Genomic DNA, 144,179 nt, shown 5'->3' on the forward strand with positions numbered 1-144,179 from the left:
CTCCTTAGTATTTTGAATTTTCAATTCAGCTATTTTTGTTCCATTTCAAAATATTTTCCATTTTCTCATATTTTCTTTCGAGCTATTAAACTAGTATCTCTATGAGCAATTTTTTGCTTTCATATACAGTACTATGAAATAAAAACTAATTGTTCAACACTTATGTACCACTTAAGATTGTTTCATTTTTGATAATCGGTATCATACTGGTGAATATAACTATCATTACTTTGGATCATTGCTTTCTAAGAAATGAAGTGAAACAAAATCTTTTCGGGTAATTTTATGATTTTGTGTGTCTTGGACTCAAATTTTCATAATTAAGTCCAGTTCGTTCAATGACTACACTTAAAATATAAATTCATCAGAAATTTGTTATCTCTAGAGCATGATCCAAAAATTAACATGAATGCTTTCCTCATCTGCACTCAACTGTATTGTTACCTTTTTTGCTCCCATGTTTGTTCACTAGTTCATTCATGTGTTAATTGCTTTGTCCATTCACCCACAAATAAGTATCATACAAAATAAAGTCAAGTTTTTTCCCCTCCAGGAGTTGCATGCTCAAGTTGGAAAACCACGGTGTTGAAATCAGGAACAGGTGCTTCTCATAGAAAAAGTGGTAGGGAATCGAAACAGAGCAAGAAACATCAGAATATGCTGGCAACAAGCTGAATTCTGAAAGGCAAGTAGGAATGAGTTAGGTAGGAGGGCTACCCAGTTTGGTGGATTTTCTACTGTATATCAATGTATACAAAGATATATATATCTTTATATATCAATATACCATTTTATATATCAATATACCATTGATATACAAATAGATATAGCAACTTGGCCCTTTTTGGGACTCTTAACCAGAGAAATAAGTAAATGGCAGTTCAAGAGGAGCCTAGGTGATATGGCTGAGCTTGAACTTTACCCATTGAGAAATCTCAAGTAGGGGAATAAAAATGACCAGGCTTGAAATTTTAATAAGGTCACTTAGGCAGTAATGTGGAAGATATATTGGAGGAGGCATGGAGCAACTGAAACAAGGAAATATTAAGAGCCTACTGCAATAATCTGGGCTTGAACTTAAGAGGGCCTAAGAGGGCAGGTAGTTGACAATTTACAATCTTGTGACACTCAAAATGGTCTTGATTACCAGCATGAGCACATTTGAGAAGCCTGTCTGAAATACACAATCTGGTGCCATATTCCTTACCTTCAGAATCAGTGTTTTAACAAGTTCAAGTAATCTGGTGGCTCAAATGGTAAAGAATATGCCTGCAATGCAGGACACCCTGGTTCAATCCCTGGGTCGGGAAGATCCCCTGGAGAAGGGAGTGGCTACCCACTCCAGCATTGTTGCCTGGAGAATCCCAGAGGAGGCTGGTGGGCTGCAGTCCGAGAGGTTGCAGAGAGTCGGACACGACTGAGCAACTAACACTTTCAGGTAATCTGTATGTCTGGGAGAATCATTCAGACAGAAGAGAAACACAGTATGGGCAGTTACTAGAGGAAAAAAAAAATCACTCTTAGGTGTGATCAGTTTGAGGTGTTTATGGAACATTCAAGGAAGCTGATCCATAGCAGTTGAGTATATGGATCCTGAGGCTGGGCTGGAGATGCAGTTTACCATTTATCAATTTGTTAGTATTTGAAGCCATCGTCCGACCCAAGTTTCCTGGAATCTGCCCAGGAAATCATATCATTAGGCAGAGGGCCCAGAGGGAGCACTAAGAAACATCATTATTTAAAGTTCCATATAGCGAAAGGTATCCGCAAGAAACAGAAGGAGGTTCCAGTGGGAGGTCTAAACAACGTGAGAAGTAGGAAGAGTTCCAAGCGGCAGGATGGTCAACATTCTCATTTTCCAGCAGAGCTCACGTAAGAACAGACAAAAGTCCATGGATTTGGCAATCTTGATGTCAGAGTAAAGCTATGGATGGAGATTATTTCCCATTAGTTCGTTCTTGACCTTAGTATGTGGGGATGCAATTTAGTTTCTGCTTTCAAAGTTCAGATGAGTAGAGTATGTGAGAGGAGCTTGGTACGGAGCCACTTTGCAAATGTTCTCTCTTCCAGTAAGATGGTAAATTCTTTGAGGAATAAGGAAGGCACATAAAGATGAGTAAGACCCAGTCCTAACCCTCAGCGTTATAACAAATAAGAAATAAGGTATCCATAGTACAAGATGGGACATATATTATAAAATATAGGGATTCAAAAGAGGCATATACTACATCCAAACAATCAGAAGAGGCTGCTTACTTCTCCTAAATTGTTAGTACAGAGATGTGCTTACTTAACATTTACATACTTAACACTTAAACTATATTAATTGCTGACTTTTCTCTCAACAAATCTGATGAATTATTAATAAAGTCCCATTTATTCCAAAATCCAAGGAAACTTCAAACTCATTCATGAGATATTTATTAAAATAACACATTTAGGGAAAAAAATCAATACAATGTATACATCATTACTGAAAACTGTATACCATCATACAAAAAAGGATTTTATTTTGGGAAATCGATTCCTAATTTATGGCAAGTTTTACTTTAGAAATAAAACCACAAAACAACACAATCTAATTCAATCTTAAAGGCTGGCATGCTGAGCAAGGAATGTTCTTATTCTTTGTAGGAGTTCCTTCTTTACACTGTCAGGTACCAGGGCTGAAATATAAAAATAAAAACATAAGAGTAAGATGATTCCAATTAATATTTATCAATTTGAGATCTGGTATTTTATTCAGGATTACCAAGTGAAATTTCATAAGTAACCCTCACGCTTCAATAAAAAAAAAATAAAGACATCTGAGATAATAAAGTATATTTGAAATTTATTGTTTGAAAGAACTATCCAATACCTAAAAATATAATTCACATGTGAAAATTCTTTACACTAGGAATAGAAAAGGCCTTTCTGAAAGAGAGGCTGTAAAAGATTGCTAAATCTGATTCAAATGCAATTTAATAAGCCTGGTTAAAATCAAACAAAAAAACAGAGAAAGCACTCTTACAAAAACAGGGTAATCTCTCTACTATACAATTTCTTCAACTTGATAGGAAAAAGATCAGCAGGCTCACAGAAAAATGATGAAAGGAGAAGCACACAGTTCTTGAATGTCAAAAGAATTTAACCTCACAACAGAAATGAAAATTAAAACTACCATTCAGATAGCATGTTTTACCAATCAGATTGGCTAAAATCCAAAGGTCACTAATATATGCATTGGCAAGACTGAGGGAAAACTGGCCCTGTTACATTGGCTGGTGGGAGAATAAATTGATACAGCATATTTGGGGAGATAATCTGGTGATTCTGTATTGAAATAAATGCATATAATTCTCTTGAATCAACAAAGATGCAAGAGCTTCAACAATAGTTGTTTCTGTCATATGTTCATGTTTCAAATCTTGAATCGTGACTGACTATATTATCTACTCTGAATATTAAACCAAAAATGGGGAAATGGGAGTTCCCTGGTGGCCTAGTGGTTAGGATTGCAGGCTTCACCGCCATTTGGCCCAGGTCCGTTCCCTTGCTGGGGAACTGAGATCCCAGAGGCTGCAAGGCACAGCTGAAAAAAAAAGGTGGGGGGAGCCCTGATCCTTGAAACTTAATATTAAATGTCAGTTATCAAATCTACACTATTTCCCTCCCTTTTGGCTACTAATAAATAAGGACAAGAAGGCATTAACTTTAACTTCTAATGTTATTTGCTTGAATCCAGAGGAAATGAAATCTTCAGATATAGTTCAATATTTCTACAAAAAATTCCACAAATGACAGAAATCAAGTAAGACAAATACTCCTCTTTATAAATTTAGTATAAACCTGCTGAGAAATAAGGACTACATAATTAAGTCCACTGGAAATGTGATCAATATGTATATTAAATACACTTTTACTCAAAATTATGATGACTGAGAACAGATCAGCTGCCTTGGGGTTACAGATGAGGTGTGACTAGAAAGGAATAGCTTGAGGGAGTCTTTTACTACGAATCTATACATGTGTACAAAGTTCACAGAACTGACACTAAAAAAGGGTCAATTTTACCATATGTTAATTTAAAAAATACTTTCTTATCAATGAAAAGAAAAGATTTATTTTTACTTTTCTTTTTTGCTAATTCTCTAGCAGGGGAGCTATAAGGGATTGAAATATCCAACACACAAGCACTGAAGGAAATGCAGAGATAATTTCTACCCTGTTAACAGATTTACTTCCTAAATGTTAACAGATTAAGCAAAAATTACAGAAGAAAAGTCGAAACAAAACACAGAAATTTATTTAAAAATATAAATCCATGGGGAGGGCAATAAATACTGCCCCACCCCAAAATATGATTGACTGACAAAGTTATGTTTTAAAAGATGGCTGGAAAGGACCGTGGGATACTGTAGCTCTTTCCAGGTGGTAGCAATTCAGGGGCCTAGTATTCTCTGGTAATAATTTTAAAGTGATTTACTTTTCACACTTTAATTCTTTTTACTTCTTCTGTGTGAGGAAACAACTAATGGGTTATCTAATTTACCTGCTTCCACTTATAACTACAACCACCCGCTACCGCCTTCCTCAAAATAAATGAAAATAATCTAGTTACACCTAATTATTACATATAGACTTAACATTATTTCCTCTGTTTCTTTTGATTTCTCTTAACAAGGCATTAAAGGGAGAAATTTAGAAGGCAGCTGAAGTGAGTCTTAAACATGAATTACTCAATCATGAAGTTACGGAGCTACCAGATTCTTAATTAGACACCCAAGAAGACAACTTTGTTTATTTTTAATAAGGAAAGCGAGCAATGACTCAGGGACTGCTGTAAAACACTGAATTATTACACATAAGGCTAAACTTTACAAATCCTAGCTTCCGGTAATATTTGCCTCTATAAAAAATCCAAAATTTAAGAAATTATCTGTTTTAACAACCATATCAACTAACATGTGTATATTGTTATAAGAGTACAAAACATTTTACACCTCGTTTGTTACTCAAAACTGCAAGAAAGTTGGCGAGGCAACTATAACTCTTCCCAAAGAGAAGATGCAAGTATACCCACATAATTTTAGAAAGAGTGCTTTTCCCTGTTAAAAAGAAAAGAAAACCTGAACCAGCAAGAGAGAAAACAAATCATGTCTTAGCCTACATTTCCTTTCACACATTTGTATTCCTTACCTCTGCCTTTTGGTGTGATTTCAGCCACCAAGTCATCAACAGTAACGTGTTCTAGTCCCTTTTCTTTAATTACCTCTTATGCAAAAGCAAAAAACAAATCATATCATTTAAAATCATTATCTGTAAGAAAGATTTTCATAGAGGAAGGGTTAAGATCATGTTTTTAGAGTCCAGACTGGTCTTTAAAAAAAAAAAAAAAGAGGACACTTCTTTTTTTCTTTCTAATGAAGATTTAGTTCAACCTTAAACACAGCATGTATTCACTAGATTCAAAACATAAGACAAATAGTTGTAACAAGTAGAATGAATTTGAACTGTAAATTCAAATTGTCCAAAATTAAAATATGGAACAACTCATTTGTTCTCTTCTCTATGTTGGACCAAGAGGAGGAGGAGGAGGAAAGGAGTTAACACTTACTGGACCCCTATTATGTGCTGGGTGCTTTGCAATATTTAATATTCATGATTATCTAATGGCCTGGGCATTTTCCCCACTTTGAAAGTGAGGCAAGTGATGCTTAAAAATTAAATAACTCATTCAAACACGACTTGAAATCCAGCTCCAGTCTTACACCGAAGGTCTATTTGACCTTGAAGTCTATGCTTTTGTTAATTTGGCACATTGCCTTCTTTGGATTAATGATATAAAGCCTCTATTATCATTATCATTTGTAGAAACCATTACAATGAGAATTCATTATAAATATCCAGAATTCCAACATGCCAAAAGCTGAGCCAGAAAGGAAGGAGGCTCACCTTAGTGACTTGTGGAATCTAGCTAATGGCATCATCATCAATACCCAGTAATTTAACAAGCTTCCATTTTATAATTTAAAAAATATAAGTAATTTTCTAAGAGCTTTTATAGATGATTTTTTTCAAAAATAACACTGTTAAAGACAGGAGATAATATTTCTATCAGTCTGCCAGCCATAACATGCTCAACATATTATTAAGAAAAACTGACTAGGAATCACTAATGTTTCACTTCCAGTAGGCACACTGAGAAAGGTGGGATATTTCATGCCAGAGGAAATCTTGCCTCAATTGTTTTAAGAGAAACAAAAAGAAACATTTCTAAAATTTAAGCAACAGATCTACATATGATCACTCAGTGCAAGTAGTCTATACCACATGATTCAATTTTCTATTTGTGTAAAACTATGCTTGAGCAAGCAATATATCTTAAAACACTGATTATAATTTTTTCTAGTGAATTTCAGACCCACACAGTTGAGAGCAATGGAATTAGCTTATCTTCTAAATGAAACTGATTACCTTTACAGTGTGCCTTCAACTGATCCTTCCAGCCACATTCAATTAATTTAGCTCTCAGCAACTCTTTGAGGCTGTTGAAAAAGAAGTGTTTCCTAATTAAACTACAGCAGCGTACAGTATCTTACACAGGAATGTTTGAAGCAAAGCTTCACTGTTCAATGAAAAATCCCCTGCCTTCTGGTTACAAAACTTTTAATTTAACCATGGCCTAATCTTGGTTCTATCACTAAAAAGTTCTTTGATCTTATGTGAGTCAATTTAAATGCTGAGCCTCATTTTCATCATCAATAAAATTCAGTCAAGTGGATGGGACACAATACTTCTTAAGAAACCCTAGTTGGCCCTTCTTACACACTTTCTACTTCCCTCCACCAACAGGAATATTGTGGGTTTTGTACAACTTCAAAAGGGTATTAGTTGAGTTTGAAGCAGCTATACTTTTGAAAGCTTTCAAACCCCAGAATCCATTCTTTAACTACAAATTCTTAACCATTAACTATCTTACTGCCCCATTATATCTCAACCTTATAGACTTCCCCTTCCCTTTTTCTCATTACCCTTCTAAATTATACATTAGTTATATGTTAGTAGCTCAGTCATGTCATGTCGGACTCTCTGTGACCCCATGGACTGTAGCCTGCCAGGCTCCTCTGTCCATGGAATTCTCCAGGCAAGAATACTGGAGTGGATAGCCTTTTCTTTCTCCAGGGGATCTTCCCAACCCAGGGATTGAACCCACGTCTTCTGCATTGCAGGCAGATTCTTTACCGTCTGAACCACCAGGGAAAAACTTTAGTTACTACATTAACTATGGTATTTCATTAATTCTAAGACTGTACTTTCCCACATTTTAACAATTCAGTCATTGGCCTGCCTATCATAATTTAATTGGCAGTATTTTCTTTTCTTAATGGTTAAAAAAATAATGGTATGTATTACAACTGATGACATCATGGGTGCAAAAAAATATTTTATCTTCTGCAAAACCTACTGTTACAAAGCCTCAATCTTCAACCCAAACCATCTCATTTCTCAGCTTAAACATGTCGAGTCACAAGCCAAACTGCTTCTTTTTCAATACTCCTAACATCTACTACGTGACATTTCCATCTTGATGTTTAATTAAGTCATTTAATCTTAATAGGGCCAAAACCCAACTCTTGCTTCTCTTCCACCTCAAGCTGTTCTTACCAGAAAGGCAACTCCATTCGTCTTGGTGCTCAGGCTAAAAACCTTGGCAGCCTCCTTCACTCAGTAATTTTGATAACACTAATATCCAATCTATAAGCACATCCTACTGGTTCCAGTTTTTAAACATATACCTGAAATTCAAATGCTTTTCACCACCTCTGCCATTACTAGCTAGTTCAAGCCACCATCTTCTTCTGACTGGACTGCTGCCAAAGCCTCTGACTTGTTCCCTGCCACTTTCCCTCTGCACTTCCTTCTCCTCTCCCTGCTCAAAACCCTCCAGGGATCTCCCAGCTTACTCCGAATGCAATTTCCAGTCTTTACTATAGCCTAAGAGACCCTGCATGGTTTGCCCCCTCCCCAGCGATGTCTCTGACTTTACTGTTTCTCTCTTCCCAACTGACTCAGTCTCAGTGGCTTCCATGGGTTCCTCAAAAGGCCAGGCAAGGGAATGTCCTGGCAGTGCAGTGATTAGGACTCGGTGCTTTCATTGTAGGGCCCTGGGTTCCATCCCTGATGAGGGACTAAGGTCCCACAAGGCGTGTGAAACATGGCCAAAGAAAAAAAAGCCAGGCATACTGTCTCAGGACCATGGCTCTTGAGTCTCCCCACTCCCTCAAATCTTTCTGATCTCTTTATCAGTGAGGTCTACTTGTTTTCCTTTCTATAACACACCTGATTATTCTCTGCTTTATTTTTCCTCTAGAACTCCTCACCATCTGACACACTGCACATGTATTTTCTGTCTCCTTCCATTAGAATGTAAGCAGTATAAAAGAACAGACTTCATTTTGTTCACTGTTGTATCTTCAGACCTTAACAGGACATGGCAAATGGTAGAAACTCAGTAACTTAAAGCTATGTGAATGAAGACAAATGAAAAACAATACATAATCCCCTATAGCCACTACTGGCCATACTATCCTCTTGGTTTCCCAAGGCACTGTTCTAGAGGCTTTCTTCCTCCTCATTCCTCATATCAAGGGTTGTTGATATTACTTAAAAAAAAAAAAAAACTAACAAACTGTAAGTTCTTTCCTTTTTTGCTCTTTTACTTTTCTCCTGATACTATCTTCACAATCTATCTTTAGTCCTTCAAATCTCCTTCACACTGCCAAAATAACATTCCTAAAGTGCAACACGATCTAGTCAGCCTCTTAAAATTTTTTAATGCCTCCCACCATCCAAGGATAAGTCAACAAATGTTTTTGCAAACCTACCACCTATTTTTCTGCCATTTCTTTGACAGTAAATACACTCTACAACTCCAGTGTGAGAAATCTGGGTAGGGGCTCTAGCAATGGAAATGTGAGCTAGGCAAGGTGGATCATGAATGGCCTATTACTGAACAAGGATGTAACCAAGTTAAGTACATTGCTAAAACGACTAGGAGAAAGGTAGTCTTAGCTGGAGATGTAAATTTTGAGTTCCTAATTCCTGCCACTTTGTGCGTAGTGCCTTCTGGAAAATAAAGCCAACAGAGGAAAGCAGATATGAGATAGGAAAATAAAGACATATTTTTGCTGACAATTTTTGAGAGACTGGACCCAGTGGTGCCTGAAGTACCTTCAAACCCTAGACTTTTAGTAACACAATATTATACATTTCCATTAGTTGAGCTAGTTTCTCATCCTTTTTAATGGAAAGATTTCTGATTATACAAAAACCACATTTCTCCTGTCTACTGTCTTTCACATTTTAATTGCACAGTTCCCCCAGAATATTATCATATTAGAACAAATTTCTTTGACTTTGCATATTTGTTTCCATCTGCCCAGACTGTCCTTTCTCTTTTACTGTGCTGGGGAACCACTAATTCTTCTCTCCCAGGTGAAGTAACACTTCCACCATTCTGGGAGACTTCACTGATCATTTTAATCTCCAGGTAGAAGCTGAAAGTTCCCTCTTAGGTTTCTCTCATACAATTTATCACCCTGCTCCTGGAAGCCTTTTTTTGATTCTTTAGCCTCTCCTCTGCACGTGGAAACCTGTTCATTCTTCAGATGTTTACTTGGCCAATTATATGCTAGGTATGATGCTGGGTATACAGTTTCTGCTGTGGAGAAACTCTACTTATACAAACTAGCAAAGTAGGCCAGTATAATACAAAGTAATTAAATGCTATGACAGAACAAGGTATTTGGGAATTAACAGATTCCTGGAAGAGATGATATTTAAATTAAAACCTGATAATGAGCTCGAATTACTTAAAGATGGGGGGAAAGAATATTTCAGAGAGTAAGAACAGCAAATGCACTCTGAGGATATGAGACCTTGGTAACTGAAACTGGTTCCATTATGTTGACTCTCTCTTAAAACTAGGCAACATTTTATCTCCAACAGCAGTTATTTGGGTATGTATTTTTCTTCTCCTTTAGTTACACATTTTTTGAGAGTCATTTCCTGTTCATCTTTGTACATGATTCACTTCCCTCCAAGTCTTGCCATATTGAACAGACCTAAGCATTTTTTTTTAAATTGATGTTAGGAATTGAAGTTTTGAATAATCTCAATTTTCTGTAATTATTTCTACTAACATCAGTATTGTTACTTGATAACTAGATTCTTGTAATAAAACAAAGTTATAATTTAAAGATGTTAAATGTAATTTATTAATACAATCTATTACTTACCGTTCTCTTTCTCCAGTTTCTATCAACTTTTGGTTAATCGCTGCTCTCATCTGCGCATCTTTGTTCATCTTGCTAACCTGAACATCAACATGTATTTTCAGATATAGAACACTTACAAAGCATTGTCTTCTAAATCCTCTAGGCTAGCACCTCAACAGACTTAACATTCTATCAACTGAAGGGGTGATAAATTTCAACATTGTGTTGATAATGTCATTACTCTAATATTATTTACTGTTTCCCAAGAAGTCATAATGATGAACTTTACAATTTCCCCCCCACCATGTACCCTTCATTAACAAGTCTTTGGATAATAACAATTACTGTACATTTGTTAAATGCATATGTGCCTGGCACTGAGCTAATCTGTTTTTATCTCATTTAATTCCCAGATCTTATTCTTTTATGTAAGTAGTATTAACACAGTTTATATTTTACAGGTGAGGAAACTGAGGAACCAAGATAGAAAAGTGAACTCAGATACTGTGACCCCAGAAGCCCCCAAATACTTTACAAGCACATAACAACTGACTGTTAAATTAAATGCATTCAAAATTTGGGGGAAGCTATATAACCTGAATATCAATAAAAGATTAAGTACAGTTGGTGACAAAATTTCCAGGTAAGGCTCTTAAGCACTTTACTTTTCACTAGGATGTACAGAATTACAACCGCCAAACTAGCTGTGTGTGGGTGTGTATGTTCTTTATCAAAACTTGCAGGTTGGCATAAAGAAAAAAGAAACCTCAAATAAATTCCTAACTTAGAAAATTCTCAATTTTCAGTAAAAACAGACAACCAAAGCGGTGTAGAAATAAGAGGAAGGTTAAGTTGTAAAACTTGGAATAAGCCAACGTTACCCTACTTATCTGTCACTACCTTGAGAACTTTTGTTGTCTCCCAACTCGCCGCCTTTAAGAAAACTGAGAGTGGCGGTGAGTTTTCAGAGTTGTGTTTTTTCTTTAATGCAACAGGAAAAAGGAGAGGTTGAGAAAGAACTAGGATATGTTTGCCTTTGCAGTTGGAGGCTAACATTTTCAAAATAACACTAAGATCTATAGTCAGGACCTTCCCTAGAATACTGAACTCGATCCTGCCTTCGGCCCGACACTACGGATAGTGACCTTGGACAAGTCAATTCTTAAAAGGCCTCAGTTTTCTCACTGGTAAAACAAGGGCGCTAGGGGATCCCTCCCAGTTCAGACATTCTTACGGAAAATAGAATAGGGCGGAGACAGCGGGAGAGGCGGGAGGGGAGGAGCCAGAAAACAAAGCGAGGACTGGCTTCAGGCCAACTCCGGTAGCACGCCCTGTCGGAGAGCCCTACAGGCCCGCGAGCGCGGGTCGGGGAAGCTAACGAAAGACAGCACATCGAAAGGAGCCTGGGCTGGGCCCGGGTCCCGGCCCTGAGGACCACGGGCATAGCTCACCACCATCACCGCGGGCGAGGGCCGTCCCTTCCCAGCGACGAAATGACCCTTGCGCTGACGACCGTTACCTACCACACTCTTCGGCTGCCCGGACCTAGACCCTCAGTAGCTCGGGCACCTAAGCACACAGAAAGCTAGCACACGCATTTCCGGGGCGGGGTCTCGCTACCCTGCCTATAAAGTGAGAATTTAATCAGCGCGGGCCGCCTCTTGGTCGCTCAGCCTTCTGGGTAAGAGAGTCCAGATCCTGCTGTCGCATGGGCATTGAGTTCACGAAAGACTACATATCCCAGCATGCAACAGAGGCAACTTTCTCGCGGGCACTACATTTCCCAGAAGGCACGCTGCGCCGCAGTGTTTTCTGGGATGAGAACCACGCCGCCTCCAAGCCACAGTACTCCCAGGGAAGCGCGGACCTTTCAACGAGAGCTTTACTAATTCTCACGCTGGGCCCCTGGAAGGCGATGGAGGTGGCCGCTAATTGCTCCCTGCGGGTGAAGAGACCACTGCTGGATCCCCGCTTCGAGAGTTACAAGCTCTCCCTCGAACCTCTGCCTTCTTACCAGCTGGAACTTGACGCAGGTGGGAAGCGGCGGCACCCTCTCGCCCTCTGTTCCGTTCACCTTTCGGTTTCCTTCGGCGCGACCCATTCTTCATTTTCTTCTTTTTTGACTTCGGCTAGCCAGGCGACTGTGACTTTCCTCACGGTCAAGCCGGGCTGGGGTTTACCATGGCTTTCTCTGGAGAATGACTCCCTTCCCCGACCCCCTAGGGAGCCGCTTTCCAGTGGCTCTGGCGTAGCAGGACCGTGGGTTCCGCCCTCGGCTCTGCTGCCCGGGCTCCGAGAGCCTGCCCGAGGTACTGCCTAGGCCCGGCCCGCCTGTCGGTCCTGGTCTGATTTCCTGCTGCAGAGAGTGCTCAGGACAGGCTTTGCTCTTGGAGCATCCCCTGTGTGCGTTGAGAAGCCACACCTCTTTGGAAGACCTTCTGCTCCTGTCCTCTGGCTGAGACCCAATTCTTAGAAGAGAAACTCCGTTGCATTTATAGGCTGTCAGATTGAGGACTCTGTCGTAGGACTTTTCTCTACATCTCGAGAAAAAATTGGAGACGAGTTGGTTTAGTATCCACACTTCTACTTATTTTATCTGTCGGTGGCGGGAATAATCATCCATGTTTTTACAATGTAACGAGTGGCATTTTAGTTGACGATAAAGAGCCCAGAGATTGCATTTTTGATACACAATCCTGCTGATTCTGATTCATGTCAGTGGATCACACTTTGAGCGATAATCTAGAGTTAATAGGTTTTATAGTATCAAGTAAGGGTTTATTCGTTTAATGTATAAATTATAGAAACTCAGCAACCTCTCTTGAGAGCCTGTTTTATGTACATGCTGATACAATAAAGATGAATATGACACAGTAATGTAAAGTTGCTATTGTCTAGCTAGGAAGAAAAGTGTAAGCTGATAGTTACAGGAGGATGTGGTAAGGCAGTGATCAGGATATGTACAAAACATAGTGATGGTGTTTCCATGTTTCTCAAACCGGCCAGAGACATCTAGGAAAGCTTCTAGATGAGGGAGTTGATATCTCAGTTGCGCTGTAAAGAGTAGGTAGGAGTTGATCAGGATAAGAAAAAATAAGCTTGCTGTTTCTTTTCATTCCCTTTTTCCCACCTTACATAAATAAATAATAACTCCATGTTATTTAGCCTTGCATTAAAAAACCACCTCAAAACTCAGTGGCTCAAAACAGTAAGCAGTTATTAGTGCTTATAAGTCTACAGGTTAGCTAGGCGGCTCTAGTCATAACTCAGCTTTCTCATACATTTGGTGTTCTCTGGCTATAGGCTGCTGTAAGATGGTTTCAGATGCTCCCTTCTTGGTTTTCCTCCATATGGTCTCATCCAGCAGGCTGCCACAGGCTTATTCCAAGAGACAAGCAGTGCACAAGAGTTTTTTCAGGCTCTGCTCGCAGTAAGTTTGCTGCTGTTCCACTGGCCAAAGCAAGTAGTATAATCAAGCGCAGAGTGGGTATGTATGGGAAGACTTCTAACGCAGGTCGACATAGTCGTTTGTGCTTTATCTTTGGTGTATTTCTTGTTTTTTTAACCTCTGTAGGGAAGGAGCAAATTAGCAGTGATCAGACTCTCACCACACGGCCTCTCGCTCTTGCCCACGTTTTGTGAATACGTAGTTACATAACAGCTGAGACCATTTATTGTACTGTGCACGTTCAGTGCCCTGTATAAGCACCACCTGAGAAGCCGTTGCTGCTGCGTTATAGCTGTGTCCGCTAGGTGAACCATGAGAAGAGAAAATAGTGTGTCTGTTTCTACGGCTGCTGTGCCAGTCAGGAGACAGTAAATGTGTCTGCCGTTCCTGCAACTCCTTGAGTTTTCTTCCCTTATCCCTGCTCATGCCTTGCCTACCATGGTTCAACAGTGTGCACAGTGAGGGACAGCGAGATAATCTCCTATTCAGTTTCTCAGCAAAGCCTGTCAACTCAAAATCTTGTCTTCTCCATGCCTCTACCCTGGTCCAAATCATTGATATCTCTCGCCTGAACTATAGTACCTTCCTGACGAGTCTTTCGATTTGGGGCACCTTCATTCCATTCTCTTTAAGGCAGTACTTGTTATAGTTTTTAATTCTTTGTTTATTTGATATCTGTTTCCTGCACTAGACTGTGAGTTCCATGGAGCTCACTGTGGTGTTTCTCTTTTGCTCAGTGCTCACTCTGTAGAGACAGTGGTTGGCATAGTCGATACTCAGTACATAGACTGAATGAAGGAGAGAAGTTGTTGAGGTCATTCCATTCCTGGGAAAGCCTGAGCAAAGGGGAAACAATTAGACTCTGTGCAGGGCACTACTGCACTGCTGTTTTGCAAGAGCAAACAAATCTACTGGGAGAGTGAGAAGATTTAGATAGGTGAAGGCACTTTTTAATCTTTGGCTTTTTTTTATCCTGTGAGTCAGTGTTTCCTAGACTTTTCCATGGGCAATTACAAAGTAAAGCTCAGCTGTCATAGATTTACCAGCTTTTTAATTTCCTTAGTGGAGCTGTTTCTTAAAAACTGTCATGTCCTCACCCACCTTTTCATAATCAGAAGGATATTTTGACACCAAAAAAGCAGGAAGCAAACTGTCACAATAAATATTCCTCTTGAGTACACTGTGAAAAAACTAAGATATTCTTTTTCTCCCTCATTTCACCAGTATTGGTCTTAGATTATTGTTTGGGATGCACAGGTGGAGATGATGAGATGTCATTTACATTAGGGTCTTAAGTAGAGAAGGGAAATTACTAAATTGGGGATTGAAGAGTTCACTCTTCGGGGCTTCCCCAGTGGCTCGGAGGTAAAGAATCTGCCTGCCAATGCAGGAGACATGGGTTCGATCCCTGGGTCAGGAAGATCCCCTGAAGGAGGAAACGATAACCGACTCTAGTATTCTTGCCTGGGAAATCACATGGACAGAGGCGCCTGGCAGGCTACAGTCCATGGGGTTGCAAAAGAATCGGATACATCTTAGCAACTAAACCACAGCAAGTTCACTCCTAGGCTCTGGGAGATTGAGTTTGGAGGATGAAGGGAGTGGAGACGGGGAGACCAGTTGGGAGGCTTTGCAGTAGTTCACATGAGGAGCTTTCATTAAGAATTACTTGAGGATGATGAAGAAGAGGTTAATTCTTTTAAAAACTGCCATTTCTAGAGAGTGTGAGATGATTGAGCTGCTCCTCCTGATGGTTTGATTTCTTTTATAACCAGCCCAGGGGGTTCTTATTAATTCAACAAACTGTTGGCAGGCACCTGTGCTGTGTGAAGCTCTGCAGTTGGGATGTGAGAATGAAGGTGGGGTGTCTGGACTCGAAGAGCTCAGAGCATTGAGTTTTGTTCTCTTGTCTTATGTGTTGTTAAATTGTTCTAAAACCCGCTTTGCTACCCCCTGTGACACTGCATAAACAGTAAATGTCACTTTGTCTTTTTCTATCCCAAAGAACTAAGCAATAAAAATCTTTTGTATAAAATGTTACTGCCCTTTGACCTAGCAATTCCATTTCTGGGCCTTTCTCTTATATTTTTTTTCCCCTAGACTCCACTCAGTAAATGTATATATTTTCACTTAGCTAATTCATACTCCATTTTTTCATCTTGGTTTACAAGAAAGTCAGATTCCTTTCTTGACTATTAGAACCTATGCTATAAAATCTCTACAAATTAGAATATGTACTTTTCCATAGACCTGATTCTTCATAGACTTTATCAAATTTCTCAGCATTTAGTGTCTGTTTTCTCTGCTAAGACTATATTCTGTGTTGAGAGTCCTGTATCCATCTTTTTCTTTCAGTGTTTCATCTCTGGGGCTGAAGCATGACTGATTAGTAATAGATGATTTTATATCACACACAACAAACAGCTTTTGTTGTTCAGTCACTCAGTTGTGTCTGACTCTTTGCGACCCCATGGACTACAACACGCCAGGCTTCCCTGTCTTTCACTATCTCCCGGAGTTTGCTCAAATTCATGTCCATTGAGTCAGTGATGCTGTCTAACCATCTCATCCTCTGTCTTCCACTTGTCCTCCTGCCCTCAGTCTTTCCCAGCATCAGGATCTATTCCAGTGAGTTGGCTCTTCACCTTTGCTGGACAAAGTATTGGAGTTTCAGCATCAGTCCTTCCAATGAATATTTGGGGTTAATTTCCTTTAGGATTGACTGATTCGATCTCCTTGCTGTCCAAGGGACTCACAAGATTCTTCTCCAGCACTGTAATTTGAAAGCATTAGTTCTTTGGCACTCAGCCTTCTTTAAGGTCCAACTCTCACTTCAGTACATGACTGCTGGAAAAACCATAGCTTTGACTAGATGGACCTTTGTTGGCAAAGTGATGCTTTTTGCTTTTTAAATATGCTGTCTAGGTTTGTTATAGCTTTTCTCCCAAGGAGCAAGTGTCTTAATTTCATGACTGCAGTAACTGTCCACAGTGATTTTGGAGCCCAAGAAGACATAGTCTGTCACTGTTTCTATTGTTTCCCCGTCTATTTGCCATGAAGTGATGGGACCGGATGCCATGATCTTAGTTTTGAATGTTGAGTTTTAAGCCAGCTTTTTCACACTCCTCATTCACCTTCATCAAGAGGCTCTTTAGTTTCTCTTCACCTTCTGCCATAAGGGTGGTGTCATCTGCATATCTGAGGTTATTGATATTTCTCCCAGCAGTCTTGATTCCAGCTTGTACTTCATCCAGCCTGGCGTTTCTCATGATGTACTCTGCATATAAGTTAAATAAGCAGGGTCACAGTTCACAGCCTTGACGTACTCCTTTCCCAATTCTAAACTTGTCCGTTGTTCCATGTCTGGTTCTAACTGTTGCTTCTTGATGTGCATACAGGTTTCTCAGGAGGCGGGTAAGGTACTCTGGTATTTGCATCTCTTTAAGAATTTTCCTCAGTTTGTAGTGATACACACAGTCAAAGGCTTTATCGTAGACAATGAAGCAGAAATAGATGTTCTTCTGGAATTCTCTTGCTTTTTTCTGTGATCCAGCGGATGTTGGCAATTTGATCTCTGGATCATGTACCTTATGTTGGCAATTTGATCTCTGGATCATGTACCTTTTCTGAATCCAGCTTGTACATGTGGAAGTTCTTGGTACATGTATTGTTGAAGCCTAACTTGAAGGATTTTGAACATTACCTTGCTACATGTGGGGCTTCCCTTGTGGCTCAGCTGGTAAAGAATCTGTCTGCAATGTGGGAGACCTGGGTTCAATCCCTGGGTTGGGAAGATACCCTGGAGAAGGGAAAGGCTACCCACTCCAATATTCTGGCCTGGAGAATTCCATGGACTGTATAGTTCATGGGCTCACAAAGAGTTGGACACGACTGAGCAACTTTCAGTTTCACATGTGAAATGAGCACAATTGTGTGGTAGTTTCAATTCTTTGACATTGCCTTTCTTTGGAATTGGAATGTGGCCAGTCCTGTGGCTACTGTTGAGTTTTCCCAATTTGCTGGCATATTAATTGCAGCACTTTAACAGCTTTACTGAGATATAAATGACAATAATCTACAGATATTTAACTGTATAGTTAGTTTTGATGAGTGTCTGTATACACTTAGGAAGTCGTTACCACAATCAAGAAATTAAACTTAGCCATCATCCCCAGAATTTCCCTTGTTCCTTTCTGTATCTGGCCCAGAGTTAGTTAGGAGGGAACAGGGAGGAAGAAAAAGGCAGAAGTGATCTCCCCTTGTAGCCCACCAGGCTCCTCTGTCAATGGGATTTCCCAGGCAAGAATACTAGAGTGGGTTTCCATTACCTTCTCCAGGGAATCTTTGCAACCCAGGGATCGAACCCAGGTCTTCTGCACTGGCTGGCAGATTTTTTTTTTTTTTTTTAAACCACTGAGCTACCAGGCACGCCCCTAAGGTTTATAATGTACATCTCTAAATTATTACATGATACATTCAAATGATATTTTATTATTTCATGTATAGTTTGAGAACCAAAAGTATACTTCCATTTCTCTCCTTTATGATATTGTCATGCGTTTTACTTTTACATATTACCATAAACTTATGTTGTTGTTCAGTCTCTTAAGTTGTGTCCGACTCTTTGGGACCTCATGGATTTCAGCACACCAGGCTTCCCTGTCCTTCACTATCTCCTGGAGTTTGCTCAAACTCATGTCCATTGAGTTGTTGATGCCATCCAACCATCTTAGCTTCTGTTACCCCCTTCTCCTCCTGCTCTCACTCTTTCCCAACATCAGGGTCTTTTCCACTGAGTTGGTTGTTCACATCAGGTGGCCAAAGCATTGGAGCTTCAGCATCAGTCCTTCCAGTGAATATTCAGGGTTGATATCCTGTAGGATTGACTGTTTTGATCTCCTTGCTTTCCAAGGGACTCTCAAGAATCTTCTCTAGCACCACAATTTGAAAGGATCAGTTCTTAGGCACTCAACATTTTGTTTAAATAGTTAATTACCTCTTCAGTTCAGTTCAGTTCAGTCGCTCAGTCGTTTCCAACTGTTTGGGACCCCATGAATCGAAGCACGCCAGGCCTCCCTGTCAATCACCAACTCCCAGAGTTCACTCAAACTCACATCCATCGAGTCAGTGATGCCATCCAGCCATCTCATCCTCTGTTGTCCCCTTCTCCTCCTTCCCCCAATCCCTCCCAGCATCAGAGTCTTTTCCAATGAGTCGACTCTTCGCATGAAGTGGCCAAAGTACTGGAGTTTCAGCTTTAGCGTCATTCCTTCCAAAGAACACCCAGGACTGACCTCCTTCAGAATGGACTGGTTGGATCTCCTTGTAGTCCAAGGGATTCTCAAGAGTCTTTAACACCACAGTTCAAAAGCATCAATTCTTCAGCACTCAGCTTTCTTCACAGTCCAACTCTCACATCCATACATGACCACTGGAAAAACCATAGCCTTGACTAGATGGACCTTTGTTGGCAAAGTAATGTCTCTGCTTTTGAATATGCTATCTAGGTTGGTCATGACTTTGCTTCCAAGGAGTAAGCATCTTTTAATTTCATGGCTGCAGTCACCATCTTCAGTGATTTTGGAGCCCCAGAGAATAAAGTCTGACACCGTTTCCCCATCCATTTCCCATGAAGTGATGGGACCAGATGCCATGATCTTCGTTTTCTGAATGTTGAGCTTTAAGCCAACTTTTTCACTCTCCTCTTTCACTTTCATCAAGAGGCTTTTTTTTTATGGCGCTTTCTGCCATAAGTGTGGTGTCATCTGCATTTCTGAGGTTATTGATATTTCTCCTGGCAAAGAGATGTAAAAGTAGAGGGAAAAATCTTAACGTATTTACTTCTATAGTTGCCATTTCTGGTGCCCTTCGTTCCTTTATGTTGATCCATAGTGTTATCTGTATAATTTTCCTCTGCCTGAAGGACTTCTAATATTTCTTATAGTGTGGGTCTTCTGGTGATGAAATATTTCAGCTTTTGTGTGTCTAAAAACAGTTTGCCTTGATTTTCAAAAGATATTTTTTGCCATGTACAGAATTCTAGGATGACGGTTTTTTTTCCTTCACTACTTTAAAGATTTTACCCCTGTGTCTATTACTTTTATTGTCTCTCATGAGAAATCATGTTATCCTTTGTTCTTTTATGCGTGATATCTCTTTTTCCTCTGGCTGTTTTAAAGATTTTTCTCTTTCATCCTGACTTAGAGTGGTTTGATTATATTGTGTGTTGATGTGGTTTTCCTCATAATTCTTGTACTTGGGGTTTGCCAAACTTCCTAGATCCCTGAATTTATAGTTTTCATCAGTTTTGGCAAGTTTTCAGCCATTATTTCTTCTACTGGTTTTTTTTTTTTCCCTTCTTTGTTTTCTCCTTTAAGGAATCTTAAAGGTCGGGAAGATCCAGGGATCGAACCCAGGTGTCCCGCATTGTAGACAGACACTTCGCCGTCTGAGCCACCAGGGAAGTCTTTTAAGGAATCTAGATATCCATTATTTATTTATTATTCCTTTTTGGCTGTGCTGGGTCTTCGTCGTCGTCTCCATTCTTTCTCTAGTTGCGGAGCACAGGCTGTAGGTACGTGGGCATCAGCAGTTGCAGCCCATGGGCTCAAGAGTTGCAGCTCACAGCTCTAGAGCTCATCCTCAGCAGTTGTGGCGCGTGGGCTTCGCGGCCTTGCAGCATGTGGGATCCTCTCGAATGAGAGATTAAACCATTGTCCCCTGCATTGGCAGGTGGATTCTTAACCACTGGACCTGCTGGGAAGTCCTCGTTAACCCATTTTTAGATCATGAGAAGTTAAACGCTAGCTCATCAATGCTCTTTTTATTTTTTCTGTTTTGTTTTTTGTTGCTTTTTGGGTATGCTGCGTGGCATGCAGGATCTTATTTTCCAACCAGGCAACCTGTGCCCTCTAAAGTGGAAGCACAGAGTCTTAAACACTGGACCTTCAGAGAGGTTTCTTAAGTCTGTTTTATTTTGGGTAGTTTCTGTTTTCATGCCTTTAATTTCACTCTTCTTTTTCAATGTCTATTCTGTCATTAATTCCATCCAGTGTATTTTTCATCTAGTTTTCATCTCTAGAAGTTTGATTTAAATGATTTTAATATCCTTCATATCTCTAGTTATGAACATTTGGAATCTACTTTAATCAATACTTAACGTTTTATCCTGCTAATTATAACTTCTGTGACCATTATCTGTTGGCATCTGTTGAATGATTGTTCTCTTCATTGTGGGTTTTGTTTTCTTTCCTCTTTGTAAACCTGGTAATCTTTGGATGAAAAAAGTTGTGAATTTTACCCTATTGTATCCTTATAAATCTTCTTGAACTTTGTTCTGTGATGCAGTTGAGTTACTTGAATTTATTACATTAACTTCACTGGGTCTTCTTAAATTTTTTTTTAGCTTAGTCTGGAGCAGTGCTGAGTCTGTGGCTGATTATTCCTCACCTCTGAGACAGGACCATTCTGTGTATTTTGCCTATGAATTAGGAGTTCGCTGTGGTCTACCTAATGGGAACGATCACAGCTCCCAGCCTGTGTGAGTTCCCATCGCTGTTCCCTCAGTTGGTCCTTGCCCTGGCCTGGAGTGGTTTCCTCAAACATGTGCCATTTGTCGTCTGCTGAGTATTTGAGAGAGGCCTCTGCAGATCTGTGGAGTGCTCTCTCTGCGGCTCTCTTCTCTGGTACTCTGCCTGATGAACCGTAGCTGCCTTGGTCTCCCCAGACTTTTCAGTTCAGATTCCTCCACCCAGGGAGTCGGCCACATTCTACTTCACTCGCCCCTCTTTGTGCTGTGGGCTGGACCCTCAGTCAGGGCACCAAGCTGGGCACGGTAGGGCTGACCTCATTTGTGTCTCATCTCTTAAGGATCACTGTCCTTTGTTGCCTGTTGTCTCATGTCTTGAAAATCACTGTTTTATATAATTTTGTCTGATTTATTTTGTCTTACTGGTTGTTTCCGAGGGAAGGCTAAATCTGGCCACTATTATTCCATCTTGGCTGCTCAATACATGTTTTTAAGTGAGAGAGTAATTTCTGTAGAATATTAGAGCTGGAAACAAAATTGAAATGGATTCAGGAGCATAATGAGAAAATGGGAGTGTAGACTGTTTATTTAGAGAAGTTTGAGAAATACAGGGCGGAAGAAAGCTCTGCTTTGAGTGCAGAGCAAAGGAATCCTTTCTCATGTGTTTTGTGAGTGGGGGAATTTTCGACATATTTAAGTGAAGGAGAAGGGGCCAGTGAAAAGGAGATAACCAACCTGCGGAAGGGCCCAGAAGAGGCAGAAGAGAAGGAAATCATCAACAGCTATGTGAGAATTAGCCTTGGAAGGGAGAATAGGAACAGAGAAATTAACACTCTTCTCAGGCATCATATAGCAAATTCTTCACATGTTTTTTAATATAAGCCTGTCAATAACTTATAGGGTAAGTATTGTTCACTTTTATGACAGGTGAGAAATCAGGGTAGACATTTAGGTAACTTACCCTTTAAGCTGCTCATCAGTGGTTAACCTGACCCAAAAGCACACACTCTTCCTGGTCCCTGGGCTGTTTCTTCAAGGCAAGGAGAATAAAAGCTGGTTAAAAAAATTCAGGCAATAATTAAAATAAAGAGAGAGAAAAGCCGTGTAACTATTGTTTTGTGTAAGTTTACTGTAAAATTCATGCCTGCTCTTCTGGAGGAAAATTTGGGGAAAAGCAGATCTAAGTATGATGGTACAGAAGCTTATATAGAAGAGTTTAGGCGGGGCAGTGCTGCTAAATCTAGTCTTGCCCTGTTCTATGCATTTGCTTCAGAACTAGCTCTACAAACTTGTACTCTGGCTTCTTCACATCTTTATATGCAAAGAGCAGCAAACTCAACAACTAGGTGGAAAGAAGATAAATGGTCTACGAAGTGACCTTTGTAAAGTAATTCAATTTAATTGTATGTTCTAAAAGGACACGAAGCTGTAATTGTGGCCATTGTTAGCATCCTTTGGCCAGGAACCCTGTCTGTTTTATATACCAGTATTTGCTCAATGCCAAACACCATGTCTGGCACATAATAGACATTCAATAAATCAATTTGTGAATGAAAATCTATAGATTTTTGAGGTCCCATGCATGTTATTTAAGAAAGTTAGGTAAAGATTAAGGGAGACTCCCCTCTTGTTAGGCCCCAGGTGCTTTTTAAAAGAATAAGGGAAAAGGCTTTTCCAGTAGGGCTCTTGTAGTATGTTTCCAATAATAAAATAGTTTACTACACTGACTTCTTAGCTCTTTATTAAAGAGATCACTGATCTTCAGTCAACTCACAGAGCCAAGCTAGCTTGGAGACTCCCGGCCATCGTCTTCTCCTGTAGACTCCGCAGAAGAGCCCTGCCAGTGGTTAAGCTCTGTCACATTCTGGATGTTGCTTTTCTCCTTTCATTTCCTCTATCTGCCTTTTTATACTTGAGATGATTGACATGATAAATGCAGTAACTTTAAGTATGTAATGTGCCCTTTTCTTGTGTCCTAATAAATTATATAAAATAATCTTGTCAGAATGCAGCAAGACAGACTGTTTCATGGTTTCCTAACACGGTTTTCCAGATCCGTACATTCACAGTCGAGTACGCATTTGTACTAAGGCAAAGGGCTAAGAAGTTTCTGGCTTGTTCAGCATTGCCCAGGTCTTTGGCACGCGTATGAAGAAAATGTATTTGTTGTATCATTGCCTCGTGTTACTGCTTTGCGCCATTATGTTAGAGTGTATACTTCCTGCAGTATCGCGTTTAATCCACACAGTGGTGCTAGAAAACCAGGAATTGATTGTTTCTAATCTGTGTGTATGTATTTTTAGCTTCCAGATAAAATAAACACTCCCTCGAGTTATGTAATAACAGTTTCCTCAGCCTCTATCAAATCCATCATAAAGTTACAATGGTTTTACCTCTGGAGGTCTCTAAACTTCAGCCATTCTTACCTGGATGACTGCAGTAGCATCCTGGTGGGTCTTCCAGGGTTTCCTTTGCTCTGCTCTGTTTTCCATATTTAGTTATAAGTAAACCTTCTGTACAGAGAAGGCAATGGCACCCCACTCCAGTACTCTTGCCTAGAAAATCCCATGGACGGAAGAGCCTGGTAGGCTGCAGTCCATGGGGTCGCTAGAGTCAGACACGACTGAGCGACTTCACTTTCACTTTTCACTTCCATGCATTGGAGAAGGAAATGGCAACCCACTCCAGTGTTCTTGCCTGGAGAATCCCAGGGACGGGAAGCCTAGTGGGCTGCCGTCTATGGGGTCGCACAGAGTCGGACACGACTGAAGCGACTTACCAGTAGCAGCAAACCTTCTGTAAATTTGAATCTAGACCTTACTCTCCTACTTAAAAGCTCGTAAATGAATTATTACATTGAGTTTATCAGCAAAGATGAATATAGCAGGGCCTTTTGTGATCCACCTTCTGCCCAGTTCTCTAGTTTCATATGTCTATAGCCTTTCCTCGTGCAGTTCTCCTTGTGATAAGTTGGGTGGGAGGGTGGGTGTTTTTGTGTGTGTGCTCAGTTAAGTTGGACTCTCTGACTTGTTTTTTTGAAATCAAGTTTTTCCTTCTACTTTTGCCTGTTGTCCTTTGCCAGTGATAAGTAGGGGTGTGTGTGTGTGTGGTGTGTGTGTGTAGGGGTGTGTGTGGGTGTGTGTGTGTAAAGGTGTGTGTGTGTGTGTAGGCATATTTAAGTTAACTCTACCTTATCCTTTGTGTGTGTGTGTGTATGTGTGTGTGTGTGTGCTTGCGCTCAGTCAAGTCAGACTCTTTGCAACCCCATGGACTGTAGCCCGCCAGGCTCCTCTATCCATGGGATTTCCCAGGCAAGAATATTGGAGCGGGTTGCCATTTCCTGCTCCAGGGGATCTTCCCAATCCAGGGATTCAACCTGTGTCCCTTTGGCTCAAACTTTTGAAAGCCTTCATTAATTTCCCCAAGTAGATCAGCTTCCAGTGTTAGTGGTTCTCAGTCTCCAGTAATTTTTCTCTGTACAATTTATTGCAGTTTAATTATATATTTATTTGATTAATTATATACATATTTACATTTATATGGGTCTTCCCTTGTGACTCAGCTGGTAAAGAATCCACCTGCTATGCGGGAGACCTGGGTTTGATCCCTGGGTTGGGAAGATCTCTTGGAGAAGGTAACGGCTACCCACTCCAGTATTCTGGTCTGGAGAATTGCATGGACTGTATAGTCCATGGGGTCGAAAAGAGTCAAACATGACTGAGCGACTTTCACTTCACTTCACTTACATTTATATATAATGTATTTATTTATTTGCCTAATGTCCATTTCCCCACTGGATCACAAGTGTTAAGAAAATAGATTCTGTGATTTTATGCCTATTAAAATATTTGCTGAATAAATGAATGAATAAATGTAAGTCAGCCAGTACTCAAGACAGGTATTAAAAGTAGGGACAGGTGAGCATTTGGGGAAAAAAGACGAAAATACTTGCAATCAGAATATAGTAAGGTGAGTTTCATAATTAAGTAAAGTACTGGCTAAGCATAGTCTACTTATGTATTTCCTTTTGGAACAGAAATTAATTCTAGGTCATGAGCAGCCCTGAACTATAAGGGTTTCTATCTACATAGATGAGAAGGAGGAGTGGGAGGCAGATTTAAAATTGTTGAAGCAGCTAAGAAAGTAGATCTTATAAGTTCTTATAATAAGAACAGTTGTAACTATGTGAGTTGATGGATGTATGTGTTAAACTTATTTGGTAATCATTTCTCAATACATACATATATCATTATGTTGTACACCTTAAACTTATACAGTGCTGTATATCAATTATATCTCAATAAAGCTTGAAAAAAGTAAATTATGGAAGTCTCTAATGCCCTAGTGGAAAAGAAGCACTGTTGTTTGAGTAGGAAACCTTGTTTCTGTTCCAGATATGATACTGTTTTGTTCTGTACTCTTGGGAAAGATGTGGTATAACATTAGTAGTCACCATTTACACTTTGTTTCCATCGTTATATAATGAGATAATAAAAACATTCTCTTTTTTTCTTAACATGTAGTAAAAGTGAATGAGTTAATAGACAGGAAAGGATTTTTAAAAGTACAAAAACACTTTATAATGTAGTTTACTTAATATTTGCCCAGAAGACAGGGAATCTTTCAATTTTAGAATTTCTCTGTTCTTTATATTCGTAATTATAAGGAAGAGGTACCTGAAAGAAAAGAGTGTGAAAAGCTCTATCTCCCGCAGCACTATACTATAACTTCTGTAAGCGAACGGCCTCGTCAGTTTGATTCACCGTTTACCCTTTGCACACAGTGCCTAGTTGGTGCCCAGAAATTGTTTTTGAATGAATAATACAAGTAAATTGTCCCAAAGGCCTTGGTAATTAGTGTTCTGTTTTTTTTTTTTTTTTTTAACTTTATTGGCATTCTGCAGAAAAGAACAATCTGAGGAAAGCTCTTCGTGTTTATGTTTATTTTTCTTATATTTCAGCTGTGGCAGAAGTAAAACTTCGAGATGATCAATATACACTGGAACACATGCATGCTTTTGGAATGTATAATTACCTACACTGTGATCCATGGTATCAAGACAGTGTCTACTACATTGATAACCTTGGAAGAATTATGAATTTAACAGTGATGCTGGTAAGAAAAAGATCTATAATATTAGAATTTTTCCAATAAATTTGATCCTTAATTTTCACTTTTCATCTGATGGCCACAGAATTGAGGTACCCATACCTTTAATATATGGAGTCGTATCATCAGTTTGTATAAGGCTTCATTTTCTTTAATTCAACTTTAATTTTTCCCTTCATTCCTGTTACTTTAACTTATTCTCCTCTACTCTTACCAATAGGCAATTACTTAATGTATTTTATATCTCAATATTGATGTAACTGTTCATGTCTGCTTTTTCTATGTGAGTTGTTAGCCCTGACTATGACAGTGGATTTATCTGTGGTTCCCTTTTGGTTAACATTTGCTTAGTGTATTTTTAAGTATGTTAATTGGGAATAGATCTCTTAGGATTGTTTTGTCTGCTGTGGATCAGTCCTTTTAGCGTTATAAAATATCCCTGTTTATCTCTGGGCTTTGGGAATAATTTCTGTCTTGAAATCTTCTGATATTTAATATAGCTGTCCTGGCTTTTTGTTTGTTTAATTAGTATTTGTCTTTTTCTGTTCTTTTTCTTTGAGTTTGTAAGTGTTAGTATTTTTAAAATGGCCCTTGTAAAGAGCATGTAGTTAGGTCTTGTTTTTTAATCCAGAATGACAATCTGTGTCCTTTAATTGGCTTAATTCATTTATATTTAATTACTGTTACGGTTGGGTTTACCAACCATAATGGGTTGGTAATGGGTTGGGTAATGTTATGTTACCATTTTGTTAATTTTTCTTGTTTTGAACCATCAGTTTTTTTGTTCCTTTGTGTCCCTCTTTAAAAATGTCCCTCTTTTTCTAAAAAAAATTTTTTTAATTAAAATTCCACTTAATTTTCTCTTTTGGCTTCTTATTTAAACCTGCTTGTGTTATTGACTATGAGGATTACTCCATTTCTTCTAAAGGATTCTGGCCCACAGTAGTAGATATAATGGTCATTGAATTAAATTCACCCATTCTGGTCCATTTGAATTCAATGATTCCTAAAATGTGGATGTTCACTCTTGCCATCTCCTGTTTGATCACTTCTGATTTACCTTGATTCATGGACGTAACATTCCGGATTCCTATGCAGTATTGTTCTTTATAGCATCAGACTTTACTTTCACCACCAGACACATCCACAACTGGGCGTTGTTTCCGCTTTGACCCAGCCTCTTCATTCTTTCGGAGCTATTTCTCCACTCTTCTGCAGTAGCATATTGGGCACCTACCAACGTGGAGAGTCCATCTTTCAGTTTCATGTCCTTTTGCCTTCTCATACTGTTCGTGAGGTTCTCAGACAAGAACACTGAAGTGGTTTGCCATTGCCTTCTCCAGTGGACCATGTTTTGTCAGAACTCTCCCCCGTGACCCGTCCGTCCTGGGTGGCCCTATAAAAGGTTGTTGTTGAACCATGAAAAGACTCCGGGATTCTTGGCCTCCGGAGGAGAAGAATTCAATCCAGGGCCAGAGACGAGGCTTGATCACTCAGAGCTTTGTGTAATAAACTTTTATTAAAGTATAAAAGACATAGAGAAAGCTTCTGACATAGGCATGAGGAGGGGCCAGAAAGAGAACCCCCATGCTACTGTTAGCAATGGAGTTATATATTCTCTAATTAGTTATTCAGTTCAGTCGCTCAGTTGTGTCCGACTCTTTGCGACCTCATGAAATGCAGCATGCCAGGCCTCCCTGTCCATCACCAACTCCCGGACTTCACTAAACTCATGTCCATCGAGTCAGTGATGCCATCCAGCCGTCTCATCCTCTGTTGTCCCCTTCTCCTCCTGCCCCCAATCCCTCCCAGCATCAGAGTCTTTTCCAGTGAGTCAACTCTTCGCCTGAGGTGGCCAAAGTACTGGAGTTTCAGCTTTAGCATCATTCCTTCCAAAGAAATCCCAGGGCTGATCTCCTTCAGAATGGACTGGTTGGATCTCCTTGCAGTCCAAGGGACTCTCAAGAGTCTTCTCTAGTTCAAAAGCATCAATTCTTCAGCACTCAGCTTTCTTCACAGTCCAACTCTCACATCCATACATGACCACAGGAAAAACCATAGCCTTGACAAGACAGACCTTTGTTGGCAAAGTAATATCTCTGCTTTTCAATATGCTATCTAGGTTGGTCATAACATTCCTTCCAAGGAGTAAGCATCTTTTAATTTCATGGCTGCAGTCACCATCTGCAGTGATTTTGGAGCCCAAAAAAATAAAGTCTGACACTGTTTCCACTGTTTCCCCATCTATTTCCCATGAAGTGATGGGACCAGATGCCATGATCTTCGTTTTCTGAATGTTGAGCTTTAAGCCAACTTTTTCACTCTCCTCTTTCACTTTCATCAAGAGGCTTTTTAGTTCCTCTTCACTTTCTGCCATAAGGGTGGTCTCATCTGAATATCTGAGGTTATTGATACTTCTCCCAGCAATCTTGATTCCAGCTTATGCTTCTTCCAGTCCAGCGTTTCTCATGATGTACTCTGCATATAAGTTGAATAAGCAGGGTGACAATATACAGCCTTGACGTACTCCTTTGCTGATTTGGAACCAGTCTGTTGTTCCATGTACAGTTCTAACTGTTGCTTCTTGCCTGCATACAGGTTTCTCAGGAGGCAGGTCAGGTGGTTTGTTGTGGTCCACACAGTCAAAGGGGTTGGCGTAGTTAATAAAGTAGAAGTAGATATATTTCTGGAACTCTCTTGGTTTTTCAATAATCCATTGGATGTTGGCAATTTGATCTCTGGTTCCTCTGCCTTTTCTAAATCCAGCTTGAACATCTGGAAGTTCATGATTCACATATTGCTGAAGCCTGGCTTGGGCAATTTTGAGCATTACTTTACTAGCGTGTGAGATGAGTGCAATTGTGTGGTAGTTTGAGCATTCTTTGGCATTGCCTTTCTTTGGGATTGGAATGAAAACTGACCTTTTCCAGTCATGTGGCCACTGCTGAGTTTTCCAAATTTGCTGGCATATTGAGTGTAACACTTTCACAGCATCATCTTTCAGGATTTGAAATAGCTCAGTTGGAATTCCATCACCTCCAGTAGCTTTGTTCTTAGTGATGCTTTCTAAGGCCCACTTGACTTCACATTCCAGGATGTCTGGCTCTAGGTGAGTGATCACACCATCATAGTTATCTGAGTCATGAAAGGCCTTGCTCAGTAAATCTTTAATCCAATTTTCTGCTGATGGGTGGGGCTGTGTTCCCTCCCTGTAGTTTGGCCTGAGGCCAAACTATGGTAGGGGTAATGGCAGCAATGGGAACCTCCTTCAAAAAGACTTATGCTGTCACACTCAGGACTGTTGGAGTCAACTCCTAGGTGAGTCAGTGCCCCTGACCCCGCGGCAGGCCACTATTGACCCACGCCTCTGCCAGAGACTCGGGCAAGTCTGGCTCAGTCTCTTGTGGGGTCACTGCTCTTTTCTCCTGGGTCCTGGTGCACAAAAGGTTTCCTTGTGGTATTTTTAATTGTTAGTGTAGACATTGTAGTACTCATCCTTAACTTATCCTAGTTTTCTTTTAATTAATGTTATTCCAGTTAAAAAACAATGTAAAACCCTACAGTAATATAACTCCTTTACTTCCTTTTCCATCCTTTGAGCTATTGTCATACTTTTTGCTTCTTAATATGTTGTAAACTTCATAATACATTGTTAATGTGCTTGCTTTAAGTAATCAGTGGTCTGTTAATAGTTTCCTGACTGCTCTTTGCTCTTTCCAGCTTTCCTCTATATTTCATCTACAGAATCTAATTTGTTTGCTCTTAACACCTCTCATTTAAAGTCCTTAAATATTTCCTTTATGGCAAGGAACACACTTTTTAACATGTAATTTTAGAATAGGTAATGCATTCATGTGATTTAAAAAACAAATTTAAAAAGATATTTAGTAAAGTCTTTCTGACCCCAGTTTTATCTGTCCTTTCCCTCTATTATTTCTTTTTTACTAGTTTCTTGATATATTCTTCCAGAGGTGGATTTGTGTGTATGTGTTTGATTTTTATTTTTCTGGCCAGTATAAGCATAAAGTGATATATTTGTTTAAAAAATACAAACTCTTCACCTTGGCAACTGTAGCCTATTATGCCCTTTTCTCCAGCTTTGTCTTTCACCACTTTGTACACTGCATTCTAACAGTACCATGTAACTAAAACCTGCCCTGTATCCCTCTGCCTCCAGCCCTTTCTTTACCTTCTCTCTGATTTCTGTCTCGGGCTGCCTCACAGTCTTCACTTAAGTTTCAGCTAACTGTTTCATCTAGGAAGCTTACCTGAGGTCCTCTATTTCCTCCTCCAGGATATTCAAACCATTAGTCTCAGATCTGCATGGACTGTGAGTTTTTCTGCATAGGGCTAGATAGTAAATGTTGCAGGGTTTATGGACCAGACTGTCTTAAGTCACAGCTGCTCAGTCTTGCTATAGTAGTTGTGAAAATGGCAATTCACAATATGTAAACAGTGAGTGTGGCTGCATTCCAATAAAACTTTATTTACAAAGACAACAGGCTAATTTTTAGGCTTACGGGGTATAACTTGCCAACCCTTGATCTAGGCTGTGTGTCATATTTTTATAATCCTAGCAGCCAACAGAAGGCTTAATCAGTATGTTTATAAAATGGATAACAGTTCCTTAAAGCTTGCTGGCTTTACACTTTTGATATTATCTATTATTTCTTCTTCAGGTAAAAGTGTGAGTCTCGTTTGTTGAGATAGTATTACTGAATAAGAAATATTTGTTTCTCTTCAACAAACATTTATTGAATTACTGCTACCTGTTACCATGGAAGTGAGGATAAGATGTAGAAATAGTACGGAGGAGGAAATAGTTTACTACTATGCATGGTCAGGCTGAGCGACTTCACTTTCACTTTTCACTTTCATGCATTGGAGAAGGAAATGGCAACCCATTCCAGTGTTCTTGCCTGGAGAATCCCAGGGACAGGGGAGCCTGGTGGGCTGCCGTCTATGGGGTCGCACAGAGTCGGACACGACTGAAGCGACTTAGCAACAGCAGCAGCACCAGTGGTACAGAATACCGCACTAATATTTTTTTGATCAGCAACAAAGGAAATCAGCTTGCTCTTTGAATTATATTGGGAGCAGGTGGAAGTATTGGCTGCTGTGGTTATACATTGGCTTTTTTTTTTTTAAGCGAAACAGTTCTTACATAACTTTTATTGTCCAATTTTTTTTTTTTTTAGTCAAAGGCACACATGCACAAATCTCAAGGAGGTTTTTATTTGCGGCTGATTTACAAAAATGACCATCCTTGTTAATTTGGGCTAAACATTATTGTGGTCACAGTGAATGAAGGCTGTAGGGCCTAAGAAAGGAAATCCACAAGTTGTTTAACCTTTAGATTTTGTCAGGAGCCACCAGGTGGCAGCAGGGCAACACAGGTTTATAGAGGTATTGTATTGATAAGGTCCGAATCAGCTTAATTTGTGAGGTGTATGTGTTCAGTCGCACAGTCGTGTCAAACTCCAGCCTGCCAGGCTCCTCTGTCCATGGATTCTCCAGGCAAGAATACTGGAGTGGGTTGCCATTTCCTTCTCCAGGGGATCTTCCCAACCTGAGGATCGAACCTGCTTCTCCTGCGTCTCCTGCATTGGCAGGCGGATTCTTTACCACTGAGCCACCTGGGAATCTCAGCCACAAGCCACTGAGCCAACTTGTGGTTTACAGTCCTTAATTTCAGAAAAATGTCAGTTGAAAGGAAGTTCACTTAGGAAGTAGAAAAATTCCAGTTCCTTAGAAAAGCAAAAAAAAAAAAAGAACAGTGTTTAAAATTTGATTCTTTATTATATTGTCATTTTATCATATCAGGGCTTATTTTAAAGTACTGTGTTCTGTTTCTTAATATTTAGGGGATTAATTCTGTCCTAATGTCTTTTATCTGAAAAACTCATGTTTTTGCTAATAAAGAACATCATCTTGTGATGCCTCTTTAAATTGCATGTAAAGATCCAGAGGAGAGTTACTGGTTCCATCTGAAGCATGCACTTGTGAGGCTGTGTCTCGGAGTTACTGGTTACAGCTGCTTGCTAGTCCAGCTCAGTTATTTACCAGTATATTTTTATCTAGACCTGAGTCCAGCTTATGTTCTACAATTGAGTTTACTAGCAGGGAGCCGGTGATTTATCTGGTTAAAAAAAAATGAGAGGTGGAGTTCTTGGAACTGTGTGTGCTTAATACATTATTGAAAGCTTTGTGGTACATAAAGACATTACTTAATCAAATTACAATTAATTTAAAACACCTTTCCTTGAAATTCTAGCTAAAAAGTGGGGGAAAGATGAAGGATATAGGAAGACTTTTTTTCCTTCCAAATAGTTATTAGTGATAAAAGTCTTTCTCCAGAAAAAGATCACTCCCTTTTAAAAGGGCAAGTTTTTAAATATCAGTGTCTAATAGTAAATGGCATCTTTGTTTAGTTGGACTTTTTTTTTTTTTTAACTTCAGTAGTGTTTTCTGTAAATGTACATGTATTAGAAAAAAGCTCTGTTAGTTCAGAGCTTGTCTTCTTGTAGCTGTAATTAAGATCTGCAACTGTTTTAAGATGTTTTTATAAATATGTAGTTCATGTATTAGTACTAATTTGCCGTTTTTTAGAGTGTCATTTGTACACAATATGTGGACAGTGATATTTTTGTAATATGTTTTATTGACTCAGGAATCTAATTAAAATACTGTATAATGTATTAGCCTAAAAGAAAAACTGAATATAGAAGTTTCGTTCATAGTAGAGGGTTTTTTTTTGTGGGGGGAGGTGTTACTTTATAAATTGCATTCACTTCTGACGTATCATTTGTTTAGAAAAACTTGAGAATTGATTTCTTCTCCACAGGAAGTGTGGAATATAGGAAAGACCAATTTTTGGAGTGCAGTCAACCAAGATTTGAATATTGGCCCTGCCATTTCTAGCAGTGGAGTTATAGGCAAATTATTTAATTTTTTTGAGCAGGGCTTTTTATCTTTTTCAAGTGGGATAATTTCAACTTCATAAGATTTGGAAATAATTAAATGAGATGGCAAAAGTCAAAGCACTTATTTAATACAATACTGTACATTATTATCATTCAAGAAGTACTTCATTTATCATTGAAATTTTAATTCTTTCACAATTCAGCTGTGTAATGTTATCTCAGAATGATTGTCAACAGCTTTAAATATAGTAATGTTAACTTTTTTTTGACTAGAAGAAGAAAATGATTGGTTGGGACCAGGACATTATAGATGCTAATTACATAAAGCTTTATTATTAAGACACTGTAAAACTGTTAATGGAGGATATTCAGAAATAATTTAGTACTCTAATTTGATTTATTAATGCAGAAGAAAATATTTTGTTGCCTACAGTCCATTTAAAATTAAAATGTATTCTGAAAACTAGGTTTCAAAAATCAGGAACATTTTAGGTTCTTTCACATAAACGATCATTTAGCTTCAAGATAACTGTGTGTTTTCTTTTGCATTTTTAATTCAATTATTTTTGGCTTCACATTTATATACTTGAATATCTTAATCATTCTATTGGATGTTGCACTCATTTATCTGGTAATCATAGTCCGTGGGGTTGCAGAGAGTTGGACACGACTGAGTGACTTTGACATTCACATACGATAATCAGTTGCCTAGCAGTCTCAGTTATATGAAGCCTTGTATTTAAAAGAAAATGGCTTAAAGCCATCTTTAGGATGGATTATGAAATGAAGAATAATCGCTTCCTAACAATGGTTCCCTAGCTTAGATGTTGTGAAGGGCATGTAGTGGGGGAGACCACTAGAAACTTTGCTTTGAAACAACTGTTTTGAGGAAAAAGTTGCACTTTATTTTAACTTATTCATATCTTTTAATTATGTATATCACATGTAAATTATTCAGTGTTTTTAAAAAAAGTCAAGCAATGTATTGAAGCAGTAATGGAAATTTCCCCTTGACCACCAGTCTCCTTTACCACCAGGTCTCATTTTCTTCTAATGGTAAACACTGGAATAGCCCAGTCTGTCTGTAGCTTACTCTGTGCTGTCATATCACACTGTTTGTTCCAACATATATGGATTTATATGTTTTCTGCATCTGCATTTTTTTTTTCAGTCATTATCTTGGAGATCTTTTTAATGTGTTATAAATCTACTTCAGGGGACTTGGTGGTCTGGTAGTTAAGACTCTGCCTTCCAGTGAAGCGGGTGCAGGTTTTCAATCCCTCGTCAGGGAGCCAAGATCCCACATGCCTCACAGACAAAAAACATAAAACAGAAGCAATAGTATAACAAATTCAACAAAGACTTTAAAAATGGTCCACATTAAAAAATATTTAAAGAATTAAATCTACTTTAGTATAACTAAGTTATTTGGTATTCCAAAGGATAGTTATGCCAGTTAACCATTCATCTGCCTGTGCTCTCCAGACAGAGATGCCAGGTACACGTTTATATTTGAGCACATTGGATTTATTTGTGAAGCAGAGGAGGGATGTGTATAACGGGGAACCACAGGATGTCTCAGTAAGAGGATGGTAGAAAGGACATTGTAGGATTAGGCTTGTATTAGATGGTTTGGGGAGAGGATTTTAGAAACTGGGGCTTTGCTCTGGGTTGGCTACTGTTAGGAAACTGGATAATTCCATGATGGATTTCTTAGTATTGTCCAAAAGGAGGGAAGACTGGACCAAGGCTTAAGCTGTGATAAGTAATATTGGCATGGATTAGGATCCTATTTGTGGCTTTGAGAACATTCATATTTTATATGTATTAAGTTACCATTATGGCGTGATGCTATTTTTCTCTTGTTTGGTCATAATGACAGAGGTCACACAGTGTCCTTGTCTGATGTTGATGTTCTGTGAAATTGTTTGTTTATCAGGAGAATATGGCTGTTAGTGTCACTAGCTCATAGCAAAGCCAAGTCCTCGCTGATACTACCAGCCTAGCATTGGGCTGTCGGGTGCTGCTATTCTCTTCCTCACGATTGATAAACGACTAGATTGTATCTTAGTTTTTATTAGCACATTTTGTCATTTGCATCATTAAAATAAACATTCTTGTTATGTGGATCTTACTGTACACGTGCAAGTATTCTAGAAGTGGAATTGTATTTGTTGTGTGTAGTCACTAAGTCATGTCCGACTCATTTGCAACCCCATGGACTGTAGCCTGCCAGGCTCCTCTGTCTATGGGATTCTCCAGGCAAGAATACTGGAGTGGGTAGCCAGTCTCTTCTCTGGAGATCTTCCCAGCCCAGGGATAGGTAGATCTTCCCAACCCACGTCTCCTCCATGGGCAGGCAGATTCTTCACTGCTGAGCCACCTGGGAGGCCCACTAAAGGGTCTATAACACATCATAAAACGTGATTTATAATCAGTGCGAAAGTCCTATACTTCTGTTCCTGCCAACAGGGCACCTTAGCCAAGAACAGACATTAACGGTCTAAGATTTTTTTTTTCCCCGTGGCTAATGGAGGTATCATTATTTTAATCATATTTTTTTTTTACTAGTGAGTTTGAATATTTTGGCCTTTTTTTTTTTAAACCATAGTTTTCCTGTTCATATTTTTTTACTATGAAAAAAAATGATAACCTTGTCATTCTTGTTGAGTTGTAAAGGTATTTTGTATGTTATTAGTACTGTGTTGGAGAAGGCAATGGCCACCCACTCCAGTACTCTTGCCTGGAAAATCCCATGGACAGAGGAGCCTGGTGGGCTGCAGTCCATGGGGTCGCAAAGAGTCAGACACGACTGAGCGACTTTACTTTCACTTTTCCCTTTCATGCATTGGAGAAGGAAATGGCAACCCACTCCAGTGTTCTTGCCTGGAGAATCCCAGGGATGGCGGAGCCTGATGGGCTACCGTCTGTGGGGTCGCACAGAGTCCGACACGACTGAAGTGACTTAGCAGCAGCAGCAGTACTGTGTTATATTTGTGGCAACTATTTGTCTTCTTACCTCCTGTATGTCTTTTATTTACTCATAAGAAGGCTTTCTCCACCCTGAGATTATTAAAACAATCTTCTAACAAAGTTACTTTACTTTTCTATTAAAACATTGAGATTATTGATATATCTGGAATAAAGAATGTTTTGTATGTTTTTTTTTCCCTAAAATTCCCTAATGTTCCACTATTATTTGTTGACTAGTCCATTTCTTTCACAATAATGGGAAATTCAACCTCATGTTCTAAATGCCTACACAGGCATTATCTTGCAGTAAAATTTCTCTTCTTTCACTTAACTGACTGGATTGACTGATAGTCTCTGTTCTCTTTTAATAACATACTGACTGAAGACCATGGTAAGCTTGATATGTATTGCTTATAGGCTGCTCAGGTCTCTACTGTTATAATTCTGTTTCTGCTAGCTGAGTTTTACATCAGTAATAATCAGATTTTCTCATTCTAAAAACTTGTCAACTGTGTTTGTTGATGCATTTTCATTATTTAATGCAGTATTATATAAATCAGTAAAATATGACTACAAAAAGAAGGAAAGGTGCCCTTTTAAAGAAAAAAAAATTGCATACTTTAGAAAGAAACAATGGGTCACGAAAGAACTTGAGGCTAATAAGGACATAGCTTAATTAATTAAATCTTTTTTAGTGTCAGTTCAGTTGCTCAGTCGTGTCCAACTCTTTGTGACCCCATGAATCGCAGCACGCCAGGCCTCCCTGTCCATCACCAACTCCCAGGGTTCACTCAGACTCACGTCCATCGAGTCAGTGATGCCATCCAGCCATCTCATCCACTGTCGTCCCCTTCTCCTCCTGCCCCCAATCCCTCCCAGCATCAGAGTCTTTTCCAATGAGTCAACTCTTCGCATGAGGTGGCCAAAGACTGGAGTTTCAGCTTCAGCATCATTCCCTCCAAAGAAATCCCAGGGCTGATCTCCTTCAGAATGGACTGGTTGGATCTCCTTGCAGTCCAAGGGACTCTCAAGAGTCTTCTCCAACACCACAGTTCAAAAGCATCAATTCTTCAGTGCTCAGCCTTCTTCACAGTCCAACTCTCACATCCATACATGACCACTGGAAAAACCATAGCCTTGACTAGACGGACCTTTTTGGCAAAGTAATGTCTCTGCTTTTGAATATGCTGTCTAGGTTGGTCATAACTTTCCTTCCAAGGAGTAAGCGTCTTTTAATTTCATGGCTGCAGTCACCATCTGCAGTGATTTTGGAGCCCAAAAAAATAAAGTCTGACACTGTTTCCACTGTTTCCCCATCTATTTCCCATAAAGTGATGGGACCAGATGCCATGATCTTCGTTTTCTGAATGTTGAGCTTTAAGCCAACTTTTTCACTCTCCACTTTCACTTTCATCAAGAGGTTTTTGAGTTCCTCTTCACTTTCTGCCATAAGGGTGGTGTCATCTGCATATCTGAGGTTATTGATATTTCTCCCGGCAATCTTGAATCCAGCTTGTGTTTCTTCCAATCCAGCATTTCTTATGATGTACTCTGCATATAAGTTAAATAAGCAGGGTGACAATATACAGCCTTGATGTACTCCTTTTCCTATTTGGAACCAGTCTGTTGTTCCATGTCCTGTTCTAACTGTTGCTTCCTGACCTGCATACAGATTTCTCAAGAGGCAGGTCAGGTGGTCTGGTATTCCCATCTCTTTCAGAATTTTCCACAGTTTATTGTGATCCACACATTCAAAGGCTTTGGCATAGTAAATAAAGCAGAAATAGATGTTTTTCTGGAACTCTCTTGCTTTTTCCATGATCCAGCGGATATTGGCAATTTGATCTCTGGTTCCTCTGCCTTTTTTAAAACCAGCTTGAACATCAGGAAGTTCATGGTTCACATATTGCTGAAGCCTGGCTTGGAGAATTTTGAGCGTTACTTTACTAGCATGTGAGATGAGTGCAATTGTGCAGTAGTTTGAACATTCTTTGGCATTGCCTTTCTTTGGGATTGGAATGAAAACTGACCTTTTCCAGTCGTGTGGCCACTGCTGAGTTTTCTAAATTTGCTGGCATATTAAGTGCAGCACTTTAACAGCATCATCTTTCAGGATTTGAAATAGCTCAACTGGAATTCCATCACCTCCACTAGCTTTGTTCGTAGTGATGCTTCCTAAGGCCCACTTGACTTCACATTCCAGGATGTCTGGCTCTAGGTGAGTGATCACACCATCGTGCTTATCTGAGTTGTGAAGATCTTTTTTGTACAGTTCTTCTGTGTATTCTTTCCAATCCCAAAGAAAGGCAGTTTTCTTTTGGGAGCTTTTGGGAGCTTAAAGCTCAACATTCAGAAAACGAAGATCATGGCATCCAGTCCCACTACTTCATGGGAAATAGATGGGGAAACAGTGGAAACAGTGTCAGACTTTATTTTTCTGGGCTCCAAAATCACTGCAGATGGTGACTGCATCCATGAAATTAAAAGACACTTACTCCTTGGAAGGAAAGTTATGACCAACCTAGATAGCATATTCAAAAGCAAAGACAGTACTTTGCCAACAAAGGTCCGTCTAGTCAAGGCTGTGGTTTTTCCAGTGGTCATGTATGGATGTGAGAGTTGGACTGTGAAGAAGGCTGAGCACTGAAGAATTGATGCTTTTGAACTGTGGTGTTGGAGAAGACTCTTGAGAGTCCCTTGGACTGCAAGGAGATCCAACCAGTCCATTCTGAAGGAGATCAGCCCTGGGATTTCTTTGGAGGGAATGATGCTAAAGCTGAAACTCCAGTCTTTGGCCACCTCATGCGAAGAGTTGACTCATTGGAAAAGACTCTGATGCTGGGAGGGATTGGGGGCAGGAGGAGAAGGGGACGACAGAGGATGAAATGGCTGGGTGGCATCACTGACTCGATGGACTTGAGTCTGAGTGAACTCCGGGAGTTGGTGATGGACAGGGAGGCCTGGCATGCTGCGATTCATGGGGTCGCAAAGAGTCGGACACGACTGAGTGACTGATCTGATGATCTGTGTATTCTTGCCATGTCTTCTTAATATCTTCTGCTTCTGTTATGTCCATACCATTTCTGTCCTTTATCGAGCCCATCTTTGCATGAAATGTCCCCTTGGTATCTCTAATTTTCTTGAAGAGATCTCTAGTCTTTCCCATTCTCTTGTTTTCCTCTATTTCTTTGCATTGTTCACTGAGGAAGGCTTTCTTATCTCTTCTTGCTATTCTTTGGAACTGTGCATTCAGATGCTTTTATCTTTCCTCTTCTCCTTTGCTTTTTGCTTCTCTTCTTTTTACAGCTATTTGTAAGCCCTCCCCAGACAGCCATTTTGCTCTTTTGCATTTCTTTTCCATGGGGATGGTCTTGATCCCTGTGTCCTGTACAGTGTCACGAACCTCATTGCATAGTTCATCAGGCACTTTGTCTATCAGATCTAGGCCCTTAAATCTATTTCTCACTTCCACTGTATAATCATAAGGGATATGATGTAGGTCATACCTGAATGGTGTAGTGGTTTTTCCTACTTTCTTCTATTTAAGTCTGGATTTGGTAATAAGGAGTTCATGATCTGAGCCACAGTCAGCTCCTGGTCTTGTTTTTGCTGACTGTATAGAGCTTCTCCATCTTTGGCTGCAAAGAATACAATCAGTCTGATTTCAGTGTTGACCATCTGGTGATGTCCATGTGTAGAGTCTTCTCTTGTGTTGTTGGAAGAGGGTGTTTGCTATGACCAGTGCATTTTCTTGGCAAAACTCTATTAGACTTTGCCCTGCTTCATTCCGTATTCCAAGGCCAAATTTGCTTGTTACTCCAGGTGTTTCTTGACTATCTACTTTTGCATTCCAGTCCCCTATAATGAAAAGGACATCTTTTTTGGGTGTTCTAAAAAGTCTTGTAGGTCTTCATAGAACCATTCAACTTCAGCTTCTTCAGTGTTACTGGTTGGGGCATAGGCTTGGATTACTGTGATATTGAATGGTTTGCCTTGGAAACGAACAGAGATCATTCTGTCGTTTTTGAGATTGCATCCAAGTACTGCATTTCAGACTTTTGTTGACCATGACGGCCACTCCATTTCTTCTGAGGGATTCCTGCCCACAGTAGTAGATATAATGGTCATCTGAGTTAAATTCACCCATTCCAGTCCATTTCAGTTCACTGATTCCTAGAATGTTGACATTCACTCTTGTCATCTCTTGTTTGACCACTTCCAATTTGCCTTGATTCATGGACCTGACATTCCAGGTTCTTATGCAATATTGCTCTTTACAGTATCGGACCTTGCTTCTATCACCAGTCACATCCACAGCTGGGTATTGTTTTTGCTTTGTCTCCATCCCTTCATTCTTTCTGGAGTTATTTCTCCACTGATCTCCAGTAGCATATTGGGCACCTACTGACCTGGGGAGTTCCTCTTTCAGTATCCTATCATTTTGCCTTTTCATACAGTTCATGGGGTTCTCAAGGCAAGAATACTGAAGTGGCTTGCCATTCCCTTCTCCAGTGGACCACATTCTGTCAGTTCTCTCCACCATGAGCTGCCCATCTTGGGTTGCCCCACGGGCATGGCTTAGTTTCATTGAGTTAGACAAGGCTGTGGTCCTAGTGTGATTAGATTGACTAGTTTTCTGTGAGTATGGTTTCAGTGTGTCTGCCCTCTGATGCCCTGTTGCAACACTACCATCTTACTTGGGTTTCTCTTACCTTGGGCGTGGGGTATCTCTTCATGGCTGCTCCAGCAAAGCGCAGCCACTGCTCCTTACCTTGGACAAGGGGTATCTCCTCACTGCTGTCCTTCGTGACCTTCAACGTGGGATAGCTCCTCTAGGCCCTCCTGCGCCCGCGCAACCACTGCTCCTTGGACGTGGGGTTGGTCCTCCGGGCCGCCACCCCTGGCCTCGGGCGCTGGGGCGTGGGGCAGCTCCTTCCGGCCGCCGCCCCTGATCTCTTTCACGGGGTATCTCCTCTCAGCCGCCGCCCCTGACCTCGGACGCGGGGTAGCTTCTCTCGGCCGCTGCCCCCGACCTCGGACTTGGGTAGCTCTTCTTGGCCGTTCCTGCGCCGTTGCAGCCTGGCACTCTCGGCCGCTGCCCCGACCTCGGATGTGGGGTCACTCCTCTTGGCTGCCACCCTTCGGGTTTGGGGTCCTCCCGGCTTCTGCCCCTGACCTCGGACGTGGGGTAGCTCCTCTTGGCTGCGCTTAGTGCGCCGGTCGCAGCCGCTGCCGCGTTTAGTGTACGTATATATATATTAATCTATGCAGTTCTAGGAGCAGGGAATGAAATACATGAAAAGTGAAAGTTGCTCAGTCATGTCCAACTTTTTGTGATCCTATGGACTATACAGTCCATGGAATTCTCCAGGCTGGAATACTGGAGTGGGTAGCCTTTCCTTTGTCCAGGGGATCTTCCCAACCCAGGGATTGAATACAGGTCTCCCACATTGCAGGCAGATTCTTTACCGACTGAGCCACCAGACAAGCCCTGAACTATATCAATCAAGGATTATTTCTGTACTGCAGGTAAACCTGTTAACTAAAAACTAAAACAACAATAAAAATTGAATTGAATACAGTTCGGTGTATGAGGGGAAGTTTATTTTCTGAGTTGTAGCCCTTTTTTATATATTTTCTTGTAAAACATTTTAATAATGTAATCCATCTTACTACTTTATATTACGGGCTTCCAGATGGTTCAGTAGTAAAGAATCCACCTGCCAATGCAGGAAATATGCAAGAGACACAGATTGGATCTCTGGGTCGGGAAGATCACTTGGAGGAGGAAATAGCAAGCTACTCCAGTATTCTTGCCTGAGAAAATCCCATGGAGAGAGGAGCCTGGAGGGCCACAATCCCGTGGGGTCACAGAGAGTCGGACACGACTGAGCATGAAGCATGAGACACTATATTTATAAGGATATATGTATATACAAAAAAAATATGTTAACAAAAATGCAAGTTGTTAATAGCATAACATAGCATTTTCATACCACAGAGATGTCTGTGTAGGAATTTAGAGCATGATGTGGTTTTCCAATTGGTTAAAAATACTGATCGTTAATTTTAAACTTAAGAATGAAGACTAGATTACTGCATTGCATTAGTTATCAATTGCTGTGTAATAAAGTACTTCAGAACTTAGTAACTTGAAACAGTCAACATTTGTCATCTCACAGTTTCGGTGAGAAATCAGAATGGCTTAGCTAGGTAGTTCCCTCTCAAGATTTCTCAAGAGAATGTAGCCAAGATGTCAGCCACAACTGCAGTGGTCCGAAAGCCTGACTAGAGCTGAAGGGTACACTTCCGAACTTCACTCACAGGCTGCTGGTGGTTGTCAGGAGCCCTGAGTGCCTCCTCACATGGGTCTGTCACGTGCAGTTGAAGAGAAAGAGCAAGATACAAGATGCACAGTCTTGTGTGACCTAACCTAAGAAGTCACTTACCGTCACTTCTGTGTCAGCCAGTGGGATAGCTTATACTCAAGCAGGGGACTTGGGGAAGAGGAGAGTAACCAGTGCACTGCTGATGTTTTTATTCTGTGTGTGTTTGTGTCAAGGAGAGGGAGGGATTCATTCATAATGTTCGGCTTCTGTTTAGGATACTGCCTTAGGAAAACCACGAGAGGTGTTTCGACTTCCTACAGATTTGACAGCATGTGACAATCGCCTTTGTGCATCCATCCATTTCACGTCTTCTACCTGGGTTACCTTGTCAGATGGGACTGGAAGACTGTATCTCATTGGAACAGGTGAACGTGGAAATAGTGTTTCTGAAAAATGGGAGGTGAGTTTTTTTTTCTTGAGACTTAATGCTGAGTCTGGAAAGTATATGCAAATTAGATCTTAATGATTTTGAAATAACACCTTTTTAGGGATGGTTTACATGTGACCTCTTGATTTTTATAATATATAGTGTTTTGGATATCTTTTAAATAAAATGTTTACCTTTTATGAAACTGATATATTAGCTATTCTTGTTTTGATCTGGGGTGAGTGCAGTTGTCAAGAATTGCATTTGTTTTTCAGCAAATACCAATTGAGTTCTTTTCAAGTGTAAAGCAGTACCTTAAGCATTGACCTTGCTACCTTCTTTTTTGTAAAGAGTTGGCCAGAGAATTACATTGTCATGTCTTTTCTCCTTTCCTCATGTTTTATTCTCAAATATATTTATGAGCCTAGCATGCTTCTACTGCACCACTTGGCTGTCTGATATGTTTAAACTAGTCAAATAGTAACTTAACCAGAATATTCCCTATTTAGAAAAATATACCATAGCATCAGTTCAGTCTCTCAGTCGTGTCTGACTGCGACCCCACGGACTGCAGCACGCCAGGCTTCTCTGTCCATTACCAACTCCGGAGCTTACTCAAACTCATGTCCAAAGAGTCAGTGATGCCATCCAGCCATCTCATCCTCTGTCGTGCCCATCTCCTCCTGCCTTCAGTCTTTCCCAGCATCAGGGTCTTTTCAGGGAGTCGGTGCTTTGTGTCAGGTGGCCAAAGTATTGGAGTTTTAGCTTCAGCATCAGTCCTTCCAGTGAATATTCGGGACTGATTTCCTTTAGGATGTACTGCTTGGATCTCCTTGCAGTCCAAGGGACTCTCAGGAGTCTTCTCCAACACCACAGTTCAAAAGCATCGATTCTTTGGCACTCAGCTTTCTTTATAGTCCAACTCTCACATCCATACATGACTACTGGAAAAACCATAGCTTTGACCAGACGGACCTTTGTTGGCAAAGTAATGTCTCTGCTTTTTACTATGATGTCTAGGTTGGCCATAGCTTTTCTTCCAAGGAACAAGCGTCTTTTAATTTCATGGCTGCAGTCACCATCTGCAGTGATTTTGAAGCCCCCAAAAGTAAAGTCTCTCACTGTTTCCATTGTTTCCCCGTCTTTTTGCCATGAAGTGATGGGACCAGTTGCCATGATCTTAGTTTTCTCAACGTTGAGTTTTACGCCAACTTTTTCACGCTCCCCTTTCACTTTCATCAAGAGGCTCTTTAGTTCTTCTTGACTTTCTGCCATAAGGGTGGTGTCATCTGCATATGTGTGGTTATTGATATTTCTCCCGGCAATTTTGATTCCAGCTTCTGCTTCATAGAGCCTGGCATTTCTCGTGATGTATAATGCATAAAAGTGAAATAAGCAGGCTGACAATATACAGCCTTGACGTACTGCTTTCCTGATTTGGAACCAGTCTGTTGTTCCATGTCCAGTTCTAACTGTTGCATTTTGACCTGCATACAGCTTTCTCAGGAGGCAGGTCATGTGGTCTGGTATTCCCGTCTCTTGAATTTTCCACAGTTTGTTGTGATCCACACAGTCAAAGGCTTTGGCATAGTCAATAAACCAGAAGTAGATGTTTTTCTGGTATTCTCTTGCTTTTTCAATGATCCAGCAGATGTTGGCAATTTGATCTCTGGTTCCTCTGCCTTTTCTAAAACCAGCTTGAATATCTGACAGTTCACGGTTCACATATTGCTAAAGCCTGGCTTGGAGAATTTTGAGCATTACTAGCGTGTGAGATGAGTGCAATTGTGTGGTAGTTTGAGCATTGTTTGGCACTGCCTTTCTTTGGGATTGGAATGAAAACTGACCTTTTCCAGTCCTGTGGCCACTGCTGAGGTTTCCAAATTTGCTGGCATATTGAGTGCAGCACTTTCACAGCATCATCTTTTAGGATTTGAAATAGCTCAACTGGAATTCCATCACCTCCACTAGCTTTGTTCGTAGTGATGCTTCCTAAGGCCCACTTGACTTCACATTCCAGGATGTCTGGCTCTAGGTGAGTGATCACACCATCGTGGTTATCTGGGTCATGAAGATCGTTTTTGTATACTTCTTCTGTGTATTCTTGCCATCTCTTCTTAATATCTTCTGCTTCTGTTAGGTCCATACCATTTCTGTCCTTTTTTGTGCCTATCTTTGCATGAAATGTTCCCTTGGTATCTCTAATTTTCTTGAAGAGATCTCTAGTCTTTCCCATTCTATTGTTTTCCTCTATTTTTTTGCACTGATCACTGAAGAAGGCTTTCTTATCTCTCCTTGCTATTCTTTGGAACTCTGCATTCAAATGGTTATATCTTTCCTTTTCTCCTTTGCCTTTAGCTTCTCTTCTTTTCTCAGCTATTTGTAAGGCCTCCCCAGACAATCATTTTCTTTTTTGCATTTCTTTTTCTTGGGGATGATCTTGATCCCTGTCTCCCGTACAGTGTCACGAACCTCTGTCCATAGTTCTTTAGGCACTCTGTCTGTCAGATCTAGTCCCTTAAATCTATTTGTCACTTCCACTGTATAATCATAAGGGATTTGATTTATAACTGTAATTATCTACCAATCTCCAAGATGCCATTTTTATTTCAGTTTTTTTTAAACAATGTCACAGACTTAAATCTGAGGGGCAGGTTTGCATTTTAGTAATAATAAATATGAAATTAGTTTCTCCAGAGCCACAGGTTTTGAAAGTAGACAAAGTGACACTGAGTTGTGGTAATAAAGTACAACGTGATATTGCTGCCTTCTAAATTTCAGCAGGTGGCCTTTAGTTCTTGGTAGCTAAAGGGATAGAATTTAATATTTTACATCTTATAAAACATTTTTATCAGACCAACAGGTGCCTGTAAACACTGGGCTTTAATTATTTGAGAAAAACAACAAGGCCTTAGTGGTTTACCTTTCTTATTGTTAACCAAATGCTGCTCTACCTAATTGCAGTGTGTTTGAAAAGTTAAACAAAAAACACAATGAAATACCAGAACAACAGCCTGTTTATAGGAGACCTTTGCAGTCAGTCACAGTTTTAAATATTAATTGGACATTGTGACATATTCTGTTCCTGCCTCCAATAATTTTTTCTTTTCTTTTTTTTTACTGAGGATATGTTGTATATAGCACCCAGCTACCTGAAACAGTTGAAAAGAATTTGGAGAATGATGGACAGGAGAGATATAAATGAGAATGGATCTGTTATCAAGCTATGGGGATTCTGTTGGTATAAGAAACACAATGACCCTCTTCACCTTCGGATTAAAAATAATACCACGTAGTCCATCAGAAGAAAATTCATATGGGTTTATAATTCATTTGGTTTTTGCTATGTATATCTCCTTGGCCCATATAAGTCCTTCAGTAAGATTTTTTTTAATAAATTAAAAATTTAAATTTACTTCATATCATCTTCAGTATATATACTATCATAATGAAGTCAGTCCTCTCTGGGGGTATAGGGACAGTGGGGAAATTATGGGACCAGGCATTAATTGAAGTGGAAGGGATACTGTGGGATAGTGGTCACTTTGAGAGAAATAACTGAGTTTTGGGATTTTGAGGGAATTGGTGTAAGAGAGGAGGCTAAAGGTGGAAGTGATGGGGGCATGGTAGGGCATAAGGGGCCCAGCAAGCGTGGTGGTGATGACTGAAATGTAGAAAGAGAAATGAAAGAAGGCAGGGGATGTTTGGCCTCTAACATGATGGGAGTGCTATATATCAACAGTTTCACAGTTGATTTTCCAGGCTTGTTCAGGGGACTGGAAACGTCAACCTAAGAATTTTTAAAAGTCCTGACATGGTCTCCTCTGGTCTCCCTCACATGAGAGAGAAAGAGGGGGAGGAAACAGTAATCTGGCTACTTGTACTTGGCAAAACTTACCTTTTTTTCTTCCTACCCTTTTATTTCTTCTTGTCCCCAAACAAAAGCAAAACCCACTTAACCAAAAATGTGTCTATTGTTTTCTGAGTTTTTTCCTGTTTTGTCAATAAGTTAATTTGTATCATATTGTAGATTTCACATATAAGTGATATTGTGTGATATTTGTCTTTCTCTGTCTGACTTATTTCACTGAAGTTGGATAATCTCTAGGTCTGTCCGTGTTGCTGCAGATGGCATTATTTATTCTTTTTTTACGGCCGAATAGTATTCCTTAGTGTGTATACCACATCTTTATTCATTCATCTGTCCATAGACATTTAGATTACTTCCATGTCTTTGCTCTTTTAAGTACTGCTGCTGTGAGCATTGGGGAAAAGCACCCTTTTTTTAATAAGGCTTTCAGGTAGCAGCCCACAGGAGGGGATTCCAGATATAGGTTTAAAAAGAAAAAAAGAGCGAATTCTTGTGTTTCAGTTAGATTTGTATTCAAACTATTTATTTTTCCATTTATTTGAAAAACTCGTTTAGAAATCAGTCTGAAAACCTTTCCTGTTCGATATTTAACAAAGATACAGTAGTCTTTTAGATTATGTGTTGTAAGAAGAATTTGATAAGATTTTGTACATCTTTCCATGATGCTTTGATTTGCCTTTTTTTTTTTTTTAGAAGAAATTTCAATATTTAACAGTTAGTGGAATTATCTTTTTAGATGAAATGAGATCTTTTGTTTTTGAACAGTAAGAAAGTTTTCATGATTTGTTCTCCAGTTCCTTTGACTCTTACCTTTGTAAATTTCCAGAAAACAAACAAAACAAAGCAAACAAAAAACTATAGAAAAGAAAGATACACACACATATACAAACAGTATTCAGAAACTAGGAAGAAGAAGGCAGAAATAAATTAGAGATATGATTAATATATTAATATATATTATTTTATATATAATATAATATAAATGACTATATTATAAATGGATGATTATAATATTATACAATATATTAATATATCTCAATAATTTAGATACGATATCTAATAAATTAGATATGAGACATGGGAAGAGATGAAGTAAGGGAATATTGACCTCATTTCCTCTGTACGGAGCACTCTTTCACTTGGCAACTTTCTACAGGATTGCTTTTAATTCCCTTTCTCTTTAGATGCCATTTGGAGGCCCTTTTGTTTTCTGTGTGTACTGATCAGTTTTCTCTGTTAAACAAATAGATGTTTTCTAAAAGTTATTTCTCTAAGCAGTATTTTAAACTTTATTTAACAGTATTTTAAGTTTTATTTCAGGGCTTGTTTGTTCTTGTGTCCTTGCAGTAAACAGTATCCAAATTACTTGTTGGATTGTCAGAATTCTGTGTATTTCCTCTGTGCTCTATGATTTCATGTAATACGTTTTTCTGAGTGCCATCTTTTTTTCTTTTTTGTAGATTGTATTTAATGAAGAGCTTGGGAATCCTTTTATCATAATTCACAGCATCTCATTGCTGAAAGCTGAAGAACATTCAATAGCTACTCTCCTCCTTCGAATAGAGAAAGAGGAATTGTCTATGAAAGGAAGTGGTTTCTATGTTTCCTTGGAGTGGGTCACTATCAGTAAGAAATATGAAGGTAAAACAACAAAATTCTGATCTCTCTGAGGTGGTTGCCATAATTCAGGAGGTTTTGAAATGCAAAGCTGTTCCTGTAAATGCTGTTTGCTTTTTCTTAAGCATTGTGTTGTGATTCTAGTACCTGCCACCCAATGGAATGAATATTTATAGGTAGTTTCTCTTTAGGTATGGATTATAAAAAAAAAATAATTATGTGCTTCCACAGTTGAATGAATATACCTTTTGTGTAAAAGAAGACACTACTACATATTTTGGAAGAATTTAAAGTATATGTTTTTAATATATACAAAATATATGTTAATATGTAACATTAAGCACAAGATTTGTTCTTTGAAATATTTAGTGTAATTTATTCTTCCTCCGGTGTTGTAGTTTTATCTCTGGAGGAACACAGTAACTTAAATCATTTGATTAGATATTGGAAACTTTGTAAGGGCTAGATGGTAACCATATGACCTATCACAGTTCTTCAACTAGGATCTTGTGCTGCAAAAGCGGCTATAGGTGAAGGCATAAATGAATGAGTATAGCTGTATTCCAGCTGTATTCCATTTACAAAGGCATAAATGAATTAGTATAGCTGTTTATTTATTAACACTGACTTTTGAATTTTATATAATTTGACATGTATTTAAATATTCTTTTGATTTTTTTTTGAACTATTTAAAAATGTAAAATTTATTCTTCAGCTCACAGGTCATAGTTTGCAGATCCCTGCTTTGGATAAATAAAAGCTTTGTTTTTTAAATTAAGGTACATAACATAGGAGAAATCACCATGGGTGTTTTTCCTTCTCTAAGACTCTTGGTTCCATGACAGCTTTAGCTCAGTCCACAGTGGCGCTCTGCTGCAGCTCCATGGCTTCTGTTCTCTTCATCTTTGTTCCCTTCATTCAGCTGGACAGTTATATTTAGACTCACCTTTCTTTTTTTTCTCTCCAACCGATTTTAATTATTGTAATTGTAGAAACATTCTTTCTGTTGTTGACTTTAGCTTTCTTTTCTGGATGTTTCAGTTCCTTTATTCCCTGAATTGCTAATATAATTCTGTTACTTTTTATTTTCTAATGAATATAACAGAGCAGTGTTGTATTTCTAGACTGTTGAGTGGAATATTTGATAAATTATATTTTGTGGTCAAGTAAGTTTGAAAATGTAGGCATACAATAGCCACATTTCACATTAAGGATAGTCAAGTTTCTAAAAATCTTGAGTGAAAAAAGAAAATGTAATTTTGATCCAGCCCTTCCCAACCCATGTAGCCATGGAATTCCCTTGAGACCTACTGTTTTCTACCCCCCGTGTTGGGAAAAACCATCGTCTAAAATACAGAGTCTAAGGCTGGGTCTTGGGAGCCAGGCAGGACTCGGCCTTGCATGTGCCTATGGAAGAAAAATCGTTGTTTTTACTTCACGAAATGAAAAGTCTATTCTTAAATATATATGACATGAATGTGTGATTATAGGTGAGGGTTTAGAGAGAAAAAGGACATATTTTAGAATGGGTTGTATTACTATGTGTGTATGTATTATTATGGGAAGGATTGAGGCAGAAGGAGAAGAGGTCATCAGAGGATGAGATGGCTGGATGACATCACTGAGAGATAAATTTGGACAAACTTAGGGAGATGGTGAGGGACAGGGAGGCCTGGCATGCTGCAGTTCGTGGGGTCGCAAAGAGTTGGACACTACTGGGCCACTGAACAACAACCACATATGTATTATTATGCATAACTCATGATGTTGAGTTATGATTTTTTGATTACTGAGTGTGAAGCTAATAACTACTACCCACTGTAAAAAAACTTTGTTATAAAAAGTAACAATGTTAAGTAAAGGTATGGACTCAAATGTTTGAATACTTCTAAAGCAAAAAAAAAAGAAAAAACCCTTATTTTCATAGAATAAATTCAGTTAGTTTACCAGAGAATTTCAGAACACAGTTAATTGTTCCTATCTTTAAAATTCAAAGTACAGTTATTTATATTTTATGGCAAATAGATCTATATGTGAATGTGTATAAAAAAATATTTCTACCATAAAAGTTATTTCATTTTAAGAAAACCTGCTAATGGGCAGAAAATAGTCCACACCACACTTTTTCCATTACCATCAATTTGTGACCCTTGTCAGAAGACACCTATCATATACTGGCTGAGAAAGTAGACAGGCTATAGTCAAGGAATGGGTAGATTTTTCAGAGGTTGATATTCAGGTAAGTAAATCACTTTTACAATTTAGAGCCCTGCTGTCCAACAGAAATTTTTCCAAAATGGACGTGTTTATATGTGAGCCACTCAGTGTGATAGCAGCTACGTATGTGTGGCTTTTGAACACTTAAAGTGTGGCTGGAGAAATGAATGTCCAATTTTACTTAATTAAACAGCTACCATGGCCAGTGGCTACCACATTAGGCATCACAACCTAGAACAAATTTCATCAGACCCATTTTTTTAAAGAGATTTTATTTACAGAATATTAGGTTGTAAATTTTTTTAGCCTTTTATAAAAAGGTACCTAATAGTCTGCTTTTTAATGGTACATTTAAAATATTTAATTTAAATTAGAATTATACTTGAATATTTTCAGATATTTTTATTATAGTTTTTTGGTTGTAATTTTCTTGTTCTAAAATGCTTTATTTTCTCACAGATAATAAAAAATATGAAGTGGCTAAGCGTAATACTCTCCGTGGGAAGTCCGTGCCACATTATGCTGCTATTGAACCTGATGGGAACGGTCTGATGATTATCTCCTACAAGCCCTTTACATTTGTTCAAGCTGGTCAGGGTCTTGAAGAAAGTAAGGATGAAAACATGTCCGAGGAAATTAAAGGTGATTTTACTTTGAACCATAGAGCTCCTGTGTAAAATAGATCTGACTTGTCCTCCTAGCTAGGTTGTAGGTTTTACCAGGTCAAGATTGGCACTGAATTTTTCTTTGTTTTCCTTTATATTTCTCAGAATAGCCTTTCATAAAATATACCACCTAGGTAGTGTGAACTGGTTAAATTTAATACTTTTCCTAATTACAAAAAATGTTTTTTAAAATCTATATATTATTTTACCTGATTAGATATTTAACAAATACTTAATGAATAAACAAATACTGATGTCTATTTGTTGTTGTTATTTGAAAGTCCAGCATATTAGTATCATAGATAATAATTTAAAAAAATAAGCTAACCTCTCTTCATATGAAAGTGAAAGTGGCTTAGTCATGTTCGACTCTTTACGACCCCATGGACTATACAGTCCACAGAATTTTCCAGGCCACAGTACAGGAGTGGGTAGCCTTTCCCTTCTCCAGGGGATCTTCCCAACCCAGGAATCAAACTGGGGTCTCCTGCATTGCAGGCAGATTCTTTATCAACTGAGCCATCAGGGAAGCCTCTACAGATAGGTAGGAAGAGTGTTATAGATATCAGTTCAGTTTAGTTCAGTTGCTCAGTCGTGTCCGAATCTTTGTCACCACATGAATCGCAGCACGCCAGGCCTCCCAGTCCATCACCAACTCCCGGAGTTTACCCAAACTCATGTCCATCAAGTCGGTGATACCATCCAGCCATCTCCATCCTCTGTCATCCCCTTCTCTTCCTGCCCCCAATCCCTCCCAGCATCAGAGTCTTTTCCAATGAGTCAGCTCTTCCCATGAGGTGGCCAAAGTATTGGAGTTTCAGCTTCAGCATCAGTCCTTCCAAGGAACACCCAGGACTGATCTCTTTTAGGATGGACTGGTTGGATCTCCTTGCAGTTCAAGGGAGACTCTCCAATCTCAAGAGTCTTCTCCAACACCACAGTTCAAAAGCATCAATTCTTTGGCGCTCAGCTGTCTTCACAGTCCAACTCTCACATCCATACATGATCACTGGAAAAACCATAGCCTTAACTAGACGGACCTTTGTTGGCAAAGTAATGTCTCTGCTTTTTAATATGCTGTCCAGGTTGGTCATAACTTTCCTTTCAAGGAGTAAGCATCTTTTAATTTCATGGCTGCAGTCACCATCTGCAGTGATTCTGGAGCCCAAAAAAGTAGTCTGACATTGTTTCCACTGTTTTCCCATCTATTTGCCATGAACTGATGGGACCAGATGCCATGATCTTCGTTTTCTGAACGTTGAGCTTTAAGCCAACTTTTTCACTCTCCTCTTTCACTTTGATCAAGAGGCTTTTGAGTTCCTCTTCACTTTCTGCCATAAGGGTGGTGTCATCTGCATATCTGAGCTTATTGATATTTCTCCTGGCAATCTTGATTCCAGCTTGTGCTTCTTCCAGCTCAGTGTTTCTCATGATGTACTCTGCATAGAAGTTAAATAAGCAGGGTAACAATATACAGCCTTGAGGTACTCCTTTTCTGTATACATCTCTTCATATAGGTATGCTAATTACGTGTTCTTCCCTTTCATGCTGAACTGAAAGAAAGTTCCTAGGGGATAGAATCACTTAACGTTTTCTCAGTCTTGAATGAATGAATGAAGGTAATGTTTTAGAATGAAAAGAATAAAAAGGTCTTTCAGAAGAAGTTTATATTTGTATGCAAAGAATTCATATTCTTCTAAAAAAATATTCAGGAGACCATTTCTCTAGAATCATTGCTGTTCATATTTCTGATATTTATAGTCAGAGAATAGTATATTTTACTTAACAGATTTGCACAGTATTTAACAATCATATGTATTACTCTTTGAAGCTACCCTTTTTATTACTTTAACAACTTAAATTATTTAAAATAAAAATGGGTTTCAGTATTTTTATGTACTTACATAGCTCTTGAGGGTTTCCCTGATAACTCAGTTGGTAAAGAATCCACCTGCAATGTGGGAGACCTGGGTTTGATTCCTGGGTTGTGAAGAACCCCTGGAGAAGAGAAAGGCTACCCACTCCAATATTCTGGCCTGGAGAATTCCGTGGACCATATAGGCCATGGGTTTGCAAAGAATCAGAAATGACTGAGCAACTTTCATTTTCACATAGCTTTTAAAAAATTTGTTGAAAAACCTTGAAAATACTTTTATAATAAATATATGAATATTTCCTCCAGGTTTATAAATATGAACACCTGAATATAAGAGTTGCGCATGGTGGCCTTTTACTTCACCTCTTAATAGCTTAGTTTTCTCACAAGTGATTTTTTTCACAAGATCCCTTTCTGAGTAAACTACTGTTCTGTCTTAGTTATAATGTTAAACTCTCCTGGAGCTTAGCCAGAGCAGCTATTTGTATTACTAGACCACAAGCCCTTTAGAACTCCTTTGGTGAGTGCTTGAGGAAGAATGATGGACTGCCTTCATCCTTGGAACCAGTCTGCCTAGTAGCTAGGCCCATGTGCTTCCAAGACAGATTTGCAGCCTAGTTGGAACACATCATGTTTTTAAATCACTAGCCACTAGTTGACATCTCACGTTATGTTTGAATTCCTCCTGAATTTGTTCTACTCTTTTAGTGTAAACCACTTCCATTTAGTGTAAACCCTTCAGTTTTTCTGTTTTCCTTCTAACGGCCCTAACTTAACTTCTTGTACCCATTTGCTCTTGGGAAATTTCTTCTGTATTTATTTTAATATCATCAGACTTTCACAATAAGAAAGGAAAATGGTTGTAACAAAAATTATGGATAGTTTGTTAATTAGCATGCTTTCTTTTAAGCTCTCCTGAGTATATATTCTGGTTTCATTTTCTGTAAACTTCAGTTAGACTGATATTACCTATTACCTGGGCTTCCCAGGTGACTCAGTGGTAAAGAACCTATCTGTCAGTGCAGGAGACACAGATTCAATCTCTGGTTCAGGAAGATCCCCTGGAGAAGGAAATGGCAACCCACTCCAGTATTCTTGCCTGGGAAATCCCATGGACAGAGGAGCCTGGTGGGTCACAAAGGAGTCAGACATGACTTAGTGACTAAACAACACCAATGTTATATTTCTTTCTGATGAGTGAGTGGACAGATTAATGTTTATGGATGCTATTAAGCAAATATTTGTCCATTTTACATTTAAGCCCTGCTTTCTTACTTCATGGTTATAGTGTTAAGGGCCTAAAAGTGTTTCTTAGGTAGATAGCTTTTTAGGAGCCAAGCAGAGGGGATAGTGAAGGAGTTGAAAAGAGGATTTTTTTTTACTGGGAACTTAGACTAAATATACTGACAGCCCTTGAATTTGTTATGAAATTGCTTTCATGTTGTGGAGTAAAATAGCCAATACTTTTATAAGGAAAATATATCTTTTATTTTTGTGTGGATGTCTGTCCCACCAAATAGTCGTAGTCTCCTGTATCACAGTTACTAAATTGCCCCAACAGTGGCAAATCAAGGTCGTGATGAAAGTTTCAGGCAGGGTTTGTGACATATTTGGTATTCTTTTAACTTGGAATCCTGTATATGTGTGTGTGCGTGCATGCACGCATGCTTGGAATCCTGTGTCTGTGTGTGTAAGAGAAGAGGGAGAAGCAGGGTACTGGGAGGTAGGGAATAAAGAGTTGCTATGATTTGTATTTTATGAGTGTATATCTTCTAGGGCATTAGGTAAGACTGGAACAGGGAAATGTCAAGTGTGATTGCTACAACACTTTGAGTGAAAATTCCCCAAGGAGATCTCTGCATATTTGTTCATAATTACTTTTTTGTGAGAAGATCACTAGAAAAGATGCTAGATAGGTGTTCTGTATGTTCTGGTTTCTGATTTTGTATGTTATGTTGTAGTCTCTGTTTTTTTTTTATTACATAATACATTTTTCTTTCCCAAAGAACCTCTGTATTACTGGCAACAGACTGAAGATGATTTGACAGTAACAATACAGCTTCCAGAAGACTGTACTAAGGAAGACATTCAAGTACAGTTTTTGCCTGATTCTGTCAACATTGTACTGAAGGGTCAGAGGTTTTTGGAAGGCAATCTCTTTTCATCTATTGATCATGAAAGCAGTACATGGATAATTAAAGAAAATAATAGGTATTTTTTTTAGTTTTATTTATATTTGAAATTTTACCTTTTATTATTTTACTTTTTTCTTCTTTTTATCCTTTCTGCAGTGGTTACATCAAAGGGGAATACTACGATAGGCTCATCAATACTGCTGATTATTTTTCTTAGGATAGATTAAAAATGGAATTACTGTAGTAGTTAAGGTTAAAGTTACTAGCTTAGTTATTGTTTGCATTATATTGTCATGCTTTTCGTTACCAGCTCTGGATACAATAAGAGAGTAATAATAATAATAAATGGTTGAAAACAGCTATTTATTTGAATTTTCACAATTTAAACTTTTTAATGGAAATAATTTGTTTCTACTAACTTTTAATTTGCTAACTAGATGATGTATTCCTGTGCTTTCTTGTTCATTGTTCAGTTGCTCAGTCTTATCCACCTCTTTGCAACCCCATGGACTCCAGCAGACCAGGCTTCCCTGTCCTTGGCCATCTCCCAGAGTTTGCTCATACTCATGTCCATTGAATCGGTGATGCCATCCAACCATCTCATCCTCTGTCATCCTCCTGCCTTCTGTCTTTCCCAGCATCAGGGTCTTTCTTAAGGAGTCAACTCTTCGCTTCAGGTGGCCAAAGTATTGGAGCTTCAGCATCAGTCCTTTCAAGGAATATTCAGGGTTGAGTTCCTTTAGAATTGCCTGGTTTGATATCCTTGCAGTCCAAAGGACTCTCAAGAGTCTTCTCTAACACCACAGTTTGAGAGTATCAGTTCTTTGGTGCTCAGCCTTCTTTATGGTTCAACTCTCGCATTCGTACATGACTACTGGAAAAACCATAGCTTTGACTAGATGGACCTTTGTCGGCAAAGTCACATCTCCACTTTTTAATACACTGTCTGGGTTTGTCATAGCTTTTCTTCCAAGGAGCAAGCATCTTTTAATTTCATGGCTGCAGTCACCATCTGCAGTGATTTTGGAGCCCAAGAAAATAGTCTGTCACTGTTTCTGTTGTTTCCGCATCTATTTGCTATGATGGGATCAGATGCCATGATTTCAGTTTTTTGATTGTTGAGTTTTAACACAGCTTTTTCACTCCCCTTTCACTTTCATCAAGAGGCTTTTTAGTTTCTCTTCGCTTTCTGCCAATAAGGGTGGTGTCATCTGTCTATCTGAGGTTATTGATATTTCTCTTGGCAGTCTTGATTCCAGCTTGTGCTTCATCCAGCCTGACATTTCGCATCATGTACTCTGCATTTAAGTTAAATAAACAGGTGACAATGTACATCCTGTCTTACTCCTTTCCCAGTTTTGAACCAGTCAGTTATTCTATGTCTGGTTCTAACTGTTGCTTCTTGACCCACAAACAGGTTTCTCAGAAGACAGGTAAGGTGGTCTGGTATTCACATTTCTTTAAGAATTTTCCACAGTTTGTTGTGATCCACACAGTCATAGGCTTTAGTGTAGTCAGTGAAATCAAGTGAGTCTTGATATGAATCTAAATGCCTAGAGTCTAAGAACTGTATATCTAATTCACAAAGTTTTTTAGGCTTTAAATTGAACAGATATCTTGAAATCATTTTATTAATGGAGAAATTTGGTGACTTGGTTATATTTTTTATATATGTTTAAAAAACTCTATATCCAAAAGGTTCTTTTAAAAATATTTTATATTTCCATATATTCTATTTAAATATATCTTACTAGTGTGTGCAATTTGAGGATAGCATTTTTAAATTGGCAAACCAGCTGGAACATACTGTTAAATATAAGTCATCAAGCAGTAACTCAGCCAAGATTTAGGAGAAGAGCTGGACTATATGCAAAAATAGATTCAACATTTAACACATGAACATAGACCAGTATTGTTTTTCCATGAAATTTGAGGTGCTTAATTACTATTTAATGTTACAAAAGGTAATTACAATGATGTGTGTGTGGTATCATTGGTTTAAAACACATGATATTTTTATATTATTCATCTCATTTTTAATAGTTAATGTTCTGACTTTGAAAGGATTTGTTAACTAACCTGTATTATGTATGGAGCTATGTATTCCTATTTGCTTGGATGGTAGGATATGATTCTAGTTTTAAAATGTAGAAATGCATTTATGCTAAAAGAGTAACTGACTGAATATGCCAATTTACTGATGGTTCATAAATTCTTTATAAACCAAGACTGTATGAACTTGTTAACTTCTTTAGGTAGCAACTGACTAAGAACAGTATTTATACGTTCTGGTCACTAGGTACAAGTTCTTTAATAGTTATTTACATATATTTTTTCAGAGAGGCAGAATAGTGCAATAGTGAAGAACATGGACTTGGAGCCAGACTGCTTTACTAGCTTATGACCTTGGCAAGTTACTTAACTTCTCAGTGCTTTTTTTGTTATTTGTAAAGTGGAGATGCTAATAGTATTTACTTTCTTTGTGGTGAGCCATAAATGAGTTAAAATATGTAAAATGCTTAAAATAGCACCTAGCATGTGGTAAGCATTAGGTAAGTATAAGCTGCTGTCATTGTTTTTATTATCATCATTAATCATCCTCATTTTTGAGATGAGCTTTCTCCTTAGAAAATATAACTATCTGGGCATTATTAATTGTGGTGGTAATTTTTAATGCTAATGATAGAAACTCATTATGTCAGGAAGATATATTGTATAGTCTCTTTAAAAGTAGTTTTAGAAAATTTTAAAGTGCTGTAGTTAATTCATAAGGTGATGATAATAGCCTTGAAAATAACTGATGTTAGTATGTTCTATTTGATAATTATGATAATAGTTGTTATTGTGTTCAGACAATTGTTTCCTTGCAAATTGAGTTGCAGGGCATGGGTTAGTATGACCCATATGTACCAGAGATGGCATGTGGAAAAGGTTGCTTTGCTGTGGAACAGGTGCCACCACCCACTTTTCTCTGTATTACCACAGCAGCCAGCTTAACTGGATTCCCTTTCCTAGTCAGGAGGCACATGGGCAATTCCCTGTCCCATGTCCACAGTCTGCCCTGACTCATACCTCTCTCCCTTTCCCGCTGTATTAGTCCTTAATCTTAGAGTTCCCTTATGGGTTCTTTTTTATTGATTTAAGCTGCCTGGTCTTTAGTAATCATATCATGACTACTAGTTTGATGATAGTGAAGGTAATTGTTGGCTCCACACACAGAGAGATACCTTTAGTTTTAGGCCCTTTCCATTTAACTTTATGTGCCCATCACTCCATCTCCATTCCCCAGTGAAATAACTCATAGATACATCTGCTTATATTTCCACTACTTAAGATTGGTAACAGTCAGCACACCTGAACTGCAAAAGTTTTTCTGAGGGTGATTTGACTCTCCCATCAGTCCAGCGGTACTTCCATATTTGTTAAGTCTACCTTATTTACTCCTGGATGATAGGTGTTCCATCATATGCAAAACTAAAATGAACTTGATTTTTGGTAAAACATTCTCGGGACACTGGAAGGGTAATTTCTGTGAAAGATTCTTCTGTTTGATATTGGTTGTATAGTTTGTGTAGCTGCTTAATGTAACAAAACTTTCCTCATTTTACACATCTAGCTTGGAGATTTCCTTGATCAAGAAGAGTGAAGGCATGACATGGCCAGAGCTAGTGGTTGGTGATAAACAAGGGGAATTTATAAGAGACTCAGCTCAGTGTGCTGCAATAGCTGAACGTTTGATGCATTTGACCTCTGATGAACTGGTAAGCAATTGCAATAGTAGTGGGACTTCACAAGGATTCAGAAGTATGTGGGGATTATACCATGTTTTTCAAACGTTATTTTGCTTTTCCTAATGTAAAAGACATTAGGTATTACTGACTAGTGTTTGAATATCACTTGAAATTCTATTATTTATTCCTTATTCACTAACTGAATATATATGTGTGGGGGGGCATGTTTTACATACAGGGTGGTGTACATGCATATGTGTATGTATATATGTATCTCTCGGTCTCTCAATATATGTAGAGAGAAAAGGAAATATATAATTGATCATTGAACAATGCAGGGATTAGGGAGCCCACCCTGTACACTCAAAAATCTGAGTTTAACTTTATAGTTGGTCTTCTATATCTGCTGATCCACATCCTCAGATTCAACCAGTTGCATATTATGTATTTCTGTAGTGTGTATTTTAAGTTCAGTTCAGTCACTCCATCATATCCAGCTTTTTGCGACCCCATAGACTGCAGCATGCCAAGCTTCCCTGTCCATCACCAGCTCCTGGAGCTTGCTCAAACTCATGTCCATTGAGTCAACCATCTCATCCTCTGTCGTCCCCTTCTCCTCCTGCCTTCAGTCTTTTAAGTAGACCCTTCCAGTTCAAACCCATGTTGTTGAGGTGTCAACTATATCTGCCTATATATCTGTATTCTCCTTTAGAAGAATTGACTGACCAATGCTGATAGGGACAAAATTTTGATTTTATACCCTACTTTGCTAATAATCTATTTGTAATCATTGACATTTTTTGGGTGATCTTAAAATATCACAAGGGGTGTGTATACATACACACTACATATAACTATGGTTTTTTGTTGAATATGTTCCTCCTCTGATAACATTTAAGATAATGTTAAGAATTTGAACAAATACAGCAATACACCAGAACTTCAGTTATCTTCATTTACCAGATCTTACATCAGCACATTTAAAATGTCTAACTTATTGCCATCTGGAATTATAGCAATGCAGAGGGTTGTATAAAGAAGTATTTATACTGTAGAGTTGGTTGCATCCTGAGATAGAAAAGAAAGATTAGAATATTGAAAGTAAATGTCTCGGATGAAAGAAAACATGACCAAAATGGAGAAACCATGTTTCACTTTTTCCAGCATAATGGAAAATTTCAAGAATCACTGGAATTCTATGTATGACTACAGAACTTTGATTTCATAGCCTTGTTATAAGTCATGCAGACTGCATTTCTCTATGCTCATTCATTTAGCAAGTATTTATTGTTATAGGGTTCTGAAGATATAATTATAGAGACAGTAATGGAGGTTTGTTGTGAGATTGTAGATAATTGCTGCTAACTGCCTTTTAAACTTGATGATTTCAAATGAATGTTGTTAAATAAATGACTAAGGTATTTATGCCTGAATACTAGTGAATTTGTTAGTTTTAAAATAACAGAATTTTGTCATCTCTAACTGAAGGCAGTTTTTTTTTCAAATCTTTTTACCTTTTCTTGCCTTACTGCATTGATTAGAACCTTTAATCTACAGTAAAATAAAATTACTCTCTTTTACATACTGCTGGTTTGGTTTACTGGTATTATTGAAGAGCTTTACATCTCTGTGAGGAATACTGGGGTCTATAGTTTTTGTTTTGTTTTTTTACTTTTTGTATGTGGATAATGCTGAGTTCATAAAATGAGTAGGAAAGTGTTTCTGTCTTCTGTTTCTGGAAGAGATTGTAGACTTGGCATTATATCTTCTTTAATGTTCGATGGAAGTTGCTAGTGAAACTGTCTGGAGTTTTCTTTTTTTGAAGGTTTTAAACCATAAATTTAAGTTGTTTAGTAGATATTTTGGGCATTTATTTCAGTTGACTTTATTTTTCTTCTTTTTTTTCAGTTTCCAGTTTCATTCATTTCTGTTATGACATTTATTACTTTCTCTTTGCTTGCTTTGGATTTATTTTGCTTTTTTTTTTTTGAAGGTGAAAGCTTAGATTTTTTTTTACCTTCCTTTTTTAATGAAAACATTTAATGCTCTACACTTCCTTCTAAATACTACATTAGCTGTATCCTCCAAATTTTCTGCCTGTTTTCTTAATCCCATTAGTGATTGATTTGATTTGTTGCTGGCTTTAAGTTTTTTGCCTGGCTGGTTTATTCTTTGTCTGTTCTTAAACCTAGGGCAAAACTTTTCACATATCTTAGCTAAAAGTGTGGAATGTTTACCAGGTTTCTCCTCCTGTGTAGGCCCTGATTTCTAATTTTTGTCTCCAAGTACTTTGACAATTATCAAAATTAAGCTTTTTAGCCTTTTATCCACTGCTTTCCCTTGTCTTTTTCAGCTCAGCTTGAAATAGCAGATAGCTTGAGGAAAACAGCATGGAGTCTTGGGTTTTCTTTGCTTTCTCTTTTCTCTGTAATCTTGTCTTTTTCAGTACTGGCTGCCTCGATAGTCCTTAGCTTTTACTTTTTTGCCCTCTTATTTCTAGTGTTGGTTACTCCAGTTCTTGAGACCCCATGGACTGTAGCCCACTGAGCTACTCTGTCCATGGAATTCACCAGGCAAGAATACTGGAGTGAGTTGCCATTTCCTGCTCCAGGGGATCTTCCCTTCCCAAGGATCAAACCTACATATCCCATATTGCAGGCAGATTCTTAGCTAAGCCTCTAGGGAAGCCCTATATGAGTAATTGAAAGGGGAAGGGAGGGAGGGAGAGTACTTTCTGTTCTGCTGGATGTACGTATCTTCTTGAGTCACTGTAACAGAATGCATGCATGCATGCTAAGTCAACTTCAGTCATGTCCAACTCTTTGCAACCCTTTAGACTGTAGCTTGCCAGGCTCCTCTGTCCATGGGATTCTCCAGGCAAGAATACTAGAGTGGATAGCCATTAACTTCTCCAGGGATTGAACCTGGGTCTCTTATGTGTCTTGCATTGGCAGGAGGATACTTGACCACCATAGCCACCTGGAAAGCCCATGGCCCAGCTCATTGCTGGAATTACCTTCCAACCAGTCACTGTAATCATTGTTTCCTTTGATATTTAGGATGGAGCAGACAACCATAGCTCAGTCAGTTCAGTTCAGTTGCTCAGTCGTGTCCGACTCTCTGCGACCCCATGAACTGCAGCACTCCAGGCCTCCCTGTCCATCACCAACTCCAGGAGTTTACCCAAACTCATGTCCACTGAGTTGGTGATGGCATCCGACCATCTCATCCTCTGTCATCTCCTTCTCCTCCTGCCCTCAATCTTTCCCAGCATCAGGGTCTTTTCAAATGAGTCAGCTCTTTGCATCAGGTGGCCAAAGTATTGGCATTTCAGCTTCAACGTCAGTCCTTCCAATGAACAACCATAGCTAGCTGGCTCTATATTCTCAGCTGGAAATGGACAGATCTGATAATGTCTGTAACTGTCAGACATTTTGTTTCAGACCCTTGTGGGTTCTTAAATTCTGAATAACATGACTGTATTTTGGCAAACTAGGTTTGGACATTTTATCAGTTGCTATAGAATTGTATTTCTGTTACATGCATGTGAATATACAATTTATAACTTGAGTAATCCTTTTTCACTCTTTGAAAGAAAAACATCAAACGGTGATTTTTGCAGACTTCAAGTGAAACACTAAAATCAGTGATTCTATTTATCTCTGCGTTTAGCTTATTTTTAACTATACCTCTGTGTTTTTGTTTGGGTGGATATTTGTGTGTGTGTTTTAGTGTTGATGCTAGAGATTATGGTGTACGTCTTCAACTCATCACCATGTATCTTCAACTCATATCTTGAGTTCATTTAACTCATCTTGGGAACTTCATAGTATAATTCCATTCCTTCATCCTGTGTATTACTTTTGTCCTTTTATTTCTACCTTATAAACTTATTATGTTACAACTTTAGTCACTTGTCTTTTAAAGAGATTAAAAACGCAGTGTGGACAAGTCTTGCGTTGATCCCAATATTTGTCATTTCCTCTTTCACACTCTGTTTATTCAGATTTCCATCTGATGTCATTTTTTTTCCTGCTGAAGAATTTTCTTTATCATTTCCTGCATTGTAGTTCTGCTGGATAAATCCTTTCTGCTGGATAATTCTTTTGTTTTTCTGCAGACATACATATGCAAAAATGCATGCCTTTCTTCTTTTAAAGCTATTTTTCTTAAGTGTGTAAGACACTGTTGACGGGTGTTTTACTTTTCAGACCTTCAAACATACTCCATTGTTTTCTGGCTTGTATAGCTTCTAATAAGTCAACTGTCATTTGTAACTTTGTTCCTCTATTTGTAGTATGATTTCCTCTTCTGACCACTTTAAAATTTTCTCATTATTACTAAGAGAATGATTTTATTTTTCTTATTTTCAGCAATTTCATTGTAATGTGACTTCCTGTGATATTTTTCTTAATGTTTGTTATGCTTGAGATTCTTTGACCTTCATTTTCATCAAGTTTGAAAAAAAATTGCCATTATTTCTTCAAATTTTTTTCTATTCTTCTTGCGTCCTTCCAAATATTTATATGTTAGACCATTTGATATGGTTCCATAGGTCACTGGGGTTCTTATTTTCTGTGTCTGTTTTTAGTTTTTGTCTTCCTGTGCTTCATTTTTAGATGGACTCTTTTATCTTTTACCAGGGTTTCCCTGGTGGCTCAGGCACTAAAGAATCACCTGTAGTGTGGGAGACCTAGGTTTCATCCCTGGGTTGGGAAGATCTCCTAAAGAAGTGAATGGCCACCCACTTATTCTTGCCTGGAGAATCCCTATGGACATAGGATCCTCGCGGTCTACAGTCCATGGGATCGTAGAATCAGACACAACTGATTAACTAAGCACAGCACAGCACATATTACTATTTTAGAGAGACTATTATTACATTTTAAGTAGACTCAGACTAACTGATTGTCTTTTCTTCTGCCATGTCTAATCAGTACCATCTATTTTGTTTTCTATTTCAGATTTTGTATTTTTATATCTAGAATTTCAGTTTAGTTCTTTTTTTATATCATCTGTATTTCTCAATGTTTTTCTTTATATCTCTGAGTATATAGAACATGTTTATAATAGCTGTTTTCATATCTTTTTCTGCTGATTCTATCAGTCTATTATTTTTGTAACTATTTTTGTTTAAGTTTTTATTGGTCCTGAGTCTGAAATTTAATATTTAATTATTTCTGTAATCTCAACATCTTTAAATATGAAAAACATTAATGCTCTTATTGTTGTTTCTTTTCTGGTCCAAGAATCCAAATCCAGATAAAGATAAACCTCCTTGTAATGCTCAAGAGTTAGAAGAATGTGATATTTTCTTTGAAGAGAACTTCAGTTTATGCAGATTTGATGGCAATACATTAAAAACTACTCATGTGGTAAGTTCTTGATAATGATATTTATAAAAATTTGTGAATAGAGAGAAGTTATTCAGATGAAATGGTAAGTGATTGACTAAATACTGTTTTGCAAAGGTTGATTGGCATTTACTGTCTGTGACAAATGTCTTTGTTTCCAAAAGCAGCCATCTTTCCATACCGTCACCGTAGTTAAGCAGTGTCATATGTTTGGTGCTGCTGCATAGTGATATCTTTCAGTGGTTTTTTTTCTGTGCATGTTTTTTATATGTAGTTGTGCCTGCAGTATATGACAACTTAATACCTAACTGTTCCTCTCATTCACTGTCCTTTTGTAATATTTTTTAGATACTTAACTTTTTTTAAACTAATAGCTGGATATTATGATACTCAAAGGAATTATAAAAAGGAGCATTTCTGGATTGTACCTGTGTAGAGAAGTGATGTGGAATTGCATAAGATCAGTGGGTAGAAAAAGGTGTCATTGAAGCTTATACCAAAATTACTTACTCTTAAGATTAATTTCTACATCTGCTGTGCTCTCCACCTCATCAACATATAACATGAATAACTTCTGAAAAGCACAGAGATAACATTTTGCTTACCACAGTGTAACTAACACCTGCCAAGGGTCCTGATTCTGATAGGTGCTTAAAAACATTTTTAGACTGATCTGTTGGTGACAATCATAAAAATAAAAATGGTTCCATCTTGGATCTCAAGAAATTTGCATGTACTTTTATGTCTCCTGTTCTTTTTCAGTCACTCCTCTAATTGAACAGAGTCTTGATCATATTATTTTATGCAATCTGGTTGCTGATCCAAAGCCCAGATGATCAAAGTTATTAGGTTTTCTTGGCATTTTGCTTCTTAGATGGTTTTTTTTTGTTTTTTTTTTTTTTAGTTCTGATATAATCCCATAGATAACTCCCTTATTGTGAGTAAAGAAGAGCCATTACACACTCTTACTGCCTTGGGTTAGATTTTAGAAAATCATTCTAAGTACGACTGATGAAAAACTCTTGAACCTTGACTAACTGTAGACTATTTATTCTTGAAGAATCTGGCCTTTCCTCCTAAACTTATAGTCTTAGGAGCTATAACTTTTAGATACTGCTTCCTGCCTAACTTTTATAGAGAAGGCACCTGATCTTAGATGTCATAAAACGTTACTATTTTAGCTTAGCTTCTCTGAGAATTTTGCTTCATTGTAGTATAGTAGTACTAAGTAGTGTTGATCAGTAGTTTAATCTTGGTCACTGAGAGGCATCTAGTTAATGATACTGCTCGCTATTTCCTTTGTTTAACATAAGTTAAAACCAAGGACAAATAGAAGGGGACTGAAATAAAACCTTTATTACTGACAAATTAGGGTACAAATGCCCTGTCTGCTGACTAAATCCTAGAATTTAGCAAATAGCACCTAACCTTAGTCACAGGCAGTGCCAAACCAGATCTGGCTGACTCTGGTTGGGCAGAGGAAGCATCTTATTCTCTGAGGCCTCTAGCTCCCTAGAGGAAAAAGCTGATAGAGCTGAGAAGAATATACTCGGAAATTTCTTCTTACATTTACCAACCAAATGTCACTTCACTCCTTAAGGATTTATAGAAGGTGAAGTGTTATAGCTGTGGACCTTCTCAGTGTCATAGAAATATACATCAGGAGTGGAAAAGAAGTATAATACATAATAAACAGGGATAATCCTTCTAACTTTGAAAAAAAAAATTTCGATCTGTAGAACTGTATTTCATCTTTTTATTTTGCAGATCTGTTAGGCTATAGTAGGTGAGGTTTACATGAGATCAAAGATAGAGCCAGTATTAGAAACTAGATCTGTGGACTTTCAGGATGTTTCACCATAATTTTCCCTAAATACCAGGATCATAAATTATAATTTCAAGATTCTAAACCACTGCAGTCTGAATAAAATGTGTTCCCATAGAGCATGAATGATAGACTTATAAGCAGATCCTATCTTTGGAAATTTAAGAAATATATAAACAATCCCTCATTACATCAAAGTTTATAGGGATAATATTTAATTAAATATTGCAGCATTTTTTACATACTTTAAATATTTAATCAAAGTTCAGTGTTAATATCTCATTTAAGTATAATAATGTATTCTTCTCCTTTGTTATAAATTAATTGACCAGATGGGTTTATTTCTGGGCTGTCTGTTTTGTTCCATTGATCTATGCATCTGTTTTTATGCCAGTACTTTACTGTTTTAATTATTATAGTTTTGCATTATAGTTTGAAGTCAAGGAGCGTGATGCTTCCAGCTTTGTTCTCTTTCTCAGGATTGCTTTAGCTGTTTGGGGTTTTTGTGGTTCCATACAAATTTTAGGATTGTTTTATTTCTGTGAAAAATTCCATTGGAACTGTAGGGAGATTGCCTTGAATCTGTAGATTGCTTTGGGTAATATGGACATATTAACATTATTAATTTTACAGTCCATGAGCACAGTTATTTATGTTTTCAGTTTGTATCACCATGTCTTACAGTTTTCAGTGTACTGGACTTTCACCTCCCTGATTAAATGTATTCCTAGGTATTTTATTCTTTTGGATACAACTGTAAATAGGGTTATGTTCTTAATTTCTCTTTCTGATAGTTCATTATTCGTGTATAGAAATGTAACAGATACCTGTATATTTTTGTATCATGCAGTGTTACTGAATTTGTGTATTAGTTCTGACAGTTTTTTTGATGAAATCTGTAGTGTTTTGTAGATATAATATCATATCCTATCTGTAAAGTGACAGTTTTACTTCTTTTCAATTTGGATGTCTTTTCTTTTTCTTGCCTAATTGCTCTTCTAATACTTTGAATAGTATGTTTAATAGAAGTGACAAGAGTGGCTATCATTGTCCTTGATCTCAGAACAAAGTTTTCAACTTTTTACCATTGAGTATGATGTTAAATGGGGGCCTGTCATGTATGGCTTTTATTATGTTAGGGTAAGTTTCTTCTTGAGAGTTTTTAAATACACACACAAGAAGGGGTTTATTTCAATAAACCCTTCAGTAAAGGGACGTTGAATTTTGTCAAGTGCTTTCTGCGTCTATTGAGATGATAGTATGATTTTTATCCTTCATTTTGTTAACATAGTATATGATTGCATTTATTGATCTGCAGCTACTCAACCATCTTTGTGGCCCTGGAATAATTAAACACTTCATGTTGTATCATCCTTTTAATGTATTATTGAATTTGACTTGCTAGGCTTTTCTTGATTTTTTCATCTGTGTTCATCAGGGATTGTGTGTAGATACCTGTTTTGTGGTGATATTGTCTAGTTTTGGTATCAAAGTAATACTGAGCTAGCAAAATTAGTTAGGACATGTCCCCTACTCTTCCCCCTCCCCAAAAAAGAGTTTGAGAAGAACTAGTAATTCACAAGTGCAGCTACCTGGTCCTAGACTTCGGTTTGTTCAGACGTTTTGATTACTCCTTACTAGTAATTGGCCTGTTCAGATTTTCTGTTTCTTCATTATTCAGTTTTGGTAAGTTTGTTCATTTCCTCTAGGTTGTCCAATTTGTTAGCATATAATTGGTCATAGAACTTTCTTATACTTCATTGAATGTCTGTGATATGAGTTGTCATGTCCCCTTCATTTCTGATTTCATTTCTCTTTTTCTTGGCACATCTACCTGAAGCATTGTCAATTTTGTGTATTTTTTTCAAGAAATCCATTCTTAGTTTTATTGATCTTTTCATTGTCTTTTAAGTCTCTTATTTCATTTATTTTTACTTGGATTTTTGGTTTTTTTCCTTCTTTCTACTAACTTTGAACTTGGGTAATTTTTAGTTCCTTGAGATGTACAAGTTAGGTTATTTGAGATCGTTCTTATTGTAGGCAGTTATTGGTATGAATTTCCCTCTCAGAACTACTTTTGCTGTGTTCCATAAGTTTTGGTGTATTGAATTCACATTGAATTTAATCTCACTTTGAATTTACACATTTGTAAATGTTTAAGTTTTCGTCTTATAGTTAATATCAAGTTTTTTGTGGTTGCAAAAGATCCTGATACTATTCAGTTTTGTTAAATTTATTAATTCCTGTTTTTTAGCCTAACATGATCTATCCTGTAGAATGTGCCATGCATGCTTGAAAAGAATGTTTATTCTGTTGCCTTTGGGTGGAATGTTCTGTTTATATCTATTAAGGCCATATGGTTTAATGTATCTTTTAGGGCCAATCAGATCAGATGAGATCAGTTACTCAGGCGTGTCCGACTCTTTGTGACCCCATGAATCGCAGCACGCCAGGCCTCCCTGTCCATCACCAAATCCCGGAGTTCACCCAGACTCACGTCCATCGAGTCAGTGATGCCATCCAGCCATCTCATCCTCTGTCGTCCCCTTCTCCTCCTGCCCCAATCCCTCCCAGCATCAGAGTCTTTTCCAATGAGTCAACTCTTCGCATGAGGTGGCCAAAGTACTGGAGTTTCAGCTTTAGCATCATTCCCTCCAAAGAAATCCCAGGGCTGATCTCCTTCAGAATGGACTGGTTGGATCTCCTTGCAGTCCAAGGGACTCTCAAGAGTCTTCTCCAACACCACAGTTCAAAAGCATCAATTCTTTGGCGCTCAGCCTTCTTCACAGTCCAACTCTCACATCCATACATGACCACAGGAAAAACCATAGCCTTGATAGACAAACCTTTGTTGGCAAAGTAATGTCTCTGCTTTTGAATATGCTATCTAGGTTGGTCATAACTTTCCTTCCAAGGAGTAAGTGTCTTTTAATTTCATGGCTGAAATCACCAATAGTTCCTTATTAATTTTCTGTCTGGATAATATGTGCATTGGTGAAGGTGGCTTATTGAAGTCCCCTATTATTATTGTATTGCTGACCCTTTCTCATTTTAGGTCTGTTAATGTTTGCTTTATATAGACAAGTGTGCTCCTATGTTGGGTTCATAAATATGTCCCAAGTTTTTGTTGGATTGAGCCTTTTATTATATAATGACCTTTGTTGTGCCTTATTGTAGTCTTTGTATTAAAGTGTATTTTGTCTGATATAAGTGAGCTACCTCCACTTTGTTTTGGTTTGCCTGGAATATCTTTTTCCATCTCTTTACTTTTAATCTTCATGTTTCCTTGTATGCAGTGAGTCTCTTATAGGCAACATATAAATGGTTCAAGTTTTTTAGTTCATTCATCCACTCTTTTGATTGATGGTTTTATTTTAATCAATTTACATTTAAAGTAATTATTAATAATGTATTTTCGGTTTTGAAGTTGCTCTTTTCCTTTCTTCTTCTGTTGATTACTTCTTTTGTGATTTAATTATTTTCTCTAGTAGTATATTTAGATTCCTTTATCTTCTTTATATTTACTTGAGGTTTTTGCTTTGTGGTTACCATGAAGCTGACATAAAACAACTTACGTTTATAACACTCTATTTTAAGTTTATAACAACTTAAGTTTATAACAACTTAAGTTTGAACAACTCAAGTTTGAAACTTAAGTTTAACAATTCTAAAGCTCTACAACCCCTGCACCATGTTTTGTTTCTGATCTCACAATTTACATCTTTTTATCTTGTTTGTGTATTTGTTGCTTAGTCATGTCTGACTTTTTGCGACCCCATGGACTGTAGCCTGCCAGGCTCCTCCATCCTTGGGATTTTCCAGGCAAGAATACTGGAGTGTATTGCCATTTCCTTCTACTGGGGATCTTCCCAACCCAGGGCCTGAACCTGGGCCTCCTGCATTGCAGGCATACTCTTTACTGTCTGATCCACTAAGGAAGCCCATTTATTTTGTTTATCCCTCAGCAAATTGTTGTTTCTTTATTTTTACTACTTTTGTCATACGTTCTTTATAAATTAACCCACACCCTTTACCACTTAGATTATTCAGAATTTTACTATATTCTGTACATTTGCCAGTGAGATTTATACTTTTATGGTTTTCTTTTTGCTAATTAGCTCCATTTTGTTTCAGCTTAAAGAAGTTTCATTGACATATCTTATTAGGCCGGTCTATTGGTGATGTACTGTTTCAGTTTTTGCTTGTCTGGAAAATTCTATCTCCTCCCATTCTGAATGACAGTTTTGCCAGGTAGAGTACTTTTGGCTGGAAGATTTTTCCTTTCAGCACTTTGGAAGTATTGTGCTACTTCCTTCTGGCCTCCATGGTTTCTGCTGGAAAAAATCTGCTTATAGTCTTATGGGGTTCCCTTGTATGTAAAAAGGTAAAAAGTTTTTCTCTTGCTCCACCTCTTTAGCTTTTGACGCATTAATTACAAGGTGTCTTGTGGGTCCGACTTTGGGGTCTTCATATTTGAAACTCTATGGGCTTCCTGGGTCTGGTTATCTGTTTCCTTACCCAAATAATAGAACATCTCCACCAATCTATCTTCAAATAAGTTTTCTGTCACTTTTTCTCTCTCTTCTCCTTCTGGGGTTCCATAATGTAAAAGTTAGTCTGCTTGATGTTGTCCCTTAAGCTGTCTTCACTTTTTTCCTTTTTGCTGCTCTGATTGAGTGAGTTGAACTATCCTAAATTTGACCTCAGTGATCCTTTTGTGTCTTCTCATCTTTAGTTTATTCAGTTATTGCATTCTTCAGCTCTGTGACTTTTGACACTTTCTTTTATCTTCTAAAGCCTTACTGAAGTTCTCACTTTGTTTATTCCTACTTCTCTCAGTCTTGGTGGGCATCTTTATGACCATTATTTTGAATTCTTTTATCAGTTAAATCACTTACTGCTGTTTCATTAAGGTCTCTTTCTGAGGTTTTATCTTGTTTTTCCCTTTGAAACATATTCCTCTGTTTTTTCATTTTCCTTGACTTTCTGTGTTGGTTTCTGTCCATTAAATAAAATAGCCACCTCTCCCAGTTAAAGAAGTGGTCTTGTAAAGGAGATGAAGCTTAATTGTCTCATTCTGCCCCTAGTTCTTTGTTGCCTCTCAAACTTTGTGATTGTCCAAGCATCTTATTTTGGCTTTCAGTAGTTGAGGGTGTTGGAGAAGGCAAAGGCACCCCACTCCAGTACTTTTGCCTACAAAATCCCATGGACGGAGGAGCCTGGTAGGCTGCAGTGACTTCACTTTTACTTTTCCCTTTCATGCATTGGAGAAGGAAATGGCAACCCACTCCAGTGTTCTTGCCTGGAGAATCCCAGGGACGGGAAGCCTGGTGGGCTGCTGTCTATGGGGTTGCACAGAGTTGGACACGAATGAAGCGACGTAGCAGCTGAGGGTGTGGCAAGGCCTATTAGCGTCCCAAAATGAAGGATCTCAGTCAGCACCTGAATTCAGTCTGATTGGAAGCCAGACCCTCAGACATCAGCTTTTATTTATTTATTTTTTATTCTTCCAATTTTATTTTATTTTTAAACTTTACATAATTGTATTAGTTTTGCCAAATATCAAAATGAATCCGCCACAGGTATACATGTGTTCCCCATCCCGAACCCTCCTCCTTCCTCCCTCCCCATACCATCCCTCTGGGCCGTCCCAGTGCACCAGCCCCAAGCATCCAGCATCATGCATCGAACCTGGACTGGCAACTCGTTTCCTACATGATATTTTACATGTTTCATTGCCATTCTCCCAAATCTTCCCACCCTCTCCCTCTCCCACAGAGTCCATAAGACTGTTCTATACATCAGTGTCTCTCTTGCTGTCTCGTACACTGGGTTATTGTTACCATCTTTCTAAATTCCATATATATGCGTTAGAATACTGTATTTATGTTTTTCCTTCTGGCTTACTTCACTCTGTATAATAGGCTCCAGTTTCATCCACCTCATTAGAACTGATTCAAATGTATTCTTTTTAATGGCTGAGTAATACTCCATTGTGTATATGTACCACAGCTTTCTTATCCATTCATCTGCTGATGGACATCTAGGTTGCTTCCATGTCTTGGCTATTATAAACAGTGCTGCGATGAACATTGGGGTACACGTGTCTCTTTCCCTTCTGGTTTCCTCAGTGTGTATGCCCAGCAGTGGGGTTGCTGTATCATAAGGCAGTTCTATTTCCAGTTTTTTAAGGAATCTCCACACTGTTCTCCATAGTGGCTGTACTAGTTTGCATTCCCACCAACAGTGTAAGAGGGTTCCCTTTTCTCCACACCCTCTCCAGCATTTATTATTTGTAGACTTTTGGATCGCAGCCATTCTGACTGGTGTGAAATGGTACCTCATAGTGGTTTTGATTTGCATTTCTCTGATAATGAGTGATGTTGAGCATCTTTTCATGTGTTTGTTAGCCCACCTCCCAGAATATTGGAAATAAAAGCAAAAATAAACAAATGGGACCTAATTAACCTTAAAAGCTTCTGCACATCAAAGACATCAGCTTTTAAAGTATGCAAATACGTACAGTCCTGTGGACTGCAGATGTAAGTCCCACTGTCCGCCAGAGCCAGATGATCTAGAGGTGTACCCTGGGCGACAGTCACAAAATTTGGGGCACCGGATGAGTGTACAAGCTCCTTTCCTAGAAATACCAGTGACCTAGAGTAAGGCAGAGGGAATGTGCAAAGATGGTGACCACTGGCCTCAGCCTCCAAAAAGCAACTCAGTAAGCGTTTACATACGTCACACGAGAAGCCTGTCGCTCCTCTGAAGCTCTAGGACAGGCAGAGTCCTTTTTCACAGAAAGACTGGAGTATATCTTGCCATCTGCATTAAGCCCTGATAGTGGTAGCCAACCAGAAACTGTGTCTAATTGCTTTAGTCCCACGGTACCAGGAACACAAAGCCGCACGGACTGCCAGACCCAGGCCAACAGTGAGCATCCCCTGGGCAGCAGCCACAAAACCAGCGTACAGATGGGAAAGCAGGGGCACCAGATGTGTGTGCAAGGTTCTGTCTGGGAGATGCTGGTGCTCTGAAGAGATGCAGAGGGAGAGTGCAGGAGATGGAGCTTACTGGCCTCTGTCCTTGAAGTGTATTTCAGTAGGCTCCTAGATGGGTGTTGAATTAAAAGCTTGCCCCTCCTTCATGGGAGGAGGTGAGTTCAGTATCCTTTTTCATTGCTATCTTGAACCAGTATCTCAGTTGAGTTAAATTTGAGGCCAACATTTTTCTATATAATGACAAGCATTTGACTTTTCCATTATTAGTCACTTTTTATGAATATAGGCCAAGATTCCATGAAATAAAAATGTGTAAACATGGATGTTTGGGAATAAGTGGACTGATAATAACTGGAACATCTCCAACAAATAATACTCAGTCCATCTTCTTTTAAAAAACAGATTTGGTAGTCAGTGTATTGTGTGAAAGTCAAGGTCTAGCAGCTTGTACAAAAATAGTGTCTTGTTATACCCGAGAGCTACCACTTGGCTTGTCATTGGGGAAAGGAATGAAGGAGGCTCTAGCATTGTGGCTGTTCAGTAGTACATCCATTTTAGGCTTCAAATACTTGGGTAATTTGTACTCTTTTTTGCAGTGTTTATTTCAAGTTTCTCTTCTTGATTTCATTTGTCATGACTTTGGACAATTTGAAATTACCTATACATGGAAAGGTCAGTATGCGTCCTAATTTTAGAGAAGAAAAAGTACTAAAACAGAAAGGTCATAACTCTATATTGTAAATGACAGGTTTTCCAAAATATAAATTCCCTGAATGAAATGTAAATCAGGGTTAGAATTTGACATTTGGAAAGTAAAATGTTAAATGAATATATGTAGCAACGTAATAAAAGAGAAATATTAAATTTCAGAACTGAAGAAGAAAAATAATGAGATGTGATCACTAGGGTGTAAAGCTCAAATCAGAATTTAGATATAGTTGAAAATGAATTATTTTTGCTTTTTTCCAAAACATTAACCACTAGCCACATAGCTTTCAAGCAGTTGAAATATGGCTAGTTGAGATGTAAGCGTGAAATATACAAGATTTTGAAAACTTAGCATGAAAAAAAGAATTTGAGATATATTATCAATAATGACTTTTATATGAATGTTCATGTTGAAATGATAATTGATAAGGTTAAGTAAAATACATTTATTAAAATTAATATATCCCATTTCTCTTTTTAATATGAATACTAGAAAACTTAAAATTTTGTAAGTGCCTTTTATTACTGCCAGACAACACTGATCAAATTAAATATAGCCTTGAACCATCAAAAGGTGATAGGATGTTTTTAAAAAATTAAACTACAGTGAATTTTCTAGATTATGTGGTGTTTGTCATGCACTGCTTAAAACACGAGAATGAAACAGCTGAAAAGAATATTTGTAACTTATAAGTCATTGAGACAGTAAGCAGAGGAAGTACAAACAGGAAATAATTCTTTTAGATTAGTATCATTAAGAAAACTAGAAATTACATGTATTCTGTATACTAATTCTTTAAAAAAGATATTAAGAGTAGGCTCAGAGTTTATAGAGGAAGGAAATACATTTAGAAAGTATCTAAATCAGTGGTTCTCCAGCTTTCAAGCTCCTTGGAGTACTGAATTTATAATTTATTGATTACATCAAATTTGACTATAGTAGCAATGAAGCTATGTAATAATTCCCCTGCTTTCATGATCAGAGTAGATGTTACAGTGTCTGAAAATGGAAGGAGACATATTCTACTGCTAGTTGTTCCTGAATCTGACCACTAGACTGATGAAGAGGTGTTCTCTTCTGGAAGAGTTAGCAACCACCAGAGCACCATTCAAGCAGCTGACTATGAATTCAGCTTCTTCCCTGGCAGCAGTCTGCATCCCTGTCCCCAATTCTTCCTAATTACCAGGCAGTAAAGTAGGGGACTATTCATTGCCTGATTTATTATACAGTTTGATCTGTATGTTTGTTGCTAGTCCCCACAGACTGCACTCAGATTGTATAAATTAAACCATAAGGCCCTCGTATTTTCTAGGAGAGCTGTGGCTCTGTCAGCATCCATTCTTTCTCTCCAAAATGGTAGTAGGTTTGAGATTTTTAACTTTCTTGTAAGCTAACAAATTAGCCTGCCACTGTTTCATAAATGCTGGTAAAAAACTCAAGACTTGGGTCAGAAAGGACAGTTTATTACTGACAGTAGTAACATTAGCTAGAGTATCAACATTTGGACCAATTCCCTGAGCCCCAATTCCTGCAGTGTAATATGGAGGTAGCCAGAAAACTTGTCTGACTTCGCTCAGGAGAGAAAGATTATGCTACTTATTTACTAACAAGTCTAATTTTTGCTCTGGAGGGAGATCATTTATCTTCCAAGGTTGGTTGTTCTAACACCACCATGAGATAGTAGTCTAGAACACATTAGTGCCTCTGCCAGAAAGATGTGCAGAAATGCAAGAATTTTTAGAATAATTGTTTTCTTACAAGTTAATGTTCAGGTATCATGGTAATACTGGTGTCATAAGTGTGATTGAAATGAAAGCACTTCAGTTTCTTTCAGGGTTATGAAAATATAATAGATAATGTCAATTGTTTGTTGCCAGTTGTTATATTTTTAATGTTACCTGTGATGGACCTATTTGAAATTGTCTTCAGTTCCATTTTTACCTTCTTTTCTCTGCAAAGAAAGATTATTTTAGTTGCATATCACATACTTTTTGATTCTTAAATTTCTACATAGTATCAAGCCCTCAGTCCACTAGAATTTAGCTTTTCCCTGAGGTATCAATGGAGAAGGAAATTGCAACCCACTCCAGTATTCTTTACTGGAGAATTCCATGGACAGAAGAGCCTGGTGGGCTATTGTCCATGGGGTCACAAAGAGTCAGACATGACTAAGTGACTTAATACTTGAAGTATCAATGAGATTGTTACTTGACTATTTTTTCTTAGAATATGAATTCATATATACAGAGCATCTTATGGGAAGATATTCTTAGAAGTTTTGTTTTCGATAGAATATTTAATAAACTTTCATCTGAAATCTTATAAAGTACAAGATATTTTCAGAAATTAAGTGCCAAGTCCCACTTAGAGGACTTCTTTCTTTATTCTCCAATCTTTTTTCCAGGGAGATTGCCCGTTACATACCAGATAAGAGAAAGCCTTCATGTTTCTAGCTGGAGGATTTGATAAATACTTGATTAAAAAAAATGCAGTTTCTTTGTTGTTATGGGCAATAAATCTTAACACATGAATACAATTAGTACATCCTTGATAAGTGACAATGATGATACTACAGTATAGTGGGGGGAAAGATGATCAAAATAAATGGCTTTAGTCTGTGAGATAGCCATAAGAAAAGTACTTTATTGACATTTACATCACACCATATGCAAAAATCAATTACAGATGAATTGCATGTCTATACAAGTGTGTAGAAGAAAACGGAAATTTTTGTGGCCTTGAAGTAGGTAAAGATTATTTGGACAGGGCATATAAATAGTGTAAAAAAACAAGTGTTCAGTTGGATCAAAATTCAGAACATCTGTTTATCAAAAGATAACATTATGAGAGTATAGAAGGAAACTTGCAGTGAGGAAGAGATATTTGTAATACACATCTGGGGCAAATGGTTCGTATCTAGAACAGGATAAGAACCTACTGGTTACCTGCCCCCACCCAATTGGTAAAAGAGTTTTGTTGGAATAAAAACTATAATACAAACAGTTGAGTGGTTTTAAAAGACCATATGGCCCTTAGCCCTGAGGTATTTACTGTCTGACCCTTTAAGTAAAAGTTTGCTGATGCCTTGTTTAGAGAGTGTTATATTGGCTTGATTTCTATAGCTTTGTAGTAGTCTTACTGTCAGATAGTTCTAGTCTTGGATCTTTGTTTTTATTTTCCTAAATTGGTTTTGTTTTTGAAAAAACTTTACAGTCAGCTTTTCAATTTGTACAGAAATATTTGGTCGGATTTTTATTGGAATTGCATTTAATTTGTAGGCCAACTTGAAAATTGATACCTTAATAATGTTGTGTCATTCGTGGACAATGTATGTCTCCATTTACTTAGGTTTGTCTTAATGTTTCTTGGCAATATTTTGAAGTTTTTAGTGTTCATTTTAATACCATTATTTCATATTATGGAAGCTATTGTAATTAGCATATACTTTTTTAGAGTATGTTTTGTCTTTTACATAGAAGTAAAGTTCATTGACTTTATATTGTAACTTTTATAAATTCTCTTTTTCTAGTGCTTTTTGGTAGATAAGTAAGTATATTTATGTACAGGATAATGACTGAATAAAGATATTTAAAATTCTTTTTCTTGTCTTAATGTGCTAAGTAGGACATCAGATGCAATGTTGAATTTCAATGATGAGAGTAAAATTCTTTATTTTATTCCTGGTCCTAGGAAGAAAGATTGAGTAGTTTACCATTAAATATGACATTAGAGTTTTCATATATTAGGTTGAGGAACTCACCTATAGTTTGCTGAGGTTTTTATCTTTTTAATCATGAATTTTGGTGAATTTAAGTACTTTTTGGGTATGTGCTTTGATTATGTGGATTTTGTCTTGTATTCTGTTAATATGTTCAGTTTTATCATTTAATTTTTAAAAAATTGAAGCATGAGCATTATTTTAAGGATTTTTATTTCTATATTCATAGAGATATTAGTCTGTGGTTTTCTTGTAATTTTTTTTCTTCAAATAACAGTAATGCTGTCCTCTTGAATTGAGAGGTTTTATTTTCTGATGGAGTTTGTATAGGATGGATGTTATTTGCTCTTTAAGTGTTTGGTAAAATGTATTGCTGAAAATACCTGTACCTGGAGTTTTTTTGTGGGAAGGGTTTTAATTGAAGTTAGCTTTGTTAGTAGATACAGAGCCATTCTGATTTTGTTTCCTCTTTAGCTTGTATTGATCATTGTTGTCCTTCATATATTAATCCATCCCATCCAAGCTGTTGAATTATTGGCAAAAGTACTTCAAAATACTCTCTCATTGTCTGTTTAGTGTTTATAGAATTGTAGTAATGGCTCCTCTTTTGTATTTTGTTATATGTTTACTCTCCTCTATTTTCTGTCAGCCTTTATATCAGTTTATCAATTTTATTAATCTTTTAAGTTACCCGTTTTGATTTCATTGATTTTTTTACATTATTTATCCATTTTATATTTTATTCATTTTTCTCTTTACTATTTTCTTTTATCTACTAATTATGGGTTTAGTTTATTCCTCTTTTTCTAGCTTCTTAGGTGAAAACATAGGTAATTGGTTTGTAGCACCTCTCCTCTGATAAATGTATTTAAACCAATAAATTGTTCTCAAAGTACCATTTAAACTTGATTCCATATACTTTGATAAGTTACATTATTTTGTTTCAGCTTAACATATTTTCTAACATCCTTTACTCTTTTCTTTGATCCATTCTTATTTATAAGGTTAGGTGTTTTTAATTTCCCATTGTGTAGGGATTTTTTTGACGTGTGTGTGTATTCTTAAACTAATTTCTCACTAACGTCATTGTGCTTATTAGAGATAACCAGTCTTTAAAATTTATTCAGACTTGTTTATAGCCCAGTACATGGTCTCTGTAGGTAGTTTTTCCATTTATACTTTAAAATATGTACATGCTGTAGTTGGTTGACCTCAATTTGTGTTAGGTCAAGTTGTATTAGGTTAAATAGTTGAGGGGTGTTTTTTTTTGTTTTTTTGTAGTTATTATCAGAGTTGATTTATAATGTTGTAAATTAGTTTCAAGTATACAGCAAAGTGACTCAGTTACACATATACAAATATCTGTTCTTTTTCAAATTTGTATTCCATTTAGATTAGTATAGAATATTGAGTCGGAGAAGGCAATGGCACCCCACTCCAGTACTCTTGCCTGGAAAATCCCATGGATGGAGGAGCCTGGTGGGCTCCAGTCCATGGGGTCGCTAAGAGTTGGACACGGCTGAGCGACTTCACTTTCACTTTTCACTTTCATGCATTGGAGAAGGAAATGGCAACCCACTCCAGTGTCCTTGCCTGGAGAATCCCAGGACGGAGGAGCCTGGTGGGCTGCCGTCTATGGGGTCGCACAGAGTTGGACACGACTGAAGCGACTTAGCAGCAGCAGCAGCAGCAGAATATTGAGTAGAGTTCCCTGTGCAATACAGTAGGTCCTTGGTGGTTATCTATTTTAAATATAGTAGTGTGTATTTGTCAATACCGGGCTCCCAAATTCTTCTCCCTTCCCCACCTTTCCCTTTTGGTAACTATAGTTTGTTTGCTAAACCTGTGAGTGTTTTCTGTTTTCTAAGTAAGTTCATTTGTGTCATTTTTTAAGATTTCACATATAAGTGATACATTTGTTTTTCTCTGTCTTCACTTAGTATGGTAATCTCCATCCATGTTGCTGCAAATGGCATTATTTCATTCTTCTTAGTGGAATATTCCATTGTATATATGTACCACATTTTCTTTATCCATTCATCTGTTCACGGACATTTAGGTCCTTCCATGTCTTGGCTATTGTAAACAACACTGCAGTGAACATCAGAGTGCATGTATCCTTTCTAACCATGGGTTTCTCTGGATATTTGCCCAGGAGTAAGATTGCTGGATCATATAGTGGCTCTGTTTTTTAGTTTTTAAGGTATCCCCATACTGTTCATAGTGGCTGTACCAGTTTACATTCCCACCCACAGTGCAGGAGAGCTCCCCTTTCTCCATACCTTCTCCAGCCTTTATTATTTGTAGACTTTTAATGAAGTCATTCTGACAGGTGTGAGGTGATACATCATTGTTGTTTTGATTTGCATTTCTCTAATAATTAGTGATGTTGAGCTTCTTTTCATGTGCCTCTTGGCCATTTCTATGTCTTCTTTTCTCTCTCTCTCTCCTTTGAATGCACAACTTTCCAGATCTTAGTTCCCTGACCACAGATTGAACTTGGGCCCCTGGGAATGGAAGTGTTTGCTGAGTTCTAACCACTGTACTGCCAGGAAATTCCCTGTATGTCTTCTTTGGAGTAATGTCTGTTTAGATCTTCTGCCCATTTTTTGATTGAGTTGTTGGTTTTTTTGCTATTGAACCGCCTGAGCTGTTTGTAAATTTTGGAGATTAATCCCTTGTTAGTTGCATTGTTTGCAAATATTTTCTCCCATCCTGTGAGCTGTCCTTTCATTTTGTATATAGTTTCCTTTGCTGTGCAAAAGTTTTTGAGTTTAATTAGGTTCCATTTGTTTATTTTTGTTTTCCATTTCTTATTTATTTTAAAATAATAAACTATCTATTATTTTACTTTCCATTACTCTAAGAGATGGATTGAAAAGGATATTGCTGCAATTTATGTCCGAGTGTTCTGCCTATGTTTTCCTCTGAGTTTTATAGTATCTGGTCTTATATTTTGGTCTTTAATCCATTTTGAATTTATTTTTGTATATGGTGTTAAAAAATGTTCTAGTTTTATTTTCTTACATTTAGGTGTCCAGTTTTCCCAGCACCACTTATAAGAGACTGTCTTTTCTCCACTATATATTCTTGTCTCCTTTGAAGTGAAAGTCACTCAGTTGTGTCTGACTCTTTGTGGTCCCATGGACCCCAATTCTCTGTCCATAGGATTCTCCAGGTAAGAATAATGGAGTGGATTGCCATTTCCTTCTCCAGAGTATCTTTCTGACCCAGGGATTGAACTCGGTCTCCTCCATTGCAGACAGATTCTTTATTGTCTGAGCTACCAGGAAAGTCCAAAAGTTTCCTGAGACCTCTTTCTTCCCCTGCTGTTTTTTGAGGCCTGAGAAGATCCTGCTGTTTTCTGTTTTATGTGTTAATGCATTATGTGCGCTATGCTTAGTCGCTCAGTCACGTCCGACTCTTTGCGACCCCACGGGCTGTAGCCTACCAGGCTTCTCTGTCCATGGGGGATTCTCCAGGCAAGAATACTGGAATGGGTTGCCATGACCTCCGGGGGGATCTTCCTGACCCAGGGATTGAACCTAGGTCTCCTGCATTCCAGGCAGATTCTTTACTGTCTGAGCCATCAGAGAAGCCCGTGAATACTGGAGAAGGTAGCCTATCCCTTCTCCAGGGAATTTTCTCAACCCAAGGATTGAATCCTCCTCTCCTGAATTGGCTGACAGATTGTTTACCACTGAGCAACCTGGAAAGAACTTGCCTCCATTGTAGATTAATTGACCATAGGTGTGTGGGTTTATTTCTGGGCTTTCTCTCCTGTTCCATTGATCTATATTTCTGTTCTTGTACTGGTACAATACCATTTTGATGACTGTAGCTTTGCAGTATAGCCTGATTCTTCCAGCTCCATTTTTCTCAAGGTAGTTGTGACTACTCAGTGTCTTTTGTAACTTCATACAGATTTTAAGATTTTTTTTTGTTCTAGCTCTATGAAAAATGACATTTGTAATTGTGGTAGGATTGCATTGAATCTGTGCATTGCTTTGGGTAGTATGGTCATTTTGGCAATGTTGATTCTTTAAATTCAAGAAAATTGATATATCTTTCCATCTACTTGTGTCATCTTTGATTTCTTTCATTAACATCTTACAGGTTTTGGAGTATCAGATCAGATCAGTTGCTCAGTCATGTCCGACTCTTTGTGACCCCATGAATCGCAGCATGCCAGGCCTCCCTGTCCATCACCAACTCCCGGAGTTCACTGAGACTCATATCCATTGAGTCAGTGATGCCATCCAGCCATCTCATCCTCTGTCGTCCCCTTCTCCTCCTGCCCCCAATCCCTCCCAGCATCAGAGTCTTTTCCAGTGAGTCAACTCTTCGCATGAGGTGGCCAAAGTACTGGAGTTTCAGCTTTAGCATCATTCCTTCCAAAGAAATCCCAGGGCTGATCTCCTTCAGAATGGACTGGTTGGATCTCCTTGCAGTCCAAGGGACTCTCAGGAGTCTTCTCCAACACCACAGTTCAAAAGCATCAATTCATTGGCACTCCTTCTTCACAGTCCAACTCTCACATCCATACATGACCACAGGAAAAACCATAGCCTTGACTAGATGAACCTTTGTTGGCAAAGTAATGTCTCTGCTTTTGAATACGCTATCTAGGTTGGTCATAACTTTCCTTCCAAGGAGTAAGCGTCTTTTAATTTCATGGCTGCAGTCACCATCTGCAGTGATTTTGGAGTCCAGAAAAATAAAGTCTGACACTGTTTCCATTGTTTCCCCATCTATTTGCCATGAAGTGATGGGACCAGATGCCATGGTCTTGGTTTTCTGAATGTTGAGCTTTAAGCTAACTTTTTCACTCTCCTCTTTCACTTTCATCAAGAGGCTCTGTCAAGTCCAGCTTGACAAGCAGGGTTTCCAAAAGTGCAATACGGTAAGAGAATGAGAAACGAGACACAAGAATTCAGAGAAAAGCGAGGATCAGGGTACCAACACCGCTCCAAGGTGAAGGCACTGAAACTGAATCCAAGCCGGCTTTATTATACTTTTAGCCGTGAAGGAAAGAATAAACGGGGAGTTAAACTATAACTCATGTGGCTTTCAGGGCAAAAGAACAAAATGGTCATTAACTGTTGAGTAATTAGGAAACTAATCAATAACAAATCAATAACTAAGACTAATATTCTTATCTATAGACTTTCCACCAGATACGTAAAAGATGTGACTCTGAGATGCCAGTTGAGAAAAAGTCTGGGGTTGGTTTTCCGACCCCAGGATCATATTTTGTTTTCAAGATTATGAACTGTTCCCTCTGGACTTGTTCCGAGAGTCTCATGCATTATAGCATCCAGTTTATCAATAATTATAAATTTCTTTTGCGGCCCTTGCCGGGGCCTGCGTTCGTTTTATTCTTCCTGTCTCCTATAGGCTCTTTAGTTCTTCTTCACTTTCTGCCATAAGGGTGGTGTCATTTGCTTATCTGAGGTTATTGATATTTCTCCCGGCAATCTTGTGCTTCCTCCAGCACAGTGTTTCTCATGATGTACTCTGTATAGAAGTTAAATAAGCAGGGTGACAATATACAGCCTTGACGTACTCCTTTTCCTATTTGGAACCAGTCTGTTGTTCCATGTCCAGTTGTAATTGTTGCTTCCTGACCTGCATGTAGGTTTCTCAAGAGGCAGATCAGGTGGTCTGGTATTCCCATCTCTTTCAGAATTTTCCACAGTTTATTGTGATCCACACAGTCAAAGGCTTTGGCATAGTCAATAAAGCAGAAATAGATGTTTTTCTGGAACTCTCTTGCTTTTTCCATGATCCAATGGATGTTGGCAATTTTGTCTCTGGTTCCTCTGCCTTTTCTAGAACCAGCTTGAACCTCTGGAAGTTCACGGTTCATGTACTGTTGAAGCCTGGCTTGGAGAATTTTGAGCATTAGTTTGCTAGCGTGTGAAATGAGTGCAATTGTGCAGTAGTTTGAGCATTCTTTGGCATTGCCTTTCTTTGGGGTTGGAATGAAAACTGACCTTTTCCAGTCCTGTGGCCACTGCTGAGTTTTCCAAATTTGCTGGCATCTTGAGTGCAGCACTTTCACAGCATCATCTTTCAGGATTTGAAATAGCTCAACTGGAATTCCATCACCTCCACTAGCTTTGTTCGTAGTGATGCTTCCTAAGGCCCACTTGACTTCACATTCCAGGATGTCTGGCTCTAGGTGAGTGATCACACCATCGTGATTATCTGGGTTGTGAAGATCTTTTTTGTACAGTTCTTCTGTGTATTCTTGCCACCTTTTCTTAATATCTTTTTCTTCTGTTAGGTCCCTACCATTTCTGTCCTTTATTGAGCCCATCTTTGCATTGAGCCCTTCTTTGTTAGTGTATAGAAATGCAACGGATCTTTATTAATTTTGTATCATGTAACTTTCATGGATGAGCTTTAGCACATTTCTGGTAGGATCTTTAGGATCTTCTATGTATAGTATCATGTCATTTGCAGACAGTGACAGTTTTACTACTACTTCACCATTTTGGAATCCTTTTATTTCTTTTTCTTCTCTGATTGCCATGCCTAGGACTTCCAAAACTGTGTTGAATAAAAGGAGAGAGAGTGGACATCCTTGTCTTGTTCCTGATCTTAGAGGAAATTCTTTCAGCTTTTCACCATTGAGCATGATGTTAGCTGTAGGTTTGTCATTTATGGCCTTTATTATGTTGAGGCATGTTCCCTCTATGCCCACTTTTTGGAGGGTTTTTATCATAAAGTGTTGAATTTTGTCAAAAGCTTTTTCTGCATCTATGGAGATGATTATATGGTTCTTATTCTTCAATTTGTTATTGTGGTGTATCACACTGATTGAGTTGTGGTTATTGAAAAATCCTTGCATTCCTGGGATAACTTGCACTGGATTGTGGTGTATTATCCTATTAATGTATTGTTTCTAATTGTGGCCTTTTCTTTTCCTTTTGGAGAAGGTCCTTCAGCAGTTTTTGCAAAACTAGTCTCCTGGTGCTTTAATTGTAGTTGGAAAGATCTTCAAAAAGATAGTTACATTCTGAGGTGCTGAGGGTTGGGACTTCAACATATGCATCTGGAAGGGAATACAGCTCAGCCCATAACAGTATCCCTCACTTAGATTTCAGTAATTATTAACAGTTTGCCACATTTTTTCTATTTCTCCATTTCTTTTTCTTTAAACATTCAGGAGTAAGTTGACGATACCATGCCCTTTTACCCCAGTGCCTCACATATACTAAAAAGACATTTTCTTACAGAACCGCAATACAATACAATTCAGGAAATTTGACATTGATATACATTAATACTTTTGCCTTATATAGAGTTCAGATTTTACCAGTTGCTCAAGTAACATACTTTAGAGCAGTTCTTTTTTCCTGATTCAGGATCCAGTCACGTGTGTCATATTGCATCGAGTTGTGGTGTCTCTGTAGTCTCTCTTAGTTTGGAACATCCAGCCAGGCAGCCTTATGACACTGACTTTGTTTCCCACCTTTTATAGACTATTTCCAATGCTTCCTCGAGGTCAGAGTCTGAGTTTGCATTTTTTCCAGGAACCTTATATCAATAATGTTTCCAGTGTATCACATTAGGAGGTACTTGGTTGATATTTACTGCTTTTCTTCTATTGTGGCATTAAATGTGATTACATAGTGTCCACCAGGTTTCCCTATTTTAAACTTACCTTCCCATTTGAATTTGTAAGTACTTTCTGTGAAGGTTAAAGTAGTCTTTGGAAAGGACTTAGATTTTGTCATTTCCCTGTTTTTTTCCTCTCTATACTGGCTTCCAATCTTGTCACATTTAGAATAATGTCTAGGATCCTCACTGTGGTCTACAGGCAGGCTTTGTGACTCACTGTGTAAAATAATATTTTGAATTGAGAGATCAATATACACATATAACATGAATACATCTGAAGCAAGAATTTCACGAAACAGTACTACCATTATTGTGTGTGCTCAGTCACTCAGGCAATTCCAACTCTTTGTGACCCCATGGATTGTAGCCCATCAGGCTCCTCTGTCCATGGAATTTTCCAGGCAAGAATACTGGACTGGGTTGCCATTTCCTACTCCAGGAGGTCTTCAAACCCAGGGATGGCACCATGCAAATCTCTTGACCTCTCCTGCGTTGGCAGGCAAATTCTTTACCACTATGCCACCTGGGAAGCCCAGTGTAGTACTGTAGTCACTCAGTCGTGTCTGACTCTTTGTGACCCCATGGACTATAGCACGCCAAGTGCCTCTATCCATGGAATTTTATGAATAAAAGTACTGGAGTGGGTTGCTGTTTTCTAATCCAGGGCTCTTCCTGACCCAGGGATTGAACCCTCATCTCCTGCATTGGCAGGTGGATTCTTTACCACTAGCACCACCTGGGATACCCCATTTGTCTTGTACAAGATATTTCTTAGTACTCTATTCCATACTATTTTTAGTGAAGTAAAATAGAAAATTGTTTTCTTGGTCTAACTAAATTGACTTTGCTACCAGTATTGAGACCATAGTTAAAAGTCATTGCTGTCCATTACTGACTGTCTCTCATTTTTTACCATTTTTTCCCCTAGCTTACTTTTATTAAGCCATACTGGCCTTAAAGTCAAGATTTTATAAGACTTTTGGTAGTTTTCAGACATCGATTTTAGACATAACACACATGTACAACTTTCCAACACAACTGACCAAGCAGAATATATATGTTATTAGCTTCTTAACCTAAATCTCATAACCACTTGAGTTTGAGGTTTCTTCCTCCATAAGGTGGGAATTCTCAGGTAGTGAAGATTAAATAGGATTAAATAATGTAGCTATGAAAAAGTATTTATTGATCTCTGCCCAGTGAGAGATCAGTAAATCTTAAAATCTTTGTACAGAGATCCTAAAACCTTTGTAATTTCCTAAGTAATAAGAGCACTAGGTTTTTGGTCTTTGATCCTGGTTTCTAACATTGCTCTTAATTCCCTTGGAATTTCCTAGGTGATAGGAGTGGCTTTTACTCTCATGAGGCAGTACTTGGTGAGTTCCGAGATAGCTTCATGATGGGAGCTGGTCACCAGAAAGACCACAGCAAGATCTGAAGGTTGGAGCTTTCAGCAATAGCCTTCTTCCCCTAACCTCCAGGAAGGAGAGAGATTGGAGACTGAGTTAATGACTGATCATGCCTATGTGATGAAATGTTTGTAAAAATCTCAAGAGGACAGAGCTTGTGAAACTTCTGAGTTGAGCACATAGAGATACTAGGAGGGTGGAGTGCCTGACAAGGGATGGAAGCTCTGTTCCTTTCCTCGGTAGCTTTTGCTGTGCATCTCTTCTGTCTGAATGTTCTTAGTTATCCTTTATCATATCCTTTTATGGTAAACTAATAAATATAAGTGTTCCCCTGAATTCTGTGAGCCATTTTAGCAAATTATTGAACCCAAGGAGAGGGTCTTTGGAATTCTTGATTTATGGTCAATCAGTTAGAAGTATAGGTGGCAACTTGGGATTTGTGATTGGCATCTGAAGTGGCATGGTAGGGGAAGCAGGGGAGTCTTGTGAGACTGAGCACTTAACCTGTGGAATCTGATGCTACCTCCACATAGATTGTGTCAGAACTGAATTAATTGACACCCACCTGGTGTCAGAGAATTGCTGGATAAGTGAAAAAAACTATATATCTGTGTCAGAAATGTTTTGAGTGTGGTAGTAGTGTGAGAAAAAAAATGGGGGGAGTGTTTTTCCTTATTCAGTATTAGATATAAATCAACTCAATACTTCATGGGTAGTAAGAATAAGAACAGAGGTGGTGTTTTAGTCTCTAAGTCTTGTCGAACTCTTTTGCTACCCCATGGACTGTAGCCCACCAGCCTCCTCTGTCCATGAGATTTCCCAGGCAAGAATACTGGAATGGGTTGCCATTTCCTTCTCTAGGGGATCTTACTGACTCAGGAATCAAACCTGAGTCTCCTGTTTTGGCAGATGGATTCTTTATCCCTGAGCCACCTGGGAAGCCTAAGAACAGGATAAATTTTAGTGATTTATTCTATGTACAGAATATGAAATTGGAATTAAGTTTTCATGTCATTAACTTTTTGGTCTGACCTCCCAAGAGATACATTATTTATGAATAGATAAAACCTTTTCCTTAATACTGCTTTCCAGTTTAATTTGGTAATAGTGATTAAAGCTTGTTTAATATGATTTTCAGAAGTCTTTAATTGCTAAGTGAAGAGAATTGCAAAGAGAAGAAAAAGACAATCAGTTGACTACTTGAAATTCACGTTCCAAGTTTTTCTATAGAGAATGAGTAAGTGAAGTCATTCAGTCATTTCTGACTCTTTTGCAACCCCATGGATTGTAGCCAGCCAGGCTCCTCTGTCCATAGAATTCTCCAGGCAAGGATACTGGAGTGGGTTGCCATCCCTTCTCCGAACCCAGGTCTCCTGCATTTCAGGCGGATTCTCTACCATCATTTTACTCTAATTGTAATCTTCATTGGTATTTCAAAGATAAATGCTACCTTTTCTATAATAAACATGAGAATAGAAGAAATTAGGAAGTCTGTTTTATTGGTCAAAGTGTTTTATGAATTTGAGCGTTTTTTTTAAGGCAATAAGATTATTTGGCATTAACAAAGAATGAGTTTTTCAAATAAATTGTCTAGTATAAATTAATTCTTCTCATTTAAGTGCTAAAACTATCTTTAGGGCTTGTTTTTAAAATGGAATCTTAGAAAAATTATTATTTACCCAAAATCTTATATAGAGCATTCTGAAGAGAAAGTAACATTTTATTGATTGTTGAATGTCATTCGAATGAACATTAATTACCATGCTGTGTATGTCTATATAGTAAAACCCCTAGGAGCATTGGATGTTAAGTTGGGTTCTTTACTCCTACACGAAGTAGTATCAGTCTACTCCGTTAAAAAGTTCTGGTTCTGCATGATTTGTTTTTTCCCACTGCTAATAAGCTGTTGGATACTATTCTTACCTTTGACAGTGTCCTCCCCAAACAGATATCCTTTTCCTTCTTTCTTATTTGCTGTCCCATTTTACTTTCAGCTACCAAAGTAAACAGAGTTGTGAATTCAGTGAGATTTGTGGCATCTGCTCTTTTTTATTTTTTTTTGAAATGTTGATTTTTCTGCTATATAGCAAAGTGACTCAGTTATACACATATGTTTTTTATATTCTTTTCCATTGTCGTTTATCCCAGGATATTGAATATAGTTCCCTGTGCTGTGTAGTAGGACCTTGTGTATTCATTCTATGTGTAACAGTTTGCATCTGCCAACCTCGAACTCCCAGTCTGTCCCTCCCCCGTTCACCTTCCCCCTTGGCAACCGCAAGTCCATTGTCTATGCCTGTGAGTCTGTTTCTTTTTTGTAGATAGGATCGTTTGTGCAGTTTTTGTTGTCACATATAAGTGATATCATATGGTATTTGTCTTTTTCTGACTTAACTTAGTGTGATAATCTCTAATTGCATTCACATTCCTTCAAATGGCATTATTTCATTCATTTTTATGACTGAGTTCCACAACTTTATCCTTCCACCTGTTGATGGACACATAGGTTGTTTCCATGTCTTGGCTCTTGGGAATAGTGCTTCTGTGAAGGTAGGAGTGCACATATCTCTTTGAATTATAATTTTGTCTGGATATATGCCCAGGAGTAGGACTGCTAGAGCCTATGGTAGTTCTCTTTTTAGTTTTCTGAGGAACCACTATGCTGTTTCCCATAGTGGCTTCACCAACTTAGATCCCCACCAGCAGTGTAGCAGGGCTCCCTTTGCTCCACATCCTCTCTGGCATGTGTTTTGGTACACTTTTTAATGATGGTCATTCTGACTGGCATGGGATGGTACCTCATTATAGTCTTGATTTGCATTCTCTAATAGTGATGTTGAGCATCTTTTCATGTATCTATTGGCTATCTGTATTTCTTCTTTGGAGAAATGTCTGTTTAGGTCTTCCCATTTTTCAATTGGGTTCTTTGTTTTTTGTTGTTGTTGAGTTGTATGAGATGCTTATATATTTTGGAAATTAAGTGCTTATTTGTCATATTGTTTGAAAGTATTTTCTCTCATTCTGTGGGTTGTCTTATTTATGGTTTCCTTTGCTGTGCAAGGCTTGTAAGGTTCCATTTGTTTATTTCCATTGTTATTTCTTCTGCCTAGGGAGACTGCCCTAAGAAAATATGGGTACAATTTATGTTAGAGAATGTTTTGCCTATGATCTCTTCTAGAAGTTTGATGGTATCTTGTCTTATATTTAAGTCTTTAAACCATTTTGAGTTTACTTTTGTACACAGTTAGGGTGTGTTGTAGCTTCATTGATTTACAGCTGTCTAACTTTTCCAGCACCACTTGCTGAAGAGATTGTCTTTCTCCTGTTTTATATTCTTAACCATTTTTGTTGAAGATTAATTGACCTTATGGATATGGGTTTATTTCTGGGTTCTTTATTCTGTTTCATTGATCTGTAGATCTCTGTTCTGCCAGTATCACACTGTTTTGATCACTATAGTTTTCTTGTATTGTCTGAAGTCTGGAAGGGTTATGTCTCCTGCTTTGTTCTTTTTCCTCAGTATTGCTTTGGCAATTGCTGGGGCTTTTATAATTTCATATAAATTTTAGTTTATTTGTTGTAGTTCTGTGAAAAATGTCATGGGTGATTTGATGGGGATTGCACTAAATCTGTAGACTGCTTTGAGTAGTATGTCCACTTTAACAATATTAATTTTTCCAATCCAACAGCAAGATATATCTGTTTCTTTGAATCATCTTCAGTTTCCTTTATTAATGTTTTATAATTTTCAGGGTGTAAGTCTTTTACCTCCTTAGTGAGGCTTTTTCTTAAGTATTTTATTTTGGAGTTGTGATTTTAAAAGATATTTAAAAAATTTTTTTCTCTTCCTGATATTTCATTGTTGGTATAAAGAAATGCAACCAATTTTTGTATGTTAATCTTATATCCTGCTACCTTGCTGAATTCATTTATCAGTTCTAGTAATTTTTTGTGTGGAATCTTTAGAGCTTTCTGTATATAGTACCATGTGATCTGCATATAGTAACAGTTTTACCTCTTCCAATTTAGATACCTTCTATTTCTCTTTCTTGTCTGACTGCTGTGGCTAAGCATTCCAAGAGTAAATAGAAAGAAATGGTGAGAGTGGGTGTCTTTGTCTTGTTACATATTTAAGCTGAAAGCTTTCAGCTTTTCACTGTTAAGTATTATATTGCCGATGGGTTTGTCATAAATAGCTTTTATTATGTTAAGATATATTCCCTCTATACCCACTTTGACAAGAGTTTTTATCATAAATGGATGTTGAATTTTGTCAGATGCTTTCCTTTTCCTGCGTCTAATGAGACGACCATGTGGTTTTTGTGTCGTTTTTTGATGATGTGGTTGATATCACGTTGACTGATTTGCAAATGTTGAGCCATCCTTGTGAACTTGGGATGAATCCCACTTAGTTGTGGTGTGTGATCTTTTTTGTGTTGTTGGTTTTTGTTTGCTAGTATTTTGTTGAGAACTTTTGCATCTATATCAGAGATATTGGTCTGTAATTTTCTATTTTAGTGGTATCTTTGTCTGGTTTTGGTGTCAGCATGAGGATGACTTCATAGAATGTCTTTGAGAGTGTTCCCTCCTTTTCAGTTTCTTGGAAGAGTTTGAGAAGGATTAGTAGAAGTTCTTTATATGTTTGGTAGAATTTGCCTGTGAAGCCGTCTGGTCCTAGACTTTCGTTTGCAGAAAGTTTCTTTAGTACAGATTGTATTTCACTTTTGTGATTGGTCTGTTCAAATTGAGTTTTGATGGGCTGTACATTTCTAGAAGATTGTCCATTTCTTCTAGGTTGTCGAATTTGTTGACGTGTAATTGTTCATAGTATTCTTATATGTTTGTTGTCTTTCTGCAGTATCAGTTATGTTTCTCCTCTTTCATTTCTTATTTTATGTGGGTTCTCTCTCATTTCTTCTTGGTGAACCTAGCCAGAAGTGTGCCACTTTTGTTTATTCTTTCAAAGAACCAACTCTTGGTTTTATTAATTTTATTTCTTCTCTGATCTTTATTATTTCCTTCCTTCTGCTGACTTTTGTTTTGTTTGTTCTTGTTCTAATTGTTTTAGGTGGTAAGTTAGGTGGTTTATTTGAGATTTTTCTTGTATTTCTAGGAAGGCCTGTATCTAAGAACCATTCTAATAACTGCTTTTGCTGTATCCCATAGATTTTGTATGGTTGTGTTCTGACTGTCATTTGTCTCAAGGTATTTATTTTCTTTTTAATTTCCGCACTGACCCAGGGCTTTTTTAGTAGTATGTTGTTCAGTCTCCATGTAATTTTTTTTTCCTCATTTGTTTTCCCGTGGTTGATTTCTACTTTCATGCCATTGTGGTCAGCAAAGATGCTTGAGATAATTTTTATACTCGTAAATTTGTTGGGTTTTGTACCCTAGTATATCGGCAGTTCTGGAGAATGTTCCATGTCTACTTGAAAAGAATGTGTATTCTGTATTTTTTAGATGTAATATCTTACATCCAAAATATTTTTAGTATGTTTAAAATTGCCAAATTCAGACTTAAATTGAGGAAAGTAGGGAAAACCACTAGACCATCAGGTATGACCTAAATCAAATCCCTGACAATTATACACTGGAAGTGACAAATAGATTCAAGAGATTAGATCTGATAGAGTGCCTGAAGGACTGTGGATGGAGGTTCATGACACTGTACAGGAGGCAGTGATCAAGACCATCCCCAAGAAAAAGAAATGTGAAAAGCAAAATGGTTGTCTGAGGAGGCCTTACCGATAGCTGAGAAGAGAAGAGAAGTGAAAGGCAAAGGAGAAAAGGAAAGATATAAGCATCTGAATGCAGAATAACAAGGAGAGATAACAAAGCCTTCCTCAGTGATCAGTGCAAAGAAACAGAGGAAAACAATAGAATGTGAAAGACTAAAGGACTCTTCAAGAAAATTACAGATACGAAGGGAACATTGCATGCAAAGATAGGAACAATAAAGGACAGAAATGATATGAATCTAACAGAAGCAAAAGATATTAAGAAGAGGTGGCAAGAATACACAGAAGAACTATACAAAAAAGATCATCAAAAAGAACGATACAAAAAAGATAACCACAATGATGTGATCACTTATCTAGAGCCAGACATCCTGGAATGTGAAGTCAAGTGGGCCTTAAGAAGCATCACTATGAACAAAGAAAGCTAATGGAGGTGATGGAATTGCAGCTGAGCTATTTCACATCCTAAAAGATGATTCTGTGAAAGGGCTGCAGTCAGTATGTCAGAAAATCTGGAAAACTCAGCAGTGGCCACAGGACTGGAAAATATCAGTTTTCATTCCAATCCCAAAGAAAGGCAATGCCAAAGAATATTTAAACTACCACACAGTTGTACTCACGTCACACACCAGCAAAGTAATGCTCAAAATTCTCCAAGTCAGGCTTCAAAAGTAGATGAACCATGAACTTCCAGATGTTCAAGCTGGATTTAGACAAACTAGAGGAACCAGAGATCAGATTGCCAACATCTGTTTGATCATCGAAAAAGCAAGAGAGTTCCAGGAAAACATCTACTTCTGCTTTATTGACTATGCCAAAGCCTTTGACTGTGTGGATCCCAACAAACTGTGGAAAATTCTGAAAGAGATGGGAATACCAGACCACCTGACCTGCCTCCTGAGAAATCTGTATGCAGGTCAAGAAGCAGCAGTTAGAACTGGACATGGAACAACACACTGGTTCCAAGTCAGCAAGGGAGTGTAGGTCAAGGCTATATGTTGTCACCCTGCTTATTTAACGTCTGTGCAGAGTACATCATGAGAAATGCCAGGCTTGATGAAGCACAAGCTGGAATCAAGATTGCCAGGAGAAATATCAATAACCTTAGATACACAGATGACACCACCCTTGTGGCAGAAAGCGAAGAAGAACTAAAGAGCCTCTTGATAAAAGTGAAAGAGGAGAGTGAAAAAGTTGGCTTAAAGCTCAACATTCAGAAAACTAAAATCTTGGCATCTGGTCCCATCACTGCATGGCAGATAGGGAAACAGTGGGAACAGAGAGAGACTTTACTCTTTTGGGCTCCAATATCACTGCAGATGGTGACTGCGGCCATGAAATTAAAAGAGATTTGCTCCTTGGAAGAAAAGTTACAACCAACCTAGACAGCATTTTAAAAAGCAGAGACATTACTTTGCCGACAGAGGTCCATCTAGTCAAAGCTATGGGTTTTCCGGTAGTCATGTATGAATGTGAGAGTTGGACTATAAAGAAAACTGAGAGCCAAAGAACTGATGCTTTTGAACTGTGGTGCTGGAGAAGACTATTGAGAGTCCCTTGGACTGCAAGGAGATCAAGCCAGTTGATCCTAAAGGAAATCAGTCCTGAATATTCACTGGAAGGACTGATGCTGAAGCTGAAACTCCAATACTTTGGCCACCTGATGCGAAGAACTGACTCATTGGCAAAGACTCTGATGCTGGGAAAGATTGAAACCAGGAAGAGAAGGGGACGACAGAGGATGAGATGGTTAGATGGCATCACAGACTCGACGGACATGAGTTTGAGCAAGCTCCAGGAGTTGGTGTTGGACAGGGAAGCCCGTTGTGCTGCAGTCCATTGGGTAGCAAATAGTCAGACATGACTGAGCAACTGAACTGATCTTGATAATATCAATTAACTCTGTTGTTCTGTTGTGTCATTTAGGATATCCGTTGCTTTACTGATTTTCTGTCTAGAAGATCTATACATTGATGTGAGAGGGGTGGTAAAGTTTCCTCAGATCAGATCAGATCAGTTGCTCAGTTGTGTCCGACTCTTTGCGACCCCATGAATCGCAGCACGCCAGGCCTCCCTGTCCATCACCAACTCCCGGAGTTCACCCAGACTCACGTCCATCGAGTCAGTGATGCCACCCAGCCATCTCATCCTCTGTCGTCCCCTTCTCCTCCTGCCCCCAATCCCTCCCAGCATCAGGGTTTTTTCCAATGAATCAACTCTTCGCATGAGGTGGCCAAAGTACTGGAGTTTCAGCTTTAGCATCATTCCTTCCAAAGAAATCCCAGGGCTGATCTCCTTCAGAATGGACTGGTTGGATCTCCTTGCAGACCAAGGGACTCTCAAGAATCTTCTCCAACACCACAGTTCAAAAGCATCAATTCTTTGGCACTCAGCCTTCTTCACAGTCCAACTCTCACATCCATACATGACCACAGGAAAAACCATAGCCTTGACTAGACGAACCTTTGTTGGCAAAGTAATGTCTCTGCTTTTGAATATGCTATCTAGGTTGGTCATAACTTTCCTTCCAAGGAGTAAGCGTCTTTTAATTTCATGGCTGCAGTCACCATCTGTAGTGATTTTGGAGCCCAGAAAAATAAAGTCTGACACTGTTTCCCCATCTATTTCCCATGAAGTGGTGGGACCAGATACCATGATCTTTGTTTTCTGAATGTTGAGCTTTAAGCCAACTTTTTCACTCTCCACTTTCACTATTAGGAAACTATAAAAGTTTCCTACTATTGATATTAATGTATTCCCATCAGTTTTCTCTTATGTCTGTTAGTATTTGTTTCCTGTATTTGGGTGTTCCTATATTGGGTGCATATATGCTGACAAGTGTAAAGTTCTCTTCTTGAATTGATCCTGACCCTTTTATCATTATATAGTATCCTTCTTTATATAGTGTGCTTCTTTATGGCTTTTGTTTTAAAATTTGTTTTGCTTGATATAAGTATTGTAACCCTGCTTTCCTATCATTTTTATTTGTATGAAATATCTTTTTCTATCCTCTCACTTTCATTCTTTTTCTTTTGCCCTAAAGTGGGTCTTTTGTATGCAGCATAATGTAGGCTCTTGTTTTCTAACCCAGTCTACCATTCTGTGTCTTTTGATTGGAGCATTCAGTCCACTGAGTGCTGTGTATTTATTGCCATTTTAAACTTTGTTTTCCAGTTGATTCTATGTTTCTTTTTTCTTTCCTTTTTCCTTTTAGTGAGTTGATGTTTTCATTTTATGGTTGTAGTTCTGTTTTTGGTTTTTGTGAATCTATTGTATGTTTATGATATATGGTTACCCTGTTTTTCAAGTATGTAAACTGCTTCCTATAATTTCCCACTGCTTTAGACAGTGGGTTCAAACACATTCTTAAAAAAACAAGTCTGTCCATACATTTCCTGCTGTCCTCGCTCACATTGCCTTTGCCTACCCACGTTTTTCCATTTTGATATCTTTTACATCTTTGTTTATGCTTCTGCTCGTCGTTGTGTTTATAATCACTTTCACAAATACATGCTTTTTCCTTTTTGATCTTTATACTGGCTTAAGTGGTTTACTTTCCAGTTGTGATTTCCTGTTTCTTATATCTTCTTGCTTCTTTTCTATTTAGAGAAGACCTTTCGGTATTTCTTTTAGGATAGCTTTAGTATTGCTGTACTCTTAGTTTCTGCTTCTCTGAGAAAGTCACTCTGTCTCCTATTTTAAATGATAATCTTGCTGAGTATTCTAGGTTGCAGATTTTTCCCTTTGAATTGGACATCTTGTTCTTGATTCTTACAGGTTATTGCCCATGCCAAATAATGTCTTATTTCCCTGCTGCTTCAAATTAATGATATGTCTCTTGTTCTTCAAACATTTTCTACTTATGCTTTTTTGTTTCTGTAGCATCATACAATAGTACATGTAATTTTAATTGTACCTTTACACTTTTGCACTTCATTTTCATTCACTTAATTAACTTACTAGCAAAATTAGTTTGCTCCAGTTTGTAATCTGATTTTGATTTCCTTTTATTTTTGACAAAATCCTTTAGTCTGGGCTTTTAGAGGTTACAAGGAGCAGAGAAGACCTCTCATTATCTCAAGTCATAGATATTTATTGGGAACATCTGTGGAGACTACATGGCCTAGTGGAAACAATCTCTTCAGATCTCAGAGAAATAGGCGATCATTCTGTAAACAAATGCCTTTGCAAGTTAGACCTAAAAAAGAGAAGTGAAATTTTGTTTAGGAAAATAGAACACAGTTCTCATGACAAGGTATTCATTTGTCTTGAGAACCAAGTGTCCCTTGCTGTATTGTACTGTGCTGTTATTACCACATCATCATCTTATTTGCTTCTCTGGCTCATACCTGTTACTCACTTTATACTTAATATTATGATTTCTGCTTACTGTAGTCTCTCTGGGTATGTTTTTTGCTTCTCTTCTTTGCTGGCTGTATGAATGTGTTGTTTATTTTTGGCATTTAGACTTAACAAAAGAATGTATTGTTTTTGGCCAGCCGTTATTCAGTATGGGAGGCACCTATCCAAAACAAAACACATCTAACCATTTCTTAAGTCATTGGATAAAAGATGGTTTCCTTTTAGTTAATTATCCACCCTTGATTATGTTCGGAGAAGCCTAGATGTGAGATCCTACGCTTTGCCTACTTGGGTATAGGGAACCTTTTGTGGATGTTGAACTATCACTAGTCTGCTCATTGAAAGTGCTTTGCTTTTTTAGGCAAGTTTAAAACAGTAAGCAGGAGACTTCCAATTCAGTCTGGGGTGTAGGAACCTAGAAAGAATGTCATTCCGAATGTAACAATAAGAAAAGCGTGGATAATCTGTAAAATCATTACTTTAAAAAAATTTATCAGAGACCTGAGGTTACATGGCAACCAATGAGTTTGAAATAAAGGAAAAACAGGTACCACCAAGAAGAGATTATATAGGAGAGCTGATTCATCTGAACATGGGAAGAAGAAAGGTTTACCGTGTAAGTAGGTAAGAAGAATTCGACAAACCTCTAAAGGCCTAGGGGGGGCTAGCAAGAAGTATAGAACCCATCGGATTCACAGATCCTCTTTATGGACCTTGACCAGAGCCTGATGAGCAAGACTGGGGACAGGGGAAGACAGCAGGAACGCAAGTAGCAAAAGCCTTAAGCAGATGAGGGAGGAGCATCAAATCTTAGCATCTTAAGGGCTCAGAAGAATACCCACTGCAGCTGGGGGAAAATAAAAATAATTTTTAAAACACCATCCCTATGTCTGGGTAGGGGCAGGAAATCAAGAGTAGACTATTAGGATTCTTCTGCCACTGAAGATGAGGCAGCACCACTGAAAAGGTCGAATATATATGAGCAGGAAAAAACTAGTGAACTTAAGGATAGAAAAAATTAGAACTGAAACGAAAGAGGGTGGAGGTGGGGTGGGATTAAAAAAACAAACAAAATAGCAGCATCCAAGAACTGTGGGGCAATAATCTAATAGTGTAACATACATCTAGTTGAAACCCCATTTACCAAAATGGACCATATTCTAGGCAATAAAATGTCAAGAAATTTAAAAAAGTAAGAATCAGAGTGTTCTCTGACCATAACAGAATTAAATGAGAATAATAATTCTTTTCCTAGTTGAAGCTTCCATCTTGAACTAGGAGACGAGCAAACTAAATCTAAAGTAAGTAGGAGAAAGAAAACTTACAAAGAGTAGAAATCAGTGAAACTGAAAACCAAAAATAATAAAACAAGTGAAATCATAACCTGATCCTTTGATGAGATCAAAATAGATAAAATAGTAGGCATAGGAGCCAAGGAAAAAGACAACACAGATTATACTATATCAGGAATAAAAATGGACACATCAGTACAGGTCCAAAGACGCTAATGTGTAATGATGGGATGTTATGAATAACTATTTTCATATATTTGACAATTTAAGTGAAGCTAATTTCTTGAAAAACAAGCATTACCTCAGTTCACTTAAAAAGAAATAGAAAGCCTTATTAGTTATATCTGTTAAAGAGATTGAATTTACTGCTAGGAACCTTCTGACAAATCTCTAGACCTAGATTACTTCACTGGTATGTTATACCAAATGAAAAAATACCAATTCTGTACAAACTTCCAGAAAATAAAAGAGGAAGAAACCCTTCTCAACTTGTTTTATGAGGCCAATATTACCCCTTTATAGCAAAGATATGGCAAGAAAAGAAAACTGGAAAAAATCAACCAGTATCCCTCATGAATATAGGTGCAGAAGTCCTCAGCAAAACATTAGTAAATGAAATCCAACCATAAGTAAAAAGGGTAATACATCATGACTAAGTATTACTTAGGGAAGTCAAGGCTGATTCATCAGCATTCAGATATCAATCAACATAAATAAGCATATCATCAGACTAAAGAAGAAAACTATTTGACCATTCTAGTAGATGCAGAAACAGAATTGACAAAATTTAGCATCCATTAAATTTTTAGCAAACTAGGAGTTGAAGGTAATTGCCTCCTAGAAAAAGCTAGATTTAACATCATACTTCCTGGTAAAAAAAAAAAAAAAACAGACTGCTTTCCCCTAAGATCAGTAACAGGCCACGGTGTCTGCCGTCGTTACGCCTCATCAGTGTCACACTCGAACTCCGAGCTATTGCAGTGAGGCGAGAAAAAGGAGTAAAAGGTATAAATAATTATCAGGAGATTCCAATAACTACCATGAGAAAAATGAAAACACTTTTTAGATGTTACCTTAAAAGCAGTGTTTATATGCAGTTCTTTCTCTACTCTTATAATTCCATTCAAAAGTTGCAATATAAGTTTCTTTTCCTAACGTGGCTGCTGACAATCTAATAAGTATCATACATCTTAAATGGTGTTAACTTTTTTTTTTTTTAGCTGTATGGATTACTGGACTTTAAAATGAATAGGAAGGCTAGACTTTAATATTGAGACTATCACAGTCTCTTACTATATAAAGATAGAAGTCTAAATCATCTGATTTAAAAGGAATGTTTTGTCTCACAGTAAATTATCAGACTAGTTTATTATAATTTGTTTTAAAAACTCCTGAATACTTGGTTTTGAGTATATTTAAAGGATCCAGATCTTATATAAGGGATAATTTGGTCACTTTTGGCGGGACAGATCCTCAAACTATTTGCTGAAACATATGTATCATAGAAAGCTATAAAACTGAAGGCAATAGAAATACACTTGAAACTACAGAAAAAATGGAATTTGATAGTAAAATACGATAAAATGTAACATAAAGGCCAGTTAGTTGGCAGTGACTTTGAAAGTAGACCTTACTTAGCTATTGATTCTCAGGAGCAAAGGGACGCAAAGAGAAGAAATGGTCTGTGAATCCTGTGTGCCCGTCCCCCTTCTGTAGAAAACAAGCACTGCTCCTGCTGCTGCTAAGTCGCTTTCAGTTGTGTCCGACTCTGTGCAACCCCAGAGACGGCAGCCCACCAGGCTCCCCCGTCCCTGGGATTCTCCAGGCAAGAACATTGGAGTGGGTTGCCATTTCCTTCTCCAATGCATGAAAGTGAAAAGGGAAAGTGAAATCGCTCAGTTGTGTCTGATTCTTAGCGACCCCACAGACTGCAGCCTACCTGGCTCCTCCATCCATGGGATTTTCCAGGCAAGAGTACTGGAATGGGATGCCATTGCCTTCTCCGATTTTATTCTCTAGTCTGCTCTAAAACCCATGGCAACAATTCAGTTTTAATAAGTACTTTGTGTGTTTTGTGTTCTCTACATTTGGTGTGATTTCTGTTATTTAGGCATTTTTAACTCTAGTAAACAGTATTTGTAATGAAAAATAGCACTGTAACTTCTTTCCATTAAGAAAAGTGTTCCTGTAGATGGAATTCAACTATGAGTCTCAACCTGATGAGTTTGTATTAAAATGAATTCCTTTAACCATCAATATTGCCATAAAAGTTTTAACATAATAAACATTCTTTACATTTTACTATAAATAGACAGTATGAAGTTAATAACTGTAAACAGATCTGAAGTTTGAACCCCAGCATTGTGGTTTTTCTGTGTAGCTTAGAACAGGTAACTCATACTCTCTCAAATATCTATAAAGAGAGTAACAGCCTTGTGGGTTATTGAGGTTAATATTTATAATATGCCTGGACATACAGAATGTGCTCATAAATCATAGTAGCTATCATTCTTGGTAGTTATTATTGTAAGTTAGCATTTGTAAACTTCATATTTGTATTGTGGCTTAAAATATATTCTGCTTATAAAATTGGTGCTTTATATTATGTTTTAAATGAGTTACTAACAGTTGAGAAAATAGTATATATAGTGCAGTGGTTAAGAACATGGACTCTGGATTCAGTGTCAGCTGCATAGCTTATTACCAGACTGACCATGGGCAAGTTAACTGTCCTCAGCTTTAAGATAGACCTAACATTAGCACATTTTTCCCAGGGGCATTAGAAGAGGTAATGAGATTAAGTATGAAAAAAGTTTAGAACAGTTGCTGATGTGTAGTTCTGTGTGTCAGTTGTCATCATCATTATTAATTACAATAATTTGTTGTTGAATAAATGATTTTTTTATTTGTCACTTTTAATTGTAGGTGAATCTTGGAAGCAACCAGTACCTTTTCTCTGTCATAGTGGATCCTAAAGAAATGCCCTGCTTCTGTTTGCGCCATGATGTTGATGCCTTGCTCTGGCAGCCACGCTCCAGCAAACAGGATGATATGTGGGAGCATATTGCAACCTTCAATGCTTTAGGTATAAGCAAGCTCTTTGACAACCTTTGACGTTATATCAAAAATTAGTCTTTTTTTTTTTCTAAGTTTCTTTTTTTGGTTTATTTAAATTTGAGCTGTCCTAATTACATTTGGATTGACTGTGCTATAATTTGGTTGCTTGTACATAGTTGATGAATGTTAGTACTTTTGGAACAGTAGGACTAATTTGTTTTTATGTTTGTGTAGAAGATCAACACAGAATAGAAATCAGAGTGTTTATCTAACCACTTGAATCATTCCAATCAATTACTTCCTTATTCCAGCTAAGCTATACAGTATTAGAATATGAACAAGGGGCTTGGCAATACCCTACATGGAACTTGTATTCAGGTTTCTTCAGAGTAGTCTTCAGTAATCATAGAATTGCTCTAAGGTTAAAAAGCACATTAGGAGACATCTTTCATGGCACTTAAGTGTGAAACAGAGCCATTATAATGCAAACACTTAGGGAAAATGGTGATGCAGAAATGAAATTTATTCTGTAGGATAAAAGGGAAATACTGGTAAGGCTTGAAACATTTTGAACTACGTAATTGTAGATTTATGCAATAATTGATTTAATGTCAAAATACATTAGTATTGTGTGGGAGAAATTTTTTTATATGAATTAACCACAGCTATTGCTTTATTGAAAGGTTATTTTAAACTGCCAGCAGGAAGTAAAACTATGTATTTTAATTGCTATATATGCACAACCCTAATTATAGAAGATCTTTTTTCAATTGTCCTTTATAGTTAGTAATATAGGCTGTTAAAGTGGTTAATTCAGACTCCAAATGGATTTTTATGACCTGAAATAGTTTGATTGAATAATGTACCCACATAATTTCTAGCCTTTCTACTAAAATTCCTGATTTTTTAAGTAAGAGGAAAGCTTTATCTTAATTTTCAGATCCTTCTTTTGTATCCATAAATCCTAGTTTAGTGGAATTCTATTATGCTTGAGTTAAATCAACATTATATTAGATATGTAGTCTTGAGATGTTATATACATTAATTTGGCAAGATTAGCCTGGAGAGTTAATTCTAGGCTCTCAAAGAGGTGTCTGTATCTTTCTACTTTTTCATCCTCAAGCCCTGCTTAATTTTTAAAAAACCAGCATTGATCTGCCTGTGCTCATGGTTCCTCTGGTCATTCATTGTTTGGTGAGGTCTCAATTTATATTAATGTTATACTTCCTCTCTCAGGTTTAAACATTCATTCAGTAATCATATACCAACCTGAAAATTGCTGATTTATACTTTAGAATATAAAAGCCCTTTTAAGCTCTAAAGATAAATTTTAAAAGATTGTTTTTTCAAAGATTAGTTTTCAAAGGTTATCCTAATGGAATTTTAAAATTAGATATTTGAATTTTCTTTTTGATTTTGTTTTGATCTGAAGGCTGTACTTCTGAGAGGTGAAGTACAACAAATCCTGTTAAAGTGTTGGTGTTGATTATAACTGGGACGACCCAGAGGGATGGTATGAGGAGGGAGGAGGGAGGAGGGTTCAGGATGGGGAACACGTATACCCGTGGCGGATTCATTTTGATATTTGGCAGAACTAATACAATTATGTAAAGTTTAAAAATAAAATAAAATTAAAAAAAAAAAAGAAAACATGAAAGAAAATCTGAGCTCAAAAAACAAAAAAAAATACCACTGATAATCTACAAAGTGAGAATGCATTATGCACACACTCCTGAAATAACTTTGTAATAACATCCTCTAAACATTTTCCCATTTATTTGGTAAGAAAAAAAAAGATACCATAATACCATCTCTGTGATTGATGTACCGAGTTGTTAAGTTGTCATTTAAAGATATTTTCACATGTGTTTAATGTGTTAGAATTTTTTACTTATTTCTGGAAATTATATGGGAACCATGTTGTGCTTTTCTTGAAAAGATGAATGAAACACTTGTTCTTAGGAATTAGTGCTTTATTTTTGCACCATTTGGGAAAGATTGATTGTGCCTAGTCATTAATGGTTCAGAATGTAACTACTGTTGAATATCTGTGGTGTAAATTTTTAGTCATTTCAATTTGTAATAAAATTAATGAAATAGTAAATGTTAAATCACCATTTTTTCCCTTCTGTTTAATATATAGTTTTTCTTTTTTTGTCTCATATTTCTTGGCAGGCTATGTCCAAGCATCGAAGAGAGACAAAAAATTTTTTGCCTGTGCTCCAAATTACTCCTATGCAGCCCTTTGCGAGTGCCTTCGACGAGTTTTCATCTACCGTCAGCCCACGCCCATGTCTACCGTACTTTACAATAGGAAGGAAGGCAGGCAAGTAGGGCAGGTTGCTAAGCAGCAAGTAGCAAGCCTAGAAACCAATGATCCTATTTTAGGCTTTCAAGCAACAAATGAGAGATTATTTGTCCTCACTACCAAAAACCTCTTTTTAATAAAGGTAAATACAGAAAATTAATTACTCCAACATGTTGGCTTCTCTGTACTGCCAAAGTATTCAATGGTAGCTGGAAGGCTGAGCAGTTTTGCTATAATCTGTTAAGTTTTACTGTGTTAAATAAAATTACCTTGTATGATTTTTTTTAAAGGATATTGGAAATATATTTGCAATTTATGGGTCTATAAAAGCTATAAAATGAAGCTGCAAATTTAGAGAAAACAGCTTCTGTAAAAAAATGTAAAGATAATGTTAGCAAGTATAATTTTTAAAAAACAGGCTAGAATCTCATCTTTTATATGAAAGATGTACAGTTCATTGTTTAAACAAAAATATTTATCATGTACTATGCTGATATAGTTTCTACTTCTATACCAACAGAATAATAGTTAACATGTTCATTCTTGTAATTTTAAATGGACCGAATAGCTGGAGTAGAGGGGGATATATAACAGGTACAGCAGGTCTAATATTGTTAAAGTTTGCTGAAGAGACCTGAGGTGTTTTTTCAAAATAAGTATAGCTTTAACTTTTATAAATCCACTTGGTCTTCCACAGAATAGACAGAGATCATAGGTTCTACAAAGTGTAGCTCTTACCCATTGCCACATAATAAACCACTCCAAAACTCAGTGGTTTAAAAGAGGATATTTTATAATTTTTCATGGTTCAGTGATTTGACTGTCTCTGTTCTGCATGGCCTCTCCTCCTCCAATAAGCTAGACTGTGTTTTTTCCCATAACAGAGAAAACATTACAAGCGAGCAATTCCCTAATGTACAAGAGTTTATCAAGCCTGTACTTGCATCGTATTTGCTCATCTTCAGTTGAACAAAGCAAGTAGCCAAGTTTAGAGTGAGTGTGAGAGGTGAGCATACAAGGGTACAGATAGCAGGTGGAATGATTCACTGGAAGCCATTACTATAACAGTTTACCATGCAAATTAGTTATCCTTGTAGTTCTCCCTGTAGTTCTACAGTTTAAAAAGTAATCCTATTTATACATTAAATATGTCTTGCCATGAATTTTAGTTTCTTACATTATTTTCTTGGATTTTTTTTTTTGGTGTGCATTTACCTGGGAAATTGTTTACTTTTATACCACTTTTGTATGCTTCTTACATAAGTGTCAAATTAACTTTTATAATAGGAGAATTGAGATTTTAGTATGAGACAGTAAAGAAAAGAGATACAAGATCGGAAACATTTGTCCCTTGCCTACCTAGACAAGTTTTGGCTGGATTAAATTTTAGTGAAAGAAGGAAAAATAAGTTTGAGAGACAGAAAGGGAGGAAAAAAATGGGGATTACATTCATGTTTCAACACTTCGTCAGAATGCATTTTCCTGGAGAGAAGTATAGGGATATTTGATACAAAGGTTGGAAAAGGCCTAAGAACTGGTAGTGACAGTGGAGTCCTGATAGTACTTTGAATACTAGGAAAGAGACAGATTGCTGTCAAGCACCATGAGATCATGAACAGCGGGGGAAAAGAAAATGTATGGCTGGACCAAAAAACAAACTGGTGATATTTCCAGAACTTTTTAGTATCATTGTAAAATTCAGTGAAACAGAAACAAAAGATTATTTAGATGGTGAACTATTAAAAGCTTTTGTTATGTGACAGATTTAAGTTTTCTTTAAAATTTACCTCAAAGATCATAAATACTCTTAAATTTAAGAAAAAGGCAGATTAATGTGGTGCTTAATTAACCATGACTATATATATAAATATATGCAAATTTCCATATGGTAATCAATTTCTTCCCTTTGTATATGTTATTTTTAACATGATTAATGTTGCATTGAAACCTATCAGGATTATTCATCCTAAATATTTTTGCGTATTGGTCTATGTTGAGAGTAATAGGTCTAGAGCAGTGATTCCAAGCCATGTTTTCTCAAAATGTTTCAAGAATTCCACATTTAAACTCAAATTAAACAAATTTAAACTGTTTTAGTATTTAAATGAAGTATATACAAGTGCTATGAATGTAGTACCTTGTGTTTTATTGATTTTACTATAAATTATAAATGGGAATTTTATAAACTATGATAGTAATAAAATTTTTGTTTTTCATATGGAGTCATTTAACAGTATTCATTATATCAACATGTTTAGTAGGCATCAGCTGTGTATGAAAACATATTCTCAGTGCTAAGAATAATACAGTGTTAAGTTAAAAACAAAGTCTAGTGATTTCTAGGTGAAGTTTCTCTTTGAGTAAAAAAGTAGGTGGGAGATTTGTGGAGCTGTTGTATTTGAAAGACGTTTAACCAGGGATGGAACTCATACAAGAACGGACAAAATTTGAGTTGCCAGTGGAAAGGGTCAGAAAGAGGATAATAAAGTCAAGAAATTAACCAAAGAAAAGGATCATAAGAGACTACTATGAACAATTTATAACACCGACAACTTTGTAACATAGAAAATGTATAAATTCCTAGAAACATATAACCTACCAAGACTGAATCATGAGGAAATAGAAAATCTGAACAGACTATTTACTAGTAGAGAGTTATCCAAAACCTCCCAACAAAAGACCAGGACCAGATGACTTCACTGATGAATTCTGGTGAACATTTAAAGAGTTAATTCTACCCAGATTCTTCCAAAAAGTAGAAGAGGAGGGAACCCATCTAAACTCATTTGAGATGGCCAGCACTACCCTGATACGAGAACTATGCCAGGATACCACAAATAAAGAAACTTAGAGGCCAGTATCCATGGTGAACATAGATACAAAAATCTTAATAAAATACTAGCAAACCAAATTCAGCAATACATCAAGTGGGATTTATTCCAGAGATGTCAGGGTGATTCAGTATCTGCTCATCAGTGTGATCCATCACTTTAATTTAATGAAGGATAAAAATTATACAGTTAATAGATACAGAAAAAGCATTTGACAAATTTCAACATCCATTTATGATAAAAATTCTCAACAAAGTGGGTTTAGAGGGAACATACCTCAACATGATAAAGGCCATATTTGACAAGCCTACAGCTAACATCATACTTGATGGTAAAAAAAATTTTTTCTGCTAAGGTCAGGAATAAGACAAGGATGCCTACTCTTAACACTTTTATTCAACATAATATTGGAAATCCTACCCATAGCAATTAGGTGAAAGAAAAGGCATCCGAGTTGGAAAGGAAGAAGTAAAACTGTTACTGTCTACAGATGCCTTGATAAAGACTCCACCAAAAAAACACTTAGATCCAATGACTTAGGTACAGTTGCAAATAGAAAAATCAATATACAAAAATCTGTTGAGTTTCTGTACACTAATAACAAACTATCAGAGAAATAAGATAATCCCACTTGCAATTACATTTAAAAAGAATAAAGTATTACAAATAAATTTAGCTAAGGAGATGAAAGACCTGTACACTGGAAACTGTAAGACATTAATGAACAAAATTGATAAAGACACAAATAAATACAAAGGTATCACATGCTTGTGGATTGTAAGCAGTTGCTACTCAAAGCGATCTATAGCTTTAATTCAATCCCTATTAAAGTTCTAATGGGATTTTTCACAAAAATAGAGCCAACCTGAAATTTATATGGAACTGCAAAAAGCCAGAGCACTCAACACATCATTGACTGGAGATGTATTAATGTGGTTTTAGAGAGTGATGGGATTAACATTATTGTGCAAAGTTGTTAGAGCTTAAAATTGATCAAGGGTTCATTATACGGTCACATTTTGCTCCGTTAGGTTTTTGTTCCAGTCTAGCATACAGTATAAACATAAAATTTTCAGAATTGACACAATGCAAAATTTTGTGTGCAGAATTTTAAGTGAATTTTATGCAGATGTCATCCGAGCAGCATACATACTAGTGTTTCAGAAGATGATAGCTCTTCACAATATAGTTCTGATTCAGACAATGTGAACATTAGACCAACAAAATGACAAAAAACTTTAGTGATTGATTCTGATACGGAAAGTAAAAACACTCTCACAGTGTTGGAGAGTGCTCCTCTGCTTTTGTAGAAGAGTAGATTAAAGACATTTTACAAAAATTAGAAAACTTTACAGGTGTCAGGTGTAACTATTGAATGTAATAACCCCAAAAGTGTTAGTGAAATAAAATTACTTTTTGGTCAGCTAAAATAAAAATCACCGGCCACAGGTGTTAGTTTTTGCAAAAATTCCCTGGTCAGTAATGAATTATGACAAACAGAGGTGGAGGCATCATGCTCCCTGATTTCAAACTGTGTTAAAAAGCTGTGGTAATCATAATAGTATCATATTGACATAAAAACAGAAACAAAGATCAATGAAACAGACTAGAGAGCCCAGAAATAAGCCCACCCATATATGGTCAACTAATTTACAACAAAAGAGCCAAAAATATACAAAGGGGAAAGGATAGTTTCTTCAGTAAATGGTTTTGGCAAAACTGGATATTCACATTCACTGTCTTACACTATACACAGTAGCTCAAGACAGACTAAAGTCTTGAATATAAGATCTGAAACTATAAAAATCCTGGAAGAAAACATAAGTACTCAGCTCCTTGACTTCAAGTCTCAGCGATGGGGTTTGGTTTTTTTTTTTTTTTTGGATCTGACACCAAAATCAAAGGCCACAAAAGCAAAAATAAACCAGTGGAATAGCATAAAACTAAAAAGCTTCTGCGGAATAAAAGATACCATCAATACAATGAAAAAGCAACCTACTGAATGGGAGAAAATATTTGCAAATCATGTATCTGATAAGGAGTTAATATCCAAAATAACTTACACAACTCAAAAGTAAAAAATTCAATTAAAAAATGAGCAGACGATCTGAATATATTTCAAAAGAAGACATACAAATGGTCAATAGATACATGAAAAGGAGTTCAGTGTCACTAATCATCAGGGAAATGCAAATCAAGACCATTATGAGCTATCACCTCACACCTATCGGAATGGCTATTATCAAAAAGACAGGAAATAAGTATCCATAAGGAAGCAGAGAAAAGGGAACTCTAGTGCACTGTTGGTGGAAATGTGTTAGTGCAGCCACTATGAAAAGCAACATGGAGGCTCCTCAATCAAAAGTAGAACTTCCATATAATCCAGCAAATCTACTTGTGGGTATTTTTCTGAAGGAAACAAAAACTAACTCAAAAAGATACATACCCACATGTTCGATCAAAAACGACAGAATAATCTGTGTTCATTTCCAAGGCAAACCATTCAACATCACAGTAATCCAAATCTGTGCCCCAACCACTGATGCCAAAGAAGCTGAAGTTGATCAGTTCAATGAAGACCCACAAAACCTCCTAGAACTAATGCCCAAAAAAGATGTCCTGTTCATCATAAGGGATTGGAATGGAAAAGTAGAAAGTCAAGAGATACCTGGAGTAACAGGCAAGTTTGGCCTTGGAATACAAAATGAAGCAGGACAAAGGCTAACAATTCTGCCAGGAGAATGCACTGGTCCTAGCAAACACCGTTTTTCAACAACACAAGAGGCGACTTTACACATGGACATCACTAAATGGTCAAAACCAAATCAGATTATTACATTCTGTGTAGCCAAAGATGGGACAAGCTGTATACAGTCAGCAAAAACAAGACCTGGAGCTGACCGTGGCTCAGATCATGAGCCCCTTATTGAAAAATTCAGGCTTCAACTAAAGAAAGCAGGGAAAAACACTAGGCCAGTCAGGTACAACTTAGATCCCCTATGAATATATGGTGGAGGTGATGAATAGATTCAAGGGATTTGATCTAGTATACAGTGCCTGAAGAACTGTAGGCAGAGATTTGTAATTTGGTCAGGAGGCAGTGAACAAAACCATCCCAAAGAAAAATAAATGCAAGAAGGCAAAGTGGGCTGAGGAGGCTTTACAAATAGCTGAGGAAAGAAAAAAAGCAAGGGAGGAAGGGAAAGGTACACCCAACTAAATGCAGAGTTCCAGAGAATAGCTAAGAGAGACAAGACGGCATTCTTCAATGAACAATGCAAAGACAGAGGGAAAGAACAGAAGGGGAAAGACTAGAGATGACTTCAAGTAAATCAGAAGTATCAGAGGAACATTTCCTCCAAAGATGGGCACAATAAAGGACAGAAATTAGGTGAAGACCGAATAGAAGCAGAGGAGATCAAGAAGAGATGGAAAGAATACACAAAAGAACTGTACAAAAAAGATCTTAATGACCCTCGTAACCATGATGGTATGGTCACTCATCCAGAGCCAAACATTCTGGAGTGTGAAGTCAAGTGGGCCTTAGGGAGCACTGCTTCCAATAAAGCTAGTGGAGGTGATATAATTCCAGTAGAGCTATTTAAAATCCTTAAAGATGAAAAATGCTGCGCTCAATGATGTCAACAAATTTGGGAAACCTAGCTGTGGCCGTAGAACTAAAAAAGGTCAATATTCATCCCAGTTCCCAAGAAGGGCAGTAGTAAAGAATGTTGAAACTGCTGGACAATTGCACTCATCTCCCATGCTAGTAAGGTTTTGCTCAAAATCCTGCATGCTAGGCTTCAGCCTTATGTGAACCAAGAACTTCCAGATGTTTCACTTGGGTTTACAAAAGGCAGAGGAACCAGAGATCAAATTACCAACATTTACTGGATCATAGAGAAAGCAAGGGAATTCCAGAAAAACATCTACCTCTGTTTCATTGACTATGTTAAAGCCTTTGACCGTGTGGATCATAACAAACTGTGGAAAATTCTTAAAGAGATGGGAATACAGCCACTTTACCTGTCTCCTGAACAGGTCAAGAAGCAACAGTTAGAACCTTATATGGAACAGCTGACTGGTTCAAAATTGAGAAAGGAGTACAACAAGGCTATTTATTGTCACCCTGTTTGTTTAACTTACATGCAGAGCATATCATGTGAAATGCCAACTGAATAAGGTACAAGCTGGAGTAAAGATTGCCAGGAGTAATATCAGCAACTTCAGATATGTGGATAATACCACTCTAACGGCAGAAAGAGAAAAGGAACTAAGAATTTCTCAATGAGGGTGAAAGAGGAGAGTGAAAAAGCTGGCTTAAAACTCAATATTAAAAAAACCAAGATCATGGCATCCATCCCCATCACTTCATCACTTTATGGCAAATAAAAGGGGAAAAGGTAGAAGCAGTGACGGATTTCCTCTTCTTGGGCTCTAGAAATCACTGGATGGTGACTGTAGCCATGAATTAGAAGACAGTTGCTTCTTGGCAGGAAAACTATGACAAACCTAGACAGGGTATTTAAGAGTAAAGACATCACTTTGCCAACAAAGGTCTGTATAGTCAAGGCTATGGTTTTTCCAGAAGTCATGTATGGATGTGAGAGCGGGACTGTAAAGAATGTGGAGCACTGAAGAATTAATGCTTTCGAACTGTGGTGTTGGAGAACACTCTTGAGAGTCCCTTGGACAGCAAGGAGATCAAACCAGTCAATCTTAAAGGATATCAACCCTGAATACTGATTGAAAGGACTGATGCTGAGGCTCTGATACTTTGGCCACCTGATGTGAAAAGACCACTCACTGGAAAAGACTCTGACGCTGGGGAAAATTGAAGATAGAAGGAGAAGAGGGAAAAAGAGGATGAGATGGTTGGATGGCATCACCAATTCAATGCATGTGAACTTAAGGAAGCTCCAGGAGATGGTGAGGGATAGGGAAGCCTGGTGTGCAATCCATAGGGTTGCAAAGAGATGGACTTGATCTGACAACTGAACAACAGCTACCCCCGTGTTCACAGTAACCAAGATATAAAAACAGCTACATGCTCACTGATGGATGAATAACTTTTAAAATGGCATATTTATGTTTACTATATGGCATAACTACACACACACACACACACATTTATATATAGGCTTCCCCGGTGACTCAGTGGTAAAGACCCGCCTGCAGTGCAGCAGGCTTGCAGGAGATATGGATTTGATGCTGGGGTCAGGAAGATCCCCTGGAGAAGGAAAGGGCTACCCACTCCAGTATTCAGTTCAGTTCAGTTCGGTTCATTCACTCAGTCGACCCCATGAATTGCAGCATGCCAGGCCTCCCTATCCATCACCAACTCCTGGAGTTCACTCAGACTCACATCCATCAAGTCAGTGATGCCATCCAGCCATCTCATCCTCTGTCGTCCCCTTCTCCTCCTGCCCCCAATCCCTCCCAGCATCAGAGTCTTTTCCAATGAGTCAACTCTTCACATCAGGTGGCCAAAGTACTGGAGTTTCAGCTTTAGCATCATTCCTTCCAAAGAACACCCAGGACTGATCTCCTTCAGAATGGACTGGTTGGATCTCCTTGCAGTCCAAGGGACTCTCAAGAGTCTTCTCCAACACCACAGTTCAAAAGCATCAATTTTTCGGCGCTCAGCTTTCTTCACAGTCCAACTCTCACATCCATACATGACCACAGGAAAAACCATAGCCTTGACTAGACGGACCTTTGTTGGCAAAGTAATGTCTCTGCTTTTCAATATGCTATCTAGGTTGGTCATAACTTTCCTTCCAAGGAGTAAACGTCTTTAATTTTCATGGCTGCAGTCACCATCTGCAGTGATTTTGGAGCCCCGCAAAAAATAAAGTCTGACTTTGTTTCCACTGCTTCCCCATCTATTTCTCATGAAGTGATGGGACCAGATCTTCGTTTTCTGAATGTTGAGCTTTAAGCCAACTTTTTCACTCTCCTCTTTCACTTTCATCAAGAGGTTTTTAGTTCCTCTTCGCTTTCTGCCATAAGGGTCGTATCATCTGCATATCTGAGGTTATTGATATTTCTCCCAGCATTGATTCCAGTATTACTGCCTGGGAAATCCCATGGACAGAGGCACCTGGTGGGCCAGTCCATGGGGTCTCAAAAGAGTTGGAAACTACTGAGCGACTAAACAAATATATATATATATATATATATATGTATATAAAATATATATCTGCAGTAAAAAAGGAAATTTTGCCACCTGAGAAAAGATGCATGGATCTTGAGGGCATTATGCTAAGTGAAATAAATTGGACAAAGACAAATTATCTCACTTTTACGTGGAATTTAAAAACACAGACATAGAAACCAAAACTGAATTCAGATACGTAGAACAGAATGGTGAGTACCAGTGGAGAGGGTGGGGTGGGGTGGGGCATTTGAATGGGTGAAGGGGATCAAAAGGCACAAACTCCCATTTATAAAATATTAAGTCCAGGCGATGTAACATACAGCATGGCAACTATAGTTAATAACACGCTGCTTGCTTGAAACTTGCTAAGAAAGTAGATCTTAAAAGTTCTTATTAAAAGGAAAGAATTGTAACTATATGTTGTAACAGATGTTAATGATCCTTACTGTGATTGTTCTGCAATATAAACAAATCAAATTATGTTATATATCTGAAACTAATATATGTTAATTTTTAAAATAAGCGTGAAAACAATCATGAAAACAATCTGCAGAATATTTAACTGAGTTACAATTCAGCTGCCACATAAAGGAAAACAGGCCTAAGGGATGACCTAGGGTAGGCAGGGTTAATGGCTGCTGGGGCAGGGCTCTCCAAGGGGTCTCTTCCACTTGGATCCAGAGATTCCCAGCCCACTGGGAAGACAGGTCAGCAAAGACTGTAGCACATGTAAGAAGTGCACTGGGGTCCTTGGTGTGAAGTAAAGGAAGATGAGGTGCGTGGAAGCTACCTGTGGACTGGCAGGGTCTAGTTCCTGCTAGCCCACCCCATGGTTCTATTCTCTCCTTCCTCACACAGTCTCTGCCTCCTCACATACTGCCTTCTAGCTCAGCCTTGTTCTTCCTGGTAACCAGTAAAAATGTAGGGTGTTGATTAAGGAAACTCACCATTTTATATCCACAGCCTTATACAGGTCTTAATGTATCAGATCAGATCAGTCGCTCAGTCGTGTCCGACTCTGCGACCCCATGAATCGCAGCACACCAGGCCTCCCTGTCCATCACCAACTCCTGGAGTTCACTCAGACTCACGTCCATTGAGTCAGTGATGCCATCCAGCCATCTCATCCTCTGTTGTCCCCTTCTCCTTTGGCCCCCAATCCCTCTCAGCATCAGAGTCTTTTCCAATGAGTCAACTCTTCTCATGAGGTGGCCAAAGTACTCAAGTTTCAGCTTTAGCATCATTCCTTCCAAAGAACACCCAGGACTGATCTCCTTCAGAATGGACTGGTTGGATCTCCTTGCAGTCCGAGGGACTCTCAAGAGTCTTCTCCAACACCACAGTTCAAAAGCATCAATTCTTCGGCGCTCAGCCTTCTTCACAGTCCAACTCTCACATCCATACATGACCACAGGAAAAACCATAGCCTTGACTAGACGAACCTTTGTTGGCAAAGTAATGTCTCTGCTTTTCAATATGCTATCTAGGTTGGTCATAACTTTCCTTCCAAGGAGTAAGCGTCTTTTAATTTCATGGCTGCAGTCACCATCTGTAGTGATTTTGGAGCCCAGAAAAACAAAGTCTGACACTGTTTCCACTGTTTCCCCATCTATTTCCCATGAAGTGGTGGGACCAGATGCCATGATCTTCGTTTTCTGAATGTTGAGCTTTAAGCCAACTTTTTCACTCTCCACTTTCACTTTCATCAAGAGGCTTTTGAGTTCCTCTTCACTTTCTGCCATAAGGGTGGTGTGATCTGCATATCTGAGGTGATTGATATTTCTCCCAGCAATCTTGATTCCAGTTTGTGTTTCTTCCAGTCCAGCGTTTCTCATGATGTACTCTGCATATAAGTTAAATAAACAGGGTGACAATATACAGCCTTGACGAACTCCTTTTCCTATTTGGAGCCAGTCTGTTGTTCCATGTCCAGTTCTAACTGTTGCTTCTTGACCTGCATACAAATTTCTCAAGAGGCAGATCAGGTGGTCTGGTATTCCTATCTCTTTCAGAATTTTCCACAGTTTCTTGTGATCCACATAGTCAGAGGCTTTGGCATAGTCAATAAAGCAGAAATAGATGTTTTTCTGGAACTCTCTTGCTTTTTCCATGATCCAGCGGATATTGGCAATTTGATCTCTGGTTCCTCTGCCTTTTCTAAAACCAGCTTGAAAATCAGGAAGTTCACGGTTCACATATTGCTGAAGCCTGACTTGGAGAATTTTGAGCATTACTTTACTAGCATGTGAGATGAGTGCAATTGTGTAGTAGTTTGAGCATTCTTTGGCATTGCCTTACTTTGGGATTGGAATGAAGACTGACTTTTTCCAGTCCTGTGGCCACTGCTGAGTTTTCCAAATTTGCTGGCATCTTGAGTGCAGCACTTTCACAGCATCATCTTTCAGGATTTGGAATAGTTCAACTGGAATTCCATCACCTCCACTAGCTTTGTTCGTAGTGATGCTTCCTAAGGCCCACTTGACTTCACATTCCAGGATGTCTGGCTCTAGGTGAGTGATCACACCATCGTGATTATCTGGGTCATGAAGATCTTTTTTGTACAGTTCTTCTGTGTGTTCTTGCCATCTCTTCTTAATATCTTCTGCTTCTGTTAGGTCCATACCATTTCTGTCCTTTACCGAGCTCGTCTTTGCATCAAATGTTCCTTTGGTATCTCTGATTCTCTTGAAGAGATCTCTAGTCTTTCCCATTCTGTTGTTTTCCTCTATTTCTTTGCATTGATCGCTGAAGAAGGCTTTCTTGTCTCTTCTTGCTATTCTTTGGAACTCTGCATTCAGATGTTTACATCTTTCCTTTTCTCCTTTGCTTTTCACTTCTCTTCTTTTCACAGCTATTTGTAAGGCCTCCTCAGACAGCCATTTTGCTTTTTTGCATTTCTTTTTTATGGGAATGGTCTTGATCCCTGTCTCCTGTACAGTGTCACGAACCTCATTCCATAGTTCATCAGGCACTCTATCTATCAGATCTAGGCCCTTAAATCTATTTCTCACTTCCACTGTATAATCATAAGGGATTTGATTTAGGTCATACCTGAATGGTCTAGTGGTTTTCCCTACTTTCTTCAATTTCAGTCTGAATTTGGCGATAAGGAGTTCATGGTCTGAGCCACAGTCAGCTCCTGGTCTTGTTTTTGCTGACTGTATAGAGCTTCTCCATCTTTGGCTGCAAAGAATACAATCAATCTGATTTTGGTGTTGACCATCTGGTGATGTCCATGTATAGAGTCTTCTCTTGTATTGTTGGAAGAGGGTGTTTGTTATGACCAGTGCATTTTCTTGGCAAAACTCTATTAGTCTTTGCCCTGCTTCATTCCGTATTCCAAGGCCTGTTACTCCAGGTGTTTCTTGACTTCCTACTTTTGCATTCCAATCCCCTATAATGAAAAGGACATCTTTTTTGGGTGTTAGTTCTAAAAGGTCTTGTAGGTCTTCACAGAACCGTTCAACTTCAGCTTCTTCAGCATTACTGGTTGGGGCATAGACTTGGATTACTGTGATATTGAATGGTTTGCCTTGGGAATGAACAGAAATTATTTTGTCGTTTTTGAGATTGCATCCAAGTACTGCATTTCGGACTCTTTTGTTGACCATGATGGCCACTCCATTTCTTCTGAGGGATTCCTGCCCGCAGTAGTAGATATAATGGTCATCTGAGTTAAATTCACCCATTCCAGTCTATTTCAGTTCGCTGATTCCTAGAATGTCGACATTCACTCTTGCCATCTCTTGTTTGACCAGTTCCAATTTGCCTTGATTCATGGACCAGTATTTAATACATGTGTTAGATAGTGAAGTGAAGGAAGTCGCTCAGTCGTGTCCGACTCTTTGCGACCCCATGGACTATAGCCTACCAGCCTCCTCCGTCCATGGGATTTTCCAGGCAAGGGTGCTGGAGTGGGTTGCCATTTTCTTCTCCAGGGGGTCTTCCCAACCCAGGGATCGAACCCAGATCTCCCGCATTGTAGGCAGACGCTTAACCATCTGAGCCACCAAGGGGTCTATGTGTTAGATGACTGGTTTTTAAAAAAGATACTAAGAATGGTTAACAGTATTAATGCTTTGAAGTATGTTGCTGCTGCTACTGCTAAGTCGCTTCAGCAGTGTCTAACTCTCTGCGACCCCATAGACGGCAGCCCACCAGGCTCCCCCGTCCCTGGGATTCTCCAGGCAAGAACACGGGAGTGGGTTGCCATTTCCTTCTCCAATGCATGAAAGTGAAAAGTGAAAGTGAAGTCGTTCAGTCATGTCGAACTCTTAGGGACCCCATGGACTGCAGCCTACCAGGCTCCTCCGTCCATGGGATTTTTCATAGAATGAAAATTACAGGTTAAATCATCATTGCACAGGTATTTCTAACATTTTGTGATTATGGAGATGAGAACAAATGTAAGTATAATGTGTGGCAAATAATAAATAAAATTGGTGTTGCTGATACCTGGAAGAGTTTTCTTAGTACTAAGTGTGTCTTACTGAACAAGTGATAGCAGCTGAGCTGGTAAAATTAGGCCTAATGATGGGATGTTGGAGTAGTGAGTGAGAAGTAAGCCCTTATAAAATTAGTATGAAAGAAAAATAGGCAAAAACAACCAAGCCAACTAGATATCGAGATACATGTATAAAGTAGTAATTAAATGAGGTGGTATAATCACATCAGTAAACAAATACACATTTAATTTTTATTTACTTATTAGAAGGAAATGTTTATAACCTCAAGGTTGAAAAGGCTTTTAAGACCCAGAAAACAAAAATCAAATTAGGGAAAAGATGAATGAATTCAGTAATTATAAAATGTAAAATTTCTTTATGGACTGTTCTAACAGTGGTAAAAGATCAGCAACCAAGAGAAGATCTTTGCCAGTGCATAATATATGACGTTAAAATCTAGAATATAAAGTGAATTACTATTAATAATAATAAGGAAACAATAGAAAAACATGCAAAAGAAAGAACAGTCAAGAGGAAAAGAAAGATGGCCAATACAATTTTTAAAATATGCCTAGTCTTCTAAGTAATCAGAGAAATAGGAAAAAATGTTTAAGCTTTATAGAAAATATCAGCCAGGGTATAGGAAAATGGGGTCTTTCCTATACAGTTGCAGGGTGGGGGGATGGAATAAATAGGTACATGTGAAGGACATTTGAAAGTATGTATGAAAATTTTTTAAAAAAATGCATTCTCTGTAATCCCAGCAGAACTATCAAAACATTCAGCATGTAGATAGGGAGATCAGTATTAGGGCATACATGCAGCAATATTTACGTTAAAAATTTGGAGGAATCTAAATGATCCTCCTTAGGGGAATGACTAAATTGTAATGTTTTTACAGTTGAATCCTATGTACTAGTGTTTATAAGAAGACTTTGGTTAAATCCCTCCTTATGGGTCTGAAAACTTCTGACACTCATATATAAAGAATGTTTTTTTTTTTCCTTTTCTCATGAAAGATGGAAGTCAATTATAATGTATTGACTTGATTTATTGTAATATATCAATTTACAAGATTTGTGTGCTGTTTTCCAAGAAAATAAGTACTCCTGTGAGAAGTCTTGGTTCATAAAAACATGTTTTTCTTATCTTTAATGCATCTATTAGAAAATAAGAGGAAAACACCCCTTAGTGTCTGAAAGGGAACAAGAAAACTGAGATGAATATCACCTGGGTTCCAGAGTTTCTGTCACGGCAAGGAAAAGGAGCCACCCTTTCACTTTGCTTTCAGCAAATATTTTGGGTTTAAAAGCAGGCAAGTCACGTTTCAAGAGAACTAACTTGTGTTGGATCCACCGCCAGCCACATCCATCCTGTGTCCCACCCACCTTTCCCTCCAGCAGACTAGCCCAAGCACGTGTTATGGCTGTGTGTCAGAATGCAAGAGGGCAAGGTCAATTGCACAAGCGTTTTTCAAGCTTCTGCTCGTGTCACATTTTCTAATATCACATTGGCCAAAGCAAATCATAGTTCATTCCAAAGTCAGAGTGGAGTACTCCGCAAAGGTATGTGGCAAAGACATGAATATGGAAGAGGTGAAAAACTGGAAATATCTCTGACATCTTCCACATGTATCCATACCATTTCCCAGCAGTATCATAGACTTCTAAGCATTTTTCCATCCTGCTTCTTGGCACACACAAAATCATATAGCACAGTGGGGCAGAAAAATCAGGTTGCTCTTGGTCAGAAGTAACATTGGCTATCCAAGGGCCTAAATATCTAGGCAACTGGTAACCTATTGGCAGCACAATGATGTAAAGTCTATAAATAGCTGCGTGCTTACATTGAAAGACTACCAATTATGGTTAAGTGCTGTACTCAAGAAAAAAAAAATCAGAATTATTGATAAAAAGTTTAATGTAGAAAAATATACTGGGCCATTTAGACCAGAAACCTATAATTATTGCTATTTCAAATGGACATATATATTTAGCACTATGTCAGCTTTTAAAATAAATTTTGTTGAAGTATAATTTGTACACAATAAACTATGCCCATTTAATTTGTACAGTTGGATCATTTTTAATATAACTATGTATTTTGATTTAAAAGTATTCATCTGTAATGATAATATATATTGTATGTATATTCATGAAGCCACTGCTATAAAATTAGTTGGAGTGGCCATATTAATATCACATGAAATCAGTTTGAGATCAAATAATACCAGGGATAAAGAAAGTCATTTCATGATAATGCAGAGATTACTCATTTAAGAGGACATAATTCTAAATGTTTATACCCCTAAAATAACAAAGCTTCAAATGCAAAAAGTAAAGACTGGTAAAACTACAGGAATAAACAGGCAAATCAACATTTATAGTTGGAGATCTAAATACCCTTCTTTCAATTATTGATAAGTAGAGAGTCAGCAAGGATATAGGAAATTCAAATAACACTATCAACCAAGTTGACCTGATTGACATTTACAGAAAGCATTACCATATAACAACAGAATAACATTCTTAGTATTCTTAAGAATAAACATTCTTAAGTACAAACTTACATTCATCAAGGTCATATTCTGGGTCATAAAACAATTCTCAATAAATCAAAAATGTCATACAAAATATATCCTCTGAGCAAAACAGAATTAAATTGGAAGGTAGTTACAGAAAGAACTTTGGGAAATCTCCAGATATTTAGAAACTACATAACACACTAATAGTTCAAAGAAGAAATCAAACAGTAATTAGAAAGTATTCAAAATGAATGAAAATGACGTATCAAAATGTGTGATGCTGCTAAAACAGTATTTAAGGGGAAACTTGTAGCACTAAATGCTTTTAGTAGAAGAGAGATTTCAAATCAATAACCTTAGCTTTCACTTTAAGAAACTAGAAAAGGAAGAGTAAACCTAGAGTAAGTGGTTAAAAACATAATAATATAGAGTAGAAGTCAGTGAAACAGGAAACATTTGAGGAAATCAGTGAAACCAAAAGTTGGTTCATTGAAAAGACTGAAGAAACAAATATTTAGCCAGACCAGGAATAAAAGAAGATAAAAATGACCAATGGCAGCAATAAGAGAGGTGAGTGAAATCAGTACAAATTCTACAAATATTTAAATATGAGCAACTTTATAGCAAATAATTTAGACAATTAGAAAATATGTACAAATTCTTTTAAAAGACAGAAGACCAAAGCTCAGTCAAGAAGAAATAGGTAACTTGAAGTGCTTTATATCTATTTTAAAAATGGAATTAGTAGTTAAGAAACTTCCCACAAAGACTCACAAAGACTCACAGACCCGATGGCATGAAAGGTAAATTCTGCCAAACATTTGAAGAAGAAATACCAAAATTTTACACAAATTTCTTCCAGAAAATTGAAGAAGGAATATGCACAATTTAATAGAGTTCTGCCAAGAGAACGCACTGGTCATAGCAAACACTCTCTTCCAACAACACAAGAGAAGACTCTACACATGGACATTGCCAGATGGTCGACACCAAAATCAGATTGATTATATTCTTTGCAGCCAAAGATTGAGAAGCTCTATACAGTCAGCAAAAACAAGACCGGGAGCTGACTGTGGCTCGGATTGTGAACTCCTTATTGCCAAATTCAGCCTGAAATTGAAGACAGTGGAGAAAACCACTACACCATTCAGGTATTACCTAAATCAAATCCCTTATGACTATACAGTGGAAGTGAGAAATAGATTTAACGGAATAGATCTGATAAACAGAGTGCCTGATGAACTATGAATGGAGGTTCATGACACTGTACAGGAGACAGGAATCAAGAACATATCCCTAAGAAAAAGAAATGCAAAAAAGCAAAATGGCTGTCTAAGGAGGCCTTACAAATAGCTGTGAAAAGAAGGAAAGTGAAAAGCAAAGGAGAAAAGGAAGATATGCCCATTTGAATGCAGAGTTCCAAGGAATAGCAAGGAGAGATAAGAAAGCCTTTCTCAGTGATCAGTACAAAGAGAGGAAAACAACAGAATGGGAAAGACTAGAGATCTCTTCAAGAAAATCAGAGATACCAAGGTAACATTTCATGCAAGGATGGGCACAATGAAGGACAGAAATGGTAGGGACCTAACAGCAGCAGAAGATATTAAGAAGAGGTGGCAAGAATACACAGAACTGTACAAAAAAGATCTTCACGACCCAGATAACCACGACGGTGTGATCACTCACCTAGAGCCAGACATCCTGGAATGTGAAGTCAAGTGGGCCTTAGGAAGCATCACTACGAACAAAACTAGTGGAGGTGATGGAATTCCAGTTGAGCTATTTCAAATCCTGAAAGATGATGCTGTGAAAGTGCTACACTCAATATGCTAGCAAATTTGGAAAACTCAGCAGTGGCCACAGGACTGGAAAAGGTCAGTCTTCATTCCAATCCCAAAAAAAGGCAATACCAAAAAATGCTCAGACTACTGCACAATTGCACTCATCTCACATGCTAGTAAAGTAATGCTCAAAATTCTCCAAGCCAGGCTTAAGCAATATGTGAATTGTAAACTTCCAGATGTTCAAGCTAGTTTTAGAAAAGGCAGAGGAACCATAGATCTAATTGCCAACATCTGCTGGATCATGGAAAAAGCAAGAGAGTTCCAGAAAAACATCTATTTCTGCTTTATTGACTATGCCAAAGCCTTTGACTGTGTGGATCACAAGAAACTGTGGAAAATTCTGAAAGAGATGGGCATACCAGACCACCTGACCTGCCTTTTGAGAAACCTGTATGCAGGTCAGGAAGCAACAGTTAGAACTGGACATGGAACAACAGACTGGTTCCAAATAGGAAAAGGAGGACGTCAAGGATATATTGTCACCTGCTTATTTAACTTATATATAGAGTACATCATGAGAAACACTGGACTGGAAGAAACACAAGCTGGAATCAAGATTGCCGGGAGAAATATCAATCACCTCAGATATGCAGATGACACCACCCTTATGGCAGAAAGTGAAGAAGAACTAAAGAGCCTCTTGATGAAAGTGAAAGTGGAGAGTGAAAAAGTTGGCTTAAAGCTCAACATTCAGAAAATGAAGATCATGGCATCTGGTCCCATCACTTCATGGCAAATAGGTAAGGGAAACAGTGGAAACAGTGTCAGACTTTATTTTGGGGGGCTCCAAAATGACTGCAGATGGTGACTGCAGCCATGAAATTAAAAGATGCTTACTCCTTGGAAGGAAAGTTATGACCAACCTAGATAGCATATTGAAAAGCAGAGACATTACTGTGCCAACAAAGGTCTGTCTGGTCAGGCTATGGTTTTTCCTGTGGTCATGTATGGATGTGAGAGTTGGACTGTGAAGAAAGCTGAGCGTCGAAGAATTGATGCTTTTGAACTGTGGTGTTGGAGAAGACTCTTGAGAGTCCCTTGGACTGCAGGGAGATCCAACCAGTCCATCCTAAAGGAGATCAGTCCTGAGTGTTCATTGGAAGAACTGATGTTGAAGCTGAAATTCCAATACTTTGGCCACCTCATGCAAAGACTCATTGGAAAAGACCCTGATGCTGGGAAAGATTGAGGGCAGGAGGAGAAGGGAACGACAGAGGATGAGATGGTTGGATGGCATCACCGACTTGATGGACATGAGTTTGGGTGAACTCCAGAAGTTGGTGATAGACAGGGAGGCCTGGCGTGCCTCGGTTCATGAGGTCTCAGAGAGTCAGACATGACTGAGCAACTGAACTGAAGTGAACTGACTCTATGAGGCCAACATTACTCTGATACCAAAACCAGGCAAAGATGTACAATAAAAGCAATAGACTGATATATCCTGCATGAACATGAATGCAACAATTCAGAACACAATTTTAGCAAAATTAAAAAATAATATAAAGGCAATAAGAGGGACAGTACACCATGACCAGGTGGAGATTATCTGAGCAGTGCAAGTTTGGTTTAATATTTGAAATACATCGCAATGAAATTTACCATTTCAGTAGACGAGAAGAAAAAATAAATGTAAGGTCTTTCAGTAAATATAAAGAACACATTAAAGTCCAACATCCTTACTTACAAATCACAGCAAACTATAAATGAAAGAGAACTTGCTTGACCTGATAAAAGGCATCTAGAGAAAGTTGGAGAAGGCAATGGCACCCCACTCCAGTACTCCTGCCTGGAAAGTCCCATGGACCGAGGAGCCTGGTGGGCTGCAGTCCATGGGGTAGCTGAGGGTCGGACATGACTGAGCGACTTCACTTTCACTTTTCATTTTCATGCATTGGAGAAAGAAATGGCAACCCACTCCCGTGTTCTTGCCTGGAGAATCCCAGGGACGGCGAAGCCTGGTGGGCTGCCGTCTATGGGGTCACACAGAGTCAGACACAATTGAAGTGACTTAGCAGCAGCAGCAGAGAAAGCTAGCAGCATCATACTTAATGAGGAAAAATTAAATGTCATCCTCTCCTGCCTCTACTGTAAGGTTGAGAACAGGCCCAGAATGTCTGCTCTCACTGCTTCTATTCAACATGGTACTAAAGGTTCTAACCAGAGCTGTCAGGCAAGAAAAATGAATCCAGATTGGAAAGGAAGTAAAGCTGTCTTTATCCACAGGTCCTGATCATTTATGAAGGAAATCATCTGGAATTTATTTAAAATGAAAACTATTGGAATGATAAGTGAGTTTACCAAAGTTGAAGGAAATAAGATCCATATATAAAATTCAATTGCATTTCTATATACAGCAACAACCAGAAACTGACAGTATAAAAAATAGCATTTAAAATAGCACAGTGTTCATAAATCAGTAGAGTTGGTATTGGTAAGATGTATCCCCAAGTTCCTAAGTTTTTCTATAGATTCAGTGTGATTAATCCTAGTAGGCTTTCCCCCCCACCCCCTTCTTGGTAGAGTATGGTATTGCAAAGGACCTAGAATACCAAAAATAACAAAGAGTTCGTAGACTACCAGATTTTAGGCTTATTATAAAGCAAGTAATGAAGTCAATGAACAATGTTATATTAGGATCAAGATAGACCAATTGATCCACAGAACAGAGTCTAAATATAGATGCATAAATGAACATCTATGGCCAATTAATATTACACAAAAATTAAGGATAAACTTTTCAACAAATGGATATCTATTTTCGCCATTGCAGTAGGCTGAATAATAGTTACCCAAAGGTATTAGGTTCTAATGGAGAAGGAAAGGGCACCCCACTCCAGTATTCTTGCCTGGAGAATCCCATGGGCAGAGGAGCCTGGTGGGCTACAGTCCACGGGGTCGCAGAGAGTTGGACACGACTGAGTGACTTTACTTCATTAGGTTCTAACCCTTATAACCTGTGAATATTACCTTATACAGAAAAAGGGTCTTTGTGAAAATGATTATGTTAAGGATCTTCAGCTACCCTGAGAGATTATTTTGGATTATCTAGACAGACCCTAAATTCAAATTGCATTGTCCTTATAAGAGATTATAAACTCAGAGAAGAGACTATGTGAAGATGGAAGCAGAGAATGGAATGATGTGTCCACAACCCAACATGCTGACAGCCACCAGAAGTTAGAAGCCAGGAATGGAACCTCTCCCAGAACGTGCAGAGAGCACGGCCCCACTGACACCCTGACTTTAGACTTCTGTCCTCAGAACTGTGATAGAATATATTTCTGTTGTTTCAAGTCAGATTTTGAAGTAATTTGTTAGAGTAGCCATATGAAACCTAAAGCCTTATAATGAAGTTAACTCAAAATGGGTCATAAGTCTTAATGTAAAGCTTGAAACACTGACACTTCTAAATGATAATATAAAAGGACATCTTTGCAACTCTGGACTAGGCAAAGGTTTCTTGTGTGTAACACAAAAAGTGAGATCCATTAAAGAGGAAATTTATCATTGAACTTTGTCAAAATTAAGAAATTGTGTTCTTGGAAGGATAGTCTTAAGAAAATGAAAAACAAGCCACAGACTGGGAGAAACTTTTGCACACATGTATCTAATAAAAGCCACCAGGGAAGTCAATAAAGGACTAGTATCCAGAATATATAAAGAACAACCAAAATTCATAATAAAATAATAAAAGTTTTAAAACGTGGACCAAATTACTGAACCTGACATCACATCAAAGAAGATTTTTGAATTGTAAGTAACCTCATGAAAATATACGCATCATTATTAGTCATTAGGAAACTGCAAAATGAAAGCACAGTGAGATAACACTATTGAAATGCCTCAGATTTAAGGCTGATCATACCAAGTTTTGACAGGATGTGAAGCATCTGAAATCTCCTACACTGCTGGTGGGAGTGTAAAATGGTAGAATCATGTTAGAAAATAGCAAATAGCATTTTCTAAAATGTTCAATATATATCTATCATATGACTCAGTCTTTACTTACCCATTCTCTTATCCAAGAAAGATGAAGTCTATGTCCATGTACAGACTTGTACATAGCACCATTACTTGTAACAGCCAAAGTTGAGAGCAAGCCAAATGTCTGGTGAAAGGATACATACATTGTGATATAGCTATACAATAAATATTGCTTGCTAAGTCACTTCTGTCGTATCCAACTCTTTATGATCCCATGGACTGTAGCCTGCCAGGTTCCTCTCTCCATGGAATTCTTCAGGCAAAGATAACCAGAGTGGGTTGCCATTTCCTCCTCCAGGGGATCCTCACGACCTGGGATCGAACCCACATCTCTTATGTCTCCTGCATTGGCAGGCGGGTTCTTTACCACTGGGGAGAGGTGGTAAAGCACCGCCTGGGAAGCCCATGCAATAAACCGTTACTTGACAATAAAGAGCGAACTATTAATACTGTCAACAAGGATGAATCACAAAATAATTGTGTGGAGTGAAAAAAGGCCTAAAATGTACTGTATCATTAGATTCATATAAAATTCTAGAAAGTAACAATAAATTTATATTAGAACCTAATAAATTTATATAGGAAACAAATCAGTGGTTGCTGAGTAGGAGGGGTCAAAGAAAAATTATAAAGAGGTATAAGGAAACATTGTGGGTAATAGATAATGTTCCTTAGCTTAATTATGGGATAGTTTCATGAGTGAATTCGTAAGTCAAACTTTATTAAACAGTGTAGTTTAAACATGCAGTTTATGTCAATGATTCCTTAATAATGCATCTAAAATTTTTTTTTCAGTTTGTTTCCCTTTTTATTTTATTTTTAAACTTTACAATATTGTATTAGTTTTGCCAAATATTGAAATGAATCCGCCACAGGTATACCTGTGTTCCCCATCCTGAACCCTCCTCCCTCCTCCCTCCCCATACCCTCCCTCTGGGTCGTCCCAGTGCACCAGCCCCAAGCATCCAGTATCATGCATCGAACCTGGACTGGCGACTCGTTTCATACATGATATTATACATGTTTCAATGCCATTCTCCCAAATCTCCCCTCCCTCTCTCTCTCCCACAGAGTCCAAAAGACTGATCTATACATCAGTGTCTCTTTTGCTGGGATTAGGTATTGAGTTTTATAAAAATCTTCTATTGGTTTAATTATATATTTTAATCATATTTCTGCTTTTATTAATAACTTATATTGAAATAGCATTGTAATATACACTTCCTTTATTTGCAGCATCAGCATTCATTCCCCTTTAATTTGGTATCAATACCATAATTTCTTTCTAAGACCATATATCTGCGTTACTGGCTCTGCCTTTGGCACCATCACTTAAGGTTAAGTCAGTCAGTACTTTGTATCCCCCTGGTCATAGTGATTGGCCCATAGATGGGCACTTGACCTACTTAGAAACAATGATTCACAGCGAGCATTTGCTGTGATTTTTAGGACAAGGGACTCCCCAGTATCTCAGATTGTAAAGAGTCTGCCTGCAAAGCAGGAGACCTGGGTTCCATCCCTGGATCTGGAAGATTCCCCTGGAGAAGGAAATGGCAACCCACTCCAGTACTCTTGCCTGGAAAATCCCATGGATGGAGGAGCCTGGCAGGCTACAGTCCATGAGGTTGCAAAGAGTCAGACATGACTGAGTGACTTCACTTTCTAGGACAAGGATTTACCATTGGATGTGAGAATGAAGGGACAGAAACAAAACCAAACTAGAGTAACTTACTGTAGTAAGGTGAGAACCTCTCAAAATATGGACCCATCAGCAGGATGGAGCTTAGAGGCTGTTAGAAAACGGGCCTTGATTGTATCATCTAGTCAGTGCTAGAAGATACCTAGCAGTGCTTAAAGCTAGATCTATTCTTGGACTTTTGTGTAATATGAATCATCAAGTTCTCTGTTTGCCTAAGCCAGCTGGTCAAACGGAGAAGGCACTGGTGACCCACTCCAGTACTCTTGCCTGGAAAATCCCATGGACGGAGGAGCCTGGTAGGCTGCAGTCCGTGGGGTCGATAAGAGTAGGACACAACTGAGCAACTTCACTTTCACTTTTCACTTTCATGCATTGGAGAAGGAAATGGTAACCCACTCCAGTGTTCTTGCCTGAGGAATCCCAGGGACGGGGGAGCCTGGTGGGCTGCCATCTGGGGTCGCACAGAGTTGGACATGACTGACGTGACTTAGCAGCAGCAGCAGCTGGTCAAAAGAGGCCTGATTCCATGGTGAAAAATTATTTTAACATACAGCTATACTTTTTACATTGAGATTTGGACTTTATTTTAGGTTGTTACCTCTAAGTTTATGGATGATATTTGTTACATTTTTATCAATAGCAACAGTAAACAGGGATTTAATAAATTACAAATGCTTTTTAAAACGAGAAAATTTTCCACTCCAAAGTTTTGCTATTCTCCTCAAAAATGTATATTTATAAAAATAGACTTAGAAAGTAATGTCTTTGGTGCCAGGGAGAGGGGATTAAAGATTTATGGGATCTTTCAATCTTGAAACTGTATTTTCTGACTTTGACATTTTCCCTACGCCCATGCTACAAAGGAGAAAAAAATCTGTAACATATTATATTTTTAAGCCATTTAGATTTTTTTCTACTCCTACAACAGATTTTTTAAAAGCGTTTGAGATTTACTTTCAGTGTTTGCCAAAATAGATTTCTTACTCCTGGAATAATGGTACCAGGTGAATATTAAGAAGACTGAGTATATTCTTAAAACATTAAAACAAACATTGCCTTTTTTTTTTTTTTTAAGAAAAATGTAGTTCAGCATGCAACATTAATTCAGTCACTGAAATCACAAAACAAAGAACTTTCAAGGAAACTATTCTCAGATCTTTTACTAAAGAACAAATAGGTATTCAGTATTTTTTCTGTCTACAAATATACCAATTTACCAGAGGAACAAAAGAGAAGGGTGAGGGTATCTTACTATAGGTACAAGGTAATAAAAGCATGAAGCATATTCTTTTATAATGTTGATGTAATACATTCTGCTGGGAGGTTCATTACTGGTGCTTCAGAAACCCAGTAGAATCAAATGTGAGAAAGAAAAATAAGAGAAATCAAGAACTATGAACAATATGTAAGCTGCTTTGGAAAATAGTCTAACAGCTCCTCAAAAGGTTAAACATAGAGTTATCATATGACCCAGCAATCCCATGCCTAGATATACACCCAAGAGAAATAAAAACTTGTATACTAATGTTCACGGCAGCATCATTCATAATAGCCAAAAAGTATAAACAACCCAAATGGATGGATGGATAAATAATATGCGATATATCTGCACAAAAAAATACTATTCAACCATAAAAAGAATGAAGTACTGATACATACCAATAATATGTATAAACCTTACAATAAGTGAAGAAAACCAGTTGCAATAGGCTATACATGTGTAATTTCATTTCTATGAATAGGCAGATCTACAGAGATAAAGGAGATTAGTGGTGGTCAAGGGCTGGGGAGAAACGGAGTAATTGGGATGGGGGAGCCTGGTGGGCTGCCATTTATGGGGTTGCACAGAGTCGGGCAGGACTGAAACGACTTAGCAGCAGTAGCATACATGTTGGGCAGAGGCAGGGGATGATGAAAATGCTTTAAAGTTGATTGGTGGGAGGGACTTCTCTGGCAGTCCAGTGGTTAAGACTCCACAATTTCCATGCAGGGGTGTGGTTCAATCTCTAGTCTGGGAACTAAGATCCCACATGCTGTGTGGCAGGGCAAATAAATAAAAAGAAAAATTAATTGGGGTGACTGCACAACTCTGTGACTACAGTAAAATCATTGACTTGCATATTTTAAATAAATAGTGTCATATCTCAATGTGAACTGTCACAGAAACACCACCACAAAAAAAAGTCTGGAGCCATCTTCTGTGCTAAATATCTACGAGTTTTTAAAACTGTATTGATACTTTCACCTTCAACTTGTTGAAGTATTTTAGTTTTCAAAAAATTTGAAACTTTTGGTTAGGGAAATTGATAAAACCAAGTTGTTCCTGTAATTTTATTGAGGGGGAAATGGTTAGATAAAGTGGTGAGCTCTTGCCAAAACTCTCATCTGGAATGCTGTTCCTGAATATTATGAGGATTATTTGGGTGAGAGCACCCTCTTTATTTTAGTGTCTTTGTTACATTCTACTGATATTAATGTTTTATCTAAAACTAGTGAAGCCATAAGAAATGACTTAAACCTATGAGCATTTTTGTTCATGATAACATGCAGAGTCTGTGAAAACCACAAAAAAACACTATATTTCTGGTTTAGGATTGGAGTCTGCAAAATCCAAGTACTAAACCCTTCATCCTAAAAAGAAAACCTATCTCTTGACTTTAAGACTGCCAAGATACATGGCCCATCTAAGTGATTTTGTTGTTAGAGGAAACTTTGATATGTAAATTTTTTTTCTGAACATGTTATAGTTTAAAAATAACATCTTTATTTAAGTTTATTTTTTATACATTTTTGGTAATAGTGAAAACTACCATTGCTTACATGTCCAGAGTCTAATTGAAAATCATTGCAGAGGGCCCAGAAGAAATATCACAAATATATGTAAGGTATGTTTCTCATGATCTGCTGCTGCTGCTGCTGCTAAGTCGCTTCAGTCATGTCCGACTCTGTGTGACCCCATAGACAGCAGCCTACCAGGCTCCCCTGTCCCTGGGATTCTTCAGGCAAGAACTCTGGAGTGGGTTGCCATTTCCTTCTCCAATGCGTGAAAGTGAAAGTGAAGTCGCTCAGTCGTGTCTGACTCTTAGCGACCCCATGGACTGCACCCTACCAGGCTCCTCTGTCCATGGGATTTCCAGGCAAGAGTACTGGAGTGGGGTGCCATTGCCTTCTCTGTCTCATGATCTAGAACTTCCAATTTGTTCTTCCTCACTCTACCTACTTTCCTCTTTCCTTCTCCTCTTCCTCCTCATTTCCGTGTCTGTCTGTCTGTCTCTCTCCAACCCTTACCTCCCAGTGTCAGCCACAGTCTCAGCAAAGTTTCCTCCCTTCACTCAGGTACTCATCTGCTGAACACCTGCCAGGAGACACCCAATATCTAATAGAAAACTCTATCCGCACCAATAGAAAAACTAAGAGAATGCATTTGACTGTTGGTGTATTAAGCTGATCTCCTTAATACATAAAGACTTAACTGGTTTATACTTCTGTTAATAAAGGCAATTTTTTTTAAAATCAAAACAGGAGGGTTCAGGATGGGGAACACATGTATACCTATGGTGGATTCATTTTGATATTTGGCAAAACTAATACAATTATGTAAACTTTAAAAATAAAATTAAAAACAAACAAACAAACATCCCATGTCAAAACCACTGTGAAAAACTAACACTCCTATAACAGAAGGTGAAGGTCTCAGATAATGAGAGGTGCTTGACATCTGAGCAGAGTACAGGAAAACTGTTTGAAAGACAAGGTTGGTGACAAAAGGGCCTGATGTCATAATTACCGAGTTGGCTTTATTTTACACTACATGTGGGAGGAAACTTTCAGATAATTTTGTTTTGTATAATTATGAAAATATCTATGTCTGTATCCATCAGTGATAATGGCTCAAAGGGCTGAGTTCAGCACCATAGGTATTATTGTAGGAAGAAAAAGATTTTCCAAAGAGAGTTATTTCCCAGGTTTCAGCAAGCTTCAGGTACATTAGTTCATTTACCAAATAGTTCTTGTGCTGCAACTATAGGTTTTCAGGTAATTTTGGTAGGTGCTAAGAATGATTTAAAAAAAGATCTGTACAAAAAAGATCTTCACGAACAAGATAATCACAATGGTGTGATCACTCACCTAGAGCCAGATATCCTGGAATGTGAAGTCAAGTGGGCCTTAGGAAGCATCACTACGAACAAAGCTAGTGGAGGTGATGGAATTCCAGTTGAGCTATTCCAAATCCTGAAAGGTGATGCTGTGAAAGTGCTGCACTCAATAGGCCAGCAAAGTTTGGAAAACTCAGCCACAGGACTGGAAAAGGTCCGTTTTCATTCCAATCCCAAAGAAAGGCAATGCCAAAGAATGCTCAAACTACCACACAGTTGCACTCATCTCACATGCTAGTAAAGTAATGCTCAAAATTCTCCAAGCCAGGCTTCAGCAATACCTGAACTGTGAACTTTCAGATGTTCAAGCTGGTTTTAGAAAAGGCAGAGGAACCAGAGACCAAACTGCCAACATCTGCTGGATCATCAAAAAAGCAAGAGACTTCCAGAAAAACATCTATTTCTGCTTTATTGACTATGCCAAAGCCTCTGACTGTGTGGATCACAATAAACTGTGGAAAATTCTGAAAGAGATCGGAATACCAGACCACCTGACCTGCCTCTTGAGAAATCTGTATGCAGGTCAGGAAGCAACAGTTAGAACTGGACATGGAACAACAGACTGGTTCCAAATAGGAAAAGGAGTTCGTCAAGGCTGTATATTGTCACCCTGCTTATTTAACTTATATGCAGAGTACATCATGAGAAACGCTGGGCTGAAAGAAGCACAAGCAGAAATCAAGATTGCCGGGAGAAATATCAATCACCTCAGATATGCAGATGACACCACCCTTATGGCAGAAAGTGAAGAGGAACTCAAAAGCCTCTTGATGAAAGTGAAAGAGGAGAGTGAAAAAGTTGGCTTAAAGCTCAACATTCAGAAAATGAAGATCATGGCATCCGGTCCCATCACTTCATGGGAAATAGATGGGGAAACAGTGGAAACAGTGTCAGACTTTATTTTTTGGGGCTCCAAAATCACTGCAGGTGGTGATTTCAACCATGAAATTAAAAGACGCTTACTCCTTGGAAGGAAATTATGACCAACCTAGATAGCATATTGAAAAGCAGAGACATTGCCAACAGAGGTCTGTCTAGTCAAGGCTATGGTTTTTCCAGTGGTCATATATGGATGTGAGAGTTGGACTGTGAAGAAAGCTGAGCACCAAAGAATTGATGCTTTTGAACTGTGGTGTTGGAGAAGACTCTTGAGAGTCCCTTGGACTGCAAGGAGATCCAACCAGTCCATTCTGAAGGAAGTCAGCCCTAGGATTTCTTTGGAAAGAATGGTGCTAAAGCTGAAACTCCAGTACTTTGGCCACCTCATGTGAAGAGTTGACTCATTGGAAAAGACTCTGATGCTGAGAGGGATTGGGGGCAGGAGGAGAAGAGGACGACAGAGGATGAGATGGCTGGATGGCATCACTGACTTGATGGACGTGGGTCTGAGTGAACTCTGGGAGTTGGTGATGGACAGGAAGGCCTGGCATGCTGCGATTCATGGGGTTGAAAAGAGTCGGACACGACTGAGCGACTGAACTGAATTGAACTGAAGAATGATTAAAATGTAAACATAGATCTTCATGAAGTTTTGAACTTGATTCAGTGAGTCAGGTTTGTATTTTATTTTTTTAGGTATTCCCCAATACATACTCTGCACAATGGGGAGAATAATGTGGTGAGGGCTATATGTTGACTGTCTGGTTTTCAATGCATGCTAGTTTCCTCAAAAGGTCTTATAATATCTTAAAGAATATACAGTAAGTCACTTTCATACAAATAAGTGCCATGCCAAGAGCACATTCCTTTGTTTGTATGTTCAATTTGTTTATAAGTCCAACAAAGTTAGCCTAAGTACTAAACTAACACAGTCAGCTATACAGTCAGTCAGTTCAGTCGCTTAGTCATGTCTGACTCTTTGCAACCCCATGAATCACAGCACGCCAGGCCTCCCTGTCCATCACCATCTCCCAGAGTTCACTCAAACTCACGTCCATCGAGTCGGTGATGCCATCCAGCCATCCTATCCTCTGTCGTCCCCTTCTCCTCCTGCCCCCAATTCCTCCCAGCATCAAGAGTCTTTTCCAATGAGTCAACTCTTTGCATGAGGTGGCCAAAGTACTGGAGTCTCGGCTTTAGCATCATTCATTCCAAAGAACACCCAGGGCTGATCTCCTTCAGAATGGACAGGTTGGATCTCCTTGCAGTCCAAGGGACTCTCAAGAGTCTTCTCCAACACCACAGTTCAAAAGCATCAATTCTTCGGTGCTCAGCTTTCTTCACAGTCCAACTCTCACATCCATACATGACCACAGGAAAAACCATAGCCTTGACTAGATGGACCTTTGTTGGCAAAGTAATGTCTCTGCTTTTTAATATGCTATCTAGGTTGGTCATAACTTTTCTTCCAAGGAGTAAGTGTCTTTTAATTTCATGGCTGCAATCACCATCTGCAGTGATTTTGGAGCCCAAAGAAATAAAGTCTGACACTGTTTCCCCATCTATTTCCCATGAAGTGATGGGACCAGATGCCATGATCTTTGTTTTCTGAATGTTGAGCTTTAAGTCAGCTTTTTCACTCTCCTCTTTCACTTTCATCAAGAGGCTTTTTAGTTCCTCTTCACTTTCTGCTATATAGTACTGTACTGTAATAGGTTTATAATACTTTTCACATAAGTAATACATTAAAAAACAAACACACAAAAAAGCATTTTGAATCTTCAGTACGGTACCTTGAGAAACAGGTAGTACAGTACAACAGTTGGCATACAGGGCCTGGGATCGAGTGAACAGGCAAGAAGAGATACTGACTGAAGAAGGGAAGGGATGTGGGAGGCGGTAGAGCTGAAGGATCGTCAGCAATTGAAGATGGAGGGCAAGCTGCAATTCCACTCACACCTGACACTGATGCAACACGTTTGCATCTTTGAAAATTCACAACTTGAAGGTTTGTATGTAGGGGACTTAACTGCACAATAGATAAGAGATGATTTTGATAAGTTGATATTGGGTGTTTAATGAGATTTTTTTTCCCCTGTAATTAACTACTGGAGCTCACAGAAAGGAAACAAATGTTGCTAAGCAGAACCTCTGTTCCCACCATGCAGTCCTACTGCCTGCAGGGAATTGTAAAGGGAACTACAGGAAGTCTGGGCTGGGAAGTAGTGAGTAGCATCACCAACTGAGTGGATGTGAATTTGAGCAAACTCCGAGAGATAGTGAAAGATAGAGGAGCTGGGCATGCTGCAGTCCAAGGGGTCACAGATGACTCAGCAATTGAACTTCAACAGTAGTGAGATTAAAGTAGTGCTGAAAAGTATATTTATATACTTCATCTGTAAAAGTATATAGACAACAGAGAAATTAGAGGCCTGAGAATGGCAAGAAAGCCATTATAATTGCAAAAGTTGATGAGAAATTGAGTTAGAGTAATGAGAAATGAATGGGGAAACAATGGAAACAGTGACAGACCTTATTTTCTTGAGCTCCAAAATTCCTGTGGACAGTGACTGCAGCCATGAAATTAAGACACTTGCTCTTTGGAAGAAAAACTATGATAAACTTAGAGTATTAAAAAGCAGAGACATTACTTTGCCGACAAAGGTCCCTATAGTCAAAGCTATGGTTTTTCCAGTAGTCATGTATGGATGTGAGAGTTGGACCATAAAGAAGGTTGAGCACCAAAGAATTAATGCTTTTGAACTGTGGTGTTGGTGAAGACTTGAGAGTCCACTGGACAGCAAGGAGACCAATCAATCCTAAAGGAAATTAAGCCTGAATATTCATTAGAAGAACTGATGCTGAAGCTGAAGCTCAAATACTTTGGTCACCTGATGTAAAGAGACATCTCATTGGAAAAGATACTGATGCTAGGAAAGACTGAGGGCAGGAGGAGAAGGGAACAACAAGGGGATGAGATGGTTAAATGGTATCACTGACTCAATGGACATGAGTTCGAGCAAACTCCGGGAGATAGTGAAGGACAGGGAATCCTGGCATGCTGCACATCACAGGGTCACAAAGAATCAGACATGACTGGGTGACTGAACAACAATGACAGTGGCAGTCAAGAAGAGAGGACAGACAGACCACATTAGGGGACAGGAGAAAAGAAGGAAGAATAGAAATTTCTCTTTTACCATACATTCAGGATTAGGAACTAGTTGTAGAGGGAATACACTGTCTTTAAATTTGGGACATGTTAAAAGTGCAACATTCTGGAACCCTCCTACACTGTTAGTGGAAATGTATTAATAAATTGGTATAGTCAATAAATTGATATAGCCACTATGGAAAACAGCATGGAGTTTCTGCAAAAAACAAAACAAAACAAAACAAAACCCAAAACTAGAGCTGCCATATGACCTGCAATTCTACTCATGGGCATATATCTGCAAAAAACTATAATTCGAAAAGATACATGTATCCCAATGTTCAATGGAGTATTATTTACAACAGCCAAGACATGCTGCTGCTGCTAAGTCGCTTCAGTTGTGTCGGACTCTGTGCAACCCCAGAGACGGCAGCCCACCAGGCTTCCCCATCCCTGGGATTCTCCAGGCAAGAACACTGGTGTAGGTTGCCATTTCCTTCTCCAATGCATGAAGGTGAAAAGTGAAAGGGAAGTCACTCAGTCATGTCCGACTCCAAGCGACCCCATGGACTGCAGCCTACCAGGCTCCTCCGTCCATGGGATTTTCCAGGCAAGAGTACTGGAGTGGGGTGCCATTGCCTCCTCCGCAAGACATGGAAGCAACCTAAAAACCCATCAACAGATGAATGGATAAAGATGTGGTGCATATACACAATGGAATATTACTCAGACATTAAAAAGAATCAAATAATGCATTTACAGCAATATAGATGGACCTAGACATTATCATACTAAGTGAAATGTCATAAAAGAAAAAAATACCATACGATGTCACTTATATGTGAACTCTAAAATATGACACAGAATAACAGATCTACAAAATAGAAACAACTCACAGACAGAGTCTTGTGGTTGCCAAGGAGGTGGGGAGTCGGGGGGTGCAGGGGGATGGATTGGGATTATGGGATTAGTAGATGCAAACTATATATTACATAGAGAATGGATAAGCAACAAGGTCCTACTGTATAGTATAGGCAATTGTATTCAATATCCTGTGATAAACCCTAATGAAAATAGTATGTCTCTATATCTAACACTCACTTTGCTGTATAGTAGAGATTAACACAACATTGTGGATACACATTGTTGATTTAATCAATTTTTAGAAGTTAAAAATTCAACCTTTTAAATTTCTTTGAATCTTTTTGTGATTTAAGGCAGAATTTGACCTTCAAAAACAACCAAACCTGTGGGTTCTTGAAATAGAAGATAGACTATTAATACTATCTTAAACTTATGCATTCACCTAAATGGCAGGTTGATACCTTGGCCTTAATGGCCACAGGAGCCACAGGCATTTCAAAATCCTATTTCTTAAAGGTAATGACAATTATAACTAATACATACTACCTACGATACACCAGCCACTATTCTATCACTTTACATATTAACTCTTTTCTCATAACAACCCTATTATTATTTCACAGAAGAGGAAATTGGAACACAGACGTTAAGTAGCCTGCCTTAGTTAAACGTTAGTTCTACAGTCAGTAAATGGCAGGGAGGTATAAACTCTAGTGAGTTTTTAGCAGCTACTTGTTAAATCTGCTTTGCATATACCAGTGGAAACTTGTGCATATACTTCTTGCTGACTGTGATGGTGATGATGTTTTACGTCACCTATGTCTTACGTCTGTCAGATTTGAAGCAGATAGAGTTTGGGCACAACTGTATTTCTCAATCATTGCTGTTTTTTGCTTTTTTTTCTTCACTGTTGTCAGTATTCCGTATCTTCAGAGACAGAAGCTTTGGAAAAGTGAGTAATTAAAACTATTTAAATCAATGGTAACATTTGGTTTATGATTTTTGAACCTCGTGATTTCACCCCATGCTTGGTAGGATTTGTCTAGATAATTTCCACTGTGGTTTCCATAGCACTGCTTTTGAATTCCTTCCAAATGCATGCTTTTTAATGGTTTCCCCAGTGATCTGATGAGTGACTGACCCCAGCTGTATGATAATTCCTAACTAATTAGGCCTAAACGGGTTATTATAGTTTGGTACAATGAAAAGAAAAACTGCTATCAGACTGTTTCTGAACAACCTTCCTTCTAGCAATGCTTTTTTCATATATATATATATATATATATATTTTTTTTTTTTTTTTTTACTTTCTTTTCTCCAAGTTTTGCCTTTTTAAATTATTTATTTTTAAATGCCCCTTGATGTGTTTTAGTTCTCAAGGTACCACTTCAACTTGTGCTGAATCCTGGCCTAAAAGTACTTGTTTACTTACCCAAAGACTTTGTTTTACAAATAAAGCAGCCAGCTAAGCTCCCTGATTTACCTGATGTCCATGAGTCATTCTAACAAAGCAGGAACACCTGTTGACCTATTTGCCAAGTGCCCACCATGGAGACAGTTGCAGTGTCAGATTTTTGAGATGTGAGAACTTCCCTGGTGGGGATTTAACTAGTGGTTTTTACTGCATTCCTGGTAGAACTCTGGAATGGTGATTCATAAGAATTGAATCATTGTAGGGAATTAAGGAAAGGAATGGTGTAGGCCATCTGTTCCTTAGCAAATGTTCTCACTTTGGTGTTAACAAATATTGACCCCAGATCTGACAGCAGTATGAAAGGAAGTATGCCAACTTTTCAAACTGATGTGAAATTAGAAATTAAAGTCAGTTCATGATCATCAAACATCAAATATAATGGGCTGAGTAGGGAATGTGTTTTTAAATAAATAAGAGAATTCAACATTGCCATAAACACTTTATGTTGTTCAAAGAGAAGCTTTTGGCAATTGTACTTCCTACATTTCTCGAAGAATTGTATTGAAAAATCACATAAAAATAAAATTATTATGTATTGATATTCTTCTTCTTCAACATTCAGAAAACTAAGATCATGGCATCTGGTCCCATCACTTCTTGGCAAATAGATGGGGAAACAGTGTCAGACTTTATTTTTTGGGGCTCCAAAATCACTGCAGATGATTTTGCAGTCTGCAGCCATGAAATTACAAGACACTTACTCCTTGGGTGAAAAGTTATGACCAACCTAGACAGCATATTAAAAAGCAAAGACATTACTTTGCCAACAAGGGTCCGTCTAGTCAAGGCTATGGTTTTTCCAGTAGTCATGTATGGATGTGAGAGTTGGACTATAAAGACAGCTGAGCACCAAAGAATTGATGCTTTTGAACTGTGGTGTTGGAGAAGACTCTTGAGAGTGCCTTGGACTGCAAGGAGATCCAACCAGTCCATCCTAAAGGAAATCAGTCCTGAATATTTATTGGAAGGACTGATGCTGAAGCTGAAACAACTGAGTGACTGAACTGAACTGAACTTCACCCAGAAGGAAGGAATAGGCTAAATGATCACATCCTTTGAATCGTACTGCTAAGCTGGTTTACCCATTCTGAACTATAGAATCTTAATTGCAATAGGCATCCTAAAGAGAGTCTTTAACTTGGTATATTCATTGCTGTATTAGGATATTAATTACTAATTAATGATCACAAACTTTGTGGTTTTAAACAAAAAACTTAACAGATCTGGAGGTCAGAAGTCCCAAATGGGTCTCATTGGTCTAAAATCAGGTGGTAGGGGAAGATGTGTTTCTTGACTTTTCCAGCCTCTGGAGTCGCCTGCTTCCCTTGACTCAGTCTTTTCCATCTTCAGAGCCAGCAATTGTTACAGGGAAGAACTGACTCCATATTGGATCTGTTCCTTTTACTTTAACCTTTTGCTTCCTGATGCTTTTGCTCACTAAAAGGATACTGTCCATACATAATGGCCTGCCTTGGGGAACCTTGCCCCTCTGCTAGAATGTCAAACCAAAATGCCTTTGTTTGGGACCCTGTCCACCTGTGGATAGCTATAGGAAGGATGATATTAACATATCCTCTCCTGGAGCTGGCCATTCTGGGAGATATTTGCAAGATTAATGGCCTTTTTACTTTATGTCCTCACCTTTATGTCTCTGTTCTATACAAGAATCTGGCATCCAAACCCCACAAGATGGTTATTTTGAGACATTAGTCTGCCATTTCCCCATCAGTCAGCTTTCTGAATACAGTCATATTCCTTGCCTCAACACCTCATCTCTTGGATTTATTATCCTGTGTGTGGCGAGCAGAGTGAGCTTGGACTAGGAAATACAATGGTGTTGCAGTTTTTCTCCTTATGCATTACTCTGACACTGCCTCTTCCTCTGCCTGTCTCTTCTACTTTTGGGGGCCCTTTTGATTACATTGGAGCCACCCAGATAATCCATGATAATCTTGAGCTTCCCTGGTAGCTCAGATGGTAAATAATATGCCTGCAATGCAGGAGACCCAGGTTCAATCCCTCGGTTGGGAAGATCCCCTGGAGAAGGGGATGACTATCCACCCCAGAATTCTTGCCTGAAGAATTCTATGAACAGAGGAGCCTGGCAGGCTCAGTCCATGGGATCCCAGAGAGCTGGATGCGACTGAGCAACTAACACTTTCACTTTGATTAAATAACCTTATTTTTATCTGCAATCATAATGTCTTTGCCTTGAGATGTAACATATTCACAAGTTCTAGAGATGAACATGTGGACATCTTTGTAGTTTGGGGGTCAGGGGGTGCTAATCTACCAACTACAGCTGTTCACAGTGTGCTGCCTAGAGTATATAGGTTTTTACATCCATATTTTAGGTTTAAGTTTTTTAAATTATTTTTATTTCATTATTTTTGTTATTCATACACACACACACACACACACACACACACACACACACACACACCTGTAAAGCAATCTCTATCTTAAATCCTGTTTGAATGAAGCACTGTATAAACAAAAATGTAAATATTTACCAAACATATTTCCTATAATGACACAAATTCATACATAAAATGCTTATACACATGAATAATAAAAACCTAAAGCTCACCTTCATATAAATAGGAAGACAGATTAAAAATATTTCAAAACAATTTCTGGAAAACAGAAATTGGAAGAGGGTTGATAATGAAACAGGTAGAGAAATCATAACTCCAATACACTATGAGCTTGCTGCTGAAGATATAGGAACCAGTTTACCAAAAGAGAACCCCACTGAGGCTGTGGGATCAGATTGGGAGGGTAAGACAGTGAATTGGACTGAAATCAGAGGGATTAATTACACGTCCCTGTACAAATTCAACCATATTTATAGGCTTCCCTATTCACTATCTTGCTCATAGAGCAGAGGCAGACAGCTTTTTGCAAGGCATAAACGTTTATTGTCTTAAGAAGGAAAAAAGAAAACTAGAAATAATTGTCTAGAGACAACTAAGTTTTCTGGTGAAGATTTTTGAGCTTCCAAGAAAATATTTCTCATTTGAGAATTTAAGCCAATTTGTAGCTGTGTAATGGTTTTCTGATGGCTCACAATGAAGTGTATTATACCAACTGACATATCTTGAATTTCCTCACTAGAGTTCCAGTCAAAACTTTTATGTAGGAGAGAAGACCTGGTTAGAAAAGGGACCAAGATACCCAATATTGTAGAATATCCACAGTGGCAATCTACCTATCTGTTTTCAAAAAAAAAAAAAAGGAAAGCTTGTGGTGACATACGTTGCTGTGGGAATCCATGGAAAAATCAAAGGAAAGAATTTTCCAAAACTGAAAAGTGTCTACAGACCAAAAGGATACATCTAGTGTCCAGGAAAATAAGTGTTGAAAGACCCACGCTTAGTGAGTGTCATGAACTTTCAGAATACCAAGATTAAATGATGATCCTAAAAACTTCAAAGACAAAAACACAAATCACTCACAAGGAACTGAAAGTTACACTGATGTCAGATTTTTTTCCCCCGACTATATGAGAGAGTAAAAAATAATGGCAAAACAAATTTAAGATTCTGTCATAAGGTTATTTTTGATCTAGAAACTTGTATTCAACAAATTATCAGGTGAGGGCAGAATATACATATGTTTTCTTGCCTTTTAAGTTCTCAGAAATTTGAATATTTGCTTAATAAGAATGTAGCCCCACAAGAAGAGAGAATAAACCAGAAGCAGGAAGCATATGAAATAGTGAAAACAGTGGGCTCAATAAATAAAGTAGTAAGAATTGTCTTGTGAGGTCAGTGTCCAGCAGAGTAAGAGCAACCAATCCATTTAGGCAAAGAAAGGACAGAGGGCTCTGAGAAGGAGAGCTTCTAAAATAAATTATTGTCTCAAGCTTAGAAAAAGTCCAGAGTCAGAGTATGCTAAATACATAGAAATAAATATGCAAAGAAATAGAGGAAAACAATAGAATGGGAAAGACTAGAGATCTCTACAGGAAAATTAGAGATAACAAGGAACACTTCATGCAAAGATGGGCACAATAAAGGACAGAAATGGTATGGTCCTAACAGAAGTAGAAGATATTAAGAAGAGGTGGCAAGAATACACAGAAGAACTATACAAAAGAGATTCTTCATGATAACTTATCTTCATGATAATTCTCCCAGGTAACCACAATGGTGTGATCACTCACCTAGAACCAGACATCCTGGAATGCAAAGTCAAGTGGGCCTTATGAAGCATCACTATGAACAAAGCTAGTAGAGGTGATGGAATTCCAGTTGAGCTATTCCAAATCCTAAAAGATGATGCTGTGAAAGTGCTGCACTCAATATGCCAGCAAATTTGGAAAACTCAGCAGTGGCCACAGGACTGGAAAAGGTCAGTTTTCATGCCAATCCCAAAAAAAGGCAATGCCAAAGAATGTTCAAACTACCGCACAATTGTACTCATCTCACACACTAGCAAAGTAATGCTCAAAATCCTCCAAGCCAGTCTTCAACAGTATGTGAACTATGAACCTCCAGATGTTCAAGCTGGATTTAGAAAAGCTAGAGGAACCAGAGATCAAATTGCCAACATCCACTGGATCATCGAAAAAGCAAGAGAAAGATGTTCCAGAAAAACATCTTATGCTTTATTGACTATGCCAAAGCCTTTGACTGTGTGGATCACAACAAGCTGGAAAATTCTGAAAGAGATGGAATACCAGACCACCTGACCTGCCTCCTGAGACATCTGTATACAGGTCAGGAAGCAACAGTTAGAACTGGACATGGAGCAACAAACTGGTTCCAAACAGGAAAAGGAGTATGTCAAGGCTGCATATTGTCAGCCTGCTTATTTAACTTATATGCAGATTACATTATGAGAAATGCTGGACTAGATGAAGCACAAGCTGGAATCAAGATTGCTGGGAGAAATATCAATAACCTCAGATATGCAGGTGACACCACACTTAAGGCAGAAAGTGAAGAACTAAAGAGCCTCTTGAGAGTGAAAGAGGAGAGTGAAAAAGTTAGCTTAAAGCTCAACATTCAGAAAACTAAGATCATGGCATCTGGTCCCATCAGTTCACAGCAAATAGATGCAGAAACAATGGAAACACTGAGAGAATTTATTTTTGGGGGCTCCAAAATCACTTCAGATGGTGACTGAAGCCATGAAATTAAAAGATGCTTGCTCCTTGGAAGAAAAGTTATGACCAACCTGGACAGCATATTTAAAAGCAGAGACATTCCTTTGCTGACAAAGGTCCATCTAGTCAAAGCTATGGTTTTTCCAGTAGTCATGTATGGATGTGAGAGTTGGACTATGAACAAAGTTGAATGCCGAAGAATTGACGCTTTTGAACTGTGGTGTTGGAGAAGACTCTTGAGAGCCCCTTGGACAGCAAGGAGATCCAACCAGCCCATCCTAAAGGAATCAGCCCTAAATATTGATTGGAAGGACTGATGCTGAAGCTGAAACTCCAAATCTTTGACTACCTGATGTGAACTGACTCATTGGAAAAGACCCTGATGTTGGGATAGATTGAAGGGAGGAGAAGGGGATGATAGAGGATGAGATGGTTGGATGGCATCACCGACTCAATGGACATGAGTTTGAGCAAACTCCAGGAGTTGGTGATGGGCAGGGAGGCCTGGTGTCCTGCAGTCTGCTGCTGCTGCTGCTGCTAAGTCGCTTCAGTTGTGTCTGACTCTGTGTGACCCCAGAGATGGTAGCCCACCAGGCTCCCCAGTCCCTGGGATTCTCCAGGCAAGAACACTAGAATGGGTTGCCATTTCCTTCTCCAATGCATGAAAGTGAAAGTGAAAAGTGAAAGTGAAGTCGCTCAGTCGTCTCCGACTCCCAGCGACCCCATGGACTGCAGCCTACCAGGCTCCTCCGTCCATGGGATTTGCCAGGCAAGAGTACTGGAGTGGAGTGCCATTGCCTTCTCCAAGTCCTGCAGTCTATGGAGTCGCAAAGAGTCGGTTATGACTGAGCAGCTGAACTAAACTGAAATACAAATAATGCAAGAGAGAAAATTGCAAGTAGAATTCCTGAGGAAAAGCCTGGAGAAGATAGTCGGGGCTCATATGTGATGATAAGTGATACATGGCATGAAACACTCAGTAGTGCCTGACTCTTTGCTACCCCATGGACTGTAGCCTGCGAAGCTCCTCTGTCCATGAAATTCTTTAGCCAAGAATACTGGAATGGGTTGCCATTTCCTTCTCCAGGGGATCTGCCCAACCCAGGGATGAAACCTGGGTTTCCTGCATTGCAGGCAGATTCTTCACCATCTGAGCCACCAGGGAGGCCTGTGAAGTTAAGTATATTAATCTTAATTTTCTCGTCAAGTGGCTTAAGTCAAGCTATTGTACTCAGCAGGAGGAAACACAACCCAAACACATTGCTTGAATGTTTAATGACAATGTCTATGTTATCGTAAGTATAGAAATTATTTTTTTATTGGGTCTCAATTTTTAGAGACAAAACAAAAAACCCTGACTACGGTTGCCAGATACAAAGTAAATATTAACAAGCTTGCTAAGGTGTAGCCAAAAGAGGATGGGATAAGAAGAGGGAAAAGTTGAGAAACGGCTGAGTGGAGTGTGGCACTAATGTCCTTATTTCACAAAGCAGGGAGTCAGTAAGAGATAATGTTGAAAGTATCTGGAGCGTCTATTT

The 144,179-nt window shown here is 38.2% G+C and overlaps 2 protein-coding genes across 4 annotated transcripts; one reads left to right on the forward strand and one right to left on the reverse strand.

Annotated features, from left to right (window-relative positions):
* Positions 1-1,525: 1,525 nt before the first annotated feature.
* Positions 1,526-11,879, reverse strand: ENY2 (ENY2, transcription and export complex 2 subunit). Of its 2 annotated transcripts, none has more exons than XM_027561307.1 (5): positions 11,786-11,879; positions 10,284-10,360; positions 6,460-6,530; positions 5,182-5,256; positions 1,526-2,666 (listed from the first exon to the last, which is right to left on the reverse strand). In XM_027561307.1, the coding sequence occupies exons 2-5, from the start codon at positions 10,349-10,351 to the stop codon at positions 2,590-2,592; spliced, it is 291 nt and encodes a 96-aa protein (XP_027417108.1). In that variant the 5' UTR covers positions 10,352-10,360; positions 11,786-11,879; the 3' UTR covers positions 1,526-2,589. The 2 variants fall into 2 exon arrangements, with proteins under 2 accessions (XP_027417108.1, XP_027417107.1); XM_027561306.1 differs by having other exon boundaries at positions 11,714-11,870.
* A 184-nt stretch (positions 11,880-12,063) lies between these two features.
* On the forward strand, positions 12,064-105,729 carry NUDCD1 (NudC domain containing 1). 2 transcript variants are annotated; one of them, XM_027561308.1, is made up of 10 exons: positions 12,064-12,295; positions 26,199-26,353; positions 42,847-43,032; positions 48,331-48,511; positions 51,164-51,346; positions 55,252-55,456; positions 58,997-59,141; positions 64,361-64,486; positions 101,074-101,233; positions 103,381-105,729. In XM_027561308.1, the coding sequence occupies exons 1-10, from the start codon at positions 12,178-12,180 to the stop codon at positions 103,671-103,673; spliced, it is 1,752 nt and encodes a 583-aa protein (XP_027417109.1). In that variant the 5' UTR covers positions 12,064-12,177; the 3' UTR covers positions 103,674-105,729. The 2 variants fall into 2 exon arrangements, with proteins under 2 accessions (XP_027417109.1, XP_027417110.1); XM_027561309.1 differs by lacking the exon at positions 42,847-43,032 and having other exon boundaries at positions 12,076-12,295.
* Positions 105,730-144,179: the final 38,450 nt, after the last annotated feature.

Source organism: Bos indicus x Bos taurus, chromosome 14 (assembly GCF_003369695.1).
Source record: "Bos indicus x Bos taurus breed Angus x Brahman F1 hybrid chromosome 14, Bos_hybrid_MaternalHap_v2.0, whole genome shotgun sequence".
Lineage (NCBI taxonomy): Eukaryota > Metazoa > Chordata > Mammalia > Artiodactyla > Bovidae > Bos > Bos indicus x Bos taurus.

Bases quoted from the DNA above. Each gene is read 5' to 3' on its own strand.
- ENY2 (XM_027561306.1), bottom strand. The intron at 6,531-10,283 runs GTAAGTAATAGA...CTTTTTCAACAG, and splicing joins GAAACTGGAGAAAGAGAACG to CCTCAAAGAGTTGCTGAGAG. The intron at 2,667-5,181 runs GTAAGGAATACA...TTTATATTTCAG, and splicing joins AATCACACCAAAAGGCAGAG to CCCTGGTACCTGACAGTGTA.
- NUDCD1 (XM_027561308.1), top strand. From the start codon at position 12,178: ATGGAGGTGGCCGCTAATTGCTCCCTGCGGGTGAAGAGACCACTGCTG. The intron at 43,033-48,330 runs GTGAGTTTTTTT...TCTTTTTTGTAG, and splicing joins GTGTTTCTGAAAAATGGGAG to ATTGTATTTAATGAAGAGCT. The intron at 64,487-101,073 runs GTAAGTTCTTGA...TTTTAATTGTAG, and splicing joins CATTAAAAACTACTCATGTG to GTGAATCTTGGAAGCAACCA.